General features: G+C 39.0%; 10 protein-coding genes and 1 pseudogene across 22 annotated transcripts; 6 read left to right on the top strand and 5 right to left on the bottom strand.

Moving 5' to 3' along the window:
- Positions 1-877: 877 nt before the first annotated feature.
- Positions 878-9,162, top strand: LOC121732266 (enhancer of mRNA-decapping protein 4-like). Of its 2 annotated transcripts, XM_042122100.1 has the most exons (9): positions 878-1,215; positions 1,680-1,788; positions 2,856-3,018; positions 3,687-3,852; positions 5,704-5,839; positions 7,788-7,962; positions 8,185-8,408; positions 8,789-8,986; positions 9,121-9,162. In XM_042122100.1, exons 1-8 carry the CDS (start codon positions 924-926, stop codon positions 8,967-8,969), a joined length of 1,446 nt encoding a protein of 481 aa, XP_041978034.1. In that variant the 5' UTR covers positions 878-923; the 3' UTR covers positions 8,970-8,986; positions 9,121-9,162. The 2 variants fall into 2 exon arrangements, with proteins under 2 accessions (XP_041978034.1, XP_041978026.1); XM_042122092.1 differs by lacking the exon at positions 9,121-9,162 and having other exon boundaries at positions 8,789-9,004.
- Positions 9,163-11,194: 2,032 nt separating this feature from the next.
- On the top strand, positions 11,195-16,039 carry LOC121733294. The gene is made up of 5 exons (XM_042123513.1): positions 11,195-13,834; positions 14,120-14,310; positions 14,866-15,030; positions 15,652-15,867; positions 15,959-16,039. Exons 1-5 carry the CDS (start codon positions 11,293-11,295, stop codon positions 16,037-16,039), a joined length of 3,195 nt encoding a protein of 1,064 aa, XP_041979447.1. The 5' UTR covers positions 11,195-11,292.
- Positions 16,040-16,749: 710 nt separating this feature from the next.
- On the bottom strand, positions 16,750-47,731 carry LOC121732302 (ras-related protein Rab-5B). 5 transcript variants are annotated; one of them, XR_006036350.1, is made up of 8 exons: positions 47,534-47,731; positions 45,447-45,697; positions 43,667-43,739; positions 35,366-35,582; positions 34,673-34,785; positions 33,580-33,619; positions 31,976-32,777; positions 16,750-16,769 (listed from the first exon to the last, which is right to left on the bottom strand). XR_006036350.1 is itself a non-coding variant. In XM_042122145.1 (7 exons), the coding sequence occupies exons 2-5, from the start codon at positions 45,692-45,694 to the stop codon at positions 34,682-34,684; spliced, it is 642 nt and encodes a 213-aa protein (XP_041978079.1). In that variant the 5' UTR covers positions 45,695-45,697; positions 47,534-47,731; the 3' UTR covers positions 30,516-32,777; positions 33,580-33,619; positions 34,673-34,681. The 5 variants fall into 5 exon arrangements, 4 of the variants coding, with proteins under 4 accessions (XP_041978079.1, XP_041978091.1, XP_041978099.1 ...); XM_042122145.1 differs by lacking the exon at positions 16,750-16,769 and having other exon boundaries at positions 30,516-32,777; XM_042122157.1 differs by lacking the exons at positions 16,750-16,769; positions 47,534-47,731 and adding an exon at positions 47,312-47,488 and having other exon boundaries at positions 30,516-32,777.
- LOC121732279 (protein ANTAGONIST OF LIKE HETEROCHROMATIN PROTEIN 1-like) lies at positions 17,007-19,548 on the top strand. The gene is made up of 2 exons (XM_042122113.1): positions 17,007-17,527; positions 18,116-19,548. The coding sequence occupies exons 1-2, from the start codon at positions 17,057-17,059 to the stop codon at positions 18,935-18,937; spliced, it is 1,293 nt and encodes a 430-aa protein (XP_041978047.1). The 5' UTR covers positions 17,007-17,056; the 3' UTR covers positions 18,938-19,548.
- Positions 19,829-29,520, top strand: LOC121732289 (reticulocalbin-2). Of its 2 annotated transcripts, none has more exons than XM_042122133.1 (7): positions 19,829-20,135; positions 20,302-20,449; positions 22,299-22,449; positions 23,667-23,744; positions 25,658-25,778; positions 26,810-26,933; positions 29,055-29,520. In XM_042122133.1, the coding sequence occupies exons 1-7, from the start codon at positions 19,934-19,936 to the stop codon at positions 29,203-29,205; spliced, it is 975 nt and encodes a 324-aa protein (XP_041978067.1). In that variant the 5' UTR covers positions 19,829-19,933; the 3' UTR covers positions 29,206-29,520. The 2 variants fall into 2 exon arrangements, with proteins under 2 accessions (XP_041978067.1, XP_041978059.1); XM_042122125.1 differs by having other exon boundaries at positions 22,299-22,467.
- Positions 47,732-51,427: 3,696 nt separating the features above from the next.
- LOC121733235 (anaphase-promoting complex subunit 13) lies at positions 51,428-52,147 on the top strand. Of its 3 annotated transcripts, none has more exons than XM_042123450.1 (3): positions 51,428-51,514; positions 51,681-51,932; positions 52,007-52,147. In XM_042123450.1, the coding sequence occupies exon 2, from the start codon at positions 51,720-51,722 to the stop codon at positions 51,930-51,932; it is 213 nt and encodes a 70-aa protein (XP_041979384.1). In that variant the 5' UTR covers positions 51,428-51,514; positions 51,681-51,719; the 3' UTR covers positions 52,007-52,147. The 3 variants fall into 3 exon arrangements, with proteins under 3 accessions (XP_041979384.1, XP_041979368.1, XP_041979375.1); XM_042123434.1 differs by having other exon boundaries at positions 51,650-51,932; XM_042123441.1 differs by lacking the exon at positions 51,428-51,514 and having other exon boundaries at positions 51,643-51,932.
- On the top strand, positions 51,522-52,636 carry LOC121733285 (rRNA-processing protein UTP23 homolog). Its single transcript, XM_042123505.1, has 2 exons — positions 51,522-51,657; positions 52,007-52,636. The coding sequence occupies exons 1-2, from the start codon at positions 51,538-51,540 to the stop codon at positions 52,634-52,636; spliced, it is 750 nt and encodes a 249-aa protein (XP_041979439.1). The 5' UTR covers positions 51,522-51,537.
- Position 52,637: 1 nt separating this feature from the next.
- Positions 52,638-54,098, bottom strand: LOC121733249 (annotated as a pseudogene).
- Positions 54,099-54,874: 776 nt separating this feature from the next.
- On the bottom strand, positions 54,875-59,733 carry LOC121733203 (pre-mRNA-splicing factor CWC22 homolog). Of its 2 annotated transcripts, XM_042123392.1 has the most exons (6): positions 58,527-59,733; positions 57,762-58,419; positions 57,435-57,573; positions 56,687-56,798; positions 55,939-56,451; positions 54,875-55,893 (listed from the first exon to the last, which is right to left on the bottom strand). In XM_042123392.1, exons 1-6 carry the CDS (start codon positions 59,560-59,562, stop codon positions 54,962-54,964), a joined length of 3,390 nt encoding a protein of 1,129 aa, XP_041979326.1. In that variant the 5' UTR covers positions 59,563-59,733; the 3' UTR covers positions 54,875-54,961. The 2 variants fall into 2 exon arrangements, with proteins under 2 accessions (XP_041979326.1, XP_041979317.1); XM_042123383.1 differs by having other exon boundaries at positions 54,875-56,451.
- Positions 59,734-68,668: 8,935 nt separating this feature from the next.
- LOC121733217 (paramyosin) lies at positions 68,669-104,832 on the bottom strand. 4 transcript variants are annotated; one of them, XM_042123404.1, is made up of 8 exons: positions 82,498-82,664; positions 74,576-74,653; positions 73,680-73,846; positions 73,320-73,427; positions 72,901-73,125; positions 71,592-71,732; positions 70,492-70,632; positions 68,669-70,139 (listed from the first exon to the last, which is right to left on the bottom strand). In XM_042123404.1, exons 1-8 carry the CDS (start codon positions 82,571-82,573, stop codon positions 70,065-70,067), a joined length of 1,011 nt encoding a protein of 336 aa, XP_041979338.1. In that variant the 5' UTR covers positions 82,574-82,664; the 3' UTR covers positions 68,669-70,064. The 4 variants fall into 4 exon arrangements, with proteins under 4 accessions (XP_041979338.1, XP_041979352.1, XP_041979347.1 ...); XM_042123418.1 differs by lacking the exons at positions 74,576-74,653; positions 82,498-82,664 and adding an exon at positions 104,531-104,832; XM_042123413.1 differs by lacking the exons at positions 74,576-74,653; positions 82,498-82,664 and adding an exon at positions 87,471-87,574.
- Positions 104,833-105,953: 1,121 nt separating this feature from the next.
- Positions 105,954-108,851, bottom strand: LOC121739590 (type II inositol 1,4,5-trisphosphate 5-phosphatase). The gene has a single exon (XM_042132086.1). The coding sequence runs from the start codon at positions 108,775-108,777 to the stop codon at positions 106,219-106,221; it is 2,559 nt and encodes an 852-aa protein (XP_041988020.1). The 5' UTR covers positions 108,778-108,851; the 3' UTR covers positions 105,954-106,218.
- Positions 108,852-109,339: the final 488 nt, after the last annotated feature.

Here is a 109,339-nt window from a genome sequence, read left to right as displayed (position 1 = left end):
GAAAAAGTTATTGAAAATGTAAATAATCGAGGTATTTATTGCAATCAAGACATGTGGTAAGAGATTCCATGTGTTTTGTCTTTTTTTAGTCATAATTGGTACATTTTCGAAACGCGCACGACGTCATTTTCAATTTATTTAGGTAAGACAAGACGCGGCACGTTCGTGACTGCGCTCGATGCAGACTAAACAACAGACGGCCCAATTGGGCCGTATTTGAATCTTCACAACGCGCGCGGTAGTAACATATCTGCTTTGAATATTTCATCATTATATGACGTCCTAAACGTGTAATAATAATTATATTATTAACTGTTAATTCGCAAATTTATATCAAATAATTATTATTACTAGACAATGATTATTCAATCGTATTTTTGTCTACACACTACAAAAGGAGAAAATAGTATGTTTTGTCTGTTAAATGTTAATTATGTCATAGTTTGGAACATAGAAGTTAAGAAAATCACTCAATAAAGGACTCTCATTATAATTTTCTAAGAATTCATATTATTACGTCTCGTCTCATTTATATTATTTTATATTGTTAATAACAAAAGTGACATTAAATATGTTGTTAATAAAAATTTGTACTACAACAGTTGTTTCACTCCACTCTCTCTATTTTCAAATTAGCCATAACTTCATAACTAATTTATTGTAGTTTAAAACGTATTAGTAGATTGCAAGTAGCAACGCATTTTATTATTCATATAAAGGAATTATAAATGATAAAGAATCATAATCAATGCCTGCTACGTAGCTGCTAGGTTTAAAATTTAACTAATAAAACAAGTGCCACAGGATTCGTCTTTATTAAGAACATAATATTTTAAACGAACAAATAACAAAAACAAACAAAAATGAGGGTAAGTTCAAAAAAACAAGTATAAACTTATTGATCTGTCAGTTTAGCTACGAATATGGATCTAAAAAGGTGGAAGTCAGTCGACACCGTGGATTTTACGCCGAAGTTCATCGGCGAGGACGAAAGTTTCTACTTCGCCGACCACCGGTCGCACAGCGAGTCCTCGTTGGAGCCCTGCGTCGTTGTCTACAGCGAAGCGTCCTCTCCATCCGCAGTCGTCTTCAGCGAAGCCTCGTCACCTTGCGCGGTTGTGGACCACGGGTCCGACGCGTCGCTGGCCGAAGATAACGAACTCCACCTTGAAGGAAAATTAATCAATGTGGAGAGGAAAATTGACGAGCTAAACAGTGAGTACGCGTAATATGCGTAATCTTTTGAAAGATAACAAGCCGCCCATTAGCCATTTACTTTTGTTTCATAAGCCGAATAACTATTCTCGTGATAGCCAACCAGTAACTATTTCGAAAGTATTATTTAATAGTCTGTTTACAAATAACTATCTTGAATTTTTTAATCTTACCTAGTAAGAACCTGCGATGGCCAGACCTTCTTGTTCAGTTCAGTTTACCTGTTTGTGACCTTTACAGAGGTAAGAACGACCAGCAACTATGGAGTTTTTTTAAACTTTTGAACTTTCAGTTTTCCTAAACTGACCAGAACGTAGAATTTTAATTCTGTATGCCTTACGTCACGCCCACTTTGGAAACTTAATTTGCAACTTTGGGTTCAAATGCGGTGAAAAAGAGGTTCGTCGATTACCATTTTTTACCATGTTATGGAGCTACCGGCAGCTGATACACACTTGATGTAGGGCTGCTGCAGGAGCAGCTGGTACTGGTGGGCGGTCTGCGGCGGGAGCTGGCGAGTGTGACGTCACGCCGCCCGCCCGCAGCCGACATACACGACGCCGACTTGCAATCGTATGTTATATTTTATTTACTGTAAATGCAAAAGAATAGGATGATTTACGCCAACCAGTTATTAATACGCTAATACCTCGATCGTGGGAATCGCAGACAATAGATTTTCAATTGTTATGCGACAGCCGGGTGCCGCTTGGGGATTGATGGGTTAATATTTTTTTTGTAAGTAATTATTTGGATTTGTTTCAAGTGTTACAAATGTTACCTACAAAAGATTCACACTTATTTCAACATCCATACTTATTTGAAATAAGTATATACAATAACAATAAATAAATTCCAAATATTAATCACCTACCATCAGAATTATAATATTACTTTTTCGTTCTATTATAAACTAGCTGTTGCCCGCGACTTCGTCCGCGTGGACTTCAGTTTATAGTACGCGATGTCAACAAAATTGGTGTCAAAAGCTTTTATAAAAAAACCCTGGTACCCCTTATATCAAAACAGCTGTGCAGTGTGCACTTATTATTTAATTTTTTAAAATTAAACTTTATATATTATGCCAAATTTTAAAGCTTATTTAGCCCCCCAATTACACAGCTTTACCCATAAACTCTTTATCATTGATAGGTTAAGGTTACGTCACTGTATATAATATAAAGTACTGACTTATAATTAATAACGTAAAATAGAAATAACAATCGAAAAAAATCTAATCTCGTATTTAAAATGATACCACCTCTTATAGAAAGATGTTGGGCAAGCGTTAGCGCGATGTAAGAGACGCACGGCGCCATCTAGTCTGAATTTTTGGAACTAACTTAATTTGAACGAATTTTCGTATTTTCACCCCCTTACAACCCTTTTTTCCAGTAAAAAAGTAGCCTATGTCCTTTCTCAGGCTTTAGACTATCTGTATACAAAATTTCATTACAATCGGTTCGGTAGTTTTGGCGTGAAAGCGAGACAGACAGAGAGACTTTCGCATTTATAATAATAGTATAGATTACATATAATACACGATCTACTTTGGTCTTTGACACAATAGTTTTCATATCGGCATAAAGTCGATCGTATATCTGCCTTTAACTGCCTTCTACAATACTGTTTTCGTACAGGTTGGAGGTCCTAGCGCGGCTCCTGGAGGCGGGGCGCGCGGGGGGCGGGGCGGAGGGGGCGGACGCGCGCGCGCGCTGCCTGCTCGACGCCATCGAGCTCAAACATCTGCAGCGCATAGACTTCCAGATTAAGGATAGTATCTGCAAGTTCCTGCAGAGCGATGTAAGCAGATTGTTTTTTGTCAAGATAACCGACATTGGAGCAAAATGCCTGAATATAATATTGTGAACAAATGTATTAACTAGAGGACATTATGCGACAGCTAATATCTAATATTCTAACAATTTTCTGCCAATACTCATTTTATGTTTCGATTTCATAACTATTTTTTCTAAATTAAGATTAATTCTAAAATATATAATATATACGTGGGAGAGCCATGCTTTGGCATGAATGAGCCGGCTCGACCGGAGAAATACCACGTTCTCACAGAAAACCGGCGTGAAACAGCGCTTGCGCGCCGAGTAAGTGAGTTTACCGGAGGCCCAATACCCTACCCTATTCCCTTCCCTACCCACTCCTATTCCCTTCCCTTCCTATCCCTACCGTCCCCTATTACCCTATTCCCTCTTAAAAGGCCGGCAACGCACCTGCAGCTCTTCTGATGCTGCGAGTGTTCATGGGCGACGGAAGTTGCTTTCCATCAGGTGACCCGTTTGCTCGTTTGCCCCCATTATTTCATAAAAAAAATTATTGAAAGCTGCGTATTAGATCACATCTAATACGCAGCTGTTCTACCTAATATCTTATGTTTTCATTCTTTTATGTGTACCTATATAGTCGTTTCTAAATTCTAGTTTACAATTAGTTACAACCTATGCCACATTCAGGACTTGAAAGCTCAGCTGGCGAGCGCGACGGCGGAGTCCCTGCAGCCGGTGGTCCGCAGCTGCCTGTCGGAGACGTTCTCCCGGGCGCTGCAGCCGGCGCTCGACGCCGCCTACCGCAGGCTGCTCAAACTCGTCACCGGTGTACTGAGTAGCGCGTTCCAGCAATGTGAGTTAGCTAGCGTTACTGACAGTGCCGAATTCATATTATTTATGAGAGTAGGTCACTTTATTTCCGCCGCCACATGTACCGTTATCTCATATTGACGCTGCCGCTCGCCTAGGACTAGCATATTATAACGACTATCCGGGGCTGGTTACAGGAACGCGCATATTCTGCAGATTGGCAGGTGCTTTATGTGCGCTATAAGTGCTCAGATAAAATCAGTGCGCATACCGTAGTCCATAGCTATAATAATTCCTCCAGAGACTAGAATCTAGATAGAGCTGTATACTCTGAATATGAGCCAGGGCCTTAAAGATTACCGATTTGATTTATGTGTTTCTCCGAGTGTAAAGTATGACATGAGCGGTGGATTAGTATTTTCAGTTCAATTTTATAAGCCTGTGGTGTAGTTAGTTACGACATATTACTAACTAGCTGTTGCCCGCGACTTCGTCCGCGTGGACTTCAGTTTATAGCGCGCGGTGTCAACAAAATTGGTGTCAAAAGCTTTTTAAAACCCTGGTACCCCTTAAATCAAAATACCCAAAACAGCCGTATAGTGTGCACATAATATGATTTTCTTTAATTAAACTTTTTTATACCTTTTAAAGCTTATTTAGCTTTACACAACTTAGCTGCATAATGCATTACACAACTTTAGCTTTGCCCAATATCCAATACCCATAGGCCATTAAACTATTTAGTATTTATTATTGGTAGACTGTTGTTTCTGATTTCTATGTTGGTACGTGAGTTATTTAATAACATGTATAACAATCGAAAGAATCGAAATCTTAAATTACGAGTAACATGGTACCACCTCTTATAGAAATACATATGAGCAAGCGATAGCGCGATCTAGGCGACTCTTGGCACCATCTGTTCCAGTTTTTGGAACTAACTTAATTTGAACAAATTTACGCATAAACACCCCCTTACAACCCCTTTTCCCAGTAAGAAGTAGCCTATGTCCTTTCTCAGACTTTAGACTATCTGTGTACAAAATTTCATTACAATCGGCTCAGTAGTTTTGGCGCTGTTGTTTTTGAATTTGATAACTAATCTAAGTTGGTAGGTGGTTCTTAGTTAATAACGTGTGTAACGTGTACCACCTCTTATAGAAATACGCATGAGCAAGCAATAGCGCGATCTAGGGGACTTTTGGCACCATCTATTTTGAGTTTTTGGAACTAACTTAATTTGACCAAATTTACGCATTTTCACCCCCTTACAACCCCCTTTTCCAGTTAAAAAGTAGCCTATGTCCTTTCTCAGGCTTTCGACTATCTGTGTACAAAATTTCATTACAATCAGTTCTGTAGTTTTGGCGTGAAAGCGAGACAGACAGACAGACAGAGATACTTTCGCATTTATAATTTATATATTATTTATAATATTAGTATAGTAAGTGTATAACAATCGAAAGGATCGAAAAACTTGGCTTGACATGGTATCACTTCTTATAGAAATACGCATGAGCAAGCAATAGCGCGATCTAGGGGACTCTTGGCGCCATCTATTTTGAGTTTTTGGAACTAACTTAATTTGACCAAATTTACGCATTTTCACCCCCTTACAACCCCCTTTTCCAGTTAAAAAGTAGCCTATGTCCTTTCTCAGGCTTTAGGCTATCTGTGTACAAAATTTCATTACAATCGGTTCAGTAGTTTTCGCGTGAAAGCGAGACAGACAGACAGAGATACTTTCGCATTTATAATATTAGTATAGATTACCTAATATTGTGTGTAACATTTAAACGCCTGAGGGCTTAGTTAAGTAGTTGGAGCCTCGTTTTTTCGACGTTCCTTATCAATTTTATAAATTGTCATAGACAACTTTACCTATCTACCACAGTGGAGGCGAACTCTGCGGGTATAGTGAAGTGGTCGGGGCGGTGGTCGCGGGGTCTGCGCGCCGCCTTACACAAGCACCACGCCCTGCTCGACGCCCAGCCGCGAGACCTGCACCACCTGCAGACTATTCTGGAGGAGTAAGTACAGAAGAGGTTCAAAAAGAAAAGAAAAGAAGTTTACTCGTAGAAATTCCCTTCAATATTTTATTTGTAACTAGATGACGCCCGCAACTCGTTGCGCCAAAATTCGTTATCGCCCGAGTACCGTACATTTTTCCAGGATAAAAAGTATCCTATGTCCTTACCCGGGACTCAAAGTATCTCCATACCAATTTTCAGCAAAATCGGTTTAGAAGTTTTGACGTGAAGAGGTAACAGACAGACAGGCACACTTTCGCATTTTTAATATAAAGTATGGAATATGGATGCTTTAATTGATTATTTTGGTACTAGGATAGCAAAAAACCTTGGAAGCCCTTAGGTCAGCTCAGCCCTAATAACCATAGTACTATTTCTGCGTATATTCCGTGACTTAGGCTCTGTCCCCATCAGACACGGCGCGGCGCCGGCACCGTGTTACGGCACGACGCCGCCACCGTGAGAAACATTCCTCGGTTTCTTTTTAACCGACTTCAAAAAATATTTAATGATTCTTTTTCAATCTTCGTCTTAGTAACAACAAGAGAATAATTCATATCCATTATCCAGACAAGCACTCTCGTTCGAGCGCAAATATCGACTGAATAGGCCGACGCACCGTACACGGCACCGTGTCACGGTGCAGCGCCGTACCGTATCACGGTGGCGGCGCCGTGCCGTGTCTGATGGGGACGCAGCCTTACATCTCTCGCCCACGTATGATACAGCAGATAATGTATGGTTCGAAATTAATTTATTAACCCCCGACAAAAAAGAGGGGTGTTATAAGTTTGACGTGTCTGTCTGTCGGTATGTCGGTCTGTCTGTCTGTCTGTCTGTCTGTCTGTTTGTCTGTCTGTCTGTTTGTCTGTCTGTCTGTCTGTCTGTGGCATCGTAGCATCCTAACGGGTGGACCGATTTTGATCTAGTTTTTTTTTTTGAAAGCTGACTTAATTGAGAGTGTTCTTAGCTATAGTTCATCATCATCAGCCTGCTCCGTGCTGAAAAATCGCGGTTCATCTGGTTCGTGAAGGGCCGATTAGCAACTTGCAGTCGTTTGGTGGGCTTTATTGCATTCTAGTTTGTGATATTTATGAACACATTAATGGAAAGTTGACCTGGTGCTGCAGCATCACCTGGTAATCAATAGGATACCCAACTCCTCACCAACTTAGAGCAATGGTTTCGTGTTTGGGCTCATTTTAATTGCGACAACTAGTAAGACGTAGATAACCAATAAATTTTTGCATGCTGCTGCTGCAGCATCACCTGGATTCTATAGGAGCCGAGCTCCATATGAACCCAAAGTGGAGGTTTCATGTTTGGACTCATCTAAAAGGACATTTCTAGATGCTATTCATTGGGATATAATATGATCCTGTTGATAGGAATTATTCTGCACTATACCTAACCAACACAAGTTTAAACAGCATGAAATAAAATTAAATTAAGAAATTAAAAAAAAAACCCAGCCAAACAACTTTAAAAAGTAATGGAATAATATATTTTACTGACTTTAAGTTTAAATAATTCCTAAGTGTAAAGTGATATTTTAGTCCATAGATAATTGTTGTCAAGGTGTGTCGGAGGATCGCTAATGTACCTAGATGTTTGATTTTACATAACATTAAAGTTTAAGGGTCAGTTTTCAGCGAACCAAATCGAGACAATCAGTGATATGGCGATACAAAATGCAAACACACTGTTGGCGGTCCCCCGACACACCGTGACAACAATAATGGACTAAAATATCACTTTACACTTAGGAATTATTTAAACTTAAAGTCAGTAAAATATATTATTCCATTACTTTTTAAAGTTGTTTGGCGGGTTTTTTTTTTGTAATTTCTTAATTCTATTTATATTGGTCACCCACCACAAGTCCACAATAAAACATAAAACAAGTCAAGATTCATACAGAATTAATAAATATTTGGGTAATTTACAGAGTCCTTCAGAACGAACTAAAGGAGTGGCGGGGCAAGCTGTTTGACGTGCTGATGTCGGAGATGCGAGTGAGCGCGGGAGGCGCGGGGGACGCGCGGGGTGGGGGCGAGCACGCCGCCGCCCCGGACAGTGTTGCGCCTCCTGCGGCACCGCCTTCTTCCGCCGTCAACAAGTTGGTCAGTAATTTGAGCTAACTACTTTGACAGGTTTTTACGGTACAGAACCCTCCTTGCGCGAGTCCGACTCGCACTTGGCCGACATTTTATACTTCTATCCTATTTTAAGAGCGAGAAATTATCTGTAGTATAAAATGGCTTGTCTTCATCAACTGGCTTGGCTTAAGCACTGTTTGTCAATTTGATCCTGAGTAGGTACTTTACATGCTTGTTATCATGCAGATGAAATCGGCGGTGATAAAGAAGCATATAGAGGATGGTAACATTAACGCATCGTTCGAGGAGGCCCTCTCCTCCGGCGACCTGGCGCTGGTGGTGGCGGCGTGCCGGGGGGCGGAGCCCGCGCGCGTGTTCGGCCCGCCCTGCCGCCTCCGCCAGCCCGTGCTGCTGTCGTTGGTCCAGCAGCTGGTTACTGATATGGTACACGACACGCACTTGAAATGCAGGTATTTTGCATGTATATTAATATGTATACAGTATAATTTAAGTAATAGCATGGGCGCTGGCAGGGGGTGCACTTGCACCCCTTGGAAATCTCGGGATCAACAGGAATTATTGAAATAAAAAGCATTTTGTAACCCTATTACTATGCAGACGTACAAAGATAGTTCGTAATGTTTCGGCAATGTATTATGTTGATTGTTGACACGTCACTGTTATTCGTAAAGGAAGAAAACTAAAATCTGCACCCCTTGGAAAGACAGTATAGGTTAAAGACTAAAGTTATGTAAAATAAAAAAATAGTCGCAGACCATGATGTTATCTCTCTGTTCTTATTTTTATGAAAAGGAGGAGTTTTAGTAAACGACTGGCGTGTGTGCTCCAGGTACTTGGAAGAGGCTATAACAAGACTGGATGCTTGGGAACCGGGGACGCGCGCGCACCTGCCGCTGGTTGTACGTGAGGTCCGCACGCATCTCACGCGCTTCCTGCAAGCTTACCCCGGACACGTGGCCGCGACACGAATCACCCTTATCATAATGGCTGCCAACAACTTGATCAGATAACTACATTTTTATAATATACTAGCTGTCCCGGTGAACTTCATGTCACTTTAAAACCTTCCCTGGACTTCTACGAATATTTTGAGACTAAAATCAGCCCGATCCGTCCAGCTGTTTTCGAGTTTTAGCGCGACTAACACATTTGAAAATCCATTTATATATATATACTTGCTATAAAAACTTTATAATAAAGAGCATATTTTTGTGTACATAATTTTTATTCTGTTCATTTAAAAAAACGGAGGCCGAGAAAGTAGAAGTATGGAGTACCGATTTGTTATTTGTTTCCACCATCTGCGCGTTCCATTTGAGGGGTTGCATTTGAATTACGCATTATAGGGAGGGGGCGGGAGAGAAGAGGGGGAGGGGCGGGGGGAGGAGGAGCCCCCTTCCCCCCTCCCTAAAGTTAGGAAAACAGTAGTTACCACGAAAAATATATTTTTTATTTTTTGAGGTTATGTTCATTAAAACAACCAAATTAGTCTTCCGACAAAATTAGTCTTTTTTGGGTGTGGCCAAACTCGGTTCTATGTCTTATATTGTAAATATACAGCTTCGACGCTGCGGGAATGCAATGCCCTATCGCCCTTGCGTAACAAATTATAAGCACTTATTTGCACCCTGGCAAACTAACTCAAGGTTTAATAATTGCACCCTCTATATTTTTTATAGATAAGTATATTATATTTATAGTATAACAACTGGCTTTAATTAAATTTATTAGTCGACGGAGCCCCCGTATCTAACAAAGAATTCTATTAAACGTAAAACGTAGCTAACTTAACCCAACCAAGTCGTATTGGGCCAGTACGGAGTGATACATTGCTTTATTTCATTACTTTAGAATTGTATACTGTTCTTATATTTATGACACTTATTATAAAAATATTTTATAACAAATTACGCGTAAAACAAAACATAACTATGGTGAAAAATTAATATTAAAGACACGTTAAATAACGTTACGTCACACGTAACTTCTAATGCTAAGTACTCACATTACGGTTTTGCTCGATAGTTTTACTCCAAATCGAGCAATAACCACCGTGTGGATCGCAAAACTAACAGCTCGATGGCTCGCTTCGAGCCGGCTCGATGGAATTAAATATGTCAAATATGTCATTTCCTTCGATTCGGAGTAAAACTATCGAGCAAAACCGTATGTGAGTACTTAGCAGTTAGCACACGTATTATAAAAAAAAACTATACACAAATCAGGTGTCATTTGAAAGGGGTAACTAACCCCTATAAAATGCCACCGTTCCCTCCCCTCTCCCTATAATGCGTGATTCAAATGCCAACCCCCATTTGATGTTAAAAACGATAAAAACGCTCAAAATAGAAGGCATTTTGAGCGTTTTGATCGTTTTTAACATCAAATGGAACGCCGGGCATATTTAAACCCCGCGTTCAATTTAACGTTAAAAACGATCAAAACGCTCAAAATACCTCCTATTTTGAGCGTTTTGATCATAGATAAAGTATTATAGTATAGATGTAGTCTTAGCCCGTCATCGCGTGGCCATTTTGTGCTTATTTTCATACAAGTAGTGTGCGTTTATTTTCTTGAATATTTCTATTTTGGCGGCTCTCGACATAGGCGAACGCGTTGGCCAACGCGTCTGCAGACGCGTTGGCCCAATGTGTAGAACGGGCGTTCGCGCGTTGGCCAACGTCTAAATACCTACGGCCAACGCGCGAACGCCCGTTCTACACATTGGGCCAACGCGTCTGCAGACGCGTTGGCCAACGCGTTCGCCTATGTCGAGAGCCGCCATATTTGTCGATTATTTCGAAGCACATTATGATACAGGAAAGAAAGTCAATTAGTTCATGATATCGATTAACTATAGTTCAAGTGATGAGAATCCGTAAACACACGTAAAAAGCTATGCAAATTTTATAGCCAAATTATTAATTGATGTGTGTAGCAAACCGATCATCCGATCGTCCCATTCGGGGTACTCGCGGGCGCATGCCGAGCCGATTCCTGCAGTGACGGCTATCGCCGTCTCGCTCACCCCCTAGACGATTGAGCGGGGCAACAGAGTGACGCGGGGGCAGTCCGCTGGCCGCCGGCATTGGAGCAACAAGTGCGCGAATATTCTCTTGTACCGCAACCACGCTTTCTTTTTTTGTTCCAAACCTTTTTCCAACTTTGTGTTTTTTTCTTTGTACTATTCAACTTGTGTAGTGCTAGAATAAACAGGGTATAGACTCCGAATCTCACGACTCCTGATTTCATCCCTGAGAACCAACCTCATATGTGGCGCCCCAACGTCTCGGAAAAGGGCGGAAACCAGTGAAGTGTGAAAAGTGGTACACCATGCCGATGACAAGAAGCAGAGCGGCGAGCCTTACACGTAGGGAGGAGGAGCAAAATGCCTCTCGACCGAGCACGCCAGCCGCGTCGTTTGAAAATCTTCAAAATGGCGACGACGCGTCCCTGCACCGAGTCGAAACAACATTCACCCAAGAAAATATGACATCGATAATCGCGTCGTTGCAGCGATCCCAGACCGAAGCCTTTCGGGAATTACTGCAATCTGTTAGGGCCAATTCGACATTTTCCGTCCCGCCAGCCGAAGCTACACTTGCGCGTTGCACGGCGTCCTTCTCCGGCCGAAGCAAAGAGTCGGTAGAAGCCTTTATCGACGCCATAGAAGCATATTGCGAATGTGCGCAAGTGTCGGACGCTAACATTATAAGAGGCCTGGCATACCTCCTTAAAGAAGACGCCGCCACGTGGTGGCAAGGGATAAAAGACACCTTATCAACATGGCGGCAGGCTAAAGAAAACCTAATTAGTGCATACGGAGACCGTCGCCCTCCACACCGAATATATCTCGAAATATTCGGCAGTCCTCAGCAAAGCGAAAATACAGATATTTTCGTCGCGCGAATACGCGCCCTTCTTGCGAGGTTACCAAGGGGCGATCTATCTCTTTCCGCTCAAATGGACATCACCTACGCGCTTACGAGTAGCCGCATCCGAGAAAGGCTCAGAAGAGAAGAAATCGGCAGCTTCACGGATTTTCTACGCCTCGCACGAGCGGTCGAGGACGCCTTCGACGAGGGACGGAGGCCCAGCTCGGGCCTGAAACCAGCACTGCATGTGGCTCCCGCCTCGTCATCTCCCGACGCCGTGTACCCGGTCCCGCGCGAGCCGGCCGTAGCAGGCCCTGCTCCCGTGCGTGCCGCTACTCGTCAGCAGCCTCCATCATCAGCTCCGGCGCGACACCCGCCCACGGCGCCGGCGTCCACGGCGCCGACCAGGGAGTTGCCCGCGCCCACGAAGAAGTCCCGGCCGATGTGTGTTTACTGCAAACGCTACGGCCATACGAGAGACCAGTGTCGTAAGTTGATGACCCCAGGTGAGCCTCAATATTCTAATAACTCTAACTTAGTACGAAACAGTGAAAAGATAAGTGAGCAAAATAACTCTTTCTATTCTATCGATTCTCATAATTGCGTATCCCAAAGCGATCATAACCTTAGTCCAAATGTAAAGTGTTTATGCACTAGAAACTCTAAGAACAATAGTGATTATACCTATAATTATAACAGTGGTAAAAATAAGTGTTATAACTCGAAAAATGTATGCTTTTCTAAAAGTTCATTGACCTTACAAGACACTACAAATGTAAGTGACAATAATTCTAAGAATTTTAAGTTTTGTATGGAGTGTAAAAGTTCATTGACCTTACAAGACACTACAAATGTAAGTGACTATAATTCTAAGAATTTTAAGTCTTGTATGGAGTGTAATAATATTTTGTGTAAAAATAATGAATGTTTTATGATATCGTGCACTCCACAAAACACTTTAAACATAAACGAGTGTAATAATGATTTGTGTAAAAATAATAATTACTGTTCTTGTAATAAAAATCATAGTCTAGGAGCTGATAGCTTAAATAATATGCAACTAAAGTGTACACAAGAAATTTTTTCGAATAACTTTCTGTATCACAATAGTTCTTCTCCTCCTTCTTCCATTTGTAACATTCACGGTCAAAAGGACAATAACTCAAAAATTGTAAATAATGTAAAAAGTGTATTTTCTAGCTGTAAGTGTGAGTGTGCTCGCGAGTACGACAGTGACAATCCCCGTAACGGTCGCGAATTACGACCGACTTTTAAAATTAAAATTTTAGGGTTTCACGGCACCGCGTTGATTGACACGGCGGCAAAGCACTGTATTGCCGGTCACTCGCTATACACTCTCCTTCAAAGTCAGGGATACCCTCTCCACCCGTCTACGCGTGAAGTTAAACTTGCTGACGGTGTTATTCGCATAATGGAAGTTCTTACCACCACTTTAGATGTGGCTTTAGAGTCAAAAGTTATTACAATGCCATTCTTAATTTTCCCGGATTCCATTAATAACGAAACCTTGCTCGGGATAGACTTTATCACCGCCGCAGGTGTTGTGATAGATTTCAGTAGGGATATTTGGTTTTTCGGTGCTGATGGTGGTAACGTAAAATATAATCTGTGTTTTGAACCAACCTCTCGTACCGTGTCGTGTGCATCCACAGCTGTTGTTCTCCGAGAGGACGAAGGTGCCCATCTCACGCCAGCTGAACGACAGGCGCTCGCCGACGTCATCAACAAGCACGCACAGGTATTTGCAGCAGGGGGAGGTCCTACGCCGTATGCAGTACACAGAATTGACACAGGTGAGCACCAACCTATTGCAGTACCTCCATATCGCCTCAACCCTTCCAAGAAGGAGCTGATGAGGAAGGAAATTGACAAAATGCTAAAGGAAGACGTGATAGAAGAATGTGAATCGGCTTGGTGCTCTCCGGCGCTCATGGTACCAAAACCAAATGGTTCTATCCGTTTTTGCATTGATTACCGGCGTTTGAACGCAATCACCAAAGCCGACACGTATCCAATGCCACGCATTGACGAGCTGGTACAAAGCACAAAGCGAAACTGTTACATGAGTACCTTAGATTTGCGTTCTTCGTACTGGCAAATCAGCGTACACGAGGCTGACAGAGACAAAACAGCTTTTGTATGTCCTCTGGGCACATTCCGTTTTAAAAGAATGCCCTTTGGCCTTCGCAACGCGCCAGCTACGTTTCAGCGTTGTATCGACCGTTTTCGGTCGTCTGCTGCATTAAAAGATGTTACACTTTTAGGGTACGTGGACGATCTCCTAGTAATCTCTGAAGGTTACCAGCGCCATCTGTCGGACCTGGAGGCAGTATTCAAGCGTTTGGCTGAATTTAACCTACACGTCAACAGGGACAAGTGCCACTTTGCCAGAGAGAGCGTGAAATATCTCGGCCACGTCATTACACAAGACGGCATATCCACTGACCCTGATAAGGTAAGTGCAGTTCTCGACATGAAGGAACCTGGTAACCTCAAACACTTAAGAACGTTTCTGCAAAATTGTTCGTGGTTCAGAAAATTCATACCAAACTTCTCGAAAGTCGCTGAACCTTTGACGCGACTAACCAGAAAGAACCAAGTCTGGTCTTGGGGCTCAGAACAAACCCAAGCCTTCAATGAACTGAAGCAACGCTTAACAACAGCTCCAATACTGGTACAGGCCGACTTCAGCCGTCCCTTTGTTCTGCGTACCGACGCAAGTAACTACGCTTTAGGTGCAGTTTTGCTGCAAGGGGATGGTCATCAGGAAAGGCCGATCGAATATGCTAGCCGTCTTCTAAATGCTGCTGAGCGGAATTACTCCACGACAGAACGAGAGGCGCTCGCAGTAGTATGGGCGGTAGAGCGTTTTCGGCCTTACCTAGACGGCCAGCCAGTCATCATCGGCAGCGATCATCAGCCTCTTCGCTGGTTGCTATCCTTAAAATCACCAGCTGGAAGGTTAGTCCGTTGGGCCTTAAAGCTCCAATCATTCGATATCCAATTCCAGTACACACCAGGGAAGGCGAATGTCGTGGCAGACACACTTAGCAGACCGATCTGTTCAAGCGAGTCCCGTGAAGACTGCGGCATATGCTCCGTTATATGTGATCTGCCCACAAAGACTCCTAGCCAACTACGCTCTGATCAAATCGCAGATTGTGAACTGGAAAAGGTAATCAGAGAACTTGAAGGATCCGACGATCTCGCTGCCCAAAGATGGTCCGAAAGAGGCTATCTAATGAATCAAGGAGTCCTATACCGTTTCAACCCGGACTCTGACAGTGAATGTCCCCAGCTTGTAGTTCCCGCTAGCCAAGTTGCTAATATTTTAAAGGAGCTTCACGATTCCGAAACAGCTGGCCATCCAGGTATTGATAGGACTTACTATAAAGTAGCACAGCTATATTATTTTACAGGGATGCGAAGAATAATCACCGATTATGTTAAGGCTTGCATCGACTGTCAACGATATAAAGCCAGCAACGCGAAACCACAAGGTCTTCTGCAGACGCCGGTTATGAATCAACGGAATGAGGTATTAGCAATAGATTTATTCGGCCCGTTACCGGAAGGAGACCAGGGGGAGCGCTGGATTTTTCTAGTCGAAGACACAGCGACGCGCTGGACTGAGTTATATGCCCTCAAAGAGGCCACGGCGGAAGCCTGTGCTCAGGTTCTCATTGAGGAGTTCTTTCTAAGATTCGGTCTTCCACGCAGGATTATTTCGGATAATGGGGTACAGTTCATTTCCTCTGTTATGCGACAATGCATGTTAGTTTTTGATATTAAACAGAATTTCATACCTCTGTATCATCCGGAATCAAATCCTGCGGAGCGAAAGAACCGTGATTTAAAGGCAATGTTAGCTCACCTCGTGGAGGAAAACCACTCTTCGTGGCCGAAGAAGCTACCGGTTATTCGTTTCGCTCTGAACTCTGCCAAGTGTCGCACAACGGGCAAGTCACCGGCGTATCTCTCCTTTGGCAGGGAGATGAGGTCCCCTTCAGAGGTGAGTCATGACCTTCGAGCTATCTTGCAAAAAGACAATTTTGTACCACAAATAACCCCTTACCTCAGGAAATTTGTAAATTCTTTAACAGCGATCAGGGAACGCGTGGAAGAGCAGCAAGATAAGACCAAACAGTACGCTGATGCGGCACGTCGCCCAGCAGTGGATCTGAAGGTAGGAGATCTAGTAATGCTAAAGACACACTTACTCAGCAAAGGACCAAAGGGTCTCTCTGCAAAATTTTACCCACGCCGTGATGGACCTTACAAAATTGTTAACAAAGTAAGTCCCTCTACGTTCACCATCGCCAGCACCGATAAACCTGATGTCATTCTAGGGAAATTTCATGTCAAAGATCTCACTCGTTACCAAAATACCCAAGATTCCTCGGTACCTCAACCTGTTATCCCTAAGAGAGGAAGAGGACGTCCAGCTAGGGCTAAGACTAATTCACAAGTCCAGGAGCGGGGTCGTTCTCCAGGACTTGAGGGGGAGTGTGTAGCAAACCGATCATCCGATCGTCCCATTCGGGGTACTCGCGGGCGCATGCCGAGCCGATTCCTGCAGTGACGGCTATCGCCGTCTCGCTCACCCCCTAGACGATTGAGCGGGGCAACAGAGTGACGCGGGGGCAGTCCGCTGGCCGCCGGCATTGGAGCAACAAGTGCGCGAATATTCTCTTGTACCGCAACCACGCTTTCTTTTTTTGTTCCAAACCTTTTTCCAACTTTGTGTTTTTTTCTTTGTACTATTCAACTTGTGTAGTGCTAGAATAAACAGGGTATAGACTCCGAATCTCACGACTCCTGATTTCATCCCTGAGAACCAACCTCATATGTGACATTTTTAGCACTAATGCCTTATATAGCACGAATAAAAGATCAATAAATTTTTAAAATTATCTTTTTAGCTTACAAAAATACCGATTGAAAAGCCCAAAAACGTTGTTCAAAACTTACGTATTTAATGTTAAATCCACGTGTTTGACCATTCTCATGGTTTATTATTTAGCGGAACTACAAAACTCAACAATATCTAGCATTAAATGTTCACTAAAAACCTTTATTAACACTTTTATTACATGAAATATGCAGACCGACTTCTTTGTTATGTCCTAGTAAGTATTGTCATACTTAAGCCCCGTATTCATGGTAAACATTTGTTTAGCAACAGTTGATCAACATTGTTGATGATGCTGCTGGAAACATTGTTTAAATCAATATTGGCTGTCCACACGCCAGTCTGCGTTAAAATGTTGCCCGAGGAAGTAGTGTTGTTGTGTTCTTTGTATCTGATGTATAGAATTTCTAATAAAAAAAAGAGAAAAAGATGGTGGATTCGAAACTATCTTCTGCAAAGAGAAAATTTGATGAGTGACCTCAGAATGACAGATGGATCATTTATTAACTTTACGAGAATGTCGAAAAGAGATTTCGAACATCTTCTGGAAATCATTGGTCCGTCAATAGTCAAAAGGGAAACAAATATTCGTCAGCCAGTTTCACCTCAAACGAGGCTGGCTATTACATTACGATATCTTGCAACTGGAGATTCATACAGTTCTCTTTCATATACATTCAGAGTATCAAAACAATTGATCAGTAAAATAATACCACATGTATGTCAAGAACTAATTAACTCACTATCAGGATATGTCAAGGTAGGTACCAAAACACTATTTGTGTAATGAAGTATTTTAATTATAAAAAAAATACAAAAAGACAGTATATGCTATTGTGTTGATTCATCACTGAGATAGTTAACTAAGTTTAGTATAGCCGAATCTTCTATTTCGTCTTGTGTTGCATCTAGTCTACTGGTTTCCTGTCTCTCAATTTCCTGGACATTATTTGGTGTTGATGATGGATGAGAAGATGCCGTTTGATATCCATAAGAAATATATCGTCCCATTTTTAACTCATACAGGATATTATTAATATGGTACTGTGCCTGGGTCACGGCTCGGTCATCTTTAACACTTCTTAATTCAGCAGCAATATATTCACCATAAATATCAAATGAATCCTTCTTCTCCTTTTCATCCATCTTTTTTTTCGCACTTTTCAAAACCTCAAATACTTCACTTAATTCATCTGTCTTATTTCTTTTCCTCAAAGATGTAGATGTTGTAACATTCGATGTGGGCCTTGGTGATTGAGATGGCTCTAACTCCATATTACTTTCATGTGCATTGTTTTTATCCACCTGTAAATTATCATCTTATTATTATTTTTTTTATATTTTGTAGGTTCCAAGTTCGGAGCAGGAATGGAAACAAATAAGTCGCGAATTCGAAATACGATGGAATTTTCCACATTGCATTGGAGCCATTGATGGGAAACACGTTTTGATTGTGGCGCCAAATAATTCTGGAAGTGAATACTACAATTACAAAAATCAGTTCAGCATAGTACTTCTGGCAATTGCAGATGGCAATTATAACTTTATATACGCAAATTGTGGAGCTAAAGGTCGATCATCCGACAGTGGAATATTTCAGAAAACACCGTTTTATAATGCATTGTTAGAAAACTCACTTAAACTGCCACGTCCTGAACCAATAACCCAAGGCGGACCAAAAATGCCATTTATCATTGTAGGTGACAGTGCTTTCGCGCTAACGGAGAACATCATGAAACCATATCCTGGCATTCATGAACATGGGAACAAAAAACGTATATTTAATTACAGACTATCAAGAGCTAGGAGGATTATAGAAAATGTTTTTGGCATTTTATGTGTGGTGTTCCGTGTATTCACTAAACCTATTCCGTTAAAACCAGCCAATTGTGAACTCGTGGTAATAGCTTGTGTATATTTACATAACTTCTTAAGACGTAACTCAGTTTCCAGATCAATATATACACCTCCACAAACTTTTGATTTTGAAGACTCTGAAGGTAACCTATTAGAAGGTTCATGGCGAAGGGAACTAGGTTCGCTTCCTATGACCGATTTGCAAAGATGGGGCAGACCTGCATCACAATCAGCTTTTTGTATTAGAGAACAGTTTGCCGATTACTTTATAAGTCCAGAGGGAAGTGTTCCATGGCAAAATAATATAGCGTAAATTGAAATAATTTTACAAACAATAAATAGTACAGTAAAAATTATATACAAAAACAACTTACTGTTTTATTCATAGTATCCGTTTCACCTGAAGTGGTTGCACCACATAACAAAAATTCCAATGGCTCGTAATAAATCCATTTGCATTTTTCTATTGCGCCGCTGCCTGTAGTTTTCATAGCCGACAACTTTTTTTTCTCTCTAGTAAATTGAGTACGCAGTACATGTATTTTAGTTTCCACGTCTTTTTTGGATATATTTAGGGCTTGAGAAATTTCATCGAATGCATCGTTCTTTTTGTTTTTATCTTTGTATTCTTTTAAAGAAGAATCCCATAGTAATGATTTTGATTGAAATAATTCTATTAATTGCATTATTTTATCATTGCTCCACACTACTGCCATGTTTATAAACTGTTGCAAACACGTCCACACACGTCAACATTTGATGCTAAACTGATGTTTACGCTCATCGAGCGAGAGCTTGTCAACATGCTGTTATCAACTCTGCAACACACAGTGTTGCCAGCAACATGTTGACAGCAACTCCGCAACACGTTGATTCAACTTTGTTGCTAAACAAATGTTTACCATGAATACGGGGCTTTAACATTACACGCTTTTGACGCTTATAAACTGATATAAGCATAGACTTAAATGTATACTTTATAGGATTATGGATATAAGGCTCTCTCCAGTCTATAGTACCTCAATGGTTTTGATTGTTTTTAACGCTAAATGGAACGCGGGGTATGTCTTTATCGTTTTCTACAAGAATTAAAAAAAATATATGTCAAAATCAGTTATGTCAACAAATGTCAACTGTAATGAGATTGATTCGATACGCCTGGGAATTGTGTTTATTAAATATATACTAGTAATCTGTGGTGTTTATTTATAAATTAAAACTTTGTTTAAATTACTGTATTGCTCCAAACCAACCAATCATTGCTACAAACCAAAAATAAATACCTACTCGTTATAAGCAAGACTATCGTATGATCGTATTAGGCATGTTTATGAAACACTTGGGCCTGTTGCTGCTGCTGGCCCCGAACATTTTGTGCGCGTCTGCAGCCGTCCACAGCCACAGCGTGGATGGCGGCGAGCGCGAGGCGGACGGCGCGTACCGGCCGCGGGACCACGAGCACTACGGCGACGAGGGCCACAACGTCGAGTTCGATCACGAAGCAATATTAGGTTCGTCTCGCCCGCAGTTTGTTTACATACGCGCCGGCCGCCGGCCGTTTCGCCGCGATGTTTACTGTTTAGTCGGCGATAAGGAGTGCGGCGGCGATGTCCGTGCGGATCGCGCTCTCACTCCTCGTGCCCGCCGCGCTGGTCATCACGTACTATTTCTCGACAGGCAGCGTGAAGGAGGCCGAGGAGTATGACAAGCTGAGCCCGGAGGAGGCGCGGCAGAGGCTCGCCCTGCTGCTGCCCAAGATGGACCTCAATGGAGATCAGTATATCGACAGGAAGGAACTCAGGAAGTGGATCCTGAACTCATTTATGTAAGAGAACTTTACTACTACAACAACTTAGCATTAATATTTACTTTATTTATATATTTTGTCTAGGAAACAAATTAAAATGTTACTATAAAATGAAGCTGAAGCTTGCAATCTGTAAAAAGTAGTCATGTAGCAGCATAAAAATTGTTTTAACATGTGTGAACCGTTAAGCTCCATAATGTATTCAAGGCATGAATCATTACATCCATCTAGGGAGTCACAGATAGACACTTTTAATATTTACATATGAATAAGACTTAAGACGTTTTTTACATTCATTATCATGAGCACTCTGACTTTCATAATAAACTGATAAAATTAATAATCCCATAATGAACTCCTTTGTCCTTCATATTTTTTTATGAGTAACTAGATGCCCGCGCGGCTTCGCCCGCGTATGTTAGGAATTTTACGGAAACCATTTTCCCAAAAAAATAGCTCTTATGTCCCTACTCCCTTCACTTGGTTTACTCTATATCTGTGCCAAATATTGCCATAAAAATTGCTCCAGTAGTTCGTAATTTCTTTTTCCCACATTCCCCCGTTTTTCCCACATTTTCCTGAGTTTCTCGGTCGTATTATTCTTAGCGTGATAATATATAGCCTATAGTCTTACTCGATAAATTAGCTATCTAACACTGAAATAAGTTTTTAAATCGGACCAGTAGTTCCTGAGATTAGCGTGTTCAAACAAACATACTCTTCAGGTTTATAATATTAAGTATAGATTTCTTTCAATTATCACTTGACAAACTCGAGTCTCGATCTAAAAGACTATGAAAAGTACTGATAACAGGGTCATTATAGGCTCATAAGTCATAACCATGGTATAATAGTATGGTAGTGATAATGATGATGATGATGATGAATGTAATTTGCAAAGTAGCATATGCTTTCCGTTCTTAAAACAACGCTGAAACTCCCAAACTTGTATCTATAAAGAATCAGGAGTTCTCTCAGCACCTTCCGAACCACGGTATACCAGGTATACCTCGGTTCAAAATCTTACTTGTTGGTAGCATATGCTTAGAATACTTCTCACGAAACCGAAGTCACCACATGTTTCCCTATAAATTTTAAGGAGTTCCCTCGATTACTTATGCATCCTTCATCAGATCACCACTTTTGTGAATGTAATACTAAATTGGGATGATATCCTATATACCAAAAGAAAAATTTTGAAAATCGGTTAATAAACGGCGGAGTAATCGTTGAACATAAGAAAACTAACATAACACCTCCCTCATTTTGAAAGTCGGTTAAAATTGTAGCCTATGTGTTATTCTGATGTATAAGCTATATTATTATAAAGTTTCATTAAAATCCGTTCAGTAGTTTTTGCGTAAAAGAGTAACAAACATCCATACATCCACACATCCATACATCCAAACAAACTTTCGCCTTTATAATATTAGTAGGATAACTCTATAAAAACCTAACAATAGCTGTATGTTACAAGTGAGGATGATAATCTCTATTCAATTTATCAGACAATGCTACTTGTTTAATTGTTTGACAAACAATCACAAAAATCATAAATCTAAATATTGCATGAAATGTGTGGAAAACAATAGGTGCGTTGTATTCTACTAGTAGTTGGGTAGGTGAAAGGATGTACTTACCTCGTACAGATAATAGCCAGAATTGTCAATTGTGTCCCAAAAGTGGATCATATTTTTTTACACATATTTTCATACTTTTATCATAGTACATAATACTATAATATTCTTTGTATTATAAAGATAATATTTTTAATGTATTAATGAAACCTATAACAGTCTAAAACTAATAATTTCTATCTATATAGATTAGATTTTTCTCTACCACATGATATTATGATTTGTTCTAGAAACCTATCCAAGGAGGAAGCAGAGGAGCGCATGTCAGAGACGGACTCCAACAAGGATGGTGTGGTGACGTGGGGGGAGTACCTCCAGGATGCGTTTGGCGTGGACACCGAGGAGGAGATCGGGCCGGAGGACACCGGTGACACTGGCATGGTATTCATATACAACAAGGTTTATTATTTGTACAGTGTGGTATCAATTGCTTTGTTCCGAGCACTTCACTGTTCTTAATGACCTGTATTCACTTTGATCAGTGTAGGTGATTGTTGCAGGTGATTAGTATTTAGTAATCAGTAGAAATAAAAGTGAACAGCAACTGATTAGTGCAAATCCTTTACTTTTTCCTAATTACTAATCACTTGCACTCGCACTAATAAAAGTGAAAAGGCCCTAACATGACTAATTTTAACCATTATGACTTGAATATTTAAACCTTGTCGTAATCTCATTTTCTATTTGCAGTAAGTTTAACCAGTAACCGCCATTTATAATGCTAAAAATAAATTGAGTACAGTGTACACCATTTTATGGCAGGCATATTTCGCGCGATAAGCGTAAAATCATAATGTACTCCGTTTCTTATGAATTTCCTTTTTTTTCTACAACTGTTGACTTATTTTTACCCTTATTGTAGATTTTTTATTAATAATACTTTTACGCGACATCGTAATTTAGAATTAAACTTATTAATAAGACATAGCATTATGCTCTTTCCTATTAATAAGTTTAATTCTGTTGACCACTTTCTCATCTATATATTAATACGTGAGCCAAAAACTTTGTATCCCTTTTGACGAAAAATGGGGAAACGTAGGTGAATGAAATTTTGCACAGTTATAGTTTATATGGTGAAGGAGTGCATCGAGCTAATATTATTTTGAAATTATGCTTTTATCATACATTTTTTTAACAAATAAAACGTTACACACACTACAGCACACACACTAGGAAAAATGACATATTTTTGAGTGACAAGCCTATACATACGAATTTTACTCTTTTATTTATGGTTGAAGTCTGTTGACAACAAGGTGACAAATTGAAAATGGATTATAGTTTTTTTAATTAAATCTTAGATACTATTAGACAATACTTACACGGCCAATCTGAGATCAGCTGAGTCCCAGAGACAAGAGTTGAAAAAATATGATAAAGTCATTTTTTTTTACAAAATATAGGTAGTAGCCCTAATGTTATTCAAACTAAGGTCGAATTTCGACCATTGGGCGATCTCTAGTTAATATAATACCACAGTCATTTATAAACACCCTAAGATTGAACAAACATAATGTAATTGATTATTTTATCTGTGTTAAACAAATTTGAATTTTAAAAATTTTTACAGTAATTTAAAAGTGTAATGTCCGCAGCTGGTGCAGGAGGAGAAGGCAATGTGGCGCGCGGCGGACGCCAACGGCGACGGCAACCTCGACTTCGCCGAGTTCGAGGTATGTTACCTTTTACACTGCACTACAGTAATTAGCTGTTAGGCACACTTTTAATTAATTTTCTGTTTTCAAACAGCAAATTAATTAGATCTATGTACACTCTATAATTTCAATGAAAATATATGTATAATTGCAGACATACATTTAATTATAATTTTGGTAGTATCATGCAGCCTCGTTTCTAGTTGGTAGGTCTAAAGCACCTATATTCAACCGGCCCGCGGGCCGCATGCGGCCCACCTTGACTCTGTCTGTGACCCGCATGAAATTAAACAATTTATAATTTCACACCCACCACGAAAATAGTGCAAAGTCGTAAAAATATTTCCACTTATATTCGCTTTTAGAAAAGCATTATTTTAACGCTAAAAACTTTTGGTTGCGGCCTGCGACGGACCAATACGTGTTTGTGGTCCTGCGAAACAGGAGCGAGACGCCATATTATAATGCATTACCGTATGGCGAGTGAGACAGCAAATCGGTTCGCCGCTGTTTCGCGTTTCGCAGCGTCAATGGACTAGAGGCGTAAAGTATAATATAAAGTACTAGCGACCCGCCCCGGCTTCGCACGGGTATAAAATAAATGATGGCCTAAGTCACTGAAAAAATGATTAAAATCGATTCAGTAGTTTGATTTTAAATAATTTATATTCATTACTACCCGTAGCCCGCGTTGGTCGGTACTGCCGCAAAAGCTACTTACGTCCCGCAATTTTAAATCTGTAATGTCTTCGAAAATATTCATTTAAAATTAAAATCGTAATAATTATGCTGTAAAGGGCCAAAATCAATAATGTATTTGAAGTTAATTGAATAAGGATTATTTCCGTATTGGTTAAAATCGCTTCAATAATTAGCCATTATTTGAAGTTAAAAGTAAATGACAAAAAAATATGTTATTGTGGGATATATCCATAAGAGATATACTTATACGTGGGAGAGCCATGCTTCGGCACAAATAGGCTGGCTCGAGCGGAGAAATACCACGTTCTCACACAAAACTGGCGTGATACAGCGTTTACGCTGTGTTTCGCTGAGTGAGTGAGTTCCTACCCTCTTTTTTTTCCCTTCCCTACCCTCCCCTATTCCCATCTCTACCCTCCCCTATTACCCTATTCCCTCTTAAAAGGCCGCTTTTGCAACGCAATTGCAGCGCTTCTGATGCTGCGGGTGTCCATGGGTGACGGAAGTTGCTTTCCATCAGGTGACCCGTTTGCTCGCTTGCCCCCTTATTTCATAAAAAAAATATATACCATCGCGGAGTTTTCTGTAGACCTTTTCAATGTGTACAATGCGCACCCCTGCATTGGTACTCGTACTATTATTATCTATTCTGTGGCATTGGTAGGGCCCACTTCGAAACGGGCGTAAATCGCAACATTTTAATTTCGCCATAACTTCTAAACCAAACGTCCAATTTTAATCATTCGAAGAGCAAATATAATCTACATAAACTGTATCATGAAATTATTTATTTTGATAAGGATCATTAGCATAATAAGCAAAATAAATTCGTTTAAATGTAGTCCAAAAAAAATCTACATTTTTAAATAAGATGATGGTTGTCGTGCCTCACTTGACATAGATAGGTATAGTGTGTCGCGGACATTTTTGTAGATATTTATAAGATCTACATTTACTTAGAACATTGTATAGTTCTATATTTTATAGTTTAGGCAGCGTACGCAAAATAAGTAAATTTTCTGGTTGTTTCCGAAAAACTGAAATATCTTACGGAACCCTATATTCTCCAAAATAAAAAGTAGCCTATGTTACTCGTAAATAATGTAGCTTTCGAATGGTGAAAGAATTTTTAAAATCGGTCCAGTAGTTTTTGAGCCTATTCATTACAATTAAACAAACAAAGTTTACCTCTTTATAATATTAGTATAGATATAACACAACACTTTCAGACGTTCACGAACCCGGAGGAGCACGAGGTGATGCACCCGCACCTGGTGCGGCAGACGCTGCGGGAGAAGGACGCCAACCGCGACGGACACCTCGACTTCGAAGAGTACGTCGGCGAGCGAGGTGCGCGCTACACTTGTATACTAATTTATGTTTTCTTCCGAGTAATATTTATTTATTGTTAATGATCTAGCAGTTATTTGTCATCAACCATTTGTCAAGTCTATTTCTAAGCTATTAACAGTTGGTGCAGAGACAATATCATCTAACAACATATTCCAAGTCTGCACAACTCTATTGCTTAGGTCTTGGAATATATATCAAAGGAATTTTGTAATAATGAAGTGTGAGTTGTAAAATTTACCATAACGTCCACAAGGGTACAGTAGTGAAATAAATCCACTATCTTTGTTTTAAAGCGTGTTTCCAATGACTCAGCCTTTAAGTTAATAAAAAATCTCCACACCGTGATTCATTTAGAGTTATAGGTAGCTGCCACTAGTCTAACGTATCAGATAAACTCGACTGAAAGATAACTGTATTAGTATTAAGAATAATGATTATGAATACAACAATTAATAAAATCCTATGAGTTATGAGTATCTCACAATAGTATTGAAGGTGAGGTAAAAATTAAAAACAAAATATGTGTGAGCGAAATCTCACACCGCAACTCTCTCTGCTCCACGTTTAGGTATGAAACTTGTGAGCATTAGCGACCGATCGCTCTTGTAGGGGCCCGTACCTCGCTACGACCCAACAAGCCCTGACTATGTTAGGGGTAAGGAACTTTAAAAAAAAACCTATCAGATTAGAATAAAACATTGTATAACTATGACCCCTGTATGAGTGAGTTCTGGCCGTTGCGCCTGAGACATACAACTTCCAGCTATAATATATTATATACACTTATACAGCTTGAATATTCTGACTTGTCTATCTTATATCTTTCAACGAGCAATTCTTGTATATAATATATAATTAGAATCTCTGAATCGGCGCCAACGATTTTCATGAAATTTAGTATATAGGGGGTTTCGGAGGCGATAAATCGATCTAGCTAGGAATCATTTTTAGAAAATGTCATTTTATTGTCGAACAACGAAGCAAAGCTCGGTCAAATAGCTAGTACTAATAATATGATGTGTGTTTAGGCGGGCAGCAGGACCGCGAGTGGACGCTGTCGGAGCGCGACAAGTTCGACCACGAGCTGGACCTCAACCGCGACGGCCGCCTCGACGAGCGCGAGCTCAAGCGCTGGCTCATACCCGACAACGAGTGAGTATTGTCCGCGACAAACGACGAGTTATTGTATTTATTTTTGTTCTATTAGTTAATGTAGTGAGCGTACGGGGTTATAGAAGGATTTTTTGGCCCTTCCTTCGGTAACCCCGCTCGTTAAGTTTTTGAAATGGCTCAACCTTTTTTTATACAGGCCTCAAACACGTTTTATTTTATTTATTTTACCATTTATTTCAGGCATATAGGCCCATAATACAAATACCTTACAGACTAACATACATATTATTATATACTTAAAAACTACACTTTGTCACGTGTTTACTGCTACGTGACGCGCTTCGTTCCGGAGTCTCCTCCGGAACCTTCGGTAGACCACATCCATCGGCCAGAACTCCGGCGCCTCAAAGGTCAAAAGAACATTCGTCGGTACTCTCACCGCAAAGGAACTAAAGTTAACCTTGTGGCGAGACTGCAGACGCTCGACTCTCTGGCGCAGTGTCGTCTTCTTCTGGATGTAGTCCACGACGTCTTCGGTCTCCATGGACCAGTGCAGGCGGGATATGAACAGGGGCGTCGCGGGGACCTCGCACCGCAGACGCAGCTCAGGTACATATGGCGCGGTGCCGCGGTGGTTGCGGGCGGCGGGCTTCTTCTTCCTTCTCTCCACCAGTGTGAAGCCCTCCTCATCGCACCCCCTGCTCTCGTCCTTGCCAGGTCGAGAAGACTCTACCTTGCGGCTCTTCATACTCTCCAAAGCCTTGCGGCTCACATTCTCCCCATTTATTTTCGCCCGCGGGGTAGGTGCTGGGCGACCAACAACAGTCGCGTAGTTTTGCTGAGTCGCCTGGAGACTCGGCGTCGGTGCAACCGGGAGGGGAATGCGGGCGGGGGCGGCAGTGGCGGTGTTCGTTGACCTGTCCGATAATGCTGACGGGCTAAACGTGCTCGCCTGTATGGTGACGTATGCGGCATCAGGTGACCTACATATTGAATTACCGTTTTTTAACTGCGATAATTCAATACGTTAATCACTGATGGTAGACTCTGATGCCTGCAATCTACCCCGAACTCCTGCCAGCTCCTCCTTCAGGAACCTGATGTCCTTCAGTAGGCTGACGACGTCGACGTGGTCCAGCGTGACGGGTGGCAGCTTGTGCAGCTCTTTAGCCACAAAAGCCGGCACCTCATCCTTATCCGGATCCGTCTGCTTCAGCAGGACATCATCTTCCTGCACACTTGTTCCGTTCCGTCTCTTCGTCGCGACGGCATGTTCGCGCTCTGGCCGAGCGTCTCATACAGCAGCTGCTTCCCCTTGCAAATCTCCTCACTGGTGAAGGAGGACTTGCAGATCTGCATGATGCTGACCTCGTCCATGGTGTCTATGGCATGCTGGATAAACGCGCATGGTCACGTGCAGCGGCAATGTGCCGCGCAATTCGCAAAAATATTAATTACTTTTGCTGCGTCTGTAACGCGGAGCCCGACCGGTCGCTAGCTCGACACATTGCGCACATTGTTTTAATCTTGGTGTCACGGGCCGCTACTATAAAATATAATTTTGTGGTGAAAAAATAACGTTATTTAAAATTACCAATTCACGCAGGCCACTTATATAATAAAACCCGGCGAGCCTCATTTTGAGTATAGCTGGATTAGATAGTTTGGCAGCGCAACACGTGGGCCCAACCACAGACATAGATATAGATACCGCATGTGTCTGTACTTCGCTTGCACGAGCAATGCTCGTCTTTCGAAAGTCTGTTCTTTAATCAGCTATCAGAATCGGACGTCAATTGGAATTTTAAAAATGCCTAAAGTATAGTTTTCACAGAGCCACTACTGGCTCTGTGAAAACTATACTTAAATGCCTAAAAGTGCCGTATTGAGCTGTAGAAATTCAAATAGAAACGTTGGACAAGATAATAGACACGATTCTTATCATCGGTACGTCACAGTAGGTAGGAAAAAAGTGACACGCTCGTTTTCTTACAAATGGAGCGACATGCGGTGTCTATCTATGTCTGTGGGCGTGGGCCCAACAGCTGGCGAGCAAAATGATTGTTAAGTCAATAAATAACTTGCAACACTGATGAACAGAAGTTGCACGAAGTGTTGCCTAGTTACATAGCTTTAAAATAACATAAAATGTCTGTTCAGTGAGATCGCCGACGAGGAGGTGGATCACCTGTTCGCGTCGGCCGACGACGACCACGACGACCTGCTGTCGTACGACGAGATTCTGCGCCACCACCGCGTCTTCGTCGGCTCCGACGCCGACGACCACCGCCGCTTCGACGACGAACTCTAAACTTCGTCGAACTGTAAATAACTGACCATCCTGCCGACTGCACTAAATGTAACTATCACTATACTTATACACACTTGTATAAGTAACTGTTCCATATCAAAGGAATTTTGTATGTATATAAATTTACTTGTAATGCTGTTTCATGACCAAATCTTGATCAACAATTGAGTACCTTTTTTTTTTCTTCATATTTAAATAAATGCATTACAGTACAAATTACAATGGCAATAGCCATAATCATGTTTTATCAAGTACTTAAAGAGTTACATTTTTTAACTTATTATACTGACCTGTACTTGTACCATCGAGGAAGTTGATTCCTATGCAATTGGCAGACCAACGTTATTTGGTCGAATATGTCAATTCAATGTTAATTGTGATCTGTCAGCTGGGTTTGACGTAACGCGACCAAACTACTTAGGTCCCCGATTAGCATAGGAATCAACTTCTCTGATAGTACATAGTTACATACATTCGAAATATACTCATTAAGTATATCCTATTTTATACATTGCAATGCATCTTATAACTAGTCATCGGTCTTCTCTACTTAACAATAGAAATAGAGAAACTTAAGTAGCCTTTATGTTTATGCAAATATTTCTAAATAACTTGCCAGTGGTATGAAATATGAATGAATACTGTGTACAAGCCACGCGAGTCTAGCGAGAAGAACATTTAGGCTGGTTTTATCGTGAAGAGTTTCGCAGCGCCGTTGGAGCGCGCGCGTTCTCAGCTGTAACAAACGTATGGACGAACGGCGCTGCTCAAGCGCGCGACTTTAAAACGCTACTACTACCTCCAACATCTTCGAACGCGCGGCGCACCAATGGCGCTGCCGAAACGCTTAGCGATAAAACCAGCCTTAAGTCCGGTCGCGGGCGTATTTGACCCGTTGCCACATGTCTCTTTCACTCACGCACGAATATATTACTCTCTCCTTCCCACAGGTACGTAATAATATTTTTGTGTGCAAGTAAAAGAGACCTATCAATTTCTGCCTTCTCCGATGCTAAGCTATGCTGTTAATTAATTGTTGATGATGAATGACATCTATGTTTATTGATAAATACTATGTTCAACTTCAACTTTTATAATATTGTAGGCCTACAAGTAATGTCGTACTCTAGCTAAATAAATACCTAGCTTTATTGTAACATGAATATATTTTTGTGCCTGTAATAAAATATTATTATTTAAAACAAATGAATTTTACTTCTTTACATTTACATAAAACAGTATATTAAAAATGAGATTACTTCAAATATAATAATTTTATCTAGGTATAGGACAAATAATAAAACATCCCATCCATTTACAATATTTTTTTATTCAATATAATAATCTTAATAAATCCAAAATATTTACACAATACAAAAACATACTATATGATTTTGATCAACGTCCTCTCGCCTGGGTATATCGTGATTACAACAAATAAAATCCAGTAATAGATCTACACTACTCTTATAGTAAGTCCTCGGCCACCGCTCCTGACGCTCCGGTCGCGTCGATCGAAACGAATATTAGCTACTAGAAGCAGTGCCGCGCGTATTGCACATTTTGTGGTGACGCCATTTTTGCTGTTCGAACGTGTACTTGAAAAACTCAAATTAACCTAATATAAGATAGATACATGCCCGTATCGCAGCTTTGAGACGGGGAATCGAAAGACATCGGGCGCGATCTATGTTGTATATTTGATTGTAGACGATCCGTGCACCGGTTTTAATAATTCGCCGTCTCAATTCTGCCCTCGGCATCACACTATAACCATAAAACGATAGCGCTCGGGCGCGAGCGCTCGACGTATAATAACAAACCGTAGGGTTCAATTCATTCAAATTAAAATGCATATCTTGTATAATGTAGAAGCGTCGACAAGCGCCAGGACACTCGCTCGCCGCCGGCCGCGTCGTCGAGTGTCGTCCGAACGTTCGGACTTCGGAGCGTGCAGCGATCGCAAGGAGATCGAATCATACAACATTAACGGGGCCCACATTCGATGCTCTTATTCTAGGCGATTAAACACTACCGTATCCTTTTAATTTTTATATATTATAACAATATTTATTTAGACGTTATTATCGTGTATTTTTCGGCCCAGATCCTGGCCTTTGGCCTATGTTAAATAAATAAAAACGGAGTCGTCCTATCGAGCGAGCCCGCCGCGAGTCACGACGCCCGAAAAACAGAGAAATTAGATTCTCCTGTTGCAATTTTAGGTTCATTTTTCTCCTGATATTTAATGTCGGGACGCCAAAATCACTAGTACCTATCGACTAACGATTAACACGAATATTACAATGAAAGAGTAAAAAAATAAGTTTCCTAGGGACGATAAACGGTTCAACATACAAATAACATTATAATAATAATTCGCCGCCAATATGATACCACTAATTTTATAATCTCTAGAAGTGCTCCGGCCGCTCGGACACCGACGCAGCGAACCGCGAGAGAGCAGCCGATAGATTTACTGTCTCGCTCGTCAAACGGCAAAGCGTTATTTTGCATCTGGCTCTATCGCACTCTCCCGGCTCGCGGAGTGGGCGTGCGAGCGGCCGCCGTGTCGTACCGGCGACGCGGACTCGACGACGCGGCCTCCCGCGGCCACACAACGCGCGGAACATTTAAAAAGCTCAAGATAAAGCAACGTGGAATGATATTCTTGAGTTGCACGCTAGCGACCAGTAAACCGGGCCCTCGCGCAATCCGGGCGGACGAAGCGTCGGCGATAAGCCGAGTAAGTAGATAAGGGAACGAGTACAATAAAAACCCTTCCATCTCGATTTACAAATTCATCTAATCTAGTCTAGGACAATGACTTACTAACTCGCACAGGCTGTGACAGGCGTGAGCGGGCCCTCGATCTCACGGGCGTTTCGAGTATAGCGCGATAAAAAAACGCTCGTGGGGACGAGGGCCGCGTACTGAGTGGGAGGAGTTAAACGTGGTACTAATGAGGATTAGCTCGAGATATATCCTATATCCAGTCTTTATTTACAAACCGAGAACTTTTTAAATGTTCCTCGTACGGGGGCCGGCGCGGGGGGCGGGGCGTCTGGAGGATCGGCTCGATTGTAAATATTTTATTTAGAAATTGAATTTCATTTTGTACAAGGAGCGAGTAGCCCGCCGCTCCGCCCGCCGCGCGGCCCCTGGAATGCGTTCACAACTGTAAATATAACTGCCGTATCTCACCTACACTTCCCTTATATCGTACAATTACATAGATAATATACATTATATTTATATAATTATTATTAATGTAAAACATCTCGCGTAGAATGATTAGCGTAAAAATAACTACGAGTCGTACTCTACTCGTCTAACGGTACGTTTGAACTAAAATTCGCGGGGACGGCAAACGAGAAGGAAAATAATCGGAGGCGGGGGGACTTATGTGAGGGGGCGGAGGGATGAACGAGGGGGAGGGGTAAAGTACTAAGCGAAGTTCCCGGCCCGGGGAGTGGGGAGGTGGAGATGAACGGATGTGGGGTAATGGGGTACGTTGAAACGAAGTAGGCGTGATGTGTACAGTCCGCGAGTGACGAGCTCCGCCGCGGCATCTGCGGGTGACACACCACGTTACAACTTACATCGGCACCGCCGGAGTTCTAAGAGTTACTTCTCTATGTGAAAACGTAACTTTAGTTAGCATGCGATTGAGATGGCGCCATAGTGACAAGTATTGTAACTAATTCAAAGCCAAACATTTTCGTTATCGTCCTCACAGTGACAAGTCACAGAAACTTATACCCATAAGGGTGCGTTTCCGCCGGAGCTGCGGTGCGAGGAGTTTGTTTTTGAGAACCAATATAATCGCTTCATTTGCCTGACCTCGCTCAGCGCAGCGATTCTATTGGATCTTAAAAACACATTCGTCGCATCGCATCTCCTGTGGAAACGCAACCTTAGGGCGTTTGTGCACTACACGGAATTTTACCATCCGGCGCGGCGCGGCATCTCGATTTCCTACCTTATTTATATGGCAAACGTGAAAGTTATGAACGCCGGACGGTAAAATTCCGTGTAGTGCACAAACGCCTTTACTCTGACGAAAGCGCTAGTCACTATTAACGTGAAAACAGGGACATCATGAGGCTTGAGCAGCACATAATTATACCAACGTTTCAGTATATGGTCGTTACGAATTTTACTTTTCAACCTCTTTGAAAAGATTCCATTGAGCATGAAAAGAAAATTTATAACTTTTTACGGTGATTAGGGCCGGATGCGTCTCGAATAACCTCATGAGACCATTGTTAGCAGTGGAATGACTACTTAATTCACCGTATAACAATATTAATATACTGTGAAGAGTTATTATTTAAAATGTAACAAATATTTAGCGACATCGCCGGAACATACCTCAGCCGCCGCGCGCGCGCACACCTTTTTGCGATGTCATCTGTAAACACAATATCATCAATTAGTTAGGAAATACTACGAGTTAGGACTGTTTGTCTCGAAATCAGCGGGCAGCGGGGCGAGAGCGGCGGCGGCGCGTTGCAACAAAAGTATAGTGTATACCATATGAATAAGCGTGGGAAGAATAGTATTAAGCGTGGGAGATTCATGCTTCGGCACGAATTGGCCGGCTCGACCGGAGAAATACCACGTTCTCACAGAAAACCAACGTGAAACAGCGCTTGCGCTATGTTTCGCCGAGTGAGTGAGTTTACCGGAGGCCCAATCCCCTACCCTATTCCCTTCCCTACCCTCCTAAAAGGCCGGCTATTCCCTCTTAAAAGGCCGGCAGCGCACCTGCAGCTAGCGCACCTGCAGCTCTTCTGATGCTGCGAATGTCCATGGGCGCCGGAAGTTGCTTTCGTTGTGACATAAAACTGCTGATTTGGGAACTATTAATTAAAATACAGGTAATAAATGGTAGCCTGTACGAAGCTAATTCGAAAGTTTTATTTTTTATATTGTTGAAAGTTGTATGCGGAAAAAGTTCTGAATCAATAACAACATTATAAAATAATGCGAAAGTGTGTCTGTTTGTCTGTTACCTCTTCACGCCCGAACCGTAGGGCCGATTTTTCTGAAATTCTGTATGGACACACTTTGAGTTCTTTGAAAGGACATAGAATACAAAAATTTACGGTTCCCGTGCGATAAAGTACTTTTGGCACAACGGAGTTGCGGGCGTCTAGTAGCTTATATTCAAAACTTTAATAGGCTATTGTAACGTAGGAGGGGCAGACTAAAGGTACAATTCCATGCATCGCGACAGTCGTAAGCCGCGCGCGGCCTATGACTGTCGTCGGCCGCGCGCGGCTCACGACAGTCGTAGGCCGCGCGCGGCTTACGACTGTCGCGATGCACGGAATTGTACCTTTAGGCCATAGGCCATAATTTGTACCAAATTAACAGATTTAGTGAGCGTGAGACGTCTTACAAATCTGTCAAATCCATAGTTTAGAAATGCATTTACGCGTCGCGTTGACGTTTAGCATACCTTCTCGTATCACTTGCAGCAGGAAGAGGCGCGCGGCGCGTCGTCCACGAGCCGGCGCGCGCCGCCCGCGCCGCCGCCGCCGCCGCCGCTCTCGCTCTTTGGTAACTTGTTCGCTGAAACACCGTCATCATACAATTATACACGAGGCGAAATATAATGTCTGTAAAAACTTTAGCAGGCTTAGCATGGTCACCATAGATAGGTTTATACTTAGCATAATTATTAAAGTAAACAAAGTGCATATTAACAAAGGAAATCTGTCAGTTTGTCCGCAAAAACTCAGCGTTTCTATCCTTTTGCATTTCTACTGTACCATGCTACAGATGTTCATACTGGCTATGAAAAGGAAAAGAAGTGCAGCCATACAATTTTCAACGTCTATCAACTTTCATATAATGTTTCAACTGACTTGCGATAGTCTTAGGGCTCCCACACAAAACTGCGAATCCGCATCGCATCACAAAAATCTGCAACAAACTCATACTAAAAATGACATTGCGATACGATACGATGCGATTTCGCAAATTTGTGTGTTGCGTTGAGTCTTTCATAGTCGGTCTTGTTCTTGCACACCTAGTCTTGGTCTTGCCTTTTTTCAAGACCGAGACTGCAAGAACAAGACCAATTTTGCTCATCAGTCATCACTATTTGTGTGGGAGCCCCTAGCGCTCGTGCCGCGTGCGTGCGACTCACCGATAGCTAGGAATATATCGTTGACGTTCATGGCGGTCTTGGCGCTGGTCTCCATGAACAGCAGGCCGTTCTCGTCGGCGTAGGCCTGCGCCTCGTCGAACTCGACCATGCGCTTGGCGGCCAGGTCGCTCTTGTTGCCCGCCAGCGCTATCACGATCGACGGCGACGCCTGCCGCTGCAGCTCCTTCACCCAGTTCTTCGCACGACCAAATGTGTCCTGGAACAGGTTACCATCAAATCAAATGTCTTTATTGCCAGAATGTTGTTGATATAAAGGTCTTATTAACTAATTATAGTACTAACATCGAATCACTTCAGGGCTCTTAATCGGGAGTAAGGCAGCTGCCTTACTCCCGACAGAATCAGAATCGAATCGAGAATCGAATCAGCTCGACGTCCAAGCTTTTGCTACTTTCGACATAATATTATATACTAGCGGAAAATCGTGCTTTGGAACTAATTCGATCTCAACGGCTTTTCCCTACTCCTGAGTCCTGACAGCTATACTAGCGCACGATCGTGCTGCGGCTCAATTTGTAACTAATCGGACTCGTAAATCAAAATCGTATCAGACTGCTGTTATGTTCATTGTTCATGAAAAATAAATCAAAAAATTTTTGAAAAATCAATACCAAATGCTACGAGCGTGTCACTAATAATAATATTTATGATAGGTAGGCAATCATTCACCTTGTGTCAAGTAATTTCCTTTCCGAGTTTCGTTTAGAAATATAAATAATAAATGTGGTAGGCAGTCATACACCTTGTATTAATAATGATAATATAATTACCTTCACTTTCCTTATATAGACATATCAAATTAAATATTAGGCATCTGTGTGATGTTGAGAGTTGCAATCCATGAACTAAGAAATGATAACCTGAATAACATTTGCGCAGAACGTTTCGGTGTAAATGAACATTTTATTGTTGTTTACACCAGCTATCACGCTGGAACAGTAGCACAATGACTGAGCTTACGTACACTGTTATCTATTGCCTATTGGACACATCGCCGAGAGCGCTATCGGTTGTCTGCGGGGTGATGAGGACATCTTTCAGACAAAGACTAGGACATCCAGATAAAGGTATTTAAAAAGAATTCTATAACAGCGAATGGGCCTAAGAATATAGTTTGTCTTATTATAATCCACACGCTATAAGCATTGTATTGGCCGTAAAACCTTATCAAAGATTACAAATGTAAGCACAACTCAGTTTGAGGATGACCGCACTAGCTAACGCAAGCAACTTAACAAGGCATAAAATAAGAAAAGATGCTGTTTACCAATGTGATTATGAAGTTAGACAAGACTCCGGAAGACTGATTCTCATACCTCGAATGTTTCGATAGTCGGTTAGGCTGGCTGGATGCAGGCTGTCTTGCTCTTGCGTGAGACTGAGGTGCGAATAAGACAATTTGCAATCGAAGCGACATTCGAGATATGAAATTCGGGTTCCTGGCACATTAGACAATGCACTTCATTAAGAACCGTGTCTATATTAAGCCGGCATAAGAGCTGGGCGATCGATGGGCCTTCGCCCTTGAACTTGAAGACTTACGCGTGCAGTACGACTGGGCGGCCGCCGCCGAATCAGCTGTAATGATTAGCTAGAACTGATTGATGACACGTCTCTGCCTTCACGTCTAGGTAATGACTTGAGAGCGAAAGAGATAAAGTTTTTTTACTTTGAATCGGTCAGAGAAATGACAGAGGAAGGATTTGACTGATAAATGTAAAGCGAGATGACGTGAAAAAAAACCTTATTCTACCGACGCAGATAAAATTCACTAATCACTAATCAGAGAGATTACTTACAAAGATTGATAGAAAGTGAGTATACCCCTTATGTTACTAGCCAGTAGCAAATACATAGCTTAGGTCAGCGGTTCCCAAACTTATTTTGTCTACTGCCCACTTTGAGAACAAATTATGTTTTAGCGCCATTGTTTCAATTTAAAATGCATCTACATGAAATAAATCAACCCCAAGCCTCTACACAACACCCCCATTCTGTTTTGGGTCCCACACCGCCGCATTTTGGACCTCCAGCGCCCATAAGGGGACGTTATCGCCTACTTTGGTAAAGATTGGCTTAGGTGAAGTCAAATCATAATATTCTCAGTGAACACATATAAACAATACCATACAGTTTCTAATGAAAGTACCTAATAGTCTATTTCGCTGGCTACATAGCTAACATAGCAGACATCCGTCAGCCGGCCGCCGGAGGAAATCGACTGCAGAGTGCAGCGGAAGGACGCCGCGACCTCTCACTTGCGTACTCGCCAGTTGCAGTACACTTACTGACCTATTAATATGGAGGCTGTATTGTGTTCTTAGAACTTTAATTGGATACTGCAATTAATATTATTATGTACGTGTTAGCTACAGCAACGGAGCAACGGGAGGCATCATTTCATATGATAAAGATAGATCCAAAGTGATAAAGGCCTAGCCTCTGGGTAGGGTTGCCAGGCGTCCGGATAAAGCCGGACAGTCAGGCTTTATGCTTGCGTGTCCGGCCAAATCAAAGGGAGTCCGGCCAAGACGGTTTTACATCTAATGAGATGTAAAATTGTATAGCAATTAGATGACTGTTTTAATAACAGAAAATGTGTACGGTGTACACGAGCAGCCGAACGTATTTCTATATTAAAAGCTTAGATTCTAAGTACTCGATAGCAACTATTTTTGTACTAATATCCGGCCAAGCTGACTGCTTTGTCCGGCTTTTCGGTTATAGCAACCTGGCAACCCTACCTCTGGGTAATAAAAGTTAAGCCGCGAGTAAATCCAACAAAGTTAAGCCACCGGTGTTGATTGCATTGTCTGTCAATTTGGTGATCACGAGGCTGTTGTCACATCGCGGTCAATGTCGGCGGGGCACGCGACTCGCCCGCGCCGGTCGCCGCGCGACGGTCACCACGACGATTGTCAACAGCTGATCATTGCATGCCTACATAATATCATTTACTATTAAAATAGATAGGACTTTGCGCAACAGAAATCTAGTAAGTACGTGGTTTCTGTTTGATGCGTTGGAGAAGTCAGTTGCCGAATAACAGTCGGATAACTTTCTCAACGTCGGGGCCCGATCTAGCCATTTAGCCGCTCCGGGCAAAGAGCATTTTCGCCGCCCTTTACCTATACAGGAATCATATTTGTTGGGGGAAAATGGGAGGATTATTTAAGTAAAATACTCAAATATTTCCACTGCCAGACTTAAGGTATGTTAGCTGGTAAAATTCTCAAACTTAAGTGGTGGATGGCTAGGTTGGAAGATAGGAATAAGTCTATTTCGCCGCCCCTCATTTTTGCCGCTCTGGGCAAATGCCCGGCTCGCCCCCTCCCCCCTGAGCCCGGCCCTGCTCAACATTGCTGTTTCTGCCTGATACGTTACAATTGGTGGGGGATATCTGGTCGCCATTAAGGCGACGCCTTGATAATTTGGCTGTAGCGATATGGATTTTTCTCAGCAATGACTAAAGCTAAGAAATTAAAGTTCATTGTCAGTATTCATCAATGTCTTTGTTTTTGAATTACCCATAGCATAACACGGTTGGTCAATTTTTATAACACGGAATAATAAATTAAGTAAAAAAGGGATTCTAATTTTGCCAACAGAGGAGAGTGATTTAAGCTTCCAAAATTTGTACATAGATTGGTTGCTTGCTATGCTTGAGCATACACTTTAATTTGCCCATATTAGCCTATATGAAATATATTTATGGTTTTTAAATTACGCGACAAAAACCATTTTATCGCTTACGCCTTTTCCATTTCTTGCTGTTTCATTTCTTATCTTCTATGAGAGGCCGGGCCGGCGTATCCAACACGGTTTTTTACTTTAACACGGCGTCACCTTAAACCTTACCAGCAGGCTTAGACTTCAGATTATACAGGGTGTAACAAAAATAAGTGATAATACTTTAGGATGTGTACGTGTTCCTTGTAGAGAGTTCGCTGTGAAAGTAGCAGCCCTGAAAGACCAACTTTTTTTTTTCACTTTTGTATGGGGAAACTCGTGACGCTCGGGCCCTTGCCCATACAAAAGTGAAAAAATTTTTTCGTCTTTCAGCGCTGCTACTTTCACAGTGAAGTCTCTACAAGGAACACATACACACCCTAAGGTATTATCACTTATTTTTGTTACACACTGTATACCACAAATCTGATATCTATTGAAATAAGGTAGTGGTACCCCTTATTCCTATAGATATCAGATTTGTGGTTAAGTACATATTATAATTTATAATATTCCGTATAAGTATTGGAAAATAATATGTTTTACAATGATTACTTGTGTTGTTGACTGTGGCGTAAATCGTAACCGAGCCAAAAATTAAGATAACAAAATATGAGTCATCAGACAATCCGGAATATAGTTTGCTGATGAATAATGATAAATTAATTATTTCACACCTAGTTTGTTAAATTGAAGTTTTATTCAATTTAATAAACAAGGTTCATGGAATTCATGGAATTTTTAGTCGTTATGCCTTCCTTCATTAAGACAATTGTATTGAATTATACCACAGGCCCAGCAAATGAAATGACGACAATACTTGTAAGTATTCAGATGTAATAAGATTGGAGACGTAGCTTCGCCCACGCAAAGACTCTACGGAATAATAATTATTAATTAAAAGTTATAACAATCGACGCTTCAAAATTATTCAAATTAAAAAAATAAAATTCAAATAAGTCCTTGAAAGAAGGCCAAGGAATAGAAGCCATGACATGGCTTCTATTCCTTGGCCTTCTTTCAAAGCGTCTGTACGTTTCCCACTTAATGCTAACCGAAACTTTATTAATTATTCTTTGAAAAAATATCAAATATTATGTATATTGTACATATTATAAATGTATAATAATCATGAGCATAGCTACACCAAATAAGTACACAAATATTTTCTCTATTGACGTCGATACAGGCTTTAAATTTTTTGTTGATTTCAGCCATTTTTCGGGACAAATTATAATATTATAAGTATTCATTCGTAGCCTAAATTTAGTAAGTATTCACTTGCCAGTTGCCACGGACATAATATCTGATAAGGACCGGCCGGCCGGCGCCCCGCGGGCCCCGCCCCCCGCACCCGCATGAGGGGCGTATCCTTTTATTAAATTACTCGTAAATGATAGATCTCATTTATAAATAGAATATAAATAGTTGATTGCGACTTCCTTGCCCACTTTCACCAAACTTTATGATGTTCGTCTATTTGTGACAACATAATAATAGATCATTTTATACGAGCTACGAGACGCGTATTTTAGCTCAAATTTTATATTTACATTTTTCCACTTATGTGAATATTTTGTTGATATAATGAATAACCTAATTTAACATGTACATGTTTAGATATTGGGAACATATAAACAGGGTATTGTTGCCTTGTTGTACACAAGTCTGCAATCTTATTCCGAGTATACTGACCCGCTGAGCTGCATTATCACATATCAGGCACCGCTTTGGGTCAATGTCAGTTCTGTTGCGACTTGTAGTAAGCTTAGAACCCTACAGAGAGGACATACGCAAATATGACCTCTCTATAAATCCTGCAAATCTACCCGTAACAACAGCGTTACCTGTAGATTCAGAGGGCTAAGAGTTCAACCAAAATTCTAGTGTATTTTATATTTATAGATATTGTGAGAACAGTGCTCGTGCAGCATTTCAGTCGCCAACGAGTCTGAGCGCCCAAAGGTCACGGACGAAGCAGCCGCCGCCGCCCGCCGCACGCCAGGTTATATAAAACACAGCCTGCACTCAGCCGAAGTGCACTCAAGGATAGCGGTGCGATTGTATTACTATTTACTAGTTTCACATTAGACATACATAAATGTATTAGCCAGTAAACAATTTGAGAACAAAAGGCCATTAATTGCATAAGATGATAAGCGAAAAAGTGAAGTGATTATGAGACGCTAAAATTTCAAAACAAACGCACCTGAGAAAGGATTTTCAAAAATTTCAATGACTGATCAAAGTTTCTTTAAATATCACTGATTGGAATTTACAAAGCAGATACCTAGTACCTATTGATAGATACCTAATACCTATTGGAATTTACAAAGCAGATACCTAGCTGATTAAAACGTAGGTAAATATTCCACTAATGCAATAGGAATATTAAAATCGCAAAAAATCGAGTCGGTACCGAACAAGAGCATTAGCACTGTAATTAGTGTATTGCGCAACGAGCACGGCCTTTCATGGTCTGGACTCTGGGACATCCTTGTTCCAACGGTTCGGATTTTAAGTTTCTCACAAATAAAAGTCATAGAGAATCCTCCATATTCCTATTAAACTTTTAAAAACGCGATAATGTAAGCGTATGCGACTGCGAGGACCATTGTACGATTTTCTAACCTAGCGTACCTTTAGTAATAAAAACTCCGGCATGTTATTTTTTATGAAATGGTACATACTACATAGCTTCCAAAAATAGGGGATTTTTACAGAATATTGACGGCCTACGTTGGTCCCAAAAGCCGGACGACTGATAACTTACGTGACGTCACGAAGCAACTATGCATTTCGTAATCACGTGCTAAACACCAGTTAGGGTTTTCCACTACAACTTACAACCAACAAAAGCGAGCATAAATTATATTTTTATATCGATCGTGGCCTGAACCACCGTAAACATTTCTACAAACTAGTAGGTATTTCTCGCACTCTCGCACTCGCACGACTTATAATAATATTATAGTCGCCGAATCTTTATTAGTAGTGTAATAAGATAAGTTAAGAAGCTTATAAAAAATTGCATTATAAAATATGAATAGATTCATCTAAATCGTAATTAAATATTTTACCCGCTAACAGGTAGCCGTAGCGAGTTGTAGCTAAAACCACGGAAAGAATTTGGACGCCTGAAGCAGCCTTGCTGAACAGTAAGACTGGCAAGATCATAAAGATAACAATTTAACTGTGATTAGTACTACACGCTCCACTTGTGACTGTTTACTTGCACGACCTTGCGAGTTGCGCCTGCGCAGCGCGCGAGCCTTATTTACAAGTTCCGACGATCATGACATTAGCACGCGACTTTGTCTTCGGAATATGAGTTACATACAGTTAACAAGAGTGACGTCATCAGCGAAATGTCGGACCAATGACGCTCACGTATTCCGTTGGAACGAAATCGGTAGCGTAATGTAATGATTCACTCTCTTCCTAAGTCGTTTTCTTGTGCTGAAGGCAGGTCAAGTAGTCCTGATGTCACTGCGACCCTTGAATAGATCCCCTATTGTGACTAAGTCGTACAGGCTATAGTAATAAATAATTAATCATAAAAGTATATCGTGATCGATAGAATTTATTCTTACTATTAAGTATGGGTTGCATCAGAGGCGTGGTTAAAGGTAAAGTTATGGTTCTATAGTTAAGGCTAACTTTAACTTTAACCTTGACCACAGAATTTGACAGATGACCCGACAAGGCTTGAAATGAACGTGGGCGGGGCGCTGCTGGTAAAGGAGAACTGTCAAAAATTGCGTTTTTGTATGATGACAGCGTTAGTTCTTTTTTTCGCCACGTTCATTCAAAGCCTTGTCGAGCTCAAGGTTATGGTTAAATATGGCGTCCATTTTTGACTTTAACCAAAGATTTGACATTTTGCATTGTAGTTATCGTTAAAGTTACAATTATAGCTAAAGTAAGTTGGTGCAACCCACCATAACTGTATAATTTAACATTTTTTACTCTGTTTACCTTGAGATCGTGTTTAAGACGAAGCACGTGATTTCAATGGTACAACTTAGTATATACAGTTTTGTGTGTAAATAAATGTGTCGGTTTGACGTTTTGCCTGCATGTAGTAATGTAGTACCTGCCTATGTACAAATAAACAAAATTTGAAATTACCTAAGCATACCTCGCAAAAGAATACACACAGGCAGGATGTCATTAATTTATTTTTTAATTAATGTATGTGTCGACTGTCGTCATTCCGAATTATAATAAAAGAGATAATAGAAACTGGTAACACCATTTCACATACTAGCATATTATGGCTTGAACATTACAGTGAGGTAAATATTCTCACGTACTATTTCAAATTTAAATAAAATATGTAGCCCGTAACTTTTTGGGCCAAAATTACTATATTGCGCGGGAACTGCACACAACACATTCTGTTGTAGTAAAATCCTTTTCTATGCCTTTTTTATCTCTAGATCAAATTTCATCCGAATCGTTGGGGTTTGAGCGTGAAGAGATAACAGACGGACACACGTTCGTATTTATATTATTAGTATGGACATTGGATAAATGTATTGTATTTACCTGATTAGTAATGTCGTAGACTACGATGGCCGCCTGCGCGCCCCGGTAGTACATTGGCGCTAAACTGTGATACCTGCAACACCACAACACATAAATCGACTGCTCTTATCGTATTAATTATAATATTATACATATACAACATGACTGGTGAGACATGGTCAATACTTAAGGAGAGTACTCGGTACTCGATTCTCATTATAATTATGTAATAAAATTAGGTACTTACTTAATTTTTGACCAAATTTCCCTTTAAATAAATGAATCATGGACACTTACCGCCGTAATCAGACCGCCGTACTCGGAGACATTTAATGACGATTAACCTTCAATTTAATGGAGAGTTTGACAGATAATGTATGGGGCTTATGTCAAAATTTTGAATTAATTACATTTAAGTAATTAATGTTCCACTCTGAGTGCGGCAGTTAGTAAATTACCGCGCGCTACCCCTCCCGCCGTTGGGTAAATAATTTCAACTAATATAATAGCCAAATAACACGTCCACGAGTATTGAACATGTCTCACCAGTCATACTGTATACAGCTGCCACTATATTATCTTGACGGACGCATCATCCGCTGAAGACGTGAAGAGGGTCCATCAGCAGATCATCCGCCGACATATAAAGGCGGATTCTCTTGCAGGGTGTTTTTAAACATTTTAGGTACCTAACTGTGTAAAATATTTTTTACCCAACTATGCAGCAATATAATAAACCCAAAATAATTGAAAATAATCGGCCAAGTGCGAGTTGGACTAGCGCACAAAGGGTTCCGTACCGTAAAGGAGCAAAAAATATGAGAGGGGCTCCCATACAAAAACACAATTTTTATTAACCCTTATTTTTATTTTATTATTAAATATTAAAGTACACATACAACAAAAGAATATGTGAAAAATTCAAGTGCCTACCTCTTGCCATTATTGATATAGAGCGAAAAAGGCTGAAAAAATCACGTTTGTTGTATAATATTTATGGGGGGCTCCCTTAAATATTAATTTTATTTTGTTTTCAGTATTTGTTGTTATAGCGGCAACAGATATACACAGTCTGAAAATTTCAGAAGTCTAACTATAGCAGTTCTTGAGATACAGCCTGGAGACAGACAGACGGACAGACAGACATCCAAGTCTTAGTAATAGGGTCCCTTTTTACCCTTTGGGTACGGAACCCTAAAAATGGGGAGTCCGTAATTACATATTTATCAACTATCAATAGCCCAGATAACATTGGCTCTTTATAATTTTCATACCTATAACCGTGAAATGATCTTTTGTATTTGAACTATTCCAAAACTCCCAATATTGGACTTACATCTACATATTTTCTTCTTACAAAATAATCAGCCAAGTGCGAGTCGGACTCGCGCACGAAGAGTTATGTTATAGAGCAAAAATTAAATTAATTTTTTATTTTATTTTAATATTATTATTAATGATTAAAGTAAACATATAATTAGGGCTTTTGTGTGAAAATTTCAAGTACCTACCTGTTCTCATTATTGATAACAAGCAGGCTAAAAATATCACATTTGTTGTATGGGAGCCCCCCCTTAAATATTATTTTATTTTTGCGAAAATATCAACCTATTACAGTTCATAAGATACAGCTTGGTGACAGACAGACCGGTGGACCGACAACAAAGTCTTAGTCATAGGGTCCCGTTTTTACCCTATGGGTACGGAACCCTAAAAACGACTTTTTTTTATACATCCTTCTGGCTTAAAGCCAGCATTTAATTGTAGGCAGATGTTACACAATATGTTATTGTTAACGCACCTTTCCTGCCCCGCTGTGTCCCATATCTCGAACTTAACGGTGGTGTCGTCGAGGCAGAGCGTCTGCGTGAGGAAGGCGGCGCCGATGGTGCTCTCCTGGTACTCGTGGAACTGGCCCTTCACGAAGCGCAGCACCAGCGACGATTTGCCCACCGCCGACTCCCCTAGCAGCACCAGCTTGAACTGGCACACCTTGGTCTGCGGCGCGCCGTTGCCCCGCGCCGCCGCTCCGCTCCTGTTTGTCGACATTGCCTGCAATATACCCTAATATCAATAAATATAATAGAAATAAGATAATGAAAAATATTATTGAGTAGATTCTGATGGTCTCTGAGAGATTGATTGTGAGAGTTGTATGTAGTATGAAGTAAAGATCAGGACTCAGCAGTACTAACTTGTCAAACTGAAGTAAGAGCACTTAAGTTGAGTGTATGTCAAATGAACTATGAAGTAAAGATTGTTTTGTAAGTTAGTACTGCTGATGCTTTTACACACTCTCTTAGTTCAAAACAATAAGCAAGTTGCCAAACAAGTTAATGCTGATTCACATTGAAACAGCAGCTTGTAAGCAGCCCAATATCTAGTAATGGTAAACATGTTTCAACCGAGTCCAGCAACAACCTGGCACCTGCTACTGTATCAATCAGCACTTACAAATTCTCTTGATTGAGTTTCTCTTTTCATGCACAAAATTAACTCATTCAAACATTTAAGAGCTGTGAATTGTGATGCCAAACATATAGATAAACATTCACTGATAAGACACTTCAAAACACGAGGACTGAAGAGTGACTATAGTAAATGTTAATAATATTTATAGTTTTCTTAGTTTTATCGTGGATTCTTGGAAATCTATTGTCATCCCGGTCGGATTCGACCTCTTGGGGCTTGACAGGTTATTGTCAACATAACTTTATAATATTATGTTATTAGTACTATAAAAATAAAACAAATAAAAGTTGTAACAATACAGAACAGAATGATTACTACATGATAACACAGTGAAGCTAAATATTATTTTGCCATGATAATACAACAAAGTATCATCTAAGACCTATTGATAAAAATATTGTTGTTTCAAATACATAATAATTGTGAAATAAATTAGCCATGATTGTTTTAATATTATATTTTTTATGGTAAAAGAGAATAATGGTATAATCTACTTAATGAAAGTAGATTAAGGTATGACACAGTAGTATGGGCTACGAGTATTGGCTCTAAAATTAATTTAATACATACAGTGTAGAACAGCTGATATATTATGTAAATCAATAATTTAAATCATCTGTTCTTAATTCTAACAGTTCTGGAAAAACATTACATCAGAATAGTATTTGTTGCTTAGGAATTCTTATTAGATATTCTTATAAGTCAAACAGGGGGTGGACGCAAACTTACGTGAATTACAGATAGTTGTTAGTAGGTAGTAGTTTATTATTTATAATACACTACAGCTAATGTGCTACAGGCACTTCAATTGTTTTTTATCTTGCACACTCCGTGTATTATTGTTTCAATGGTTCAACACCTTCACAACAATGAACTCTCTACACACTCTGAAACTCACTCACCGGCTAGCAACGATACGAAAACACAATTTGATACCATCTGAAGGAGTCAACATTAAAACTAAGTGAAAAAAAACACTAACCGTCCCGTAAACCGATCAAAACGCAATAAAGAAGAAATCAGGACAAAAAAAACTTGTTATCTTTGCGTGCGTAGGATCGCGAAATCACAAAGGTAAACTGAACAATGAAACACTATCGCAGATAATGCCTCGCTCTGATCTTACAGTAAATTGTGTCAATTTACCAGCACGGTAAAAATTGCCTTCGAAATTATTGTCGACCGATGACTAACCGTGTCAGCTCGTATCGCTCCTTCCTTGTCCGACTACTTCCAATTCGCGGAGACAATCAGCTGTAGCCCATTATACCGATATTAGTATTAGCGAGGTTTAAGCACCCTGCTGAACGTACAATGGCTTAGTGCTGATATGTAAGTCTGCAGTAGAGATTTCCTACGCGACAATATTCGATAAAATGACGCATTTTCTAGATTATAAGGACGTGAAAGACGTACCCTCCCTGTTGATATATTTCCGTTAAGCACTCGTAAAGGGCGACAAATCCTCAAAAGGTCGCCGAGAATCCAATAATTTCATTAATCACACACTTATTATATAAAGAAACCACTAATTGAATGACTTTATTGAAAAACTAACAAAAATGCAAAATGACCACGAACAAACATGGAAGCGAGAGCGAGCGAGCATGAAATAAAAAATAACGATTGTCTATGAAACTTGTCATTTTTTTAACACTACTAGTCTATGGTGTATGGCTGTATGGGCATCGCTCCCTTTGCATGTCCCGACCGGGACAAATTCAAAAAAAGTCTATGGTGTACCGTGGTCCGTGTGGCGGTGTACTGCATAGACATAATATATACTGTCGGTGTACTGCAACCTCAGAACAGGGAATTATGGAGAAGTGTTACTGCCATAGACATAATATATATTATGGTTACTAAACTTCTTGGTTACTGCCGATCCACACTCAGCGCGCCGCGGATCGCGCATACTGCCAAATTTACTGATCCACACTCGCAAAGTTCGCGACATGTCCGCAATGTTGCCACTTTTTTATTTCTTCACTTTCTTGACGCACTATAGTTTGCGCTTTTGAGCCGTATTTATCTTACTTTATATTATAAAGTAAGATAAATACGGATAAAAAAAAGATAAAGAACTAGATGACCCGCGCGGCTTCACTCGCGTAAATTATTAGGAATTTTACGGAAAATATTTTAACTGACTTTCAAAATGGGGGAGGTGTTATGTTCGTTTTTTTATATTCAACGATTACTCCGCCGTCTGTGAACCGATGTTCAAAATGTTTCTTTTGGCGTACCAAATTGGAATGATACTCTATCATCCCAATTTAGTACTATACTCACAAAAGTAGTGATCGCGACAGCGCGCTGCGGTTCGCGGCGCGCTGTCACGCGCGAGTGTGGATCGGCAGTCACTCATGCTTCGCAGGAATTTCGCGGCGCCGCGGCGTCGCGCACGGTTCGCGCGCGTGTGGGGATGCGGTCGGGGAACCAGCCGCGAAGTGCGCAAAATATGCGAACCGGATCCACACTCACGTTTCGTGGAAATTCCGCGGCGTCGTTCGCGGTTCGCGCGCGAGTGGGGATGGGGCCTTATGTAGCGCCGTTTATAAGGAACTGATTACTGAATGAACGAATTCTGTTGAATTTGATGCATCGCCGGATGCAATGTGTGAGTACGGACGATCTGAAGGTAAAAATATTTGCTAATGTCGCATGCGGGCGGGAACAGGGAAATAAGGAGAAGTGTTATGTAGCGCCGTTTATATGGAAACCTATGTCGCCGACTTCAATGACACTATATTGTCAGAATAGTGTCAACGGTACACGGTCTAGTGATGTCCGGTGTATCTACGGTGTCGATTAATTATTATTACGACGATATCGATGTATTTTGGTAGGTATTTAAATACTATTAAAAGAATTAAAGTGATAAATAATTAATATCACATAGTCTAACAAAAATAATTTAAAGGCCGAAAAAGGTTGAAATCATCCATGATTACGAAAAACTTTTACTATGGGACCAACTCAATTCGGCAAAATAATCAACTGTTTGACAAAATCGTAACTAGGCAATAGATAAACATTCATAATATTATATAATCAGATGTTAAGTTGAAAAAAGACAAATATGTCTGCGTAAACCACATTCAAATCAGATCAGTAGTTTTCGTGTGATGCTGGAACAAACATACAGACAGACAGACACAAAAAACTAGCCACAGTTTTGGCTTCTATAGCGATGTAGTAACATCCCCCGCTTATTATTTTTTGAATATCTTTAAGAAGAAAAAAAGGGACCCTATAAAGGGACTCTATTCCTAAGACTTCGATGTCTTATTGTCTGTCTCGGCTGTATATCTCCATAACCACTACTCTTCTGAAATTTTCACAGATTGTGTAATGTCGGCTGTACACTCTCGCCGAGAGCTCTCGGGCGAGAGTCTCGTGCGAGAGCCCCTTGCCCGAGTGCGATCATGTACATTCTCGCTTAGTTCAATTGCAGTTATGAACTCAGAGAAGATGGACCATTATTTTTCTCTATGCATCGAAAGATATCATTGTAATCCAAAGATCTATAATCATATTTAATTTTATTTCTCACAGATAATGACTGATAATGACGTTTATTATTGTTATTTTTCTGTTCTGCACTGTCTAGCGGCGCGACTAGTAGTGAAAAACGCGAGTGCACAGTAATGCGCTCGCTTTCCTCGCGAGACCCTTTGTCTCGGGCGCAAAATACCGACACCGGACCGAGAGGGTCCGAGACAGGCGAGACGAGGCGAGCGCACCCATTTACACTCTCGCACTCGGGCCGCCTCGCTGTGTCTCGGCGAGAGTGTACAGCCGACATAATGTGTATGTCTGTTACCGATAAAATAACAGATACTAAAACAAATTAAATTTAATATAGGGGGGGGGGGGGGGCTCCCACACAACAAACGTGATTTTTTTGCTATTTTTTGCTCGATATCAATAATGGCAACAGGTACTAGGTAGGCACTTGAAAAGTACAAAATACTCCATTGTATTTATACTTTAACAATTAATAGTAAAATTAAAATAAACTAAATAATTAAGGATCTTGCACAGGCCGTTGCGGCGGCTGCAACTCGAGCACATTGTTCGAAACACTCGCGGGATTATTTGTCGAACTACCGCCCGCGACATTTATGTCCGAATCGCGTACTCGCGTATCACTATTACTGCACATTATTAAGTTAGTCAGATAAAAAACTTACTGCGATAAATGTTCAAATTGTTCATTACGTGAGTAATGTGGCGGGAACGTTTACTCACGGAGCGGAAACGGATGTTTCCGCATGGGTCCAAATCATAAAGATATAATGCTACAGTACAGTACTATACGACAGTATATATGTAGCTAGGAATCATTTTTAGAAAATGTAATTTTATTCGTGCTTTATCGAATACCGAGCAAAGCTCGGTCAAATAGCTAGTAATAATTAACATCAAACACTATAGTACAGCGATGCTTTAAATAAACTGCTGTATCACTTTTAATTTGGGTTATAGAAGTTTGATGTTTACATAATGAGTAAAATTATTATTAGAATGAAAACAAAGTGACTATTGAAATGACATTGATTTTGTTATGATTATGTGTTGTCAAACAGATAACGAGGCAGATTAAGGTTACAATCTTTTAAATAAATGATCAGATTCTTCACCTTATATTTTTTAAATTCGATAAAAAAGTACATCACTAAACGTCAAGTCTACTAATTTCTATGTTGATTAAATATCGAAAATCAAGCCATGTTATATTCTATTCTATCACAAATCTTATTTATTGTCTAATTATTAACTAAATTAGCACATACGAAGTCAAGCCATCGGAAAGATAACAAAAATTTTAGTAAAAATATAAACGTACCGATCCAAGGACAAACTTTTTTAAATTTCTTAACTTTTTTGATAAAGAAGAAGAGAAGGACTATAAATTAATTAAAAAAAAGCAAATTGGTCGAAAAATTTGACCGATATATCAATATTTTTTTCGCGATATATCGAGACCGATATTGATATTTTTTCAAATATCGATGTATCGATATATCGTTATTTTCTTACAATATCGACATCCCTTTAATACGACACTTTGACAGTTTATGTACCAAATATATACTAGTAACCTGTGTTATGTACCTCGGAGCACAGATTACTAGTTTAAATTTGTAGACCTCGGAGAACCGGAACATAAAATGGCGGACCGGCCACACTATTTTGATTTGGTAGAGACCATTATGCCGCATCCACTTAAAAAAGTCAATGGATTAATCAGATGTCAAAACTCAAATCGCGGATCGCCGTGATTTTTATTTTGACTTGATACACATGTTTCTATTTTCCAAATAACTAGCTTGCTACATACATTAATCTGTGCAATTATCTCTGCAGAATATGAATAATTAGTATTTTTAGGTAAATAAAACTGAATTCTTACCATGAAGATTACAAGATATAAGAAAGTTCAAAAATATTTAAAGTTTTATTACAATAACTATGGATTCCATCAACCATACCAAGTTTTAATCGATGGCACCTTCTGTTTTTCAGCTTTCAAAGTAAGTCGTCTTGTTTTTTGCAGTCGTGTTTTGGTTACTGCTCGATTCAGTCGCTTAAAGCTATGGATAGTAAATATCGAAGGAACGGTCGGCTCATCGATATAGTCGACGAGGAATGGAGGGCCGAGCAGTTGCCTCATGAAGATATTCAAGTTCCATTAGAAGAACTACCAGATCCCGAGGCCGACAGTGCGGATTCTCATCTTACACTTAAAGAACAAAGTATGAGGTGGCAGGAAAATTTTCCAGAGCCTGCGAGCAGTAATCAAAACTAGGTATTTTGTTCTTTATTCTAAAATATTTATAATTTCCTATAGATTGCTTATGGATATACTATTTACTTTTACAGGAACATATTAATGTGAGAGACCAGATAACTAAGTACTTGAATGGTAAAGCAAAATTATTAACCACTCGATGCATTATCATAGAAACAGAAAAGATTGCCAAGAAGACTCATGGAGCTTTAACAATATTGAAACAATTTGGTATTCACGAATGTAATCACAAGGATCCTGTATCAGGATCTCAGTGTATATTGTCAATGGTGGGCAAGAAAAATGAAAATCACTACATATTAGCAACTCAAGATAGAGATTTACAAGAAAAACTTAGACTTAAACCAGGTATACCACTTTTGTATCTACATAACAAGTCTCCAACGCTGGAAAAGCCATCCAAAGCCAGCTACAATAAAGCTGGTCTCTCTATGGAGTCAAATAAATACATGTTCATAAGTGAAACACAAAATGAAGCTTTAAAAAACATAAAAAAAGCTATGGGAGTGGAAGAAAAATTAGAGGAACAAAAAATAATAGTCAAAAGGAAGAAACCTAAAAATCCTAATCCCTTATCATGTAAAAAGAAGAAAAAGAAATCAAACAGTGGCCAAAATACTAAAAACAAAGCAGTTCTTGATGGCAAAGTAAAGAAAAGAAAGAAAAATAAAATAATTAAAATAGTAGAAGCTTCAACATAAATAAATAATATTTTACTTAAAGTAAAAACATGTTTTATTTATCTTTTGGTACTTAATTGATACATTCTGATTATGTATAATTTTTTATTCAATTAAAAGGCCAAACCAATCTCAATCGATGCACACCAAATACAAGTATGTGTATCAAAGGTAGATTATTCATGTAAATGGTATGGAAGTGGGATAAAATATCATAACTTTCATCCGGAGAAAAGACTTCTTGTCCGTCTGGGGAGTCCTGCATAATTATACAAGTATTCTCAGTACTAAAAATCATCATGGTGTGGTTATCTTTTTACATAGAATACAAAAGTTTTAATTTCTCAGAGATAAGAGTTAACTCTTATCTCTGAGAAATCAAAACTTTAACAACAAAAAGCAATTAAGATCTAGCAAGATTGTTTTTTGTTGTTACAATAGCTTAAACCAGCCATACTCAACCTGAGGCTCGCCGGGATCAGAGGCCCGCGTTAGTTAACCCCTCGATCGAGGAAAGAAATCTAGGCAGACAATTTGTACAAATAATGTAATAACTTTACAATCTAACTATATTTTATGTTTTTGTAGAGAACATTATAATATTCAGTTAAATTTTCTATCTATCTAGCCATCATAATATAGTATTTAGCCATTTTAAAATTCACCCCTACCGGCAAAATAGTGCAGTTGTCGTGAAAGTTTTTCATTTTATCGCTAACTTTGAAAAAATTTATTGCTTTAACCATAAAACACTTTGATTGCGATTTGCAGGCTGTGCGCGTGTCCCGCGACATGACACCAAGACCAAAACGTGTTTGTGGCCCGTATAAAAAAAGGTTGAGTATGACTGGCATAAACAATGTTGTCTTATTTCAAGAATGTATAAGATTTATTACCTCTATAGTAAGACGAATCAGAACTTCTTTAAAATAATCCCAAATTTCTTTAGGCTGCCTCCAATCATTACTCTTCATGTAATTATGAGTAGAGATATAAATATTGAGTAGACATGTCAATTTAAAAGCAGTAAAGTCTTTCTGAGCTGCATAATCAATCGCCTCCAGGAAAAGCAATGCCAAAAAGTTATTTTCAGTCCTATGTGATTGGTTAACAATATCTTTTTTTACTAGGTACTCTGCTGATAAGACATCTTTGATTACGTGCATTATTAGTATAGGTGATATTAACAGAGGCTGGTAAAAATGGCATCTTACCTAATATTAATAACTGATTCTTGTTAGAGTCAAACTGTAATGTTTTTATTATGTTGACCACATCAGCGTCATTTAAAATGGAGTTTATAAGCAAGTGAGGTTTAAGATCAATAATAGGTTTCGTGAATGGAGGGAACTTGTGATCCTTTTTCATGCAATATAGAAGGAAGGGAGCCGAAATATTTGATGTTAACATTTCTTTATGTTTTTTTGAAAAGATTGGTAAGGACACACATTTTTGTCTCACATCAATTTTCTTCATGTTTTTAACAAAAAAAACATAGAGAAATGTAAGTACCGTACCGTATAGTTATTAGATAAACATACACCGGATAATGAAAAATTTCTTAACTTGTGTATTTCAAGTCTTGTCAAAAATATGATTGTCAATTTAACATTCAAACAAGTTAAGGGTTTTATGTAGGGCTTTACTGTATATAAGATTCTACCTCCATACAAGTACGCGTAATAGAGGTCAGTGAGGGCTTGGACAAAACATTAAAAACCAAAGTTAAAACTTAAAATTGTATTGAGCCCAATTGGCTATAATGTTAGGTACACTTAGTTCGAACACCTTTAAGATAGTATTCGATTCAAGACGACCGAGACCGGCAACCGGTCGCAGGTCGCGGGGCGACAGCTACCGACCGAGTCGTGCTACCTATATACCCATATGAAACACGTAAAAATTTCGTATTCGTGCGAAGAATACGCGGCACTTTTGTATCGGTCGCGCCACGGCACTGCCTTGTGAGCGACTGGGTCGCGCGACGCAAGTCGACGGCAGGCCACGCCCTGCGCCCACACGTCGCTCGACTCGGTCACTTGCATCGGTCAACACTTCCTATTAATTCATATTATAAAGCCGTGGGTCGCGGTCGCGGTCTCGAGTCGCGGTCGTCTTGATTCGAATGCTACCTTTAGACATAAAGGAATATATTATAGTGTCAAGAAAGTGAAGAAATTAAAAAGTGGCAACATTGTAGTGTCATCCCTTTCAAATCAATCAATTTCTTCACTTTTTTGACAGACTATAAATTTTATATAAATTATAATAATACACCTACAACATAATAGTTAAAGTATAAATTTGTTTACAAAGTTTTATTTACTATTGTATAATTTTTATGTTCTACTTTGTCCTATTAATTTTGTTTTCTGCTTTATTGCGACTTTCAATGTCAAAATTATCCCAATACCGACCAGAAAAATTCTTTTGTTCAGTGTCTGAGTCACTAGAATTTCTTTTTTTAGTTTTTTGAACTTTTTTCTTATTGTTCCTGTTATTAGTGTCTCTATTTGAATTTGAATCGCTATTTTCTGTACCAGTGTCACTATCGGAACTTGAATCACTCTCAGAACTTGTGTTGCTGCTGTCTGTGTCACTTTTTTGTTTTATTTTTTGTTTTTTATTCTTTCTTTTATCCTTACTTTTTGAATATTTTTCAACCTTTTGTTCCTCGTATTTTTTTCTATCGTAATCTTTTGGGCTTTCATGTTCTAACATATCTCTGTGTATTTTTTTGTCTTGTCTTGCTTCATCATTGTTTTCTCTTATTTCTCTAGCTTCTTTTTTACTATCTTTCCGCTGTCGTAATGCTTCTGTTCTGCTTCTTTCCTCATTTTCTCTTTCTCTTCTTCGCATGCTTTCGCTTTTATCTACTTTTCTGCGAGTTGTATCTTCCGTTTCTTCCATTCTTTTTGGTACATTATATGTTTCTCTGTTCTTTTCTGGTTCATGTCTACGCCTGGAATCATCATCGCGTCGGCGTCTAGTACCATTTTCATCATCCCGCCTTTGTCTACTGTGATCGTCGTCATTACGTCTTCGCCTAAAATGATCATCATCATCTTGCTTACGTCTAATATCAATTTCTTCATCCTGCCCACGTCGTGTATTATTCGCACTATCCTGTCTTCGTCTGGCATCATTTTCATCATCCCGCTTACGTCGCGTATCTTTGCCATCATCCCGTTCACGCCTGGCATTATTGTCATCATCTCGTCTACGTCTGTTATCATTATCATCATCTCGTTTACGTGTGTCATTTTCTTCATCCCGCCTTCGCATATTATTTTCGTCCCGACTACGTCTTGAATCATCCTTTGTACGTCGCGTTTCATCTTCGCTGTCATTTTTATGTCTCGTTTCATTGTCTTCGTAATTTCTTCTATGCCTCTGTTCATGATTTGTCTCATGTCTATTTCTATCTTTTCTGTTTGATTCTTCCTCATCTCTTTCTTTTCTTCTTCCACTTTCTTTATCTCTTGATCTAGTATCACCTTCATTACATTTATTTCTATCGTCATATCTTTCTCTTCTCTCCTTATCTACACTTCTGTCTCGTTTTTCCCGGTCTTTACGACCGTCTCCATTACTTTTTTGGTATTTATTCCTTCTACTATTTTCATGCTCCCTTTCATTGAGCCTAAAGCTTTCAGACCTATTTGGTTCCGCGCGTTTTGCACCTTGGCCGTATGTGTCATAAAAACCATCATGACCCCACCTCTTTGCTGATATATTGGATCCCGCTTCTTCTGGTTCTGGAGTCTGGGGCTTCTTTGCATTATCTTTTTTTCCCTTCTTACCTTTAGTTTTTTTTCCACTTTGCTCTTCTGTGTCTGAAATTCATATGAAAAATGTTAATGATGTATACCAATACCAAAATGTATTTAAATAACAATATTCAAACATGTAATTAGATATTCAATGTTCCTTTATAATGAGATGGTATTAGAAAATTCACAATTCAAGACATTGTTAACAAAATTTAACATAATTTAAAACAACATAATCTGCTAATTAAATGATCACATTTAATAAAAAAAAAAACAAAATATGTATAGTGGCTCTCACCACTCGAGTCACTGGAGGAAGAATCAGAGCTGCTACTACTACTAGAGCTGGAACTGGAATCTGAACTTGTCTCGCTGTCTATATTGATTTCTGTGACTGGTGGTGGAACATTCTGAAAAATGTTTAGTCTTATTTACTTTGCAGTTTTGTTATGTGTAAAATGACTTAGGTACTTAGATAATTTTATTGAAACACATAATAATTTTATTGAAACACATAATAAATTATTTTTTAAGGCAAGTGAACAAGTGTTAATTGTGTTACAAAAAAGTATTTTTATTAAGGCGAGAATAAACCCCAATTTCTTATTCCGCGACTTCCTTGGTAATAACGAAGTTTTAAAAAATATGAGGTATAAAGCACAATATTTAAAATACCTTAAACCTTAAACATTTTAATAAAACTTAATACTTTGGCTGTAATTAATTTACAAACTCACCTCCGATAAAAATCTATTTCATAGAAATATAAGTATTAACTAGGATAATTATACATTTTATTTGAATAAATTGTTAGTAAATCTATATTAAAAATTCTTTAACCGAACAATTTTGTTTCTTAATGTTTATTTCCAAAGATATTTAAAAAAAAAAACATGAAAAATAGAGAAAATCCGCTCGAGAGACTTCAGTTTTATGCTAAGCTAAAATGAATCTTATTGCGATGCGTATACGCTTGGTCTTTGGTTGTGTGCAAAGTTATTGTTTTGGATTGAGATTAATCCCCGCCTTAAATGTGGAATGTATACCTTGGGCATTTGTTTGAGATGCTCACGAAGCTCATCAGTCAAACCACCAAGACCAATGGAAGTGAAGAAATTGATGGAGAAACGAGTATTCTTTGGATTGTCTCTTGGGAATACCCCAGAGAAAGCCCCTTGCAATGTCCTGAAATAAATAAAAATATGTTACTTTTTAATATACTTATTAAAAATTTTAAAAAATATCACAAGCAAAATTCTGAAGAGATGGTTCACTTGATCATTTTATATTTGAAAAACCTTAAAGAATAACCTGGGTAAAATATAATAATAGGAAAAGTGAAATTTGATGAGTGAACCCCAAAAAGAACTTACGGGTCCTTGAGACGGTCATTTAGCTTTTTCAAGCCCATGTACTCGGCTAGCTCTTGAAACAGAATCTTAATGTAAATTCTACTAGAACTTGTAGTGTCCTCCTCATTCAGCTTGACACACTCCAGCACTTCCCAGCTGATAGAGTCAGTGAACAGGAGATGAGCAAAGAATTTGCTCACATTCCTAAGCCTATTTGTATCTAATCTATGTGCAGTAGCATAGGAATCTTTGAATATCTCTTCAAATGGACCTATGTAAATTCTGTTGATGTTACAGAACCTCTGGGCTAGAAGACCATAGAACTTCTCGTATGTCCTCTGTTCTGCGCAGCAATCTAGGAACATGTGGCAGAGTTCAATTTCCTGTCCAGGTTTCAGCTGCATTTTCATCAGTTTATGAGCACACTCCTCAAAGTCCAAACTGGAATTTATTGTGAGGTAGATGGTTCTACGTAGTGCCACCAAGTTGGTTTCAGTTTTGTCTATGATAGTCACATCTTTCTTTTCCTCGTCGTCCTCCTCATCTTCGGACTCATCACTCCCCGATCCATCGGAGCCATCCTCCTCTCCTGACTCTGCATCAGTCCCGAGTATTTCCTTGCTGAGGGTCTTATATTTCTGCTCATTTTCTTCATATTTGTCATCAAATTTAAAAACATCTGTAAAGAAAAATTAAATGCATTAGAAAACCCTAATTACATAAATGCCATTCTTTATATTGAATAACTTCCTAAGGTTTAAAATAAAAAACAAGACATGATCTTACTCAGAATATCCTGTGAATCCGTAGCATCGTCCAGTGTAAGAAGGTGTGTGAACTGCTCCTCTTCTGGCACCAGCTCCAACTCCTCTATAACGGCGGGGTGGTCCTTGAACCCGTCTTTCCAAACTTGGAACATAACTTCTATCATGTACTGAACTCTTTTATCCAGCTGCCCCTCATGTAGAATATTTCTAAGCATTTCAAATATAGCATTACAACCTTTTGAAGAGACTTCTGTTAATTTCTGTCCGCATTCCTTTAAGAAGGCTATTGCAACTTCGACTGAATCATCAGTAGGTGTCTCCACAAGTAGTGTCAGTAACTCCAAGGCCAAAATTTCGTGTGCAACTTTTTGATTTACGAGATGAGCAATGAAAGAAGCTGACGAAATACAGGTAGCCTTGTCGTTGCGTTTGAAACCTCTTTTAAATTGAATCACCAGCCTTTTTAGTAGGAGCTCTCCAATATTCGGAAAACGCGAATTAACGGCGGAGACGAGAGCCGCGTATACATTAGTGAACGTAGGCGACGCAGCTTGGGCCTGTATGACTGACCGACAGAGTAAACCGCGACCTCGCACTATGTTTTCTTTTAGAAGCTCTTTTATAATGATGCCGATATTACCGACATTGATCTTGTTGATGTGTCCGTGAATCGACTTTTTCAGAGCTTCCCAGGCGAGTCTCTGATATGCGACTGACGACTTATCGGTTATTTGTGCTTGCATCATCCGGAGACGTGCAGGAGGAATGTAAGCACCTCCAGTCCGTGTGTTGAGCATGTCAGTCTCTTTTGCCTTTCTGACGGGTGGATCTGGCTTAGTTTCAGCATCTTTTACATGTGTACGTTTTTGCTTTTCGTCGTTTCTAGCTGGCGACTTCGAATGTCTACGCTTGGATCGGTTCTCGTTTCGGTTTTCTTTGGGTGTCCTAGATCTTGATCGACGTCTTTTGGATCTTCTATCCCTATGCTTTTCCTCAGATGCTTCGTTATCGCTGTATTTATCATCTTTTATACGTTTGCTAGACCTGTACTCCATTTTTGGTTATTAAAAAAATTGGCTTACACAAAAACAATGTTAAGTTATATTATTACACGAGCAATAAGTAAAGATATTCTATAATTTTATTTACAAAATTATCATCCTAATAATTTTTACACATGTGAATAATCAAACAACAGTCAACAAGCTACAACACCGCCATTTTGCAATTTGCTGCGTTTGACACAATGAAGGAAACAGAAGTCAATGGTTTGACAGCTGCCATTTGCCAACGTGACAAATGTCATGTCATTCTTTATGACATGCGCATTTTTTTTCTCGATTTAGCCTTTAGTGGGCTGCATCAAAGGCTGCATAGTACAACCATTACATAGACATAAGACAATCTCTTTTTGATCCGCTGAGTTGTTGAATGATGATGATGAACAATGAAAGCGAGACCGCACTTTGGACCGCAGAGCGCACTAATACTATAATGAAACCTACCGGCTACCCCTACTTTTGGTCTAATAATACTACGCGGCACCTCATGAGTCACGGTACAATATGTCGTATGAGGTAACGTACAGTCTGTCAAAAAAGTCATGAAATTAAAAAGTGGTAACATCGTAGTGTCATCCCTTTCAAATCAATTAATAATAATAATACCTATGGACGCTTCACACCACGTCAGTCTGGCCCCGTGCTAAGTACCTAAAGGACTTGTGTTACAGGTACCAGACAACGGAAATATATTTAATACTTTTATACTATACATATATTTAAGATTTTTATTATATCATACACATATTTAATACACATCCAGACCCGGGAACATTGAAAACTTTTTGTTCCGTCGTTGGGATTCGAACCCGCGACCCCCGGCTTGAGCTACCAACGCGCTCACCATTGAGCCACAGAGGTCGTCTGGACTCTGGAATCTAAGAAAAAAGGGATGACACTACGATGTTGCCACTTTTTAATTTCATGACTTTTTTGACAGACTGCTTACAGATGAACGGCACGTGTCGGCGGCACGCGTCCGCGTCAGCGGCAGTCGACGGCAGACGACGGCACATGTCGGCGGCAGTCGACAGTTGTGACGTAGCGCGTAAAGGTAAGCGTCCACAGGTCGGTATCGTAGGTACGCAATGGACGTCTCGCATCAAACGGATTTTTTTTTACAGTACGTCCACTGTATCGGCAGCGTACGGATTACCGACTAGCCAGTATGTTTATCTTCAAATTAGTCCAAACAAAGTTCCTAAGTCAAAATTTCTATTTTTGACTATTCCATCCACACCCCCCCTTTTGAGCATTCATTTACTAGGCTAGTGGGTAAATTGTACGCTGCCGATTCAGCGGGCAAACTGTGAAAAAATTATCCATTTGATGCGAGACGTCCGTTGCGTATGATACCGACCTGTAAGAGGATCCCAAAAGGATAAGACATAAAGATTAGAATATTGTAATCTTAGTTGTTTCAGAGTTTTTTGAGTTGATCCTACACGAGTGGATCGTGTATATTATCCCACAAGCATTCGTGCTCTCTATTAAGTTGTATAAATTTTAAAGTATCTCCTTAACCTTTAGTTTTGCCGCAGAAATTCCAAACAGATATACACCGTACAAACGTTCGCCAGTGACTGGCTAAGTGGCTAGATGCGTCTGCACTCTGCACAATAATAATATGTCCGCAACGCTGGCGCGGGGGTCGAGGGGTATGCGGGCGGAGGTCACTGGCTAGAAAAATCGACAGGCGCTCTATTCGCGCCAGTCAGCGACCAAATAGCCTCTAGACGCCTAAGGCAAGGCGAATACTTTCAGAATGTAAGACTTATAGGTCTTACTTTAGATAATGACAGCAAAATCTGTCTTAGTATCGACCACATCCGTGACCCGTGTACATCTCGTACGTTTCATACAAAATATTTTTTTACTGTCAAGAATCAATTTATTCAGAGCTCAAATTACATATGGCTGCGTTCCAGAAGACGTTAATTTTAACCAAAACGCTCAAAACGTCCCCTTCTGCCGTTCCCTTTGGCGACCGGGGTCGTTTAGATCGCGGCTATGACGTCACTCATGACGTCATCATTTTCGCTCAAAACGACCCTTGACCCCCGCGATCCAGATGAGGTAAAAACGCTAACGCTCAAGACCGTAGTTTTTCCCGTTCCACTAGCTTGTGAGCGTCAGTGATACAAACCCAAGTGGAACGGATTATGGATCGTTTTGAGCGTTTTGAGAAAAGTTTAAAAAAAGAACTAAGTATATTTTTTTTATACATAAGTACTTACATTGGACAGAACTTGGATATTACGATCCTTTTCTTCACGTCGTAAATAAAAGTACATAGTTGTTTATACTTAGTTACATTTATTTTACAAATAAAATACATATTATAATATTTGTTTCGTTTTTAGTATTACATTTTTTTTACTGAAGTAATCATATTTTAATATAGTTAAACTTTTATTTTATTTCAGTTTTCACATTGAATCATATTATAATAACAAAACCACATGCTTTGAATATTGATTATTGACTATTGTCACATAAACGTTAGGTAACAATACGGCGTAATGCTAAGTCAACAGGTACAGGAGAGATGAAAATAAGAAATCATTTGACCTTTTATTTAAAATAATTTCTTTTCCAATCAAAATATTTTATTAAATGTTATTTAATATAATATGTATTTCAATTAAAATATTATTTGTAATGAAATAATATAAAGTTTTTTTGTCTCTACTCTCTCCTGAAAACTTTCCGAACATGGCTTTCGCGATTATAGTTACGTTAAAATTAAAAAAAAAACTAGAACGACCACTTTGACCCATCTTCGTCAAGGGTCGTTTTGAGCGAAAATGATGACGTCATGAGTGACGTCATAGCCGTGATCTAAACGACCCCGGTCGCCAAAGGGAACGGCAGAAGGGGACGTTTTGAGCGTTTTGGTTAAAATTAACGTCTTCTGGAACGCAGCCGACGAAGATGGGTCAAAGTGGTCGTTCTAGTTTTTTTTTTTAATTTTAACGTAACTATAATCGCGAAAGCCATGTTCGGAAAGTTTTCAGGAGAGAGTAGAGACAAAAAAACTTTATATTATTTCATTACAAATAATATTTTAATTGAAATACATATTATATTAAATAACATTTAATAAAATATTTTGATTGGAAAAGAAATTGTTTTAAATAAAAGGTCAAATGATTTCTTATTTTTATCTCTCCTGTACCTGTTGACTTAGCATTACGTACCGCGTAATGCTAAGTCAACAGGTACACCTAACGTTTATGTGACAATAGTCAATAATCAATATTCAAAGCATGTGGTTTTGTTATTATAATATGATTCCATGTGAAAACTGAAATAAAATAAAAGTTTAACTATATTAAAATATGATTACTTCAGTAAAAAAAATGTAATACTAAAAACGAAACAAATATTATAATATGTATTTTATTTGTAAAATAAATGTAACTAAGTATAAACAACTATGTACTTTTATTTACGACGTGAAGAAAAGGATCGTAATATCCAAGTTCTGTTCAATGTAAGTACTTATGTATAAAAAAAATATACTTAGTTCTTTTTTTAAACTTTTCTCAAAACGATCCATAATCCGTTCCACTTGGGTTTGTATCACTGACGCTCACATGCTAGTGGAACGGGAAAAACTACGGTCTTTCCCGTTCCACTAGCATGTGAGCGTCAGTGATACAAACCCAAGCGTTAGCGTTTTTACCTCATCTGGAACGCGGGGATGGTGTCTGAATCCATGACGAAAGCATTTGACATAAGTCATATCCCTTTCTATCAAATACAAATTAGTAATGCTTATCCTTTCTTCCGTTATCGTTACGCGTCCCTAGTGATGTGATACCAACTATCTTTCAGAGGTATATTTTTTTTAATCGAAAATCGAAACAAAGCGTGATATGCTCAAGTCATTTTGAGTAGGACTGTTGTTAAACAACTGATTAATGATTATAATTTATAGCAATAAAAATTGTCGACGATTACTGAGCTCTGCAGTATCAACAGTACTATCCATCTACTACTACTATCTACCCATCACAAAACGTTGTTTTTTGTCGGCGTTGCGAAGTAATCATGAAATCTTATCTTGAAAGCATAAAGAAAGTAACCAAGTGAAGATTTTTAGTCACTAAAACTTCAAGCAGTTTTAATGGGGAACAACTATTTTTAGAAATAAATTTCCATTAATTTCATTGTGACTTAGAAATCATGTGGCGGAATTAGCAATCTATACTAATATTATAAATGCGAAAGTATCTCTGTCTGTCTGTCTGTCTGTCTTGCTTTCACGCCAAAACTACTGAACCGATTGCAATGAAATTTTGTATACAGTTATTCTAGAGTCTGAGAAAGGACATAGGCTACATTTTGATGTGGGAAAATATCTTATTTCCATGAAAATACCGATGAAAATGAATTCGTATTGCGCGTGGCCAGCGCTCATCCCGGGGGTCCTGGGTTCGGGTCCCGCAGGCGGAACAAAAAGTTTTCAATGTTCCTGGGTCTTGGATGTGTATTAAAATAAAATTTCAAAAATCTTAAACATATTTTATGTATAATATTATAAAAAATCCAGAAATATATCGATGCAATGAACATTTTAGTTCTAATACGATTCAACAGATGGCGTTTTATTTTTTACTTTATTGTAACACTAGCTGTTGCCCGCGACTTCGTCCGCGTGGACTTTAGTTTATAGCGCGCGGTGTCAACAAAATGTGTGTCAAATTTAAAAACTTTTTAAAACCCTGGTAAGTGGTACCCCTCTTAGGGCCGCGCTACACCGGAATGGCAGCACTGAAAGTGCTCGCCTCGCATGGCAGCTCCATTCCGGTGTAGCGCGGCCCTTAATTAATCAAAATACCCAAAAACAGCTATGCAGTGTGCACATAATCTATACTAATATTATAAATGCGAAAGTATCTCTGTCTGTCAGTCTCGCTTTCACGCCAAACGCCAAAAGTATCTCTGTCTGTCTGTCTGTCAGTCTCGCTTTCACGCCAAACGCCAAAAGTATCTCTGTCTGTCTGTCTGTCAGTCTCGCTTTCACGCCAAACGCCAAAACTTCCGAACCGATTGTAATGAAATTTTGTATACAGATAGTCTAAAGCCTGAGAAAGGACATAGGCTACTTTTTTACTGGAAAAAAGGGTTGTAAGGGGGTGAAAATGCGTAAATTTGTTCAAATTAAGTTAGTTCCAACAATTCATAATAGATGGCGCCGTGCGTCTTCTACATCGCGCTGACGCTTGCTCAAAAGTCTTTCTATAAGACGTGGTATCATCTTTTTAAGTTTCGATTTTTTTCGATTGTTATATCATGGTTATATCTATTCTACGGTATTAAATAACTCAGTACTTTATCTGTGCAGTGACGTAACCTTAAATCTATCAATGATAAATAGTTTATGGGTAAAGTTGTGTAATTGGAGGGCTAAATAAGCTTTAAAATTTGGCATAAAATATAAAGTTTAATATAAAAAAATGAAATACTTATTGTGTGCACACTGCACAGCTGTATTGATTTAAGGGGTACCAGGGTTTTTTTATAAAAGTCTGTCTTGCTTTCACGCCAAAACTACTGAACCGATTGCAATGAAATTTTGTATACAGTTATTCTAGAGTCTGAGAAAGGACATAGGCTACATTTTGATGTGGGAAAATATCTTATTTCCATGAAAATATCGATGAAAATGAATTCGCATTGCGCGTGGCCAGCGCTCATCTCATGCACAGCTGTATTGATTTAAGGGGTACCAGGGTTTTTTTATAAAAGCTTTTGACACCAATTTTGTTGACATCGCGCGCTATAAACTGAAGTCCACGCGGACGAAGTCGCGGGCAACAGCTAGTCTATACTAATAATAAATATAAAGCTGAAGTGTTTGTTTGTTGTTTGAACGCGCTGATCTCAGAAACTGCTGGACCGATTTGAATTTTTTTTTCAGTATTAATCAAGGAAAGCTTTATTATATATCCTATGTAGCCTATATTATATTATCACGCTAAGACCAATTATAGGAGCGGAGCACCAATGAAGAATGTTTAAAAATCGGGTGATTTTTCCTATTGTGCTGCGTAAACGATAAAAGTTTCGCAAAAATCATATAATATCACAGAATTTTTGCCCTTTGAAAGTTTAAATAATCGGCCAAGTGCGAGTCGGACTCGCGCACGAAGGGTTCCGTACCGTTATAAATCGAAAATAAGGAAAAAATTGTGTTTTTTGTATGGGAGACCCCCTTGACTTTTTTTTTAATGAAATAAGGGGGCAAACGAGCAAACGGGTCACCTGATGGAAAGCAACCTCCGTCGCCCATGGACACTCGCAGCATCAGAAGAGCTGCAAGGTCGTTGCCGGCCTTTTAAGAGGGAATAGGATAATAGGGGAGGGTAGGGAAGGGCAGGGAATAGGGGAAGGGCAGGGAATAGGGGAAGGTAGGGAAGGGAAGGGAATAGGGTAGGGGATTGGGCCTCCGGTAAACTCACTCACACAGCGAAACACAGCGCAAGTGCTGTTTCACGCCGGTTTTCTGTGAGAACGTGGTATTTCTCCGGTCGAGACGGCCCATTCGTGCCGAAGCATGGCTCTCCCGCGTATTATTATTTAATATTAAATTACACATATTATTGAGCATTTTGTGAAAATTTCAATAGTCTATTATGTTGCCATTTTGGATTACGAGCCAAAAAGATCAAAAAAATAATGTTTGTTGTATGGGAGCCCCCCTTAAATATTAACTTTATTTAGTTTTTAGTATTTGTTGTTATAGCGGCACCAGAAATACATAATCTGTGAAAATTTCAGAAGTCTAGCTATAGTGGTTCTTGAGTTACAGCCTGGAGACAGACAGACAGACGGACAGACATCCAAGTCTCAGTAATAGGGTCCCGTTTTTACCCTTTGAGTACGGAACCCTAAAAAAGTATAAGTACTTATATAATTTGTAAAAAAAGTATATTTTTAAATATAGGTAAGTATAGGTACTTTTTTTATAATCCGAAGACGTTTTTGTATATCTTAAGAAGCTTGCCACAATTAATAACCTTTTTTATGCTAAACAAAGGTTGGCAGCTTTTATTTGCATCTCTGTTTTATTGTTTACGTTGTAAGAAGTGTAACAAGGAGAGAAACAATATAAGCTGGCTTATATTGTTTATTTATATTAGGTCGTATTATGACACCGATTTTGGGCGCTTGACAGACGAGAGGTAAGTCTTTTCTTCATTCTATACTTTAAAATAAAATATAAATATGTACTGGTTTTTTTTATTTCTTTTGACAAGCGCTTCTCGTACTTCCCATCACTAGTTCTGATTTATGACATGCCGTGAATTTGAATTGGCCAATCGTAATGCATTTCTTCCCTCTCCCCCCGCGTCGCTTACCTCAGCACATTGACACAATAATTTGCTAAGAGAAATCAAAACATTAGGCGTCTATTGGGTTATGTGGTCGCTGGCGCCAGTACTGGCAGCTAACGTTGGCCTGGCTTGAAAAACTGTTCACACGTGGCATTAACCAAGCCAATACTGGCTGCCAGTCTTATTGGCAGCCAGTATATTTGGCTGTGTATAAACTATACTTACCTATAGTTGATACACAGCCAATACTGGCTGCCAGTATTGGCTTGGTAAATGCCACGTGTGGACAGTTTTTCAAGCCAAGCCAACGTTAGCTGCCAGTACTAGCGAGAATAGAGCGCCGAGAATAGAGCTAGGGAATATTATTATGGGAAATAATAAAACAAGATAAAATGCCGCTCAGTATAAAAAATACATTTGCCAAATATTGAAAAAAATGCAGGACGTAATGTTCACACTCAAACAGTTATTAGGTCGCTTAAATATTATGATGCTGCTCATTTTGAATAATTTTAAGTAAGTAACTCAAATAAAGAATTTGTAAATTGCTGTTCTGCTAATTTCTCGTCACTCACAGTCAGTCGCTCAAATAGTACCTAATTATATAACCCAAATTTAGTAATTTTGACACTAAAAACTGTAATTTACAGTCACTAGATTAAATACTACCCTATTATTATTGAGTAGACGCATCTAGCCTGTCACTGGCGAACGTTTGTACGGCGTGAATGCGATGGCCTCGTCCACGCCTCGTCTAAACAACATTGGCCAGGCTAATACAGGACAGGCTTCTACATGACTGGCGCCAAAATTATTGGCTCTGTGTAAACTATACTTATAGATTTATTTAGAATAAAACCATTTAATTACTAAAGAATAAGATCAAATCGTCAAGTCGTTGACTGTAGAGGACAACTCGTGGAGTCGTTAACTGTAAATTAATGGTTCCATTCAATGAATTCGCTAGTCATTAGCCGCGTACTGACCAAGCGAGCAGCCTCGCGAGGCAGTTGCTCGGTCGGTCAGGACGTGCCTCGTCCGAGGCAAACGCATGCGTTGCCGCGTCTGAGCGTGCCGCGGCCCGCGGCCCGAGCCGAGCGTTTTAGGTTTTTGTCGATGCTCAAAGGCGCCTCTCACTCAAGACGGGAGTGTTTTGCCTCGCTCACTCAAGACGGAAGTGTTTTGCCTCGCTTATTCGTTGCGTGTTAGGATTTATGCGTCATGAATAAAGAACAGTGTCTTAAACTAATACAACTATATGGTGAATATAGACGACTTTGGGATGCGAAATGTCCTGATTACACAAATAGAGGACGAAGGGAAGAGAAGAAGAAGAAGAAGGCATGGAGAAAATTAAGCCAGGAAATGAACCTTCCAATAGCTGAATTATTAAAAAGGCAGTGGCGAGTGGCGACAGCTTTCCGAATGTGCGGCTTCATTGTTGTCTCAGGCAAACTATACGCACGCGCGGTCTCTATTCGACATCAAGTTAAACTGAGCGTCGATGCTGGCTCGGCCTTACGATGGCTCGCCTTGCCGCGCGAGGCAGCTTCGGATTAGAAAAATACAGACCGAGGCCGCCTCGCGCGGCATGCGTACCGCGGCAAATGTCCGAGGCTGCTCGCTTGGTCAGTAGTCAGTACGCGGCTATTGAATCAAATAGCAGATTCAACCAGACGACTGCGACATAATATGTATATATTAAGCCTTAAGGGATCGTTCTAAGGAACTGGGAAACAAATAAAAAATAACTATAATATTTATGACTTTATTTAATACGACAATGAAACTACAAAAAGTTGCCTGCACTTCAAACAGCAATTCTTAAATACCTCACGAACCGAAGCACTTAAAATATTAAAATCAACGCATATTATAACATCAAAGGAATTATTATATATATAGAACATAATGAACATAAAATAACACATTAAAACTATCCGAAAAGCTTATATCGGCAACGCTAAACGCGATACGCGATCCGATCCCGCCTCGCGGACTACCGCGACATTGGTCAGAGTCAAGCACTTACACCTAGCTCCCGGTCCCGTACATAGACAAGCAGGCAAGCGCCCCGCAAGCAGATACACCGCTCTATACGTATATACAAATATATTCCGAGTATAAACCATCTACGGGTGATATCCGACTGACGTATATCACTAGAGCGAAAACATCACAGAAGCTCGTGTCCAACACATACGCGGTCCAGCGCATCGACTTTTAAAAAAATATAAAACGCTATGAAAGGCAGTTTTTACGTTATGCGATAACATCCGTGTCTAGTCGACGTGGAGGCACTTCCGATACCGCGGACTACATCGTGCTCGTTGAGATCATGGGTAAAGCGTTCCGACTAGAGGGTCCACCGAAAGTTTTCGAGTTACGACACGACGACTCCGATTAAGTATAATGAGAGAAAAGGTAGTTTGTACAACGAATAGACGATTATCTAGGAGTAAAACTCGATACCGCGAAAATATACCGCGGCTGATAACACTAGAATATCTCGCGACACGAATTGAGTAGTTTTATCAGTACAAATCCTGTCGACAATCGTATGTGAATAAATCTACTGAGTAGGCAGTCACCGAGCGCGGGATGACGGTGCTGCGGAACGAGGTGGCGCCGGTGTCGACCCTCGCCGCGCCCCGCCCCCGCCGCCGACCCCGCGCCCCGCCCCCGCTCTCACCCATACCGTACAAATCAATCGTTAAAATACGTTACAGTCTATAGCGTGATGAGTGACGATTATGAAAATAACTTAAATTTAGATTACATACCACTAAAATACTGTTGCGTTAGTAAACGTTAAAAATAATGATATAATATTTCTATAGCTAACCTCCCGAATCGCGCACCGGCAGACGTAAACACACGGCCGGGATTCCTCGAGCCTCCCCGCGATCCGATTCGAGGAATCCCGAGCCCCGTCCGACGTTCGGTAGTAAAGTATTAGACTATGTAAATGCGAATTCAGATTACGAAACGACCGACGCCCGACGCTCTAGTAGGCCACGGTGACAGCGATGTCGCGAACGAAACGAATGATGGGGCCCGGAGGCCCCGCCCTACGCCCTCGTACTAAGATATGACCTTAAATATAGCGTCTCGCGGTGTGATGGCGCTAAGCTGCGGTGCGGGGCGCGCCTAGCCCTGTGCGGGCGCGGCGTCGCACTCGGCGCGCGCGCTCTTGTTCTGCCGCACAAGCTCCGCGCGCCGCTCCTGTCGGGGAAACTCCACGGTCAATGCTTATACAGAAACAGCTGGGTAGGCACGTCTCGGTGCGATACAATTAAGAAATTATACCAATAGGATGCTTTCTCTTAAAAAAATATTTTTTTGTTAAACTCAAGGCAAAAGAAAAGAGACAACGTGGGAAAGAGAAAGTACCGCTGTCTCATTTACTATCAAAATACGAAATGAGACACCACTATTTTGAAAAATGTTACTGACTCTGTCTGACATATCTGCCAGGAATAAGACATATGTATAGAAATTGAAAATATATTATATAATCTATATTCTATATCATCTATTTGTGCGAGCGATGATTCAAGTATTAGTGGCAACAAACCTCCTTCTTAACGAAGTCTAGTTTCTTCTGTATCTCCTTCTCTCGGTTGATCTCGGCTGTGGTGAGTTTGGTCTCGATGTCCTTGGAGATCTCCTCCATCTTGGCGGTGACGACGGACCGAACCTCCGCGAGCTTCACGCTCTGCCCCACCCATACACAACAATGGATGATAAAACAAAATGGCGACATACGAGCTTGGACCACGGAAGTTATTCTTTTCCCCTTACTCATAAAAATACTTACAAAATAGATACGCTACACACTGTTTTGTCCTTGTCTATCAAGAGTCTTTTCCAACAGACAATGACAAAATATTGTATAGCTTATGCATTGCTAAAATATTTTCATCAGTAAGAGGATCGATGTTTCTAATAGCTATTTGAAATTTGAATTAATGGTCCAAACACATTAAAATAAATTAAAATAAAATTGTAATATCCAATGACAAAAAATAACATGACAATGAGTCAATGAATCTAAATGTTTTAAAAACAATAAAAAATAAAATTCAATGATGACACTAAACTTGCAGTAGCGATGAATCGAATTGCTGTATACACTATACAACACTAATACACCAACTACTCAATAACTTGTGATAAGCTTACCTTACCTTGGAGTTAAATAATATATTATCGTCATAGGGCTGCTGCTTCTGTACTGTGGATGGCTATGTTGTTTGACTGCCAGGCTGCTGCTGCTGTACTAAAGACGCTGTGCTGCTTACAACGGGCCTGCTGCGACACAGTCGGCGCTGTGCTGCTTACAGTTGGCGCGGTGCTGCTTTGTCAGCTGCTTACTGTATTGCCAGAGTATTGCTTACAACTAGCCTGCTGCTACACTGTCGGCCCACTGCTTGCAGCCGGATAACTGCTGCTACTTACTATTGTTCTATCCAGCCGCTGCTGTAGGCCTGCTATGAAACCGTTTTGAGACTCAAACAAACGAACGAGAATGCAGCGTCCTGCTCTAACGGCGTCATTACACGTTTGTTAGAGTAAGACGCGGCATTCTCGTACGATTGTTTGAGTCTTAAAATAGTTTCGTGGTACGGCCCCTGTTGTCAACGTTTTGCTGATATACCGGCGCGGTGTACTCACATGACTGCGCAGCTTTTCCTTCTGCTCCTGTTCGAGCTGCAGGCGGCGATCGGCGGCCTGCTGCAGCTTGTCTTGGATGGCGCTCTCCAGCTGCTGGAACCGCTCCTGGTTGCCGGCGCGCACCTTGCGCACTTGTTCCTCCTGAAAATTTTAAATACACTCTTAGGGCCTATTGTTCAGAATTGTTTATGTTTATAGTTTGTGCGTTTTATGATGATATGCGTGACACATTATAATTGACGATAGTAGGGAAGTTACCTAACAAAAATTAATCGATAGTTTAAAAATATCGAATCCCTTCGTAAAGGAATTGCAATCGAAATTATCGATTTCGTACTGACATTTCAGTGGTGCCGGCGATTTAAGATGGCCGCCCTTTTTTATCGATTTGATTTCGATTCAACAGAGTCAATCTCTATTGACATAAGTTCCGTTTCATGCATATGACATTTTTCAAATGTTTTCGTAACAATAATTTTATACTCCTATTTCACAGTTAATATTTATAATTTTTATTAATAAGTTAGCATTTAGCATCTTTTCATTTTTATTCATTTACAATTATAGGAAACATTTGTTTTTGTAGATGGAATATAATTTATTACATTTTGATTTTTTTTTGTTTCCTTGTAAAAAAAACCCGTAGCAAGGAACATGAAAACTGTCACCCATATCATCTTAGAACGCACAAACTATAGTAACTTATAGTGAGCGTGTTTTGGTAGTAGCTTGAACAACTGACAGCAATATCAGTCGTAAAATCAACAATAATAATTAATTAATTTATGTCAGGTTGATTTATGATTTTCGTGGCGATTCGGAAACTACCGCTCTATAGGTGCAACACCAGGCGCTTTAACGCAAAAACACTAATTCCTGTCTTCAACAAGAAACTATCAGAATTAGTGCTCACCTTAGGTAGGAACCAATTAAGAATTCTTACCAGAAGCCTAACTGGGCACTGAAAGCTCAACAAACACCTAAACAGAATGGGTAATTTGTAGCATAACGACTTGCAGATTCTGTTAGGAGGATGAGACACCTAATCACCTTCTCCTCGACTGTCCTGCTCTACCACAGAGCAGGAACAGGCACCTCGGTCGCCACAAACTATACTCATCCACAGAGGAAATTCGTGGCACCAACCCCAACCATATCATTCAATTTATGAGCAGTATTGGGTTGGGGATGATACTCGATCGGGGATGATGGTCGCAATGACGTCAGGGCTACATCGACCTGCCTTCTTTAACACAAAAAAAGACACCTGTATAAAATCACAACGGCCTTAAAATATATGTATACTGACATGGTCGCGCAGCCGCTCGAGCATCTTCTTGATGTTCTCGTCGCGCTTGTCGGCGGCGGTGGTCATCTTGTCCTCGATGGCGCGGTACACGTCCGCGGTCTGCGCCTCCAGCGCCAGCCGCGTCTTCTCCACGCCCTCCAGGTGGTCCTTCAGCCGCGCGCGCAGCTCGCCGATGTACGCCTCGCGCTTCTCCGAGTGCGTCTCCATCTTCGCTTCGAGCGCCTCCTGAGTAACGATTATAATTTTGTTAGTAAACATGTCATCGAATGCGTGCGATGAATATTGATTATCTGAATATTTTGCTTCAATATTCTGTCCACCATAATCCACCGATCATGCTGCTAACATAAAATTGACATAAGTCGAGCAGTAGGTCGTAGGTCCGTCAACTGCCTAGGAATCAATTTCCTCGATGGTACCTTGGTGGCGTTGATGAAGCTGTTGGTCTGTTCGCTGCGGATGCGCGACGCGTCCTCGATCTTCGCCATCTTCTGGGCGATCGCCGCCATTTTGCTAGCCTCGAGACTCTGGAATGCGGGAAAGTTAGTTTAAGTTAAAATTAAATTAACCATTCATTAAAAATTTATTAAGATGATAGGTTTGATGGTTTGTTTGCACCGAGTTAATACTCTGAAACTTTGAATTTTCAGCATTAGGCGATTTTGGTGTTCGGCTAATGTCAAAGATGTAGTAGGAGAACCATATACTTAGGTTACTTTTTATCGCAACTTTAGCACCGCTGTCGCATAACATAATAGTGTAGTGTCTATGTGACTCACTCGTCTCCTCTCCTCAGCGGCTTTCAGTTTCTCCTGTATTTCCTCGACGGAGGGCGTTTTCTCAGGGGAGTCGGCGCGGCGCGGTGCGGGCACGCCCACCGGCTCCGCCAGGATCACCTCGTACGCCAGACCGCCCTTCGACATCTCCTGGCACCGGATCTCGGTGGCTGGGGATGGATGGTGGAATAAGTTATAACCGTCGTAGATAAAGCGAGCTGCTTTTAAACAAAAAAGTAATCAAGACTAGTTCTAACCTAAACTATGAGGAATGTGAAAAGTAAAAGCATATGGCAGTGTTGAAAAATGTAAGCTTGGCGCTTGCTAAAAACAATGTAAGTAAGCTGTCAAATACAAACAAAACGGTAATGAATCTAATTCGTTGGTTGCGCGACAAGCAAAAACATAATGATCCAAAATCGAAATACAAAGAGGGAAAAGTGGATGTCAAACAGTTTCAAGATTATCCAAAATTGATCGCACGTTAACCATAAATAGTGTAATAAAGCTACTTGACATTCATTTCCTCAAAGTAAAGTAAAAAATCAATCAATTCAGCCGAAAAGAAAACACAGAACTTCAAACTTCAAAGAAATTATTTAAATTATATTTTAGCGCTTTACAAAATCAATTGTTATCAAAATGTATTTCGCAGGTTGCGATTTGCGAATTAGCTCGTAGTGGGGTAACGTCGTGAAATATCGCCGTTCAATTACACCGGCCCGGCCGGGGGCAGACGGGGTTCCCGACAGGGGTGACTCATCCAACTTCAGGGCTTCATTACTTTTTCAGGAAAACAACGGCGAATTGCGACGTAATTCTATGACTCAACAAAACAATAACAAAGAGTGCCCGAAAATAAAAAAGTCAAAAGCGACACACTACTACGGCTCACTCACTGATAAATTTGACTTTCTTCGGCTGCTTCGTCCTCGGTTTGCCGAGCGGTTTCTTGGTTGGTATCGTGCGTCGGTGTGCTAGCGAAACAGAAGACGAGTTAAACTTTGATTACCGAACGCTCGTCTGGCAAAATCCCGCTGGCTTGGTTCCTTTGTAAATCGATCGCGCGAGTGTTCGCGAATCTTTAGAATTCGATTCACATGATGTATAGTCTCACATTATCTCGACATAAAAGATTGAAAACAAAAGAAACCAGAATAAGGTCGGAACTCGGAAGGCATTATCTTGAACACTGAGATGAACATGTTTTTGTAGAGCGAGAAAAGTTGGGCGACACGTCGACAACAATGACATTGTTTTAGACCACGCGCACGTCAGCCCGCAGTAACCCTAAGTTTTGTCTCGATCTTGAACTAAAGCCTTTACTTACTTTAATACAAAAGTGCTTAGTACAAAAAACCTTACCTAAGTCTCAAGTTTTTTAAGCACTTTTGCTGTTTGCAATAGTGACAAGTAATATCGATGAAACGTAAAAAGCTAATTATCCATTGTAAATCGGTTATTTCGTCTTATCGTTTTACAGAAATAAGAAGCCTTCTTCCTTATTAGATCGGTGAGGTGCCAATGAAGCCTTCACCTTAACATATTCCGAGCACAGGGCATAAGGCACAAATAATAAATTCCACGAGGGTCGTTTAATCCAAAAGTCATTACTGCGGGCACGGCGGGCACGGGCCACTAATGTTTATTCGTGGAGCGTCGAGCGCCGCAGACTTAATAATACAAGGGTGAATCGATCTGTGACGACAGCTATTGCCGCATTTCTATACTTGGCTTTTAACACTCGTGAAACTGCCTATACAGGGCGCAGGATCGAGCCAACTCGTGACGTCAACGGTTAAAGAGAATTTTCAACCGTAACGCGTATGTCGTTAAAAATAAGGATAAGAAGTTCTTGTGAAATCTTGAGACTGTCTCGTACGAGGTAAGGTTTTAAACTTTTCTTTGAGAAAAGTTTCAAGTTTTTCGGTCTCAAAAAGGAGTACTTACGTTTTGTAAAATACTATGTAGGAGGACGTCACATGAATGTAGGAAAGATATTATGTTTAAAGAAATGATGGAAAGTCACGGTAACGGTTAACATATTAATATTATGACAGATAAGTAGATTTTTGCATTAGAAAATTGTGATATTACCCAACTGGTAAGTAGTAATTGAATTCTGAAACTCGAAAAGTAATAATAAGTCTGTGTCAGACGAGAGACAAGTACGGTACGTGAGGAGACTGACGACGGATCAAATATGAATTTTGCTGGAATAAAGTTAATCTCGCGTATGAGGCTCGATATAAAATGTGCCACATCAGCAGGCTCAGAACGGCTTTGTACTGAATTAGTCGAAGCCGTTGAAGGTCTTTCAGAATTAACGCAAAAAGAATATTTACTTCAGTATAAAAATGTTAAAAATTACAGATTATTTTTTCTCAAACATCAAAAAGGAGGCTGTTGAAGTTTAAAAACTCCATAACGATTCGATGGGTGCACAAACTGTGCTAAAGAAAGTTAAACCTATAAAGATACCCAAATCAAAGAACGTAGAAAGGGTTACGCAAATAAAATATTTGCCTTTACCTGGAATTTTGATACCAACTACCACATCACAATTCACAAGGAAATATGAAGAGAAAAATATCGTTACATTTAAATTAAGAGACAAACTCTATTTCCATAGCAATAATATAATTAACAACACTTTTTATTAATATTCTTAAAAATTATCAAAAGCGTGGCGTTCAATGTGAAAAAATCGCAACAAGTTAAACAAGTACTGTCTCGAGGGTGAGCCACATTTAGATACAAGAGTGATTCAGACCTTCTCGAGACTCCATTTACAGCTAACTGCAAAGATGTACGGAAACAAAACAATGACGACGACAGCCCGCAGTTATTCTAAGCCGTAGAATAAATAATTTAGAGTACTGAGCAAAAACCTTTGCATTTTCTCAAGGGAGTTAGCGGTATGAAAATAACTTGAGGAATAGCGTCTGTTGAAAAATAATGTAGCTATATGAACATTCAACGCTATGCAGCATCATCGACTCATCAATTTTTAGGCGTCACAAGACTTCTGATATTAAAATGAATTGAACAGTAAAATCTCTCGAGGCTTGACGAGTAGGCAACATATTGAACTGGAATTGCAAGATAAGAATGGCAACGAAAAAGAAGTACTTCAATTACTAATTTCAGCAGATAACATGAAAATAGTACAACCAAAGTCTACAGTATTTTTACGGATGGTGCAGTAGGAACTTACGTCACAGTCTTGACCCCACTAATGCGGGGATGTTGTCGTATTGCGGGCATCCGCAAAAGGAATCGTCGATCCTTGTTTGATAGTCTTTGACGTGACTTTGATGGCCAAGGTGAACATTTTATAAGTCAGGGAAAACCACAGATGGGAAAACACAACAACATTGATAACGAAAACAACAGTCCCAGAACAGTATAAAAGTGTGAAGAAAATGTTACTCTACTCTTACAAATAATAAACACTATCAAAAGTTCTTGTATAGGACCTAAGTAGAGGTACATGTTTAGCTGAATGTATGCCAATGTAGCTCCGTGGTCCAGTGGTTTAGAGCACGGCTCTTGACTCGGAAGTCGGAGGTCGTGGGTTCGATTCTCACATTGGAAACATGTTATTTCCAAGTTTGGTTAGGACAATGCAGGCTGATCACCTGATGCGTCGGATGGGCATGTTAAAAGTCGGTCCTGCGCCTGATCTTTTGCCAGTTGTGTTGGTCTTCCATCCCATGGGTTATGAGTTATGACTTATGAGAGTAAAGGAATCTGGAATAGAGAGTGCTCTTATGTACTGCGCACACACTAGGGCACTATAAAATTACTCCTACGTAACTGCGCCTGATTTAAATGAAACCGGCCACTGCCACCGAAACTGGTGTGGGAGTTATTATTATTATTGTATAAATTGATAGCATTTGAAACACCTGCCAACAAACTCTGTAGTTATAAAGAAATTGCCAGTCTAGATAAGATAATATGTAATCTATAAGTGTCTAAACGCACCATGCCGAAGTTCCGCGGCGGAAGTTCGGCATAGTGCCATCGGTAATTTAAAATACATTTGCAGGCGGAACTTCGGCATGGTGTGTTTAGAGTTTAGACACGTGTGTTTAGAGGTTTTCCAATAAGGACTTGACAACTTTTTTTCGAAAATAAAATTAAAAGCATTTAAGATATTTCAAAGATTTTGCTATCGGATTAATGTACAATAAAAACATTTTTGAATAGAACTTGACTTCGCTCATATGGCCACTGCAGGCACGTTTGCAGCGGTGATTCATTGAACCGAATTTTCTATGGCTCCGCCACACATTTCGGCTATTTCGCGTTTAATTTTGGCTCTGAGCTCTTCCAACTTGGTTGGCTTATCCAACGACTTGACACAGCCCGAAAGAAAAAAATCTAGAGGCATTAAATCGCACGAATGGCGGTCAATCGACTGGTCAATTTTTTGAGATAACACGCTCATCAAACTTGCTCTTCAATAAATTGATTGTAACATGTGCTGTGTCATGTGTGGCTTGTGGCGCCGTCCTTTTAAATCCTCATGCTGTCCAGGTCCATAATCCATATCTTATAATTCGGGCCAAAAATAGTCCATAATCATAGCCAATGTCTACTAGGACGAGAATTACGATCGAAAATCGGAGTTAACGCTTTTGAAGCTGGCCACCGATTTCGAATTTCTGTAGTAAATTTTTAGGATTTGTAGACGTTGTGTGCTCGTGTACTTCACCATGGTCCATGATGAAAATGTTATGTCTACTGAATAACTGACAGTGACAGTTCGATGTTAAGTGAAAGGGTGCGTCCAACAACTAAATTCAAAATTGTCAAGTCCCTATTGGAAAACCCCATAGATAAAGTATTATATAAATAAATAAAATAAAATGTCTTTATATTTCAGGTATCGCAGACCCATAACATGTAAAAATTTCATAAATTTAGCATCACATAAAAATTCAAAAATCCACAATTAAATCCACAATTAATTATAGTATAGATGTAGTCTTAGCCCGTCATCGCGTGGCCATTCTGTGCTTATTTTCATACAAGTAGTGTGCGTTTATTTTCTTGAATATTTCTATTCGTCGATTATTTCGAAGCACATTATGATACAGGAAAGAAAGTCAATTAGTTCATGATATCGATTAACTATAGGTCAAGTGATGAGAATCCGTAAACACGCGTAAAAAGCTATGCAATTTTTATAGCCAAATTATTAATTGATGTGACATTTTTAGCACTAACGCCTTATATAGCACGAATAAGGGATTAATAAACTTATAAATTATATTTTTAGCTTACAACAATACCGATTGATAAGCCCAAAAAACGTTGTTCAAAACTTACGTATTTAATGTTAAATCCACGTGTTTGAGGCCGTCTTTGACCATTTTTATGGTTTATTATTGAGCGGAACCACAAAACTCAAAAATCTCTAGCATTTAATGTTCACTAAAAACCTTTATTAACACTTTTATTACATGAAATATGCAGACCGCCTCCTTTGTTATGTCCTAGTAAGTAGGACATAACATTACACGCTTTTGACGCTTATACACCGATATAAGGCTCTCTCCAGTCTATAGTACCTCAATGGAAAACCCTTTATTATAATGTGTATACCAAATACCAATATGTGTACGTAGCAAAGAAAATGGTTACCAACCACTTGATGAATCAGTAAAAACTCGTAAAAACTTTTACATCAACCATTAATAAACAGGTTAATAGCTATTAAATGTGGACACACATTTAAAAGTGGCAGGTGAAACTCGCGTGAATCAAACATTAATATTTAAAATGCAGTGGTAGCTGGAAGGGCGAGGCCAGCCCCTCTGGCGCCACACGATACCAAATGAAAACTGATAATATATTTAAAGCCAGCTTTAAAATCCGAAAGGGGAGAGAAATGCCTTTGGGAATGTCAGCACGAATATTTGTATTTTGTATTAAGGTAATAAAAAAGTCACTTTTGGAAAATTTCTGAAAGTTAACTTCAGTTAAATAATGTTAACGGTAACGGCAGAATTAATAGAACGGGGCAAATTATTTAGGTAACGTTTATTTAGGACTTAGGTAAAAAAAAAGTCGAAAAACACTATACCTAGGTATGAAACGAATCTTTTCTGCCGAGGCCTTTGACCTTGCACTATCTATGGCTGATCCACCTCAAACCTCTTTACGAAGAAAGTCTTCAAATAGGTGCGAGAGTGGTTGAGTTCGCGATAAAGAAAATGCCGAATCCAAAGCATTTTGCTCAGAAGAAAAATCATTAGGGAACATTCTGCATCATATTTTATGTTTGGACATTCTCATAAATTGGAACATTTTCTACATACTCCAAGTCAAGGCTCAAGGTTCGGCCTGAAAAATGACGCTGCGTAGCGTGTTGCTCATTAACGAGATGCCTCGCATTTTAATTAAAGTTTTCCCATGTTAGTTATTGGATCCATGTAATAAAATTAAAGAAATATGAGAAAGAAAAGATTCAGAGCATAAGGCAATTTGGGAACCAGCAATCTTAATGTATGACGTGTGGATGACGTAGAAGAGACTAGATTTTCATTTGATGAAAGACTAGAAAGTTCTGAAAGGATTGTATAACGTTGGTTTTATTGCAGTACACTGTACAATTTCCCGTCATTACCACACATTAAATAAGCGTTTCGACATTGACAATATACATGCGATCAAAGCTCGCAAATCCCGCAATGCATCAAATACAAAGTATGCAATGCATATCTTATAGTGATTAAAAGATGAAGAAACGAGGAAAAATAAGGGTAACCAACCTAAAGAAGGAAAAGTTTTAAGCAAAGGAAACAATATATTTATTCCAAGTAAAATGTTTTCAGTCAAAGGCCACGGTCAAAGTAGGAACAACAAACTTTGATAAGGCTTCAAAATACTATGTCTCTACCGGATCTCTTAATTAAGAAGAAAGTTAATTATATCTTGTAATAATATTAAGCGAGATTGGCAACATATCGCTTGACCCATTTTGAGTAGTCTCTAGTTTTAGGTCGAGGAATCTCAACAGCAGCATCGTCACCCTTATATCAGCTAGTTCATTAGAGTACAAACTTTATAAGCCTTAGGTGCCTAAAAAAATACTTTTTAATGTTGGAAGGGTTGTGAGACTTGTTGAATCAGTAAAATTTACCACACCCTAAACAATTATCCGTCATCTAATCCCCGATCTCATTATACCAAAGGGTGAATTGAACAATCTGTGTACACTATCCTTTTATGCTAATTAGAACCATTATGTCGAACGGTATGTCAATTAGGTTTCGTCAATAGACCCCTAACGAAACCCTCGGACATGAAATACAAGGAGGGATTATGAGGAGCAATGACTATGTGACATTTGCGTGTCTGGAATTAATCAGGCACATTGTATGTGAGAACAACGTCGTTTTCATAAAATTACGACGTAACGATGGGTATTACATAAGCGGCGAGCGGTAAGTGGCGCCACATGCTCGCAACGAGGGTTCTATTTAGGCGACCTCTTGTCAATCTGACCTCTCAGATTTATGAAAAACACCATTAAGAGGTTTGCCGACGAATATGAAGTTGAAATACAGCTGCGCAAAATGGCAAACGAAAAGGGAACAAAGTTCCGAGACAAAATGGTTGACATTATGCGGTAATGTTTAATCAATATGTCTAGCGGTGGATATACAAACAGTTCGAGTCGTGTCGGAAAAGTAAAAACCCAATAAGACTGTGTTTGAATGAAGAGGTATAATAATAATAATTAATAATATAATAATATCTATAGACGCTTCACACCACGGCAGTCTGGCCCCGTGCTAAGTACCTGAAGGACTTGTGTTACGGGTACCAGACAACGGAAATAAGAAGATTTTTATTATACTATACTCATATTTAAAACACATCCATGACCCAGGAGGCAGGAACTTTGAAAACTTTTTGTTCCGTCGGCGGGATTCGAACCCGCGACCTTCGGAGGTGGAAATGTAGTGAAACCAGTATTAATTTTAACACCTGTTACATGTACGTACCTGCATTTCACAAATAAATTATATTCTATTCTATTCGGCTTGAGCTACCATTAGCCCACCAACTGAGCCACAGAGGTCGTCAGAGGTATGAACGACAGTCTTAAATTGTTATCGCTAGGACATCATTTTTCTGTTTTGCAGCGTGCGTATAATCTGGCTAACTAGCAACGCAAAAATTTTAAACCGAAATATTTTATTTCAAGTTTTATATTATAAATAGTGATTTCACAATATTTTATTTCTGATTTAAAGTTCAAAAGGCTGTATGCCTTGTGAATTTTAAATCTGGGTTTCCTTACAGCTTTAAGAAAAAATTTAAGCTCTATTATAAACGCCGTAGTCAGAATGTACGATGTCACACCTGCATTTGGTGACCAGTTTACTTAGTTATACACAAATTTAAAAACTACCCACGACTCCACGAGAGAAACAAAACTGTATAGGCACTTGTGAAAAACTTCATCCAAAATAAAAACGTCAGTAACCAAATTTCTTATTTCATCCCACTTCTTTTATCGTGGATAATCCTCTTATCTTCGATAATCCTTTGATCAAATACTTAAGACTACATTAAACTACGGCAACGTTAATCCCGATTATCCTTTACTTACCGGCATGTAGTTAATGTTTTCTCAGAGTTCGTGTTACATTGTACCTTTATTGCCTTTAATTTTCTTACTGACCAAATAAAGTAAAGAACCTTTAAGCCAAGGGGTATTTTGCCTTTGGACGAGCTTTTATTATTTGCCGGTAGCGAGTTCGCTGGCAACGGAAATCCACGGTCGTCGGGATCCAACCTGCGGGTAATACAGGCGCGCGGCAGGAGTGGCAGAAGCACTGCATCACCGAATCTCGAACAAGTCCTATCAGCATGGTGGTAGTTTTAATTTACTATCTAGCTAACGAGAGACGGAGTCGCGTCGCGGCGCGAGCGTATTGCGCGACTCTCGTCCGGAAACTGAGCTTCGCCGAGGGGAGGGTACCCGGTCGATAGTCGCACCCCGCACCCCACTCACCCTCCTTGCGGACTCACCCCGCGACAAACCCCAACGGCTAAAGCGCTACCGTCCTAAACTTTATAACCTCGCGAAAGAAAGCCTACAAAATGATAAAAATTAAGTCAATAATATTATTGAATCGAAGAACTTCGCTGAGGAGTCTTAGCTGATAAGCTATTCTGAAGAATCCTTGTTGGCAACTTGTTAGGTAATAGACCGTATGTAATTTTTATAGTATTACAAAAAATGGGAATACCGGCTTAAGTAAACACATTTACATTTTGTGACGAATGTGACTAAAAGGTTTTAACTATCCCCAACCCCCTCCCATCTCACAACTTTACAGAGTAATAGGGCTCGATAACACAAACCAGTTTAAGAGCACCTCCAGACTCACAGGTCTCTTTGGGTTACTCATAAAACTCTCGACTTGTGGGGGTTGGAAAGTGGAGGGGTGCGAGAAGGGGCGCCATGCGGCGGTTCCGCCGCCGTCTCGGCGCCGCCACCCGCAGCCAATTAACAGCCGGCAACACCACGTTGAATTTGTTTCGCTCCTAGAATTGCTTCCGATTGATTTGCCGTTCTTAAAGTCCATTAAGGTCCTTTAATTATAACCTTACGAACACAGTTAACTTCAATAACCGAGGGAGATTGTTCGTTAAACGAGGTTATTTTCCTTCTGTAGACCAAATTGTCTAATTCGGCAGCTATTATTAGAGTATTTTGGGATGTAGATATGGAATTATAGTCTACACACACTGCAGCGATGATAATATTGTAACCTCGTGCACCGGTAACATCGGCCGTGGCGATCGATCCAGGGCAACAACCCCGAGTGGCGTCCCCTAGTATAACTGGGAATTCCAGGAGTAAAGCCGTACTCGACCGATCACCGATGCATACGCTAAGTCCTAAGTTCGGCTTAGTGCAGCTCAACTTTGGGACATGATGGTAGCTACTTTAAATCCGTAAAATGGGCGTACTTATAGTTCATTAGTTACTGTTAATAAGTGATTAATATTGATGCGTATAGGAGGTAATTTTAAACTGTTGGTCATAAAATAGTTTACCTTCGAGAAAAAACCAATGTCGAATATTGGAACTTGGAACACGCAAAGTGTATTTTTTGCCAGTTCCAACTTCCAAGTAATCAAACTTATATTTGTCTGATATTATTATTAATCCACCGCTAATTGTAGAACAGTTTAGCAGACAGCAGCTCAGACTCCAAGATCTCACGGGACATTATCTAAGAGTAAGACTATTACTCGCATTTGCATACACCCTCGGAATTCAGATTATCCCTCCGGCCTCCACCGGCAACAAGTTGCGTCACGTGCGATTTGAGCCCTTTTCGAGAATGATAAAGGCTACCATGCGGCTCTCAATTGCAGCCAGTCAATAGGTACAATTTTGGTTCTAGCCTATTGGGCCTTTAGTTTGAAAATACTTGAGATCTAAAAGAAAACCCGCACTGACTTTTATTTAAAAATACAGTACCTACTCTCTTAAATTAAGAACAAAAATTATTTGATAATAAGTTCCACTATAAACCTAAAACACCTATGTTTGTTTGTAAGTTACATGGCTCTATCGCAATAATTCAACATTAAGACGCTATCTAAGGCTGGCTTCTCACGGCGTGTGATATCACAAGCCGCGCCGCGCCGAGCCAGCTATTACGAGCGAGCACGAGCCACAGGCGATCACTAGCCACCCCTTCTCACGGCGCGTTATATCACAAGCCGCGCCACGCTGACAAACATTCAAGTAAAATTAAACTTTATTAGCACGATAATAGATATCATTTTGCTCTAAGTCACTACGTTAAATAAGTAAATTTTAATGAAATGCAACTTTATTTACTAAACAAGTAGGTTGCATTTCAATCTATGCCGCTAATTTTATTATATTAAGTTTAATTCCTATATTTTGATAACAGATGCCGCTGTTTGGCGGCTTCATCGCGCTATAGCTAGCACGAAAATATTTGTTATAGGTATAAGGTGATTAATAGTATGAATCTATTTCCATTCACACTCGCTCTTGGTCTTGTAGAGTTGTAGAGCGATTTCAGTCCCAGGGTAGCCGTACAGACGGATTTCGTGATGTTGTGCTCGAACAGAAGCGTCATTCTTCCACCAGTACGAGTGGAAACATAATAATTATTATTATTGTGAATTATAAAAGTAGTATAGCATCACGGGGAACTGGGAAGGTTTTGAGCAATTATTATTGTTCGGAATCGTACATCCTGCAAGCTTTCGTCATCATTCCACGCGAAACACATACCATCATCAATCCTCATCACCTTGGTGAGTGGCAGTCTTCCACCGTGCATTTTTTGCGTAACATCCTGCCATGCACTATAAAACTCAGGAATGAACTGCCACCAGTATTTGAGGACCAATACACGCTAGGAATTTAGTCCCAGCCCCAGGGTATCCCACCCTGGGACTTAAATCCCTCTGGCGTGATAATTCTACAACACCAAGAACGAGTGTAAGTGAAAAGAGTTTCATATTAGTTAATCACCTATAATAAAAATCTTCGTGCTAGTTATAGCGCGATGTAGCCGCCAAGCAGCGGCATCTGTTATCAAATAAATGAATTACACTTAATTTAATAAAATTAGCGGCATAGATTGAAATGCAACCTAGTTGCCTAGTGAATAAAGTTGCATTTCATTAAAATTTACTTATTTAATGAAGTGACTTAGAGCAAACTGATATCTATTATCGTGTTACTAAAGTTTCATTTTACTTGAAATTTTGTTGGCGTGGCGCGGCTTGTGATATCACGCGCCGTGATTAGGGGTGGCTCGTGCTCGCCTGTTTGCTCAAGCCGCACCTTTGAAGTTACCGACTTTAATCGGGTCGGGACGCGCCTGCACGAGCCGCGCCGCGCCACCCCTTCACACGGCGCGTGGCTCGAGCGGGCGCGGCGCGGCTCGTGGTAGCACGCGCCGTGAGAACGCAACCACGCCACCACTTTCTTCGGGCGCGTGGCTCGAGCTGGCGCGTGATATTAAACGCGCCTGCTCGAGCCAGTCCGAGCCACCCCTTCACACGGCGCGTCGCTCGAGCGGGCGCGGCGCGGCTTGCGATAATACGCGCCGTGAGAAGGCACCATAAGAGGGTCTGCTAGCTGCTGCTGTCAGCTCTGAAACATTAACGATGATTAATACAAAATTGCTCTTATCTTGCCAAGTACAAGATCATCTCCATCACAGAGACAATACAGCCTTCGCTGAGATATATTTGGGAGTTATTTGCACAAATTTATGAAATGAAAAACAGAATATATTCACAGACGCGTCAGTGAGGGCGCTACACAGTTAAGGAGGTCAAATCGAGGCGGTCAACGAAGCAATTAGCATGATCGTTTTGGCAACAACACTTTTTTCAACGAAATGCGGACAGGGTTTTTGTTAAGCTACATAGCTGTTGTTGAAATAAAGTGAACACTTAAAATGTTGCTTTAGTAAAGCGAGATATAAAATACTACTTTTTCGATTTTAAATACCTATTTAAACTATTTAAGAATTAGAGGTAAGTACGAATTGCAATAGTAGTCGGCTACAGAAATTTAATTGAAAATATATATGAGAAATGAGAGATAGATATACAAGTTAAATTGATTCAAAGTGTACGCATTTCGTATGCGACACTTTTGAATTCATCTAAAATATATGACACTTCTTCAAAGTGGGTTATTTAATGACGACCTCTGTGGCTCAGTGGTGAGCGCGTTGGTAGCTCAAGCCGGGGGTCGCGGGTTCGAATCCCGCCGACGGAACAAAAAGTTTTCAATGTTCCCGGGTCTGGATGTGTATTAAATATGTGTATGATATAATAAAAATCTTAAATATATGTATAGTATAAAAGTATTAAATATATTTCCGTTGTCTGGTACCTGTAACACAAGTCCTTTAGGTACTTAGCACGGGGCCAGACTGACGCGGTGTGAAGCGTCCATAGATATTATTATATTATAGATATTATTAATAGGAGTTTCACCTGTTTGCAGATTGTGCCGCCTAGCTTTCCCGCAAAATTACTTGACTGTCTAAAATTGATATTCTTCAGCAATCAAAATATCACATTTATTTATCCAGCCAGTACACTGCAGTACCAAGTCTAAAAATTGCATGACACAGAGCACTCTACTTCCTAGTTATTTTCAAGGCTAGGTAGTTCGTGAACCCCGATATTCGAGGGTGATCTCATAAAAAACCAATACATACATACTGGTATTGTATTGAATTCTACGCGTCATTAAACAAGTATTCAGGAATACAAAGGATAAGAAATAAATTGTCAGCATGACGTTGATATAGGAAGTTATTTAGTGGTAACTGGTAAGCCATAAACAGAGCTTTCAGAAAAGGCTGTTGAACTTTGTAAAATCATTGTGATCCTATAGGAATTGCGAGGAACACGCAGTTATATTGAATCATTATTTCTATACGTTAACTCTCTTTATTAATTTGATTAACTTTACAGGGCAAGAATTTCATACGTGCCGTTATATGTAATAATATTCTACTACAACTCTACAACTTTAATAAATTATGTTTTTCAAAGTTACCTTGTACAATTATCTATTCTGTGGTATTACATCAATCGCCTAACTCATTTCACGCATACCTTTTAGGTATGTAGTCAAGCACTTTACATACAACTTCCATGCTCAAGTATTGCAATTTATGTGCCTAATTGAAAATAACAATGTTCCGAAAAAGGGCGCACATATCAATGACACTCGAATACCTGGATAATGGTTGTGATCCGAATCCCAGACCACGGATGTGAAATCGTCACTGATTACAATGACCGGATTGTTTGTACCGTAGCACGGCATGTCGGCAGTCTCAATTACAGTATCAATGACTGTATCGGTTGAGGTTCCACCTTTAAATAAACACATAACCGCGTAAATTGGATCAGGGGTGACATTGAGAAGCCGAAAACCGCAGTGTCGGATCATCTAAGGGTTGAAATTCGAGACCCGAAGCCATAGCGCGGTTTGCGAACTTTCCTATCCGTTTATCGAGTAGCGAATTAGCGATCCATCTGCTTTGCGCGTTACGCACATATCGAGCATGTTAACATCCAGATTAGTGAAATAATGACTCAACTCAATAAAGAAGTTAACAGCAAAAATAAAGTGTTTTTGTTCATGACAGAATATCTATATCTAATCCTACTAATATTATAAAGGCGAAAGTTTGTTTGGATATATGGATGTGTGGATGTATGGATGTTTGTTACTCTTTCACGCAAAAACTACTGAACGGATTTTAATGAAATTTTACAATAATATTAATACATCAGAATAACACATAGGCTACAATTTTAACTAACTTTCAAAATGGGGGAGTTGTTATGTTCGTTTTCTTATATTCAACGATTACTCCGCCGTTTGTTAACCGATTTTCAAAATTTTTCTTTTGGTATATAGGGTACAATCCCATTCATGGTGATCTGATGAAGGATCCATAAGTAATCGAGGGAACTCCTCAAAACTTATAGGGAAACATGTGGTGACTTCGGTTTCGTGAGAAGTTTTCTAAGCATATGCTACCAACAAGTAAGATTTTGCACCGAGATATACCTGGTATACCGTGGTTCGGAAGGTGCTGAGAGAACTCCTGATTCTTTATAGATACAAGTTTGGGAGTTTCGGCGTTGTTTTAAGAACGGAAAGCATGTGCTACTATGCAAATTACATTCATCATCATCATCACTACCATATTTATACCATTTCATAGTCTTTTAGATCGAGACTCGAGTTTGTCAAGCGATAATAAAAAAAAATCTATACCTACCTAATATTATAAACCTGAAGAGTATGTTTGCTTGAACGCGTCAATCTCAGGAACTACATACAACAACAGTTAGATAGATCATTTATCGAGTAAGAGTATAGGCTATATTATATTATCACGCTAAGACTAATACGACCGAAGAAATTCAGGAAAATGTGGAAAAGCGGGGGAAATATTTTTTATGGGAAAATGTACGGTTTCTGTAAAATTCCTAATTTACGCGGGCGAAGCCGCGCGGGACATCTAGTATTATATAAAATTCTGGTGTCACGGTGTGCGTAATTGAACTCCTCTGAAACGGCTCGACCGATTTTCGTGAATCTTAGCGAGCATATCGGCTAGGGTTGAGAATCGGGCAATATCTACTTTTAAATTTTTATATTAATAAGTGCATTTGTTGAATAAATAATCATTGAGATATAAGTACTACGTACTTATTTTATTTCAATGTAAATAATAGTCAATTATTGCAACTCGAGACTGATGGCGACCATTGTTTGTGCGACGGGATAGCGATGGACGTTGTCATGATATTTAGTCACTTCAATAAAGTAATATGGGTGGGCGAAATACTTTATATGGCAAAACAACATTTGCCGGAGCAGATAGTATCTACATAAAAATTGGATGAAAAATTCTAGGAAAAATTCCCCGCACGAACTCCAGACATTTAAATGTGGCGGCTCTAATACTTGCCAAGTCTAAGTTAGCAGTTAGTGCTTTTGTGTCAGCAGGCGACGAAATATTTGAAACTTTTCTAATATGTATTATCATTTTTAATTCCAAAGTCTGGCAACGTACAACGATTTAAATTTTTATTACTGCTGAGGAGGCAAAAAAATCTTAGTTTCATTTTAATTAGCGACAAAAGGGTAGAATAAGTAAATAACGACAACGAAGTGTGTAAACTCATTAAACGGTTTATTTCGAAAGCCACCGAGTCCAATTCGAAAGCGGGAGGTCTTGACAAATCCTCCAGCCATTTATCTTCAAAACAAATCGTTTTGTTCCCTTATTTGGCAACAACTGCTTTAAAATACTACACGGTGTACGTACATTTAGGTTACAAAGCGTATTAAAAGCAGTTATTATCACAATGATCGCTGATAAGGATTCTTAATCACCGAATGGGCTGTTAGACGCTCAAATTTGTCGGGTCAGGTTTCTTACACAAGTCGTAAATCTATAATTATAGATTAATTATAATTAAAACTTCGCTGTTCGTTTCTTCTTATATCCCGCCTGCCTGGTTTCATTATTTCAATTTGCTCTTTGTAATTAAAGTTACAGAATATACAATGGACTATAGCCGAAAACATGCGAAGATTATGCCGCGTAATGCGTAGCATACGAATAACGCCCCGAGTCTGCCAAATGCCACGGCGCGGCGCAGCACGGTCGAGTTTATAGCATTACGGTACTGCTGGATCGATAGTGTACAGATGAAAAACGAAATACTGCAGTCGTAAGGATGTTTTAACTGTAATGATGAGTATATATGAGGGATTTAAAACCCGAAAGATTTATATTGTTCCTTGGCAACTCCTACATTGTTAATTTATTTACCATCGCCGTTAGAAAAGAGTTTACCTTATGTGGTATAGATGTCATTAAATAAGAACTGGGCCTCTATCACAAACTCTTAAAACCAGTCAGAATACTGAATGGCTCGCATTTTGGTACCACGACCTCTATTTTCCAGCCAGTCAGTGGTCATGTGACACAACTCACTTCTCCATTGATAACTGAGTACCGTAGTAATTTCGTATCATGACAACACAACTGAAACTCAAATGTACCAAATTGATGAATATATAAATTTAAATTTGGAATTCTTAACCCCAAGAGGAGATATTTGTAGATCAAAGTGGCCAGGTACAACAAAACGCCAATTTCATATGTAAGGAAGGACCTAATATTTGCTGCTTCACAGCAGCAGCGAGTAAGGGCACTTCTCGCTACTTCCTTCTCCATGTGCCCTTAGGGAAACGTTCAGACCCTTTACATGGGGAGGGAGTGGTTCGCAGGAAATTTAGTTTCTTATACCAGTATATTCTGTATTATGAGATAATAAATGAGGTTCATCACTTCCCTTTTATGGATACTTCCGTCAAATAACGGTCACAGGTGCATCGTATTTACATTTCTGAATATAATATATTCTAGTCTCCTCGTGAATTACGAGGCAATCTCCTCGAGATGGCTGCTCGGAATAAAATCAATAATAAAAAAGTTAAACTCCACTCGGCGAGGCGCTGCGCCGTTGTTTTATGTAACAAATTTAATCAAAAACAGGATTTTGGCACTGTACCGAGTACTGCCTAGAGTAGAGACTGTCCTCTGCCGAATTCGTTTGCCACTGGAAATCAATATTTTATTCATTTCATACACTTATTTAAAATTCCTTTCAATGCTGACTAACAAATATTAAGGATTGAATTTAGTATTTTAACACATTGCTGGACAGTACGGCCATAGCCGTGCATAATGTACTTCGTTATGTGACATACCGGCTATAGCCGTACAAATTAAAAAAGTTATATTTTGACCTACGGCCTTAGCAGTCGGTTACGTACTGAATGACCATAGAGTATATTTATACTGTCATAATACAATTACTTTTCTAGGCCCTACTGTCATTCTACATCACTGTTTTTGACGAATCAAGTTGTATGTGTGTGTTGCCATACTTAGGTACAAACACATCGACACAACGGCTATAGCCGTTGACGCTGCATACAAAATCCGTTGGGATTTGAAGTAGTGACGCGCTGACCGCGCAGGTGATATTACGTGTGTGAAGTTGTATTGTCACTTTGTAATTGGGGTCATATTTTTATTGTAAGTACCTACATTATACGTTTTCTTATTTTGAATACGATAACAAGTGTACATATTTTCAATATATAGTAAACATGTTTTATTATTATCTTCATAAAGGTATATTTATAACGTTTATATTTACGAGTTATTTTATTTATTTAGATGAGCAATCCGAGAAACGCTCGTGAAATTGAGCGCCTTCTAGAAGATGTTTCTACCCCGGAATCATCTCAAAATGAAGACGATCCCTACCAAGACGACGGAGAATATGATTCTGATGAAAACTATCAGCCAGACTTCGAAAATCAGTCCAGTTCGAGCGATGAAGATTTTGTTAACATTAGCAGGCGACGAGTTTTTCGACCAACGGCTAGATTATCGTCTTCATCATCTTCTAACTCAAACGAGGTGAACGGTATAATTTCTGGTAATAATATTGATTTACATGAAGTTCTTGAACCACATTTTTCTTATGTCACACAACCGTCAGTAGCTATACAATCTATTCCTGATCCGATAAGTGGTGAAACTTTTATTGAACCGACTGAAGTTGTACAGCAGACTGATGCGGAATGGTCCCATACTGTAGAACCAATTCCGGAGTTTCAGTTCGACGCCTCATCAATCGGAATTCAGGTTAACATAGATGAGAATTGTACTCCTTTAGATGTATTCAAGATTGTCTTATCAAACCAGTTACTTCACCACATGATTTCACGCACTAATGCTTATGGTGCTAAATTAGCTAGCCAAAATAGACCCGCAACTAGGAACAGTCGCCGTGCATCATTTCGTCCTGTAGATCACGAAGAATTATTGATGTTTTTTGGGTTATGTCTGTTACAAGCACAAGTAAAATTTCCCGAGAGGCGTAAATTATTTTCTAATGATCCTTTATATTATCATCCTATCTTCAGCTACGTTATGTCAGGCAGAAGATTTGACCAAATTCTTAGATGTCTCAATGTCGCGGAAGATAACTCCAAAGGTGAGAAAAAAGTTATAAACTTTATTGACGCTCTTACTGATAATTTTCGACGCATTTATAAACCTGATAAGGAATTGTCTATTGACGAGTCGTTGATATTATTCAGAGGCCGTCTTCATTTCCGTCAATACATAAAATCAAAGAAGGCACGATATGGAATAAAATTTTATGAGCTAACATCTCATGATGGCTATGTGTTGAGTTTACTAATGTACTGCGGAAAAGATGATTCCGATCCAACTGCATTTGGCAAAAAGACAGAAAGGATTGTAATGAAGCTATTGCAGCCATATCTACTAAAGGGGCATCATATATTTATGGACAATTTCTACAACAGTGTAGAGCTTTCGGAGAATTTGCTGGGACTCAGAACACATACAAATGGTACGTTGAGAAAAAATAGAAAGGGCAATCCTTCTCTCTTGACTAACCGAAAACTGAAGAAAGGAGATTATTTTTGGCAACGGAAGAATAATGTTTATGTCTCTGTTTGGAAAGATAAAAGGCCTGTTTTTACAATTACTACAAGGAATCACCCAAAACTGATACAAGTGTCAAATAGAATTGGCAAGTTATCAACAAAACCTAAAGAAGTTTCTTCCTACAATCAGTACATGGGCGGGATTGATCGCGTTGACCAGATGATTAGTTATTACTCGTCTCCAAGAAAAACTATCACATGGTATAAAAGAGTGTTATTCCATCTTTTGGACCTCATAACATGGAATGCATTTTACTTACATAAGAAATATATAAAAAATGGAGATAATAAATACCAATTCATCAATTTTCGAGACGATCTCATACGACAAATGATAAAATTAGAGAGAAATGTGAAAGCTGTAGATATTGTCAGAAAAGAAAGTATGTATAGTAGTCGAAGATTTCAAAACAGACACAATATCGTAGGTTCTGCCAAAAACCATTGGCCAGAAATAATTCCCACGCCTGAAAATTACAAAAGAAAATTCAAATTTCTAAATTGTAAACAGTGTTCCAGCAAGAATGTAAGAAAAGAAACTAGATACAGATGTCCAGATTGTGATAACCAACCTAGTCTATGTCCAGAGTGCTTTACTGATTGGCATCAAGTACATGGCCAATAATATATTTTTATTTTTATCCTTATAAAAGGCTGATTTCTTACTAAAGTTCCTATTATATAAAGATTGTAATTGTAAGATGTTTCTGTAGTTGATTTTGTTCCACAAAGAGTATGTTTTGTTTATTTTTAGACATATAAAGGTTAATATGTCATGTTTGTTTATTTTTGAAATAAATATTTGTGTTATATTTTGGTAAATCTTTGTTTTATTTGTCTTATTCAAAAACGGCCTTAACCGTAATGTCAAAATATGAAGTTATCAAACTATATTACAGGACGCTACGGTTATAACCGTAATACGGCTAGAGCCGTATTGACATAGTACATCGATTTTTAAATTCTTATCGTGACGCAACTGCTATTGCCGTAAGAAATAAATGTATGAAAAAAAGTACTGTCAACTAGAGCAAAAAATATAACAATGTACTGTCCAGCAACGTGTTAAAAAAGCTTAATTATAATTTTATATTTTACTACCACATTACACAAGTAAACAAATGGGAAGGCAATGTCAAAAGGCCATGACAAGATCAACTTATTTCTTCCTCTGCCTGCTATATCTTCTTTTACTTAGCCATAACTTAAAATCTTAGTTTTATCAGGTTTTATCGTTAACGTTTAGGAGAGGTGTACAGATGATCACATCTTTGATCTTTTATATTATAGAGAGCTTATCTCATAAATCTCCATAAGTCATAATAGTCTAAGGTCTATGATACCGTCGTGATTTCGATCTTCTTAAATCATCACGGCGAGCGAAGCGAGTCCTAGTATATCCCACAATTGTAATACACTTTACGAAAAAACTATCACACCTATTGAGTTGTGCTTTAACATACCTAGTAATTTTTATTTATACTTATGTAGATTGTAGATGTGTTAAGTATGTACCAGTCAAGGTGTGACGACGCGAGCCCTCATAAAGTTCGGCTTTTAACCGTTATAAAGTTATCCACTAGCAGGTTTATTGCGAATGTGGTTGGTGTATTTTTAGCTTGTACGTTAATCAAACATCGTCTCCCTAATAAATATTAGGGGTTTATCAATTATGTCGATAGAAACTTCGAACAAGACATATATTTCCTTGTCCTGTTGCCATCCGTCTCATTGAACACGTTCGGAAGGGGCGTCGCGACGACGCATTGTCTTCCAGTCCCTACTACAAAGCGATATGTAATCGTAGGGTGCAATAAGAGGTGCACTTCACTCAGCCTAGATTTAAAGTCTGCCTATAAAAATTCCATGTTAAAATATTAAGTAAGTATCTAGTGATTTATACTTAATTTCATCCAGAATAATTCCTGTGATTACTGCATATAATTCAAGGCTTTGATCCCTAAAAAGTTTTCGAAACTTTCGAAAATTTGCACAAACAAAATACTAGTAGGTGAGTCTTGAATCTATAGCGATCACTCGGGTATACGAAGCCTGTCTGTCCCCTTTACTTAGCTGGTAATTCGATTACAGCCATCTCGAGGGGAATAAAGTAGTAGAGCTTTACAATTCTGACCCTTTTATTTTCATCTTGACTTAACTATCAGCGGCCAATGTATACAATTTAAAATTGGTAATTTGGGCTTTGTAACAAGAAATTGGACCATTAATTAAAATATCTATACATATAAATAAAATTGGAGTGTCTGTTTGTAATATTGAAATAATCGTTTTTTACTACATGCGTATATGAATATTTAGACGGTAAATACACCAAAATTACAATTAAAAAAAAATTTGTCTGTCTATATGTCTGTCTGTTTGTTCCGGCTAATCTCTGAAATGGCTTGAGCGATTATGACAGGACTTTTTTTGGCAGATCTACTTTTTTAACCGACTTCCAAAAAGGAGGAGGATATATTTTAATTTTTCATATTTGTTTGCGGATAACCCCGCCGTTTGTAATAAATTCTTTTGTTTTTGTATAAGATGTAGTCCGAATTTAGTAACAATATGATAATAAAAGTGATGATGTTATGATGCATTTCATAAGATATCAACGGGTCTCCTTGAAATTTACATGGAAACATAATATAGTGATTTTACCTTTTTCTAAAGGATTTCAAGCACATACTTCCAAAAAATATGGATTTGCACCGAAGTATATCCGAAGGTGCAGTACAGAACTCTTGAATCATTTGCCCTTTGGGTAGGGAAGTCTAAAATGGGGAAAATCATTTTTATTATCATTATGTTGACGCGGACGAAGTCGCGGGCAACAGCTAGTCATGTATAAAAAAGCTTAACATTGTACTATGGTGTGCGTTACCAAGATTGGTAAAAAAATTACGCAAACAGAAAAAATATGCATAAGGTAATTGTTACGAGACTAATACGAGACCATGACCAGGGGCCAAAAATGTTCAAAGGGTGAAAATTTACTGCTCGCTCTTTGAAAATAGCATAATTTGCGCTTAATACTGTTTATAAGCGCCACAATTCAATTTTATCCGTGTCTGCCGGCTTAAAGGGAAGGGCTGATAACGAGATTACTGGTGTTTATGATATTTAGACGGTAACACCGGGCATGTCGGGATACAAAGCTTGTTTAAGGCCCAATACCGTCGTTGTGAGCGACTTCAGAACTTATCTAATAACCCTCGCCGGGAGTAACGATGCCGAAGCATTTATTACAGCAATCGTTGGGTATTTATCGCACATACTTGTAAATGCGTAACGTAATGAATATAAATAATGCGTAGTTAAGAGACACTTTATAGTATACTAGCTGTTGCCCGCGACTTCGTCCGCGTGGACTTCAGTTTATAGCGCGCGATGTCAACAAAATTGGTGTCAAAAGCTTTTATAAAAAAAACCCTGGTACCCCTTAAATCAAAACAGTGTGCACATAATATTTCAATTTTTTTAATTAAACTTTATATTTTATGCCAAATTTTTAAGCTTATTTAGCCTCGCAACTAAACAACTTTACTCATAAACTATTTATCATTGATAGGTTTAAGGTTATGTCACTGGCATAGAGAATGTCATATGTCACTGGCTCACTGCATAGATAAAGTACTGATTTATTAAATAACTTAAAAAAGGAAATAACAATAAAAAGTAATCAAAATTAATACCACCTCTTATAGAAAGACTTTTGGGCAAGCGTTAGCGCGATGTAAGAGACGCACGGCGCCATCTATTATGCATTTTTGGAACTAACTTAATTTGAACAAATTTACGCATTTTCACCCCCTTACAACGCTTTTTTCCAGTAAAAAAGTAGCCTATGTCCTTTCTCAGGCTCAGTACAAAATTTCATTACATTCGGTTCGGTAGTTTTGGCGTGAAAGCGAGACAGACAGACAGACATAGATACTTTCGCATTTTAATATTAGTATAGATTTGTGTACTGTTATACTCTGAAATGATTATATCTTTTGATGATGCCATATTAATGGAGCAAAATTTTGTAATCGTTGCGACATTTAAGGTAGAGACTAAAGACGGACGCTATAACAGTCTGCACTCTGCAGACCTCTTTTATTATAAGTGCGTTTAAAGAAACATATTAAAATTTCCTGGTGTCTTGAAGTACAGCTTAGAAAATCAAACAAAGAGGTCTTAAAATTGGTAGTTGATACTATGATATCATATACAGAAGCGGAAGCTATTGTTATAAAGATTAAGACACGCTATTCCCAGTTTACACAAAGACATGTCTCACTCGGTGAATCAGCTGAAGCTTCCACGCTAAGGTCAGCGGCCTCTGCAATTATAGCACTCGATATCATCGACTTCCACTAATCCGGACAACAGACGCTACGCAATACTTGAGCAACGTGGCAATAGCTTAACTCGGTCTGCTGTCAGTGTGGACAATACGTAGTAGGTACAACTTTACTCTTAATTAACGAGACGATATTCAATATGGTATAGGTATATTTATATACAATCGATTTCTCGGCAATGGTTTAACTTTTAAGTCTCGCCCTGGAAAATATGTAGGTGCTCCTACATTTGGGAAAGGGAAAACGTCTAACATAGTTTTATCCCTGGAAAACAGCTTCCAGCAAAGCTTACAGAGTTATGATATGTAATTAACTAATTACATATACTTAATCAGGTTTTTAGTAGTAAAAATTTTCGTAAGTACTTAATTGAAAAAATGATCAACAAATGCAATTTTTAGGCGTTTTTGATTCTCATCGTTAGCATTTACATTACATCTGCACTCCGCAAACACGGCGAGATGAAACCTAGTGCACAACAATGCCAGTTTAATGACCTGCGTTCATTTTGACATACGGTAGGCGTCGCGTCGCCATCAAACTCCGCATGGAAATATCATTTGAATGTTCTCATTCCATTGTTCCACGTCTGCCTCAAATTATCCAGCGGCGCGTTATGCTCATCTGGCAACATTCTGATAATTTTGGCAAAAAGTGATGGGATGAAGTACTTTTTATTTTCAAGACTTCTGAAAATATGATGTCTGTAATTCAGTAAGTCTCATATTATATCATACGAATACTGAGCTTTATTGTGATCAAAGATTCAAGGGAACAATTTTAGTTTTGCCTTATCTTTACACAACGTGACCTTTTTGATAATTGAAAAATATGACTGAGAAGGATATTATTAAGATGACCGATAAAATTTACTTCCTTTTGTTATCAGAATCTGAGAATCGTTGCAGTCGCAATTAATAATAATTATTATCAGTTCCATGTGCTTCTACTTCGATTTTACTGTATTGACCCCTAAAGACAAAAAATTAAATTCTCGTCAATTTGTTTCAGTTATGTCAATTCCATACATTTTTGGTGCCGATTCTTCAATGAAGAGATAAAAAAAGCGTTGGCTCTTACACACAATCACGTCGTCAACATAGACGAAACTGTACAATATAATTGCATCTCGCGAGTCGCGGCTGAGTCACAGCGACCGTTATGAGGTCGGCGGTCGCCAGCGTATTATTTGCTGAACCATGACTATTGATGTCCCCAATCTGTAGTTTCTCTATACAAGGACAAGATAAACATTCTGCAGAAATTCATATTAAACTTGTTTATATAAACCGCCGATTTTGAAGGTAGAGGTATATTATATAAGTAATAATGGATTATTGAAGATAGAGAGACAGGAGTGAAATGAAAGAGAGCTAGAACATAAAGACTGATAGAAAGTGACAAGGCATACATTTAATCTAAAGTTATAGACAATGTTTGCCTTCTATCATAGAGCATCGTTATATTCGTTCTAATCTACATGAGCATTGCAAAGCAATGGAAATTGGTTCAAATGGTGGGCGATACATTCTGAACCCACGTTCGCCTTTCGGCTATCTGCAACTTTCAAGAACTAGTCATATTGCCAATTACTAAGACGAGGTACATGTACAGCAAGTAAAGAAAGTTATGTAGGTGGACATCTGATCACTGGAATAATAACGTGACTCAGAAAGATGAAGATATAAAAAGAGAAAATAATAAAAAGTAAAAAGAGTATATTATTTTATTGTCTTTTATTTTAAGGAGCTCAAGTTTATAAAATACTCTATTAGTAAAATTATTTTTGAAATGTTCTTGTTTTTTTGTACGCATATATTATAAACATGCTAAACTTATTTAAGTACCTAATCTAAGTGAAAAAAAGTTCTGAAAACTACGCGAAGCTATTCTAAATAGGTAAATTATTTCTTACATAGGGCCAGCGCAGACCGAACGGAGCGCAGCGAGGAGGATTTTATTAACGCACTTGAAAATAAACTTTAAAATTATTTCACTAAAGTGCGATGGGATTCCCTCGAGGACACGCGTGCATTTCTTGTAAGGTTCAAGCACTTTAGTGTAATAATTTAAAAGTTTATTTTCAAGTGTGTTAATAAAACCCTCTCCGCTGCGCTCCTTTCTATCTGCGCTGACCCTTAACATTTCCGAGAAAATTACTGTTCTGCAGACTCTATTAGGAGAATAACCGACAGATAATAGGACAAACAAGAACATGCCACAGTATAATATTATGTAGTTCGTATTATACAGTATATATGTCGTAGGATTATTTGATAAATCGAATAATTGCAAAAATTCTAGGGATTTCGCGAAAACACGGATAATTAGATAATGCTGTTATATTTTTTTTATTTTTATTATATTTTTCAATTTCTCTAAAAAAAGTTAGGTTTTTTGCAAAAACGCGAGTTGCCTTAGTGACATTGCACATTCTTAACGCTGATTGGCTTGATTTTTGCTTACTGGCCAACTCTTATTCTGATTGGTTACTATCTTTTCCTATGTATCTTTAAGGTATTACATCATCTATACTAATATTATAAATGCGAAAGTATCTCTGTCTGTCTGTCTGTCTGTCTCGCTTTCACGACAAAACTACCAAACCGATTGTAATGAAATTTTGTATACAGATAGTATAAAGCCTGAGAAAGGACATAGGCTACTTTTTTTACTGGAAAAAAGGGTTGTGAGGGAGTGAAAATGCGTAAATTTGTTCAAATTAAGTTAGTTCCAAAAATTCATAATAGATGGCGCCGTGCGTCTCCTACATCGCGGTGACGCTTGCCCAGACTTCTTTCTATAAGAGGTGGTATCATCTTACATTTGAGTTTCGATTTTTTTTCGATTGTTATTACTTTTTTACGTTAATAACTCAGTACTTTATCTATGCAGTGACGTAACCTTAAAATAAATAGTTTATGGGTAAAGTTGTGTAATTATGGGCCTAAATAAGCTTTAAAATTTGGCATAAAATATAAAGTTTAATTTTAAAAAATGAAAATATTTTATGTACACACTGCACAGCTGTTTTGATTTAAGGATTACCAGGGTTTTTTTATAAAAGTTTAATTTTAAAAAATGAAAATATTTTATGTACACACTGCACAGCTGTTTTGATTTAAGGATTACCAGGGTTTTTTTATAAAAGCTTTTGACACCAATTTTGTTGACATCGCGCGCTATAAACTGAAATCCACGCGGACGAAGTCGCGGGCAACAGCTAGAAGAATTATAAAGTGAAAAAATGACAATGCCTATTCATAGGTACTTTATTTTTATTTAACCTTTTTCTCATCTCAACCGTAACCTCAGAATTAATTTCTGGTTTTGTTGAACTTTCAGCATTAATTTCACTTGTATCAGACATTTTGTATTTACAGACACACTTTTAGATTAAACTTTTCAAATCAACTTTGTTAAGTCCAACTGCAATTTTAAACACATTAAATATCAAAAACTGCTAGCTTGCTTACAAAAACAACCACAAACAGAACAACGTGTGACAATGAATTGACATTTAAAACGTCAAGTCTTCAACCAATCAGAGAAGATGTTGTTGTGGGACGCTTAAACCGACCAATCAGTGATTTTTTTCGATAATAACTAACGACTCGTTTCGCAATCTTACTAAGGCGACTCGCGTTTTCGCGAAAACACTACCTTTTGTCAGTAAGGTTGAAAAATGTAATCACCATTGTCTAATTATCCGTGTTTTCGCGAAGTTGGCTTATATGAAGACGTGTTTTATCTTAACGTGTTTTGTTGTATTAAGCTCAGACAAAGTGTAACACTTTGGTCCTGGTTTTCATTAAAATTTCAATAATTAAAGTAAACATGAAAAAAGAATTACTTATTGCGAAATGTTTTCAACTTGCATGCTTTTAATCAAAAAGCAACATTGGAAAGCACTTTCGTCCCACATGGGGAACGTAAATTAATATTGTTTTGTCTTTTTATGCCGGTTATTGGCTGACGAGCATGTGTAACGATCAAAAGATATCAAAATAACAGTTTTTGCTGGAGAGGTACTAAAGACAGGAAATCTCAGGAAATCTTTATCCTTTGAAGATAATACAATATAGGTATGTATTATGCATACTTAATATTAATTTTAAGTTGAGTTACTTATATGATCCTGAATTTTATTATGAAGACCATATTATTGTACATTTCACTCTAGCAAATAAATTATTATTAATTATTTATTAAAATAATAATAATATACCTACCCAATAGTACAAGATAAACAAGGATGTTAAATATTTCATTGCATTTTTATTCATTTGTGAATTTAGTTTATTCTGTTAATTTTTTTTTATGAAATAAGGGGGCAAACGAGCAAACGGGTCACCTGATGGAAAGCAACTTCCGTCGCTTATGGACACTCGCAGCATCAGAAGAGCTGCAGGTGCGTTGCCGGCCTTTTAAGAGGGAATAGGGTAATAGGGGAGTTAAGGGAAGGGAAGGGAATAGGGGAGGGTAGGGACGGGAATAGGGTAGGGGATTGTGCCTCCGGTCAACTCACTCACTCGGCGAATCATAGCGCGAGCGCTGTTTCACACCGGTTTTCTGTGAGAGCGTGGTATTTCTCCGGGCGAGCCGGCCCATTCGTGCCGAAGCATGGTTCTCCTACGTATATTATTATTCCGATATGCATGTGATATGCATTATTCATATGCAATAAATGCATGCGGAACTCCAACAAAAAGTAACGGTTTTGAAGCGTATGTCCTTACATGGAGGACTTTTTAAATAAAGAACGTTAACGTGGGCGAAGATGCGCGTGAGTCACTAACGAAGCGGTTTGTCCTTGCACAAGTACTGGGACATCGACTCCGCAAACCTAATAACCTCATGAGAATAACGACTTTTTCCAACGGTTTCACGGTTAAAGTTCGTTGAGCTAGTTGAATCATTTTTGTGTCAACGAATGCTGTTTTTTAAGATACTCAATACATAAATTTTAGCTACGGAAGAGATACGAAAGAATTTTTCAAGACATGTGACCTAATAGGAGAAGAGTGAAGACGAAACACAATCTAAGCTCATGGGCATCGACAGATAAGGACAGAAGTGAGCTCTTGTGTTCTTCTGCGGTCTTTTCCATCAATTTACCCTGGTATGATGTTTCTAGGTATCAGCATATCCAACGTAACCAAAAAGTTACGTTGGAAGATACTCTCTATACTTCTTTCAATATTTCCAATTTAGTTGAGTCTCTTTCTCGTAAAATTAAAAAGGAACCTGAATTTTAGATTTCGTAGCTATTAACGAGAAAAGTCTTTTCACTAATCATGATTTTATAATATGTAGTGACTTTTTTCTGATACAGCTACAGGAATTAAGACAGAGCATTAGGGTCAATTTATACTAGCACAGAGTCGAAGCGAATTCCTAAAAACTGAACACAGAAAATTCAACCTCCAGAGCGTAACGCACACATTACTTCTGTGAGGCCAATCAGCGTTGGTCGGGTGCATCCACGCGAATTCGCGCGGATGCGCGCGCCTTTTTAAATTCTCTGAATCTATACTTCTATACTAATATTATAAATGCGAAAGTATCTCTGTCTGTCTGTCTGTCTCGCTTTCACGCCAAAACTACTGAACCGATTGTTATGTGAACACTGCACAGCTGTTTTTGGGCGTTTTGATTTTAAGGGGTACCAGGGTTTTTTTATAAAAGCTTTTGACACCAATTTTGTTGACATCGCGCGCTATAAACTGAAGTCCACGCGGACGAAGTCGCGGGCCAAATCTAGTAAGTAATACAGTGCGTTAACGCTTTGAAGTTAAGGTTGAATTTGTTATATTCAGTTTTGATAATTCGCTTCGACTCTGCGCTAGTATAAATTGACCCTTACTTAAAGCCTTTTCTTTTTCAAGGCCTTGTATTCAGGGATGGTGTGGTCCTTTACGAGAGCATCGATATTTGCATCGCCGCACTACTCGCGACTTAATGTGAAGGCAGCCTTAGTTGTTCCTCAAAGTGAATAGGTAGAAAGCTGTATCAGTAAGGATGATTGCTGCTAGTTATGATGTAAATAAGTTGAAGAACACATGTTCAATGCTGGCTTACCGTATGTTAGGCAATATGGGATGCCAGATTATTTTTAATACAATAGAACCTGACCATGAGACTGGCAATATATTTTTTTAGCACTAAAAATACCTGCCATCATATTCCTTAACTGAAGTAAACCTTTTTGAAGAATCATCAAAGGCCCTCCACTTTGGTCTTTGACCAGTTATAGGTATCTAATAACATTAAAATATACTTATTCACATGTCATAATAATAATTTCCCATAAGAGTTATGGGAAATTATTATTATGACATGTGAATAAGTATATTTATTGTATGTGGAAATTGAATGGACTGGATATATAAAAAATGTAAACCATTTTTTAAATATCCAGTCCATTCCAGGCTTAGGCTTTAGGGCATTCAAAATTTAGAAGATATTATTATACTATTGATTATAATATTATCTAGAATAAAGTATGCTACACTTCTGATAAATCCTTTAATTCATCAAGGCCCGGCCATAAGCTCACCAGTGAACGAGACACAATAGAATATCTATTGTGTCTCGTTTTCCTATGATTGATGGGTTAAATTATGTATTTTGAAACTTTCTATTATCTACATAAAAATGAATTTAATATTAATTTTTAAGTCTTGCTAAAACTTGAGAACTTCTGAACCGATTTGGATAATTTTAGTATTGAAATATTCATGAAAGTCCAGGGAAGGTTTATAACAGAATGAAAGCGATACAAAGTTCACCAGGTCACCTAGTATTTAAAAATAGACTAGAGGTACTTACTTAAAATAAAAACTTTCTACTAAATCATCAAGCACCCCATATGCACACGATTTGTTGTTAAGTATAATAGTTATTATACTGTATTATAATAACAGCAAAATATCATGCAAACAGAATACACACCTAGGTATTTATTTAAGTCAATAAATAAATGCCGACATTGTAAGGATAGAATATGATAATAACAATAATTATAGTTAATGTTGTATAAATATATTTCGCTCAATTGGATATTGTCAGAACTCAGGACTAAAATAATTACTTGAGAAAGAGTATAAAACTTTACTCCGGAGTGCAGTAGAATAGGGTTTTACTAAATAGTAACACTTTGTTTGCTGTTTTAGCAGTTTACTTAATTAATTACAATACAACTTACAAGCTTACATTATAATAAACAAAAATGATTAAGAATAAACCAACCGAAGGAAAGTAGTACTTATCTTCATATTTTAAGAAACTACTCAGTAAAAACTGTTCCATTATTTCACTAAAAACTATAAAAGTATGTAACAAAAGTTTCTACTTACATTTGGTTTCAACCTCCATTACTGCTTGGAACTTCTAAACAAAGAACTGTAGTGTTTTTTTTTTGAGCAGCAGCTTAACAGCAGCCTGCAGGTATCTTGGCCTGATCACGAGATAATGGCAAACGATGGCAAAGGTACTGCGTCGGATAAGCTCGAAAGCCAAGTAAAATCTAAATCAGACTGCCCTTATTTTTAAACTTAATCCAAATAAACCGTTGAACAGTTACGAATTGAATTCAAATAGATGATAGCAGGAAATGAAGAAGGTATTTCACTGGAAAACAACGAAAACGATGTTTTTGTTGTTTTTGAAACTTGAAAATAAACTTCATTGGCACCATTTGACATAACGGCTTAAAACCTCTTCTCTATTGGTTGATTCATATCTGCCGCCTTTTCGAATGTGCATCATTTGCACAGACGAGAGAACAGCTATCGACCGATGATCTACAAAAACGATAAAAATAATGTAAGTACTAGTACTTTATAGTAGTACATTGGTGTGATGAAGTCTAATGAAATTTAAAAAATAGAAATCGTATTAATATTATCACGTAGATGAGAATTCAGACTTATTTAAATTTTTATTTCAAGTTTATTTAGCGCCAGCATCCATAAGTGGTTTACAGCGCCATCTATTGCTTTATGTAGACATAATTATTTTTGTAGTAGTTTCAGAGATGGCGCTAATACAGGATAATTTTTCAACCTTCTTTATATTATGTTATAGGGCTACAAACCTCGATTTGTAAATTATTGTAGTACTTTTCAACTATCTGAATATTATAATAATAATATTAGCATGACCAGTAAACAATTAAAACAATTAATTTTAAAACTAAATTTAATAAATTAACAATAAATAATGTGTAATTACAAAATTGAATACATTGTAAAATAAACTAAGTATTACAATTGTTTTTTTTTTACCGGTTGCTAGTCAGACTTTTATCTTTAAATTTAAGTATTTTTATAAACATAGGTAAAAATTCTGGATAAAGAGTTCCATCTCTCTAAGTATTAATATATGGTTACAAATTTCACTATTGTTATAATTTTACGAAGATTTATAATTTCAGTATAGTTTGCATTATGCTAACAAAGAATACAGGTAATATATTATTAATTATTATGTTTGTATATAGGGTAAACATACACGAATGCAATACGTAATAAGCATAGTAATCTAAAACTTTTTATGTGTAAAAATCATAGCAAAGCTAAGTAGATGTCCATTTAATCTACACAATCATAAGCCTATTTCATTTTGCTATTATTTATTATTAATCTAGTTCTTGGCCGCATTAAAGTTTCGTTGATCAGGTTCACTAAAATGACACAACACAATCTTAAACTTATTGATAAAGCTACATAAAAAAATTAAATAAATAAAAAATAATACAAGGACCTTAACTTTGACCTAAGCTTTTTCACAAAAATGAATGTAAATTACTAGATAATATACTTAATTATTAAAAGATTCAATTTTATTGACTCTTTCTAACATGGAATATTTACGTAGATATTATAATGCTAACTTAAAGTTACGAACAATGGTCACTCATGAATAAATAAAGTCTACATTGGACAAACAAATATTGTCACTACTTAGCTCTTGTCAGTAAAACTCTCTGCTCATGTACTGGATGATCATGGGTAATGACTTAATGAGTAATGACATGATGAAGTTATCTGGCAAATATTAAGTCACTGTGGTCATTAACTAGAAAATGATACACAAATTGTGCTTTCTTCTTATCTATGACCTGCTTGTTTATTCGAGATTGGGGCACCTGAACCGTGTTAGGATTGTCTCTTAGAAAAATTGCACCAAATAGTGTAGATAAAGTTTTAGAATCTAGTCCATTTTCGGCACTATGTTGCAACGCTTCCTGTAAAAATTCACATAAATAGAGAAATACGTTTTTTCTAAATTCTGGCAGCTCCATTATTATTTGCTTGCATTGCAAGTAGTTGGCGGAGGCGCGCAGGCACACCTCCTGCAGATTGTATGGAATGATGGGGTCCGAGGTACTCTCCAGCAGCAGTAGCAACGCTTCGGCAACGGAGTGGATACTGCCCGGAATAGGATCTATGGAGCCGCTGTCTAACCAGTCTCGAATCTGGAGTACCTCCGCATGTAATCCAGGTTGCTCAAACAGATTGGGCTCCTTGAGGCCGTGTAAATAAATATGGTCAACTAAAAACCATATCTCCTTGGGTATTGAGTAGGTCGATTGATTAGATACACATTGATCCCTTTTGTTTTCGAGTTCAATTAGTTTTCCCAAGGGGACTTCTCTTATTGGCATGTTGAGATTGACCAGGACTTCGATAGAACAGCCAAAACAGCTCCTCTGATATGTGCCATTGACGGTTATGAATATGTCTTTACCTCCATACAAGTGCAGAACTAAAATATCATACAGCTTGTCTGTACCAGCATTCATCTTACACGCTGAGGTTTTGTTTATGAGAACTTTGAGTTGTATTTCACACGACTCATCTGCACTGATACACTTCTTGTATGGTTCCACAATCAGCCATTCTTTACAAAAACTGGCCTCATCCAATTTCTTGATGAATTCAAATTCTACTGGTAACTTGCCCGTGTTAGTTATTGTGATTGTTCTTACTTGCAGCTCCAAGTACTTAACTATTCCAAAGTCAACATCAGTTATGTCCACATTAACCTGGGGAATCATTTCATTCTCCAATTTGTCCAGTTGTTTGATAACTTCCTCATATATTTTTCTGTATTTCTCATCATCCACAATTTTAATTTCAGACTTAAACAGAGCTGAGACCGGTTTATGGTCGCTAATATTTAGTGTGGGATGACTCCTGTATGCTAATTGTGTGATTTTGCTACCTTTATAGAAGATTCTATCGCACCAGGCTGGAGCCCGATGCTTTTCACTGGAATCCCAATTGTCAGTACCGGGATCATACTTGTAGGTGGGTTTAAAGTTAATGGTACCCTCAGTGTAGCCGGCGAACACAGTACTAAGTTTGTGCTGCTGCTTCAATTGATCAAACTCAATCACAGGTGCAAAGTTGTTGTCGTCAATTAGTTTCTTAACTTTTAGGGGATCTAGCTCTGTTATTCTGTAATTGAGATCCCCTAGCCAGTACACTTGGTCATGGTCTTTGATGGCTTTAGGCAGTTGGTTGGGTTGCACAAACCTCACTCTGTTGGAGATGTCCCTAAAGTCCTGGTTTCTTCTCTCATACTCCTCCACATGGGCAGCCAAATGAGAGTTAACAATGCATATACTGGTGTTGTGCAGGTCAAACCTCACTGACACACCACCCTTGTTACCCATTTTGCCCATTATTCCTGTACCAACAGTATCACAGACTATGTTACGGACATATGGAAAGTGTTCTTTTTTAATGAGAACAATTAGTAGCATACCTACGAGTCTCACCTTTTCTACCTTGAGATACTTAGCTCTCTTGTCGATGTTAGCGCACACAGCAGAATACCATTCGTCTTCTCGGAAAGTTTGGTCAAAGAGAAATGTTTCTTTTGATAAGTCTAATTCTTGAAAACCTACAGCATACATATCAGGTGGATCTTTATCGATGCTCAACCAATCTTTGAGAGGTATAACAGGAGATTTATCGTTGACATTCCAGGTCCCACAAAATATTGTAAAGTTTCTAGTGTAAGTGTATTCCAGTTCTTTATCACACATTTTGCGTTTGATCAGACTTTCTCTAATGGCGACCGGGGCCGAGCCCTGGGACACGCCCGGGCGCGGCATAACGAGACTCTGAGCTATGATGTCGTCGTCGCTTGTACTGTTGTATTTTTTAAGCCAAGTGAATTCTTGTTGCTTTTGTACTTTGTTTGCGGACTCAATTCCTCGAAACAGCTCATCGACAAAGTTATCGACTCTAGGAGTCATTTGAATTTCAAACTTGAATTTGCTGCCTTGAGACTGTAAGTTTAAATAAAGAATAGTTTCCGAGTCCGATGGCTTATTATCAATTTCGCATTTGAAGCTGTTGTCAATGGGTAAAACGATCTCGATAGATAAATCTGTGAATGACTTGGGAGGGTAGCATGAAGTAAATAAACAAAAAACTGCTTTTTCGTCCCCATAATCTACAATTGCTAGAAGTCTGTCTTTTTTTACCCATTTTGGATGAAACACTTTTGCGTCACATAGGAATGCGGTTACTCTCTCACTAGGCAGGAATTTTTCCTGCACGACTGACTTTATTTCCTCATGATTCATGCTGATCACCTTGTTTATTTTAATAATTCACAATTTCATGTTTTATCGCTTTGCTGAATTTGTTGATTTTTGGCAGACCGCAGAATTTGGCACTTGACAGTTGACACTGACTTTTTTTTTTCTTATTCACTTCGACTATTTCACTGACCTCGGACAGGCTATGCCGTACAAAATGACAGATATTTCTTATGCCGATTTGAAGCGCCGCGGTGAGCGTACTGTGAACTAATTTATATAGAAAATGACAACCGCCATTTGCAAAATAGTAGTTCCAAGTACACTCACTACTGCTTTCACATAGCAATCAGCGCCAATATGGCGACTTTCAAATAGGAATATTTTATTGATAGCGATCGCCTGTCCAGTGTATTATAGAGGTCAGTGGACTATTTAACCATGGCCAGTGTCAAGCAGGGCTTCATAACGTTATCGAATACCCGAAAAAATATTGTTACGTACCGGTATTTTCATAATGGTAGCCAGATAACGGTATTTTTTTTATCGATATCTAGTAACATAACCAAAAAATATCGTTATGAAAATACCGGTAAATATAACGATA

Source organism: Aricia agestis, chromosome 1 (genome assembly GCF_905147365.1).
Source record: "Aricia agestis chromosome 1, ilAriAges1.1, whole genome shotgun sequence".
In the NCBI taxonomy this organism is placed as follows: Eukaryota; Metazoa; Arthropoda; class Insecta; order Lepidoptera; family Lycaenidae; genus Aricia; species Aricia agestis.
The sequence above is the reverse complement of the archived record's forward strand: the minus strand, read 5'-3'. Positions and strand labels throughout refer to the sequence as shown.

Excerpts from the sequence above, each read along its gene's own strand:
- LOC121739590 (XM_042132086.1), bottom strand. The coding sequence starts at position 108,777 with ATGAATCATGAGGAAATAAAGTCAGTCGTGCAGGAAAAATTCCTGCCT.
- LOC121732266 (XM_042122100.1), top strand. The coding sequence starts at position 924 with ATGGATCTAAAAAGGTGGAAGTCAGTCGACACCGTGGATTTTACGCCG. Across the intron at positions 3,853-5,703 it reads GAGTAGCGCGTTCCAGCAAT|TGGAGGCGAACTCTGCGGGT; the intron begins GTGAGTTAGCTA and ends TATCTACCACAG. Across the intron at positions 7,963-8,184 it reads CTTCCGCCGTCAACAAGTTG|ATGAAATCGGCGGTGATAAA; the intron begins GTCAGTAATTTG and ends GTTATCATGCAG.
- LOC121732279 (XM_042122113.1), top strand. The coding sequence starts at position 17,057 with ATGATGCTGCTGGAAACATTGTTTAAATCAATATTGGCTGTCCACACG. Across the intron at positions 17,528-18,115 it reads CACTATCAGGATATGTCAAG|GTTCCAAGTTCGGAGCAGGA; the intron begins GTAGGTACCAAA and ends TATATTTTGTAG.
- LOC121733217 (XM_042123404.1), bottom strand. The coding sequence starts at position 82,573 with ATGCTGATAGGACTTGTTCGAGATTCGGTGATGCAGTGCTTCTGCCAC. Across the intron at positions 73,847-74,575 it reads GAAGAAAGTCAAATTTATCA|CCACCGAGATCCGGTGCCAG; the intron begins GTGAGTGAGCCG and ends ATCCATCCCCAG. Across the intron at positions 71,733-72,900 it reads TCGAGCGGCTGCGCGACCAT|GAGGAACAAGTGCGCAAGGT; the intron begins GTCAGTATACAT and ends TAAAATTTTCAG.
- LOC121732289 (XM_042122125.1), top strand. The coding sequence starts at position 19,934 with ATGATCGTATTAGGCATGTTTATGAAACACTTGGGCCTGTTGCTGCTG. Across the intron at positions 20,450-22,298 it reads TGGATCCTGAACTCATTTAT|AAACCTATCCAAGGAGGAAG; the intron begins GTAAGAGAACTT and ends GATTTGTTCTAG. Across the intron at positions 25,779-26,809 it reads AGAGTACGTCGGCGAGCGAG|GCGGGCAGCAGGACCGCGAG; the intron begins GTGCGCGCTACA and ends ATGTGTGTTTAG.
- LOC121733235 (XM_042123450.1), top strand. The coding sequence starts at position 51,720 with ATGGATAGTAAATATCGAAGGAACGGTCGGCTCATCGATATAGTCGAC.
- LOC121733294 (XM_042123513.1), top strand. The coding sequence starts at position 11,293 with ATGCCGATGACAAGAAGCAGAGCGGCGAGCCTTACACGTAGGGAGGAG. Across the intron at positions 13,835-14,119 it reads TTTTTGCATTGATTACCGGC|GGTACGTGGACGATCTCCTA; the intron begins GTTTGAACGCAA and ends TTACACTTTTAG. Across the intron at positions 15,031-15,651 it reads CAGATTGTGAACTGGAAAAG|AATTTCATACCTCTGTATCA; the intron begins GTAATCAGAGAA and ends GATATTAAACAG.
- LOC121733203 (XM_042123383.1), bottom strand. The coding sequence starts at position 59,562 with ATGGAGTACAGGTCTAGCAAACGTATAAAAGATGATAAATACAGCGAT. Across the intron at positions 58,420-58,526 it reads GGATTCACAGGATATTCTGA|ATGTTTTTAAATTTGATGAC; the intron begins GTAAGATCATGT and ends TTTTCTTTACAG. Across the intron at positions 56,799-57,434 it reads ATCTCAAACAAATGCCCAAG|AATGTTCCACCACCAGTCAC; the intron begins GTATACATTCCA and ends AACATTTTTCAG.
- LOC121732302 (XM_042122145.1), bottom strand. The coding sequence starts at position 45,694 with ATGTCGACAAACAGGAGCGGAGCGGCGGCGCGGGGCAACGGCGCGCCG. Across the intron at positions 35,583-43,666 it reads TCTACGACATTACTAATCAG|GACACATTTGGTCGTGCGAA; the intron begins GTAAATACAATA and ends AACCTGTTCCAG. Across the intron at positions 34,786-35,365 it reads CGATATATTCCTAGCTATCG|CGAACAAGTTACCAAAGAGC; the intron begins GTGAGTCGCACG and ends ACGGTGTTTCAG.
- LOC121733285 (XM_042123505.1), top strand. The coding sequence starts at position 51,538 with ATGAAGATTACAAGATATAAGAAAGTTCAAAAATATTTAAAGTTTTAT. Across the intron at positions 51,658-52,006 it reads TCTGTTTTTCAGCTTTCAAA|GAACATATTAATGTGAGAGA; the intron begins GTAAGTCGTCTT and ends TTACTTTTACAG.